Raw genomic sequence first — 135117 nt, 5'->3', positions numbered from 1 at the left:
TCCCTGTGCCAATGCTAAAATTTGATTCCCTGAACCTGGGTGTCTGTGCGTGAGCAAACCACTGGAAAATTAATGCAACAAGGGAAAGCCCTGATCTTTGTCTGCACGGAGACTTTTTCAATTCACTGGCCCGGGTGAGTTCTCTTCTGGGTCAGTTCCCTGTGCAGACAAGTGAGAGCTGGAGCTGAGGCAACGTAGGTGGGAGCAAGCCTTGTTAAGGGGGTGGGGAGGGGGGCTGAGACCATGCTTGTTTTAGTGGTAGCAAGGTGTGATGTCATCTCACTACTCACCACAAAATGCTGGTTTGTGCGCTATTGCTGTTTTACTAATTCTGGACTGCTGTAGTACAGCACTAACTTTCAGTGGGAAACCCCTGTCACCTGAACCCGTGAACTCATAAAACTTTCAAGCAGCTTTCTTCCCCGTGTGTAAGGTCACAGGGCAGGGCATACCAGCCAGCTGTGCCAGGGGCAGGGATGTGCCGAGCTGTCCTGGGGTGACTGCTTGTCACTGGCTTACGTCTCCCAAGAGCTAGGGCAGTCCCACACCTTTCCCCCATTCTGTGCCCTGAGGCATCAAGCCCCTTAGCTGCAGTCATCTGGCAAGAAAGTGCCAAGTAGGAGAGGTTTGGCATGAAGTTGTCCAGACGAGAGGTGTAAATCTGGCTGCGGGAGCGCATAAGGGGGCAGCTCAGCCACGGGTTGTCTCAGCCCACCTAGAGAGGTCTGGCTAATGTGCAGCAAGAGGGAGTCTACTTGATGAGTCCTGTTTTCTGTAAGTTGCAGGGAGGGGTTGTGACAAGGCTTTCAGCTTTTGTTTATGTTACCGCAAGCCTTCCTCCCTCTGCATCACATCACCTTCGTCTGTCTCTCTCAATGAGGAGAGTCACCGTGCTCACTGCATTTGCGATTGTCTGCAAGGAGCAATAATGTTTGTGCGCATCAGATTCTCTCGCTCCCTGGGAAGGGCTAGTCTGGGACCAAGATGCCAACGGGGAGGTGATACCTGGCAAGCCCTCAGCACCTGCCATATGTCTGGCACCTCACGTCCTTTGAAAAAGGAGCCTCTTGCAAAGCCGTTGGGGTGTGATGCGAAGGAGAGAGGAGAATGGGCTTGGGATGGAGCCGAGCAGCCAGACAAAGCACGTGTCTTAACAGCCGGCTGAGGTCCAGCAGGAGCTGGGCTGGAGCGGTGGTGGTAACAGGGCTGGAGTGGTGGCACCTCCAGGGAAAGCTGAAGTTACCAATAATGGAGGAGGATATTTGTGCCCCACAAAAGTCCCGCTGCCGCTTAGGAGGAGTAGCCGTAACAGCTCTTTGTCCCCAGTGTCGGCTCCTCTCTGACCTGTTGGGCTTTGCTCTCTTTAACCCCACTGTGGCTATTAGGCACAAAGGGTCTTTTTAAACACCCTGAATTCACAGTTTAAATCCGGGCTGCAGATTCCGGGAGCGGAGTTGGAAGCGTCCCGAGCCAGCACTGAGCGCTCCACGCCAGTCGCACATGATACGCTTGTGTGAGTGCCCTGCACAGCACACGGCAAGGCGGAGCAGCGCCTGAGCTCTGTACACACGCTGGCATCGGTCTCGTGAGCACAAAAACCCGTGCATGGGTGACAGCAGCCAGAGCGTGGACCAACACGGGGTCCTGGGGGGGCTTGCCACGCCAGGCCTAGGCTGTGCTGAAGCCCCAGGCTCGGATCCTCATGGCTAAATCCCAGCCATTGCGAGTCTGCCTGCGTGCTTCTGCCATAACTTTGTTTTGTGGCATCCAGCTTTCCCCCCGCCTCCAAGGCTCAGCTCAGCTCTCCGATGGCGGCATTTGCCAGGCACAGCCATAGGCCTTGCTCCCCCTTCCCATTTTCCTATTTGCCCCTCTCGAGGCTCGTTGTGTTGTGGAATTCGGAAGAGTTTGGTATTAAATGTATTTGCTCAAGGGGCATCTGCACAGCTCTGAAAGCCTTCCATTTTGTTTACTTTTCAAAGGGAACACCTTTTAAGACCTCCATTAAGAAAAAGGAAGCAGAAAGCAGATAAAATTACTTCAGACCTTTGGTATGACTGAAAAATAAATGAGAGGTGTGCAGTGCAGAATGAAAATATTGCTGCAAATTGCCTTGCCGGATGGCAAACAGTGGGCAGGAGCATAGGTTTCCCTTTGCCCTTCCCCCGAAAAACCACGTTTTTTTTATTTTCCTGCTCGCTTCAGCCATGACTGAATTTCAGTCAGAGAGGCTGTGAAGATTAATTAATTAGTTAACATTTGTAAATCACTTTGCAGATGGCGAGTGAGGTAAGTACTGAGCATTATTATTACAGGTTTTCATTTTAATTTTAAATGTCTTTGTGTTTTTAACCCTGTTTTCTCCCGAAGAAAAGACTGAGAAAACAGTCCCCGAGCAGAGCAGAACGGAAATACCTGGACACACGACACCCTAAGCCCTGGCAAAGGACTGAGGTTTAGGGGATTGTAGAAGAGAGGGTATGGCGAAGCGTTCGTCCCAGCTTGAGGAGCAGGAGGGCTGCCAGCCCCAGCACAGAAAATGTAACGACTCTTGCACAGTGATGCGTTGCGACCCCTCTTTGGGTATGATACGTGGGACTTTCACATCTGGATTCAGAAAAGGGAAGAGGTAGGACAGGACCTATCCCTGCTCCTCCAATTCACATCTGGCTGGGGTCTGAGTTTTGCCAGCCACCCTGTGCTGAGAGGTAGCCACAGATTCTTATTAGGAATCATGGTTAATGAGGGTAATTCTTTTGCATTACTGGGGGCGCAATTTCTTCTGGGGCGCTTGCTGCTCCCCTTCTTGAAGGTGATGGGGTCAGACACCATGGTGCCAGCAGCCCAGCGTCTGCTGTGGTGCCCATCTGTAGCCGGTGAGGGGAGAGGAGCCTACCAGCTGGGCAAGCGCCCTGCAGGACTTGCCCATGTTCTTCCCATCCTCCGGTGGTTCGTGCTGGGGGACCTTTGGAGGTAGAGGTAGTCTTTGTGCTTAATGGCCCTCAGCAGGGCTCCCCTCAAAGGGAGCCAACATTTTGCTTATGGGGGTTGCTGAGGCCGCCCTTGCCTCTGTTCCCCAAATGAGACATACAAGGGGGTTGTTTTTGTTTTTTGATGAACGGGTGGGCTGGTGTGTATCAAAGTATCTGTCAAACATTACCAAGCCTCCTTTGTGCCAGGCCACGCTGGCGGGGGGGAACGTCTCATGACAGCAGGTTTCCCCAGGCTGGTCTGGGGTGACCCGGGAAGATGGCAGCCTTGCCTCCGCTCAGCAGCAGGATACGCGCCCACCGCCTCCATCCTCCTGCGGGTCCCCAGTGCCAGCCAGGAAGTGGGTGCTGCAGCATCCTTCAGGGCTGCGAGGACACTGCAGAGGTCACAGTGATGCCGGCCAGCTTGCGTTTACCAGTCTGTGGGATTTTCATGCGGCTGTGTGGTCCCCCAGAGCTAAAAGCAGGGATGCCTCACCTCTGCTCTAGCGGGGCATTGGCCCACCTCTTCTCCGAAGGCTTTTCATGGAAGGTGGGTTCCTGGCAGTCTGGTCTGTTGGGTGAACCGACATAGACGGATGGGTGTCCTGGTCTGCTTCCCATGGGGCCGTACCTTCTCACAAAGGCTCCCTGCTGACAGCAGCCACTGAGGATTGTGCCTGCCTCTTGCCACGGCTGGACCAGGCGCCCTGGGATGAGGCCCTGGCTCTGCAGGACTACGACGTAGTGCACGGTAGCGTAGTTGAAAGAGTCCCACGGTCCACGTCAGCAGCTGCAAATGCACCTCTCAGATCCCTGACATCCTTCATGTCTCCTTTTTATGCCCTGGAATAGCTGCTCATTTTCCTTCTGTGACCCCTTTCCATCTTTGCCATCCTCTCCATGGGCGTCTTTGTGTTCCCACCCACATGGCTCTTCTTTCCTCATCCCTTTTCCTAGTACTACTCAGCACTTAGCTGCAAAACTCAGAAAAAAACACCTGCTTTCTCTACTGGTTCCTCAGCCACCCACCTCTTGGGTGTTTCTCTTTGGGGCTGCTCCAGTTTTCCGGGAGCATCCCTGCCGGTGCAGTGTGGAACTGGGCTGGATTTTCCTCTGCCTCCTCTGCTGGTGGCAGGCTCTTCCACTGTTGGGGAAAGGAGTTTGTTTGCAACAAAATTGTTTGTACAATGTGCAATTATATTCATGTTGTGATTAATTCAATAGATACTGAAATGTCAGCTGGATTCAAGAGCCGTGACACTTACACAGCTAACAAGAACGTCCAGAATTACTGCAGCACTTGTGCATGCGTTAAAAGCAACTCTAAGCCCTCCTGCTCCAAGCACAAGTGAGCCCCGGCCCCTTTGGATCAGGAGAAAATGCTTCTGGGGAGGCTTCGCCCTGTCTCCTGGGGGAGTCCCTGCATCTGCCTCTGAAGCATTTAGCACTGGCTTTGGGATGTGGGAAGATGGATGATCTGTTTGGTGGGAGCAAAAGTGAGAAGGAGGCTCCTGGTGACCGAGTGTGATCTCTTACCAGTACAGTCTCATAATCCCTCGTGAAAGCTTCTCAAGTGCCAGCCAAAAACTGGTTAATTTTATTGTCCCCACTAGTCCCCTTGGCAGGCTGCCCCAGAACCTGACTGCTGTAGTGGTTAGAAAGTTTTTTCTAATTTCCAGCTTAAATGGATTCACAGCTTGTTTATATTCTCTTGTGCCTGTGCCAGTGTTGCTTCCACTGAAGCTGTTCTTCCTCCCTCGTGTTTATTTCCCTTGAGTATAGACTTCACTTTGCTTAACTAACCAAACCAGCCGCCTCATACATTGTGAGCTCTCCATAGCTTGTAGGCTATCCTACAAGCTTGCTCTTACTTGCACTTCAAATTAAGCTTTCTTGGCTAGAAATGAGCACAGTTCTCTTCCACGGGTGAAGTCTTACCAACATCTTGCACAGCAACAGTCATGCGTACCCATAGCTACTAGAAAAGCCTCCTGGATTGCGTGTGTCTTCTCCTCGATGCCTCAGCAGGTGCTTATGGTGGTTATATGATTCACTGGTGATCCTGAGTCTTCTCTTTGAGACGCCCCATCTAGGTTTTGTAGTAGCCAGAGCTGGAAAACCCAGGTATGCTCTAATGATCGCGCTCTCCTGTGAAGGTCTGCATCTCATTTCCAGTTCCACCATTAGGTAGCTGCAGGTTTTCTGCTAGGTTAAAGAGCCCTCTACTGTCAGAAGCCTCATTCCCACGCAGGTAATGCCAGCCCGTGCTCAGGTGGAACGAGCTCAGACACGAGAGTCTGGAGTTCATGTTATCTTGCAGTGCCAGCCAGTGTTTCCAGGCTTCAAGTCATCCTTGTTGCTCCCTTCTTGAGTCCTTCTAATCTTTGGTGCCCTTTTCAGTGTCGTATACTCAGATTTCACACACTGGGTTCACTATTGTGATATAGGGGAGAAACTTTACCTCCCCTCTTGGTGAACGCAGGCTAACGCATCCAAGTGTAACCTATCTTCACAGATGAAGAATTATGCAAGTACCATTCATTTACTTGCTTATCATCTCCCAATCCCCTAATTCTTTTTGGAGTCCCTTCAGAGTTTCCAGAAAAAGACTCCTCCATCTTGAAAGAGCACAGACTACATTTATGTTCCTGGATGAATGTCCTTCTGCTTTCACTGCAGCCAAAAATACTTACTGTTTATAAATAAACACCACACCAATAGTTATGGACTGCTCTGCACTTCTCATCTCTTTCCATCGTTTATCACTTTCATCGTTCCTTGGGTCCTCCGAAAGCTTCATCAGCACTGGTTTAATATCTTCTTTCAGATCATTAATCAAGTTACTAATGAGCATTAGTTTCAGAACAGCATCCTACTAGAAATAATTTCATATTCTGGCGTCTCTTTTTCCCCTCATTACTTGAAATCTATCAGTGAACTAAAATTTATAATATCGGCCCTTTTGTTGTTTTGGTAATTATTTAATTTTTTTTAAATCGGGGAATAGTCTTGTGTGGCTAAGTAAGATACCTTGTGCTGGTGTAACCTTAACAGGTTGCTGCAGTGCCTCTGTTAACCCAACCCATGATTTAATCAGAAAATATTACAGCTGTTGGACAGGAACAATGTCAAGAAAGTGAGATCAAGAACATTATAAAAACTGATACATCCGGTTTTATTTTTAAATTTAATGCGTTTTCCATCTCTTATCTTGACTTAATGTCAGTTTACCTGGTTTACAGCTGTGGATATCATCTCATTTACTGTTTACAAATACTGGCACAAGGTTAACTTTCCCAGGCTCATTGTATTTCCCCAGTATTCAACAAGGCTTTAAAAAGTACAGTGAAAGGTGCACAGAGCTTCAGGGCTACTGGCAAAAACATTCAAGGACAAAGTTCCCACTAGCTCTAATGGCATGTTATTTTGACGATAAGTTTTTAAATATGGAAAACTGAATATACAACAAAAACCCTTAAGTTTCTATTCTACTTGCGTGTAGCTAATGCACTCTCATCCGAGGTTATGTCATCCATCTTTCTACCAGTGTTTCCAGCCTCTCTCCACCTCATTCTGCCCACCTCCCCTCCTCCCCCCGCCCTTTTAAGCCCGGCAAGCCCCTCTGTCTCACTCCAGGTGCCCTACTTGCTCCTTAGCAAGATCCAGAAGTACCACTGAACTGCATTGCTTTGGTGCTTCAACCAGGCCCATTTGAAGGCGACAGCTGTGGGAGAAGGAGCGAGGAGGAATTTTGTCTCCATCGGATGGGTAAGGACGACTTGGAACCACGCCCTGCGCATCTTAAACAAACACTGTGTGACTTTCGTGTTGGGAACATCCAATCCTCTTTCTCCACCTTGCTGGAAGAGCTGTCACAGACGTCTCAGAAATACAAGAGACTCATTCCAGGTCTCCCCTTTGCCCTGATAAAGCAGGTGGACTACTTTTAATAGGAAACCATTTTCACTTGAAACTGTAACTACGGGGGAAAAAAGTAACCAGACTTAGGCGTGGTCTGAATGCCGAAGTTAGGGTGGTGTAATAGAGGTGGGCCTTCTGATTGCATGGGTGTTCTTGTTTTCAGGCAGTTCAATTAGAGCAGTGCTGCGCACACAGACGCAGGTACCTGCTTACAACAACTTAGAGCTTCTTACAGCTTGTCTAAAGGAAGTGGAAGAGGAGTAAATCATTGGTTGTGCACACATACCTTTTTGTTGCCTCCGTGCAATTCTCTGCATGCTCTTCCTTTGGATTAATAACCTACGTCGGTGTTCAGTAAGGGAATTTTCATCAAACCAGGGTATCGGCGAAACGGAGAGCCCCAAGCTGACTCAGCAAAAGGCCCCCACTGGGGTACAGATCTGCCCTCTTTCTCCTTGCCTTCACATTCCTTCAAGCCACTGACTGAAAAGCACTGCCGTGCCCAGATCAACGCCAGCCTGGAGCAGCTGAGAAGGCTTCTTCAGCAGAACCCCGAGCAGCAGGTGAAGAACTACCTCCCAGGACCGGAGGAGTCAAGGGAGGTTTACCATCCCCTTTCTTTGGGAAAAAACCTCCTGCTCTCTGAAGTCAGAGGTTAACATACCACGTCAGCCTTGGGACTAGCGGAGACCCTCCCAATACACTTCCCGTACTTACTTTTTGGATTGGGACCTCTAAAACTCTCTCCTGGGCTCCTGTCTCTGCTTCCCAGCCTTAACACAAGGTCCTCCTCTAACTGAACCTCTTTTCCATTTCCCTAGACTACCAGAGCATTGTCACGCCTGGAGAAGGCCAAGATCTTGGAAACGACTGTACAGCAGTTAGCAAGGCTCAAGCAGCCGGGTAAATCACACCCACACACACCACAGAGTGCAAGAGCACACAAGGGCCCCAGATCCGTAAGCAGGGCAGCACCTAACAGGGCGCAGAGGCTGAATCCAGATAAAAGCATCTCTCTGTGAAAAAAAGGCACACCTGCTCAAGTGTCATCGCAGTTTGTAGGGAGTCACCATTGCAACAGCTCATACCACTAACATCCCGGTTACCACATTTCTATCGGTTCTCTGTCAAGATTAGGAATTCCATGACCAAGTCGGAACGGACCCTCACATCTTCAAGGTCCAGGTTAATCCCCACCACCACCATGCCCACCTCCCTACTTTCTTTCTCAGACATTGCCTCAAAGAATGGCCAGGACTCTGCCACCACCGTCTCGATGCTGTAAGCACCTTTCTGAGCTCCCTGGGTTCTTTGCTGGATCAAAGCACCAGGTCCCACATCTTGCGCCAGCTCGAGACTACCACTGAGATGAGGGCTGCTGCTGCTCCAGTTCCTTCTCTCAAAGTCTGGCAAACCCGAGATGACTTGTCCACCACTAAACCTCTCCCAAGCCCTGCTTTTTTCTGTGTAGCTCTTTCTTTGGCCTTGCTCTCTTCAGGCTCTGCCTTGACTATGACATCTCCAGAAACTCAGTCCACTCCCAGCAGGTCACTGGCTTATCCCGCTCCGACACCTACTTCACTGTCTCAACCAAGGTCCCTTCCTTCGCTCTCCCGGATGCCAGAAACCTCTCTCCAACTGCACCCCAGATGCAGAGCCATCACCTGAAGACCAGGACTTGGGGTTTTCTATGGGACAGAACAGCGCGAGGAGGCAGGGACAGAGCCTGCCATCAGCTAAGGCTCTGCCCTGCACTTCCTTGAAGGGTGGAGCACACGCAAACTCTGCCCTAAGCTTTCAGGGGCTGGATTCTGCATCCTTTTTTCAGGGCAAGATAGTCGGTCCTCAGCAAGGTGTCTGTCCCTCTGTTCATGCCCAGATGTGGGGATACACAGCAAGATCCTGGCACACCACTTCCAAGTGTAAGTCATGCATCAATTTCCTGCCTTCTGTTCTAAATGAGTTGATGAGAAGGTTTACGTAAGGGTGCATGCTGGAGCAGGAAACTGGCCCAAGAACCCAGAAGGTCTTCCCTAGTCCTGTATTCCTAATGCCTCTCAAGTTTCACCTAATACTGAAGAAGTTAAGAAAAGGTCATTCGTAACGTCAGCCCCAGTTGCAGAGAAATAATGGGAAAATAATGGAAATATTCCCTGGCCGTGCAGGAACCCCAGAGGCCCAATTCAGGGCTGCACAGATGACCAGGCAGCAAGACAGACTAACCAATCTCCCTTGAGTGCACAGCAAAACTACAGCAATTAAAGGGTATTTTTGCAAACGGTGGGTTCTTGGGTCTTCTTTCACAATTTCTATGTTGAGCATTATCTCACTTTGTAACTATATGGGAAGGCTATAAGGCTATTTTCTATAAGAAAATAAAGCCTTAGAATTAAACACCGAGTTTCTCCTCAGCAATTTCCCAAGGCTGTGAAAGAGGTTACTTAATTCCACAGCAGGCACAATTAGGTCAGCTGAAGGTAAAGACTGATCCAACAATTCTTTACAGTTTGTTTCTTTATTCAGTAAACATCTAGTTACAAGTTTCACAAATTAAAAAAGTGGGGGAGCTGATTGAAGAGGGGTCAGGGGGGGCCCACAGGCTGGTCCAGCTTTTGTTCTGCTCCTCCCTTCTCTAACGCACACATCCTTCTGCTTCTCCATAGCTGCACCAAGGAGCAGGAGGGGAATCGAAGCCTCTGTCCCGGTGAGGGGACCGACACGGGGTTCTAGCAGAATTCCCTCATACTTCTTTCACGGGGGGACTAAACACAAACTTCAGAACCAGCCCAACCCAGCACAGAAAGAGTGGAAAGGATGGAAGAGGTGAGGTGGCAGCTCCTCATGCCCACCACTACTGGCAGAAAGAACAGAACCAAGGGAGAGCAGAAAGGGAATGGGCATTTAATGTGTTCCTTGCACATCAGTGAGACTCCCCACACCCCATTGCAGCACCCAAATGGGGCAAAAAAGAGCAATGCAGAAGATTAGTTGCTTTGTTTCAATTCTTAAGTGAGAGGGAGGTTAATACTAAATTTGAGGAAGGTCCAAGTGGTGCTTTGAAGGGGCTTCAGAGTTTCACTGTCTGTACCTGGGAGGAAGGGAAATGGAGAACATAGAAAGAGTAAGTGGTGACTAGAAAGCAGCACAGACGACAGATAAAGACATGTTTAAACCTGATGTCTAGACATCAAAAAAAAGGAAAAAAGTCCCTTTTCAAGCATGAGATCACATCCTAGTGAACCCTATTCAAAACACAGGAGAGCAGACACCAGCACTTACTTATATTTCAAACTGGATTGACAGCAAATGGTCTCCAAGTTCTATACAATGACAGTATAAACACTCTACAGATTGTAATCCTACATCATTTCATACTGTTTCAACCATCAGTTAAGGCCGACACCACACTTTTTTGTTGATGACAAAGCTAACTTCCACCTTCCCGTTCAGAACAGTATTTTCTCAAAATTTTCATCTTCTCCTGTTCTCTAGATTAAGTGGGAAAACCCATTTCCAACCAACGCTTCAAAATAATACAAGATCGGGGCAATGAAAAAAGAAAATCATATGGCTAAGAGGCAACCGCGCAGTGGAAGGTGAGAAAAAAAGCTTGTTAAGACTTACAAGAGCGTGTAGGTAGATTTGGGGGTGGCCACGCTGCACCCCCCACAAGGTCTGCTCTGGGTTCACCAGTCATACCGACGGGACTGTCTGGAGGGAGAATCCTCAGGGCCCTGGATCGCAAGACGAGTCCCTTCAGCCCGACGGCCACTGCTGCCTTCATGACGTCGGTAATCCAGCCCCCGCTGCGGCCGGAAACGGGATGTCTCTCGCCTCCATTCATCATCAAATGCGGCCGCATCACCTATGTAAGGAAAGAACAAGCTCAGACGGGGAGGAGGTGGGGAAGCGGCACCTGGGTTTGCTGGGAGGAGGACACGGACAGTACTCACTTTCATCCATGTTGATGTAGTCCTGCCTCTCCTCCTGGTCACCCGTGCGATGGTTCCGGGACCGCTGCATGATGTGGGCCCGCTCCCTGATGTGGTGTCCGATCGACATTTGTTCCAAGCCACTGTCTGAGTCCCTTACGGTCCGTCTAGTCTCACGGATCTGAGGGCAGATTCTCGTGTAGGATCAACATTTTAATTCATTCTCCCAGCCCCATAAGGCACTCCGATTCTTGCCTGCAGTATTTCAGTCACATTGCACTGCCACCACTCCCAGGATGTCAGACGCAACATAATGAAGAGGGAAAAACAGATTCCCCCCTGCCAGCACTTCCCATCCCCTCCCAGTGGCCCTCAGCATGGTTCAGTGAGTCACAACACGCTCCTCAAACTGCAACTGACTGCAAAGCAGAAGTGTTGTGGGTGGCCAGCACTGAGCCACCAAATGAAGTCTATCTACCCACAGCAAAACCAGCAGCCTCGTGCTGGAAAGACGCACTGCAGCCTCCTCCTTACCCCGCCAGGTGCTGAACGCATCTCTGAGGTCTCTTGATAGACTTTGGGCCCATCACCCAGGTTGGAATAGGAGATGACAGTTGAGGAGGTAAATGTCTGGCAGTTAGCACCACTTGTCATATGCTCCTGCAAGAAGAAATGGGGGATGGTATAAAGAAGGAATGGGAGGGAAGAAGGGATGGCAGTTAATTCTCTCTATATACAACAAAGCGGGAAGAAATTACAATAGGAAGAATATAATCCCCATGGGTCCATCTTTCTGGAGAATACACTTCCTGTTAAATTAATTCTTGTTTCTTGCTGAACAAGTCTACCCCCAACACTTCCTTCCTCACCCATCTCTCCTCCCTGCACTCGGAGGGTACCCCTCAGGAACAAGCTCTCACTGAATCCTGGTCATGAAACAAGGCTTACAACCTCTGCCACCTTGGCAGCTTGAGCACAGCCCATACCGAAAAAGCACAATAAGATGGGAGACAATTAGAGGGGATGGCAGGAGCACCCTCAGTACCCCCCTCAAAGCAAACTGGTTTATGGAGGGTTCTTACCATGTTTCCAATCATGTCGTTCATCATCCCAAACATATCTATAAAGCCACCTGCCTGATAAAAAGGAGAAGAGAAAACAAGAATAGTCAGTTTGGAAAGATACAGGAGGAAAGAACAACAAACTATCTGCAAGGGACAAAAAACCGCTGCCTAAGAGAAAAGCCTTGTTCTTTTCCCTTTCTAGTGCAGAAAGTGCAGAAATAAAAACAGGATTTGGGGTTGCTGTTCTCTCCATTCTCTCAGGTTGCATTGCCCAAGTGTTCTGGCTCTCCAGATCTCTGGATAGGGCAAAGGTTGTTCTTTTAGTCTAGGTCTGACTCCTGATGCTCTGGGGTTTGTGAGTCCGGGCACTCAGCAAAGCTAAGAGAAGAAATCTCAGGATGCGCACTAACAGTCATCTTAACCATAAGACAGTCATCCTTGATGACGTTTTTGCCTCATCACTGTCAACTCTTAATTTAAACCACAAGGAAGTTTCCACTGATTGTATTCTTTCTAACATAATAACAAGTTTTCTTATTTTCCCTACAAACACCTGACTTTTTAATCTTGTAAACCTAAAGGCTGCAGTAATATACTGGGCCAGCAGGTCTCACAGGTTAATTGTGCAATATGTAAACAAAATTACTATGTCAGTTTAAACTTGCTGATTTTTTTGTTTCCTCGAGTAGCCTCTTGTTCTTGTTTCCAGCAGAGCAGTACTCACACGCAGTGTTATTATCCTTTGAAGTCTCTCTGTTTGTATTCTTATTAATCCTTCTCTGAGCTACAACAATTCCGGGACGCTTAGTCTCTCACTGAGGCAATCCTTCAGAGCAAGGCAGCTGAGGTTGCTGGATCTGGAATAACCTATTTCCACTGTATTATTTTAGTAGATGATGGAGATCGGCACACTCCAAGCACGGTGTTCTCACATACACGTAGCCATTCTCATTCCAGTCCTGTTCACCTGAAGTATTCTGTTGGCTTTTCCATCTGCCACCATCGGCAAAGGAGGTTCAATAATCACCTCTGCCTACTGATGGCTAAGTCTTTTCCTTGCATTGTCACAGTTCCTCCATTACCTCCAAATAGATCCGCAGCTTCTTTTCAGATATATGAGGTTGTTAAGAGACTGTCTGGTCTTCCTGGATATTAACTGTCCCAATTCCTATGAAATATTGTGCTGTAACAGCTTTAGGGCTCTTCTCTGGTCAAGGTGCAAATACAACATCCCCATATAAACAGAGTTAGAATCTCTCCTCTAAAACAGCTCACAGACCAGATTAAAACATTAGAGGGGAAGCAAGGGAAAGGCCTGAAGTCTCATAGCAACTCAACGAGAGAGGTCCAATAGAAACCAGCTGCCTCCAGTTTCAGTTCAATACCCTCTTCTGTATTCCGTTTACTATAAATCTAGAGCTCATTATGGTCTTTTCACACCTTCCCACCCTCACTACCCATTAGGATAGATGGTTTTGCTCACAGATGGCTACATTTTAGCACCGGTTGCACACAGTGCTGATAATCTCAGTATGGAGCCACTACTTGGAAAGCCTCTAACCTGACCCAGAAAAAGAGAGAACTTACCATGCCAAGCATCCCAAAGGGTGAAACAGCTCCTGCCTGCCAGGACAACAGAAAAACAGAACAGAGAATGACCTTGCAACAGCCAAACACTAGATCCTCCTCAGAACACCCTCATCCTTCTCAGAAACAGAGCTGGGAACACTCAGGCCCAAAAACCAGATCAAGAAAGTGCCCCACAGATTCATGGTGGTTCAAACCATATCACCCCTAACAAACCGGAAAGAAGGTGATGCTCCTAAATTTCTCCCACTTATATTGACTTATGTCCTTGAGAAATAACACGTGTTTCTTCCCTTCCTCCCATTCAACCTAAAACGCAGTTGCGTTCAATGTATTAATGCACGTGGAGTAAAGAAAAGGACAAGAACACCACTGTTTTAGAGATTCATTCTGCGCCCATCATCCGTGTGAAGGTGAAGAGCATGCCCAACCCAATAACGGCAGAAGACAGAAGCTAACAAGGCAGTTTAAGAAACCCTATCCCGTACTCAGCCCCTCTTTTACCTGCATCCTACGGCCAGCCTGGCGAGCCCCAGCTGTGGTCCCATCAGTGATGCCAAGGAGCGGGCCGAACCCGAAACTTCCAGAAAGCATGCGGTTCATGTGCTGCCGGTGGATGGCAAAAGGGTCCCTTTCGGAAAGGTTGAGAGAACAACAGTGAGGAAGGGATGACAGAAGACAAAGCCCCGCATAATCCACCCATTCTGACTTTTGAGTTTCTCTTATGTAACTGTACATTTCTTTCCAAGCTGAAAATCCAGAATCCCAAGAACTCGGTGTTGCTTATGGCGATCCTTGGGGCTGGAAGGGTCCTCTGGATCCCATCTTATTTCTTGTAATAGAAGGTATTACACCACAGAATCCCTCTCAGGCACTAATTGATGTCTGTTCAGAAGCAGTTTGGTGTTCTGCTCCCACTAACGCTTTAGGGCCAAGTATGGCCAAGGCCATTCCAGAACCGTACTGCTCTAACAGATGAAAACCACTTCTCAGATCTGCAGTCCACATACCACCATCATTTCATACTCATTTCCTACTGTGCCATCAAAACCCTTTACGTTAACAGCTCTGCGAAACAATCAAACCCTTCTAGAAGAGTAGTTCTTCATTTTGCAGGGAGGTGCATGAAGACCCTCCTAGCCGCAAAGAGAGGACTACGCTTACTGGGACCAGAGAGCACGCGATCCTAGATACTGTCCTCTTACCCCTCCACATACACATGCACAAACACTCAAATGCAAGACTGAAACCTCCAGAATGGACTGTAAGGCCTGACACTGTGTGACATCCCTCCGCCCCAAGTAATCTTCATCTGCTATTTTCCTACAATGTTATGTGTACACCTGTCAAGAGGTTGAGACCACATACAGCTTTTGCAGATTTGAGAGGGAAAGGGAACAATAACTGGGGTCCCTAACTGGTTTTCCTTCCTTTCCTTCTGTTGCAGCCTCCACTTTGAGGACTGTACGCATTCACACATGCTGGAGGAGCAAGGAGAGAAAAAGGAGAATAAAGACAAATGGTCACAGAATACAGTGGCCACAGTAAAAAAAGTCTGGGAAATACCATTTCTCTGCACATCTTATAGTCTGCACTTATCCCTCCTGAGCATGAATAACCTCAACAGCATAGAATATTCCTGAGATCACAAAGGCACCTACTACAAACCAATACTTTTCTGTCTCTACTGGAAATGCTTCCCATAATAAAAGCTAGACTCATACCTGCCACATCAATGAGAACACAGAGTCATTCTGTGACTAACTGGGATATCAAGGTCTCCCCTCCTGCTAATTTGTTTACAGCTGATAAAATTCTTGCTTCTTACCAATTTTATAGTTTTATAAGCAAAAACCAGACTTTATTCTTCTACATAAATTAATTCCACCAAATTTCTAGGTGTGCCATGCTTAACATAATCAAATTCTTACTGTATTACAGTCTATTCCTTATCTGCTTTGGCAAGGACTGCCAACTTAGTTTCATTGCCAAAATTTATCAATACCATCCAATTTATGGACTGTGGACAGAAACAAAAACATTCAGTAAAAGGAATCCCAGGAAGAGCTCTTGGGACCTTTGTCAGACTTCAAGACTCGTATTTCAAAACTACTTGTTGTCTTCTCTTTACTTAGTTCCTCAAAACTCGACAACTGCTTTAGCAGTCTTCTCCAGCTCCATTAATGATTTCCTGTGCCTAACAGCAACAAGCACTGGACGGAACAGCAGATTTTAATCTATCTGAACTGAAATCCTAGTTTGCATAAGAGAAAAAAAAAATCCTTACGCAAAGAAAAAGATTAGGTATTCCAGCTCTCTCTTCCTCAGACAGTTGCAATGCCTTTTGGCCTACTTAATTTTGCTTTCCTCCAAGACCACGCTCTAGTATTACAGAAATTAGACCAACGCGAACCAGGTTATTCCCTGAGCTGCCCCTTAAGAGAATGTTTGTATTTTTCTCCAGACAGCTGCTGCGCTGCGGTATTTCCCGCAGCCCGGAAGGCCCTCTACCCGCCTATTCGGACGCGAGGGAGGCACACACCTGGCCCCCCCCGGCCCCCCGGGGATGATCTGTGCCGCAGACACCCCCCCCCCGGAGGATGCCCAGCTCGACTCACATGGCAAACATGGGGTCCTCCGGCTCGCCATCCCTCATCAGCCGGAACATGCTTCCCTCGGTCGGGGGCGGCCTCTGCGGAGGGGAGAGGGGGGGGGTGAGCACAGCCGAGGCAGAGGGCGGGGAGGGGACAAGCGGCGGAACCGCCCCCCTCCCCCGCCCCGCGCCTCCTGCATCGCCCCCATCCCGGGCAGGTGATGGCAGCGCTCCCCCCGCGGCGCCCTAGGCCGCGACCCCCCGCCGCGGCCCTCCCGGCACCGGGCCCGGGCCCGGGCCCCGCCCCCGTCCCCTGCCTGTCGGCGCGCCGGTGGGTGCCAAGCAGCGGGCGCAGCCCTTCCCCTTCGGCGGCAGGAGGACGCCTGCGGGCCGCTCACGCCTCCGCTCCCATCGCGGCCCGGGACCGCGCTCGCCCCTGCCGCCCCGCCCGCGGCAGCCGGCTCGCCCCGCGCATGCGCGCCCGGCCCGGCTCGGGCGGCGACGCGCTTACCGGGGGAAGGCGAGGGGAAAAGGGGGGCCCCGCCCCTCGCCTAGCGCCGACGTCGCCGCGCGCGCGCGCGCCGGAGCTCCGCCAGGCCGGAAGGGCTGCTTGGCAGAGCGCCCCCTGGCGCCAGGCGTCCCCCGCGGCGGGGAGGGCCGCGGGCCGCCAGGCCGGGGGCCGCACCTCCAGGCCGGCCTGCGCGCCGTGAGGGCAGCCCCGCAGAGCCGTGCCTCTGCCAGCGGGGCGCCTCCGGTCCGGCTCTGCAGGGCTAGCCGGAGGAGGACGTCCCGCGCCTGAGGGGTCGTAGGCCGAACGCCGGCGCGGCGGCTCCCTCAGCCTGCCTTACCGTCTGGGAGGCCTCGGCGCGGTGGCGGCGGGCACCGGAGCGGCGGGGTGCCGCTAACGCCGCCCGCCCCGGCGCACGGCACTGCCTGGTGGGTCCGGGAGCGAGCTGCAGCTGGCAGCAAGTGAAAACATGCCCCAGACACAAGGGGCCATTGTTCCTCGGGCAGAGGCGGTGGCGGACGGGCACCGGGGGTGTTGCTCACGTCCCGCCTCGGTGAGAGGAGGGGCGGCTGGCGGGCGAGGCGAGCGCTCCAAGGATCAGAAGGAGAGGGAGCGGGGTCACGGGTGCCTCCGCCACACTCACCAGCCAGGGGACACCACAGGGGAGAGGGAGGTTGCCACTTGGCAGCTCACAATAACGATGACCCCAGCGGCTGGTGACCGGTTAGTTCGCTGCCAGAGCCCGCAGCTGTGTCTGGGCTGCTGCAGGGACAGGGCTCAGCCCAGGCTTCCTGCGCAGGGTGGGCACGTAGCAGGCAGCTGACAAATCTGCTTGCCCGTGCTGAGAGCACGGACAGCGTACGCACACCAGTGCTCTGCCTGGCAGAAACGGGGAGGGTACTTCGTAAGCCGGCTGTGGGTTGTCACTGCCCCCGATCAGCCGCCGGGAACCACAGACGGGAGGACGGGTACTCGGTGCGTGCACCTACAGCGGTGGCGGGGAACCTCCGCCGCACAAACCAGTGGGGTGGCAGCCTCTGTCGCCATCCCTGAGGAATGCTGGTCGCCTTCAGCTACCGCCTGCTCCGCTGGATTAGAAAGAAGAGAGTGGAGTGACTCATTCCAGCTTGAGACCAGTGCAGGCTTCCTTAGTGGTGCTTTTGTTGACGGTTGCATCCTGCCCGCTATGTGTGGGAGCCAGACTAAAGCTGTGCCAGAAGACTGGAAATAGCAGGTTGCAAGATGTGGTTGAGAAATTTAACTCCTGGGTTGTGGCAGGAGCCATGTCCTTGGATTTCGGAGTCTGACAGAGGAAAATGACCCGGCAGCATGCTTTACATGGCGGAATGCGTAGGGGACTTTGTAATAATACTTCTTGCTACAGCAGGTCTCAAAACTGCTTGGTGTCCAGAAAGAAGAGCTCTCACTGGGGGCCCGTGCCTGTGCATATGCAGAAGACTCCTCAGATGTCCCCCACTGTACCTAGTAAGTGCGCTCTTCAGAGGCTGAAACTAATGCCCACAACATGGAAGCTGCGGATAGCAGTGGTGCAGGATCGCGAGGTGGAGACAGATCCTATGGGCAGGGCACGGGCTAAGCGGTGACAGACCTCTGGGGCAGTGCCCCTTAGGGAGGCTGTTCATAGGTGAACTGCTGAAACGCTCTCCTCTCATCAGCTCAGAGCTGATGGGTGAGCACTGAAGTTCACACAGAGCCTCTGGAAACGCTGCCTCCACCCCTCTGCCTCTTCTTTTGCAACCCTGAATCATCCTTCGGAGACCTCCAGTCCAGAAAGCATTTCCTGTTTGGTGTGCTTTCCTTTTGCTCTGAGGCTCTCCTGGTGTTTGATTAGAGTATGTGGAGCTGACCTCGAGTGGCAGGATTCAAAGGCAGGTAAAGAGCTTCTTGGGCAAGAACGTAAGCATCTTCTCTTTTTTTTCTTTCCTCCTCCAGATCTGGGATAAAATGACTTGCTGTCCCCCAGATACCAGTGATCCTCCCGCTCCTGGAATGTCCTAGAGGTGGTAGGACTCCCTCAGTTTTTTCCAAATATTAAGTCAGGCATTGTTGCCTTCCAAACAGAGATAGGGAAGGAACAGAACAGAGTTTGGAACAAATACTGCTTTGCAGATCCTTTTTCTGTCTCCAGTGCTGCTCCTCTGCAAGTTGCCTGTGACCCAATGGGCTGTTTATGAGACTGGGGGCTGAGGCTGTGAGTCTCGCCAGATATTTCTGCAGCCTTACAGGCAGTCCTTACACTTGATGAACCTGTGTTACCAAAGACTACATTACCGGTGATACTACCACTTCAGCAAATCTTGAGGGAATCCAGCTTGCAAAGAATCGTGCTGGTGGCTAACGCTGGGTGAAACCCCAGAAGGAGGAATTGGAGACGCAACCTTTTTCTGGAACGTGGACAAGCCCACAGTTCTGAGGAATGCAGAAGCTGTCTCCCTGCACTGTTTGTAGGAGAGGTTTCTGTATAGTACTCCCCATGTTATGCCTAACATGCACCAAGGGGACGGCCATTTGCTAGGTTAGAATAACGAAGCACGTGAGGGTGTGAATGAAAAGCAAGACTCCCATCTTGCTCCCATCACATTCGCTGTTTAGGCTGCTTCTGTCTTCTGTCGTGAATAAAAGCCGTTAACTACGTCTCTCCATTTCCTTTCTTTCTTTTTTTTTTAAGCTGCCCAGGTTGTGCTGGAGGCGATGGAGGATGGGGGAAGGGGAGGAAGAAGGAGCTCAGCAGGGAGCCGGGAGGAGGTGAGTGAAGGGCAAAATGGAAGAGGGATGAATGGCGCCGCTGCCCTCAACTCCACCTTCTCCCGCCTACTGCCGGCTGCTGCCAGGCAGCCTGCCCCCCCAGCATCCCCTTCGCCCTTAGCGGCACGGTCAGCCAAAGGGGCAGCCACAGTGGAAGCATTTTAAAAGCAAACCGAGTATCACGTGGTGAAGGTAAATAAACAGTACGCTGAAAAATCATGCCTTGTTACCTGCTGCTTCCAGGGACCGATCATTTTGGCCAGGAAGACAGAAACAGCTTCTTAATGCGTCCAAATGTTCCAGGGCCCCTGTGGACGCCTGTGAGACAAAGAAATCCTCGTTATCAGAAGTCAGAGCTACCCACAGCCATTTCCTCATTGGTTCCCTTCATCTGTGCCTCTTACGTAATCCTCACCCAACAACTAACTCTGACCTCAGATGAAGGGCACCCTGAGTGAAGGACAGCTCTGATTTGATCCTCAAACGTGACAATTCATACTTGGGATGCTAGAGCCAGCTTGTGGTGGCTGCAGCTTGTGTTGCACAGTGGCAGCGATTACTTTCAGAATATTTTGCTCGTGTTAAGAATGTCTGTCACACTGTGAGTAAGAACCATGACCTCCTGTGCTGTGTTAGCAAAGAGAGGTTCACAAAAATCACAATTCAAAACCTCCCTCCCCTTTCCAATCTTCTGACAGGCTGTGTCACCCCTCGTCACTCCCTTCTACTCCTCTTGCTTCCTCTCGTCGTGTTACCTGCTCTGCTTCCTAGCCCTCCGCAGTGCTTATTTAAATGCGTTGCCTCTCAGGAAGCCATTTCCCAATGCAAAGTTGGCTGGTGGTTGAATTCTTGGGTATTTCCTCTTGGCTTCAGGATACAGCATCATGAAAGTAGAACAAAACTGATATTCTGCCTGGATTTTTAATGGACACAGGACAGAAAGATGAACAGTGTGGATTAAATACATAAATGCATTCAAACACATTCCATCCACACGTTGAGGTGTTGTCAGTTTCACTGTAAGTAAAAGGACAGATACTCTGTGTCTGAATCTATGTACATCTAAGAAAAGTTAATGCAAGTACACAACCTTCTGCTCATTTGTTGTTCAGCAAACAGCTTGGAAGAGTTTTGGAACCACTTAAGAGTTAGCTCACAAAATAAAATTCTTGAAATACCCAGTATTGTGTGTTGCTTTTGCTCAGAAAATGGCTCAGAGTTAGTTCAGCCTTTGACATAAACAACGAAGTCCCCATCCGCCCCCAACAGAATACAGTGACAAGACTAGCGAGGTATGACAACAAAATGCATAAATATTTGCTTCTAGGTGCATGTACCCTGCATGTGCTAGAAGCAGAAAAATACATACCATGCATGAAAGCCCAGACACACATGCAAGCACATGCTCACATATGAAGACACACACGTGCAAGCTTAACACACGCCTCAGTAGAAAAGTACCATACTTTCTATACTCACAAAAGTAAATGCACGTAACAGAGAGAAAATATCACCACTGTCCACAAATAGGTATGTACTACATCTAAACACATGCACATGCCTGCATGAACACAAAGCACAAACAAGCGTACAGCACAAAAATTGTAACTTATTGTGCAGAGAAAATTACATTCATATTGTTCTCCGGGCTGCAGACAGACACGCGTATTGTCTATGTTCCCGAACAATGATATATCATGTAACTTCTGCACCTCCCTCATTTTGTCTAAGGACATAAGACTCTGAAGAGAATGGAATATATTCTGCTGAGTTGGCAAAGCAACTTGAGGCAAAGATTACAGAACATACTGAAAAGGGACTCGCATCTGCAGAACGCACAATGAGTATACTTGCATTTGCAACAAAGGGAAAAACACAGATGGGAGAGGGGAGCAGAGAAAAGCTGCAAATCAATCTGGCCGCCGAAATGCAGAGTGGCACAAATCAGATGGAGCAGCAGAAGACACAGGGAAGGGTTAGGTGAGACAGTTAAAGGATGCCCTCAGGGCTTGAGCGAAGGGGCTGCACAACTAGAAGTCAAGGGAATCCCACCATCAGGATCTGATGGGCAAGAAGAGTTGGGATGCAGAAGCAGGGACATCACAAGGCAGGAAGAGGAGTTTCACATAGGATTTAAGGGGAAAAACATACTTGATGCAGGCATGCAGGGCAAAATGGGACACGTGGAAAATGAAAGGGGGGAATGCGAGGTGAATTTTGTACATGGGATATAGGAGGTCGCAAAGGGAAGCCGGGGAGAGGGCCACGGAAAGAATGCTGCCAAGAATACAGGTACGAGGCAAAAGTTGAGAAGCAACAGATGAGGTAAAAATTGCAAAGAGGATATGGTGGGGAGCGTGGAAGGGAAAATGTGAGGCTGCACACTGCAACTGCTGGGGGGAAGGGAGAGGTAGCACACCAGTTTGTAGACCTGACCAAGCGGTCCCATCCTACAGGTTGTTGGAAACAGGCTTCCCTTACACAAACAGGTGTTTGACTATTTGCATCCGTGGGTGTGCTGTCTGTGTCAACAACGCGCTTTGGGCACAGCGACATCACTGAATATAATCCTTGCTTTCTCCCCTCTAGGATGTTGTGTCAAGGCCTGTTTGTGCATTAATGTGAAAATGTCTCTGCCAAGGGATGCATATTGGAGTAGTTTTGCATTTTCAGTAGCTGAGTGCGTGAAGGAAAGGATGAAAAACCTGGACTGGTGAAGAGAACAGCAGAGCCATTAGCCACGTGTCTCCTGACAAGCAGAAGCAGAGAGGAACAACATCTGGCCACTTCATAGATTTTTTCGGCTCCTATTTTTGGGTGTAGCTCCAGAAATTAAGATTTTCTTCTTGCAGAAGAGAGGGATGAAAGAGGGGTACTTGAACCAAACCAGGGCTTGAACGCTGATAGCAGCTACAACTGAGAAGTTAGCCAGAGGAGCTTATGAAACAGAACGGGAGGGGGGAAATAATGCATGTATTTTCATGCTGTGTTATTTCAGTACTAGTCTAGATCTGTGTGTCTGGGTTACACGGCAATTTATTTGGGGCAGGCACTGTGCACTGTTTCTAGCTAGGAAGAACGTAGATTAGTCAGATCACCTGAGAGAAGCTGCTGTAGCTGCAGAGGAGATGACAAGGTGGGGACCTCCTACCTCCCTGTCACACAGATTATAGTTTACCCAATCTTTTTCATACTTTCCTTCAGGAGATATGTACTTACTACCCTCTCTGCTCCACAAGTACCAATCGCTTTTTCTATTAAACACTCAAACTGAAACACATTCAATTAAACTCAGAGCATCAGTTCTAAATCCTGAGTTTGCACAGAGGCTTACCAAGTTTGTATCAGAAGGACAAGAAGGGTTTGTGTGCCTAAATACATTTTCCAACCAGACGGATTAATAACCTTGCCTTGTACCCGTGAGAATGGCTGTGTACACATGTACACCCATATGTACTCATGTGCATGCTTAGTTTTGTACGTAGGCTTGCAAATGCATGCAGATTTTTTGTGTGTGCCTGTGACTAAGAGTAGGACAATATAAATCTTCTGGGAAAGGTAAAGGGAATTTAGTCATCCTGGTCTGCTCAAGCTGATAAACAACGGTCTGAAGCGCAGCTATAGGAACATCTGTTTAGTCAGCAACAAATCCCAGCAGCTGCAAGACACAACCTGCCGTTCTGCAGAAAGGACTTCTGCTCAAAAGGAGACTCAGAGCTGGGTGGTGATCCTCCTCAGCGGGCCGCCCCCTGCCCGGAGGCGCCGCCGACGCCCCCGCGGCTGGCGGGGGCCAGGAACGGGCGCGGGCAGGAGGCGGGAAGGGCCCGGTTTCCAAGGCACGGCGCTGCGGCAGGCGACAGGGGTCAGTGTTGCACGCCGTATACTGTCCGCCCGGTCCTCCGCTCGCCCCGCCTCGCCGCCGGAGCGGGAAGTCAGGATGGCAGCGGGCGGCCGGAGCTGCCCCTGGCGGAGAGCGTTAGCGGAGCACCGCCACCGCTTCGGGCTGCCAGCGCCCGCCACGGCGCCGGGGGGGGTGGGGCGCTCACGGGGGCCCCAACCCTAACACCTGCCGTGCTACCGCGGGGTAGCACACAGGGCTGAAGGGACACGGGGGCGCGTCCCCACTCATGCCACCGAAGGCTCCCCCGGTTTAAGCGCCGGCTGTGCACTAGGGGCTGCCCGCACCCCACGCTGCCCGGGTGCTTCAAAACAGGCCCCTCTCCTCACAAGCCGCCCCGGACGCCAGCCAGGACATCCCCCCCCCCAAGAGGGGAGGCCGGCCCCAGGCGGGAGTCGAGCCCAGCAGTACCCCACAGCGCTCCCCGAGCCGCGGGAACTGGCGCGGCGCTGCCGACGGCCGCCCCGCGCCCTCGGTCCCTCGCGCGCCTTTCCCACCGCCCCACGTGCCAGCGGCCCCTCCCTCCTCACTACAGCAACCGTCCCTGCACCCCCACCCCCCCCCTCGCCAGAGCGCCTACCCCCAGCAGCCAATAGGAAGCCTGTTGCCAGGCGGACGGCTCATTTGAATAGCCCAATCAGGCGCCCACCCGCTAGCCCCTCCTTATATGGAGAATCGGGATGTGCTCGCTGACCCTCCCTCCTCTCCCCCCCAACCGTCTCGCCGACGCGCGCGCGAACTGGGCCCCGCCCTCTCCCTCCGCCGCGGACAGCGCGGGAAAAGCAGCCTCGCTCCCGCCCCGCCCCCACCCGGCGGGTTCCCGCGTGGGGGCCCAGCGCCGGGCGGAGGGGAGGGCCGGGCTGGGCCGGGCCGTGGGGCGGGCGGGAGGAGCCCCGCCGCCGGGAGCGCTTCCAGGGGGCGGGCGGGCGACCAGCTGGAGTGGAAAATTCCAGGCAGGAGGCCGCGTGAGCCCGTCCGTCGCCAGCGCTGGCCTCCCACACGGCCCCGCAGCACCGCTCCTCTCCCACCCCGAGCTCCTTCGGGAGGGGCGGCCGGGCTGTAAGGGCGCCTACCCCGGCCGTGCTGCAAGGCGCGGCGGGCTCGGCTCCCCCTGGGCAGTGCCCGGTGCCACACTCCGCGGCCCGGCGGAGAGAGCGGACCGAGGCTTTCGTGCTTCGCGCCCCCCGCCTGGCCTCGACGGGCCGGGCGGCGCCGGAGGAGGAGGCGGCGCTTTCGCGGGGGCTGCGGTGCGCCCCCGCTGCCGGGCGGCCGCCGGCCCTTGAGGCGGGCCGAACGCACATTGTTCTGGCGGCCGCGCTCCCCGCGGCGCGGCCCGTCCCTCCCTCCTCCGCCTCCCGTCCCTCTCCCCTCCCTCCCCAGGTCCCTCCTTCCCTCGTCACCGGGCGGTGTATAAATCCCCTTCCCCGCCGTATCCCCCCACCGCGGGAGACCCTGGTACTTTGGTCCCCGGGGCGGTAGCCCGCCGCCTCCGGATCGCTGGGACTTTGCGCTCCCGCCTCCGACACCCCCCCGCCCCCTCCCCCACGGCCCCTCCTCGCTCTCTCCCCGCGGAGGCTCCCTCGGACGGTTTCCACCGGCCTCTTCCCTTCGCTACCCGGGCCAGGATGTCGGAAAAACGCGTCGAGGAGGCGCCGGCGGAGCTGAGCGCTAAGGTGAGACTCCCCCCTCCCCGGCCCGGCCGGCCCGCTCCCGACGGGGGGGGGGGGTGAAGGGCACCGACCCCTGTCGCCTCACCGTGCGGCCGCACAGCCGTGTCTGAGGTGCCCGGCCGGCGGGGGGCGCGCGCGGGCCCTCGCGCCGCCCGGCCAATGGGGGGCGGGGGCGGGGCGGGAGGGGGGGGGTGCTAGGGCCCCCGCGCCCCCCCCCCCCCCCGCCCCGCCCCCGCCCCCCATTGGCCGGGCGGCGCGCGCGCTGGGTTCGGCTCGGCTCGGGAGGGATCGCGCGAGCGGGTCTCCCGTCAGGGCGGGAGGCGGCAGAGCCGTTAGGGAGCGGTTTAACGGCGGCGGGGCCACCGGGCGGGCGGAAAGTTGTGTGGACACAAAGCGCGGGCCCCGGGGTGGCGGGGGGGAGGGCCGGAAATGCCTCGATCCTACGGACAAGGTTCTTTTAAAAAAACATTAAACTCTTCTGTACTCCTGGTTTCCACATGTGTGTTGTCTAAAAGTAGCTCTGACGCGTTTTCGCTGCTTTTTTTTTGTCAGGGAGGGCAGACTTAACGCCTAATACGTCTTCTCTCCTCACGATTATTCCACATCTCCTTTAAACACTCTTTGTTTAAGCATTGCAGTCTTCTTTCTTGCCGCTGACCACTGGAATGGTTTTTCTCATCTCACGTATAGGAAATGAAAGAAAAGAAGGAAAAACTCGAGGAGAAAACAGTCCACAAAGAAAAGAAGAAGGAGGTAGTAGAGGTGAGGCCCTTCTGGGGGGTAGATTTAGAGGCGTTGGGGAGGGTTTTATAAGGGGTGGTTAGCCTGGCTTGCTGCGGGTAGCAAATATGAAGGGAATATGGGAGATTAAGCAAGAGGACGGGCCAGGGGAGCTCAAAAGGGAGAGGGGCAAATGAAGGGCAAGCTATAGGATAATTGTGGAGAATGAGCCTTGAAAGACTTAGCATAGTCAGCGTGGCCCAGTGAGAAGAAAAAAAGGTGAAAGAAGGGAATGGAAACAAGGGCAAGTAGGAGTTAGGAGGAAGGTGACACAGGAGATGTGGTCTTGCACCTACTGAAGTATCCTGAGGTACATAAGGAGTATAAGCTGAAGAACGTGGGGGAAGGAACAGTGAGGAAATGAAGGTCAGAAAGGATCTGGAAGCAGATGTACTACGAGCATAGGCTAAGTCATTAGCCTGTAACCAGAGAGATGTTCTGATTGTTGGGATGGGATGGCAGCAGCTTGTCGGGATGTAAGCTTGCGGAAGTCAAGGAGCTTCATATTGGTGGGGAGGGACTGGAAGGATTGGTTTTGGAAACAAGACCGGTTGGGAGGAGGGTTTCAGTTGGGATGGTGGGAATGATGGTGTCTGAGTAACAGTGCAGAGATCACTCACTTGATGCACATCTGAGACTGGAGTCTGAAGTGGCTGGAGCTGTGGAGATTGTTCTTGCACTTGCAGCAAAGAGCACATGGGAATGTCGTCCTGACACCAATTTCTGCTCTGACCAATTTGTTTCACTCAGGATGAGGAAAATGGAGCTGAAGAGGATGAGGAAGAGAATCCTGATGATGTGGATGAAGAAGAAGGTGGTGATGAGGATGAAGGTAGGAATAATTGGTATAGGGAGAATGGGAGGAATCAGGCTGTGGGGGAATAGAAGATCATGGAAGAAAATTCCTCCTCTGAGCCTTCTGACTGTGAGATTACATTCCCTTAAATGCTACTTCAGTTAACCTGTGATTTCCTCTCTTGTGCTTAGAAGGAGATGAGAATGGGCAAGAGCAGGATGGTCATGCAGAAAAACGATCTGCAGAGGAGGAAGAGGTGAGTGATAGTGTGGGAGTAATGACAGTGAGAAGGAACTAGGTTACCTGCTATGTGCTGATCAAATCCACGTGGATGCCGTTGCTGAGCATCTCAAATTGGCCTCAGGTCTCATTGGTGCTTCAGCAGCAGATGGGTAAACAAATTTGATGTGGCAAGGGGATAATAAACCCCTGTAGACTCCTTGTAGGATCCAGGTCCTTCTGCTAGCACTCACAGTGCTGAGTGTTTGCGAGTCAAGGTGCTTGAGATTGTGCTGGGCGATGACCCCTCAAACATCTGTGACTTCTGGGCTTCAGGCCAGAAGATGGACTTGTAAGGGCGGATCTCGGGGTCTGTCTGAAGTGATGTGAGCCTGAGCTTATTGTACCTCCCGAAAGTAACAGTGTGGATATCCCTCCAAATGGAGCTGTCTACCTCTTAACCGTGACCGTCAACAGAACAGTTGTGTCAGGCACTCAAAGATCCTTTAAAGAGGAGTGAACTTAGGGTGGGCCAAACAGATTTCCATATGGAGAAAAGAGCAGCAGTAAGAATTTTGTGGAGAAATGATGTGCCTTGGTGTGGTGACTGTTTGATGGTAACTCCTTTTTTTCCTCCTTGTGTCCTATGTAGGATGAAGTGGATCCAAAGAGACAGAAGACAGAAAACGGGTCTTCAGCTTGAGTCCTCCCCTCCCATCTCCTCCATTCCGTCCATCTCTCCTCCTCCATTCCAGCCTGTGCTTGCACTGTCCATTAGCCTCTGGCTTCACACAATCTCAGATGAGGAAAGATTAGAAGAGCTCTCAAACAGGGAAGACAGCAGTTTCCTTTTCACCTGAAGACCGAGCCCATCTGTGACATTCCCCAGCTGAAATTATTCCAGTCCCCCACATCCTTTCAGCTGTGCCCCATTTACCAATGATCCTCTTCCTTCGAGAATCTCATTGTTTCCTGGGGAACAGTACATAACCTTGCCAGGCCCCTGTGCCGGGCTCTTCACGTGGCAGGCACCTCTCCTTCCATTTTCACTTGCCCTCCTTTTTTTGTCACTAGTATGAGTGAGATCCTTGACAGCTTCTGCTCCCCAGACCTGCTGTCAGACATCCTGAGTCCAGGAGGCTGCGGGCACAGATCTCATGGTGCATTTTCCAGTCCTAGGCTTCCCCTCATCTGCTTTCCTGTTGAACCCTGAGAGACAAAGAAAAAGAGTATTACAAGCAAATAATGGTTCTATTAAACCACACACGGAGACAGGATTTATTTTAAGCTTTTTTTTTTTTTTAAGTTTACATGACAGCAAGCTGGCCCTCATGAATTTTTCAGAAGATAAGTGTTGTTTTTATATATGAATTTCATCTGAACTGCATATTTTTTTAATTTGGAGGCTTTTTTAAAACAAATCAAAAGAGAAACAATTAGGGACCAAACTTTGATTTCCATTTTTTCCCTTCAGATTTTCTTGTGACCATTTTTTGTAAATTAAAGGCAATATAGCCACAGCATTTTCTATGGCACAGACATCACGAGGATGATAGATATAAATATATATATTGTTTTCAACTAGCACTGTAAATAAAAGCGTTTAAAAATATTTCAAACAGCTTGTGTGGATGGTTGTGTCTGTACGTCTTGGGTTATGTTCTGATTGGGTCAGTGCAAGCTGATTTGCGGAAAGGCGGGGTGGCTTGACCAGCAGCGGGTAGAAAGGGGAACCCTAAGTTAGTCACAAGACCTGTGTTTATTATTCAAATGGCCCCTGCGTGCTGGAGACCAGTGTGCGTGGGTCCTGCTCCCGCCCCCTGGCGCTGCTCCATCTGCCAGGCAGTTACAGCGAGGGCACGGCACAAACGTAAGATAAAGCTCCAGGGCTGTCGTGAAGCTCTCGAAACTGCAGTCAGGCCTCGGCACCAGATGGCAGAGGTTCAGAAAGGGAACCCAAGCTGTGGCTGCCGGACACGGCCGAGTGCTGCTCTGACTGTACGCTGCCCTACGGCCTCCCTGCCCTGGCCGGCTTCAGGTGTGACCCACACAGTATCAGTCGCAGCAACAGGGAAGTGTTTCAAGAGGCAAGAGCTTCAGTTCTTTGTCCCAGCAGCTGCCTGGGAGAGATCTGTCAAGCACTTGCCTTTTTATCTTTGCAGACCTTTAAAGTTGCTGTTAGCGTTTCTTCCTTTTTAAACGTGTACTTTGGCAATCACACAATGAGCCACCGAGGCCGGGAGCTGTAAATACCAACTTTTGTCTGAGCATCAGTGGCGTTGTGCTTGTCCAACTGCAGCAACAGATCAGATACTGGAAGTGCAAACAGTTGCTTGTCTCCGGAGGGGCAAAGCATCAACCATCATTTTCTCCAAATGTCTGTGTTTGGCTGCAGGACTGCCCCCAGGGCGCAGAGAGACACAAGCGTGGTGCAAGTGGGACAGCTACTGCCAAGCTCCTTCCCACCTGTGAATGTCTCTGGGGGCACGCACCTGCCTGGTGGGATCTCACTGCACTGCAGGGTATGGGTGCACTGCTCCCCCAGCACCCATTTGCTGGTGGAGCCTTTGCTGGGTCTGGACCCATCTCAGCCCAGGGGCCACCACAGCCCTGGTGCTCCTGCCCCAGCCCCTTCCCTCCTTCCCAGCTCGGTGTCAGGGAGGGGATTTGGGCCCTTCTCCTCCAGCAGGGATGGGTCTGGTTCAAACAGGTCCCTCTGGTCCTGGGACATCCCCATATCCAGCTGGAGCCATGTGCTGGGCTCTGCATTCAGGGGCCTTTGCAAGCACAGTTGTTGCAGCCGTGCCCTCTCTCTGCTGCCCAGGGTCAGCCTCGGCCATGTTCACTGCAGCCCTGTTCCACCCCGCAGAGCTCCCTCGGCAGCTGGAGCCACAGCCAGTTAGGGTGCCTTCCCCCCGTGAACAGCATTTCAAAAGCAGGTAGCTGCTGCCTGGGGTTGACTTGCAACACTCCTCCCTGCTCCCGCCTGCCTTGGGCACCGTCATCAATGTGCTGCTTCAACCTGCATGTATCTTTTAGCTGCTCTTTTGCAATTTTGTATTCCTACTATTGCTCCCTTTTAAAAATGATGGATTCTAGTCTCTGTTCAAGACACTTTCACATTGGAGCAAGTCCTCAGGACTCCCCCAGACTTTCTGCTGACCAGTCACCTTTTACTGTTCGGTACTGCAGATAAATTATTAGCAGATGATACAATTTCTGCAGAGGCTGATTACAGTTTTCACGCTTCTTCCCCACCACTGCAGCAGTGCCTGACTATGAGTAGTGAAGAATGTTCTTGCCAAAGAGAAGTTGTGGAGACATAACTCCATCTCTGCTTTCTATGTGGATGCAACACCAGTACCTCTGGCTCTATCCAGCCGGTCATCCAGAAGGAAGTGAGGCAGCACCTGATTGTTAGGCTGGCACTAGCAATGTGAGCAGCCATCCCTCATTTCCTCTGAGGGAAACACTGCAGGACAGAGGGAAGTGACAAAGGGCTGCCAGCCAGGTTCCCAATGTCTCTATGGACCCCTTGACTCCACAGCGTCTACTAGTTCTTCCATCTTACTCAGTTTTATTGAACACCTTTGTCATTGTCTATGGATAGTTAGAAGATACTGCAATAGATACAGAAATAGTTAGAAGAATATCTGCTTTGGTATTTTTTCATCTCGGTGACCTATGGGACATCATCACTGACTTGAGGTGAGGGCTACAGATAACATAGTGGGAAATTGCACAGTTTCTTCCCTTTCCTTAGATCTGCAAAGATCCATGGTGTATCTGGTGGTATTTTAGCTGACAAGGTGATCACAGCAAGAAGTTGCATAGATTTCCAGAAAAAGTTGAGGATGCAGTGTTCTGCACTGCACTTCATCTCAAGCCTGCCTGTGTGCTTGATTTGCATCCAAACTTGAAGATGATTTCTATCATTCAGTCTAATTCTTCTTCCACAGTGAGATCAATGGTGTTGTGCTGGTGTCATCAAGGTAAGAACAAAGCCCATCTTTAGCAGTGATTCCTCAGAAGTAATTATACCATTCAGGGGCCTTATTCACCTTTCTTGGCTCTGTGCTAATTCTCCACTCATTTCATTTAATTCCTGTGACCATCTGTTAACCTCATCAGCTGGGGGCAGAACTCCCTCAACTGTCCCTTCCTTGCTTCCGATGGCCCCTGCTTCTAGCAGCTCTGATCCTGCCAACTGAGCGGCACCGGAGATTTCCTTCTTTCTCCTTCTCCTCCAGAGCTGCTTGCTTTGAGAGAGGTGGCACAGTCATGGCACAGTCATGCTCTTGCAGGCTCTGCTACATTTCCCTCTAGACTGACAATTTCTACTTCTGACAGCCCTTTTCTGTGGTTTAGAAAAGCAAATGCAGACACCAGTGCAAAGAGCAGGTAGAGCAGCCTACCGGGTCTTAGCTGGGTCCCTGTCCTAGCTCGGACAAGCCGGTGACCCCTTGCTCCCCAGCAGGGACCACCTGACGGCCGGGTCTTGGACCCACCGGGGCGGTGAGCTCGCCATCTGAAGGCTATGGCTGTGGTGGGGGGTGCCAAGCCTGCCGGGACAGAGCTGGCGGGATGTGAGGGGCTCCTCATTGGGTGACCATGCAGGTGCAGCCTCCTGAAGAGGACAGCTCTGGCTGCAGTGGTGAGCTGCAGATGGCAAGCATGGCAGCTGATCTCTGTGTTGGGTGAATAAAACCAGTTAACACTTCTGGTTAAGCAGAGCAACCTGACCTAGCTTTGGTGTCAGCTCTGCTGTAACCAAGGTGGTTGGGCTAGAGATCTCCAGAGGTCCCTTCCCACCTACATCTTTCTGCGATATATGAAGAAATAGAGGCCTGCCATGGAAAGTTTGAGCTGAGTCTGAAGATATTTTGAAGTGCTAAGCCCAGAAATGAATGCTCTTTGTATCTTATAGCTGTCACCTCCTCATTTCCCCCTTAGGCAAATGATCCCCTCCGCCCAGCCTCTTTGGTCTTTCACACAAGTTTTTAGCCAATAAATGAAACAAGACTGGCGTAATCAAAACCATCGCACGGGCATAATAGTGAACCCTCCTTCAGATCTGGAAAAAGTGAGCCCTCCAGCCACTGCTGGTCTGGGAGGAAAACCCTTCTTGCTTCAGGAAAGTCCATAATCACCCTGTTGTACTAGCTTTAAAAAAATAGTGAAGATGAATTACTTCTCCCCCGACACCTCTTCCTCTGGGATCAGGGGCTTCTTTAGGCCCTCTGGTTGGGAGATGCATTGCTCAGCTGCTTCCCATATGCCATATGGGAAACTGAAACAACTTGCCTTCCCAGATCCTTAAGAAGCCCATGTACTTTTCCCTCCCACCTCTCTCCCTTATTTCAAGAGCGGAGTCAAAGAGAGACACGCTCATGGCTGATCCAGTCTGTGTGTTTTCTCAGGGAAGAAGTCTGTGTTTACATGTGTGGGCTCAGACTGGGGACATATCGCAGATGGACAGGACTGGAGCGCTGCGTTATCAGTGGATGATTTGGGGGTTTGTTTCCTGGTGAGGTCTTACGTTTTTAGCAAAACACGGACAGCCACAGGGGTGAGGAGAGACCTAAGGTGTTAGTATTCAAGGGTCTCAGCCGCACAAGATGGCTTATGGACCAAGCGTGGTGCCAACAGGTACAGCTTTGCTCTTGTGGGAGGCGTTTTCTATCAGACAAAGAAGAGGGTGCTTTCCTATCTCAGGCTGTTCAGGAAGCCTGAGTCCCCAGCTGGAAGTATACAGCACAACAGTAGCTCCTTAGCCGAGCCTCAGAGAACTGGGATATCAGAGCAGACAAGCTTCACCTTGTCAGGCGTACCTGTGCAGGCAGGCTATAGCAGATAACCAGGTGACTTGCTGCAAATCACCCATTAAAGAGGACAGAAGAGCACACGACCCATGTATGTGCTGTGGGTGATATCTAGCTGATGCTACTTGTCATCAGGGGGCTGTAGGAGCCGCACATTCTACAGATTTCCAGCATTTTTTATAATGACATTTATTGTTCCCATTCTCTACCGTGTATCTTAAACACTTTGTCTCAAAAAGTCCAGCTGAACGTTTCCAATGTCCTAGTGGGGTTCAAGATGCTTTAGTCTCAATTTAGTCGCTTAATCCATGAAGTGGTGTCATAATGTCAGCACGGTGTTTGGCCACATGCCTGCAATGAAGAATCTTGTCCCTAAGTCCAAAATGTTACTGGGGCTTCATGCATTCAAGATGGAAGATCCTAAAACCAGTAAAGGCTGTAAGATGTAGCAAAAATAGTCAGCTTCCAGAGCTCTGTGATTATGTATGTCTGCTAATACCTCTCTGGCAGCTCAAGTAGAGTCATGTCTTAGACTTTCTCAGGTCTTACAGTGATTTATCCGTCATTTTGGGATGCATTTATTAGGCTGCATAATTTGTAATAAAAATTTTCAAAGACCCTTACCTGAAGCATTCTTCAGCAGCTTTTCTGTTGTTGCACATCCAAATGACTTCACAAAAAGGTCTTCGCTGCACAGCACTCCACAGCATGAACTCAGGTAGTGCTCTGTTAGGCTCGTCCATAAGCACACCAGAAATCCCATCTCAAAACTTACAGCTAGTTGCTGTTTTCTTATGTGAAGGACAGTTTCTTAAATGGTACTTCTCAACTTTTTCCTATGTCAGATCCAGTCTTGAAAACAGCTGAGGTTGTCATATATGGCTCCAACAAACCTCCTGAGCTTCCAGGATAGCAGCACGGTAGATATGGACCCAGATTTGAGCCGGGAATTTGCCAGTTCTCCACAAGGTAAATTTCACAGAAGATTCAGTAGAGAAGTTTGGGAAAGCCAACCTTGTAATTCAAATGAGTCATGAGGTTTTGTTCATAACTAAAGAAAATACAGACTGCTTCAGGGTCTGTGAATCCCTTTTCATAGCTGTAGAAATAAGCATTCTTGTAAAGCACTGCTAACAGTGTGCTGCGTTGACTGTAGTTCCTCGTTGGGAGGGGATCCTGTTCCACCTCAGTTTCCCTATGTTTTAAAGGGTTTCCAGATCAAATCCTGACTTAAGGTCTCCCATCTGTGGCAGGACTCCTATAGGTGTTCCCAGTATTCCCCAGTGCTGCTTTTGCTTTTACTTTCAAGGGTGAAAAGCCTACAGATAGCTGATGGGATCCCATCAGCTTGCTTGCTTGCTTGCTTGCTTGCTTGCTTGCTTCCTTCCTTCCTTCCCAAGAAGGAAGACTGCTGTCGTAGAATTGGGATACAGTGGCGACACCTGTGGTGTCCCAATTGCTATACAGTAGAACATCTCAGTGCTGTATGTGCTTTCATCGCTGAAGACTCCAAGGGGATCTCCAGCAGGACCCAGTCCTTCTGTGTAACTTGGGACACAAAGGCTAAGCCCCAATCTCTTCTTTCAAGACCTCTGCTTGTGCTGAAAACAAGCACCACTCTGGGAGACTAGGCAGCACAACCAAATGTAGCTCAAACTGATACCTCTTTCAGCTTGGAGGGTGCACCTTATATTGCTTTTCTTGATCCTCTCAAATGGATTTATTACTGGGAGAGGAATCGCTGGAGTCCTTTAAGCATAGGTCTAACAGCTTTCCTGCCTCAAGGGACCCCTGGTGGCACCAAACTTGACATGTCTGTGAGTACTTCACGGAAAGATTGTGAGCAGTCGTCATCTGAGTTTCTCTGTACCCAAAATGCCCGGCACAGAGCATGCTGTGAGCTGTCTCTTAGCATGGAAGAACCAGGAATGGCTCTGATCACACCGCCAGTGTTATGAGAGGCCTAACTCAGTCCTGGAGAAACGAGAAGTACCTGTGTGGTCAATTAGCATTGGATTTATCTTGGCTGGGTGTCCACAGGGTGATTTGAACACACACAGGTTGCTCTCTGGCTTCCAGGAGAAACGGTCCTTTGCCTCGAGAGTCCAAGGCAGGTCTAGGGGACCTGGAAGGAGATTCCTCCTGCCTTGAATCCACTCCTATTAAATGGGACACTGTGTTACTTTCCTAATATCTGCTCCAAAAATCTTCTCTCCTGGCCCAGTACAGCTCTTATGATGCTTTTTGTTTGGAACAAGAACAATTCTGGGTCAGAAAAGGGATATTTCATCTGGTGCGTCCTTTCTCAAAAAACAGCCTTTCTGGGGTTGTACCATACTATCCGGTGCATCAGGCAGAGTGTAACCATACCCTTCTCTCAGCTGTTTTTCTCATATGCTGTCAGAGGAAGGTTACCTGGAAGGTAAGACTGAAGAGAACAAGAGGCTCCTGTGAGCCTCTTGCACAACTTCAGGAGCCTTAAAGGACTTGTGGGAAGGCTCTAATAATCCCAGGACTCACGACTCTTCTTCCGTGGCCAGGGTTGACTCCACCCATGCAGGTCCCAAAGCCCCTCCACTAGAAAGGCACATGTACATTCACGCCATTTACAGTCTTTTCAGCTGTAGCTGATTTTGGACCCTTTCCCAGTAGCATTCCCTCCCTTATTGAATCCCCTAGGTAGAGCCTTACAGTTTGACTGTCCCCCCTTAGGAAGTTAGGGGCCTGTTTTTCTCATTGTCTACAATTCCAGTTAGTTATCAAGAATTGGATGCCCAAGAGCAGCGCCAGTACCTAAGATCACTGCAACTTTTTGGAGAACCTGTTTTAGGGTTGTCAGTTGCAGAATATTCTTGGGGAAACAAACTTCTGGGTTTAGCTGGCAGGTCCACAAGTCCCCAGGCAACCACAGAACTGCCCCAAGTATCTTAAAATCTGTCAGTGCTGTACTGTCAGCTGGGTTTAGGACGCTGCTTGGATAGTCCACTTTTCCCGGAGCCATTTACAGACATCAGCTATCCATCCAGAGTGTAATTCTACGTGACAGCAATGACATTTTAAAAGTTTTCTGTACTTTCCAGTCCTCAGCACAGTTTCTCATCCACTCAGTTGTGCTACGGCAGCTGCCTGTAGGAACCTGCCATGGAAGTAATTTGAGTTATTCCCTATTCTAATTATACACTCACCTTTTCTTTTCCTCCTCCTTTTAAACCTAATGTTTACATTGGTCTGGCTTACAGCACCATGAAGGGCCATATTATCACAAATTGTGCATAGGGGGGTGAGTATGTAGCCAGGGGCAGTCATTCCCAGTGACATTGAGACAGGAAGGCAAACTTGGAAGAGAGTCTCTTGGATCAGTTTCCTCATGAGAGCAGCTGTAAGGTGGAATCCCACCCTCAAGCACCTGGAAAGGTTTCCAAGTCATCTTCCGGCCCTTCAACGAGCATGCCCCTTCACTTCAAGGCGTACTCTGGTTTTTATATCCACCCCAAACGTTTGTTTTTCACACACCAGGGCAGGAAATGCCGTTAGTCTTGGTTTTCTTTTTTTTTTTTCTTTTGAATAACTACTCTTGGGCCAGTATTTTGACTGTAGCCTCCTTTTCCATTATTAAGGCTTCTGAACTTTGCCTTGTCTCATGACTGGACCATTTTGTCCGTATTTCCCCCTCTGCACAAGCTGATCCGGTCTTACAGTTCAGACAGGGGGCACACAGAACCCTTGAGGTTACCAGTCTTTCAGAGTGACTTTTATTTTGACTTAATAAGCAACACACAGAAGAAAACGAGAGTAATAAAAAAAAAACCACATGAAAAAAAGAGAAACCCCTGTATCACCTTCAAGTCTGGAACAAGTGAGCCCTCTGACCACCTGTAGCTATGGAAAAAACAGCAGGTCCCTGCTAAACTCAGGGGGAAGTCCCCACACCCACCTGCCACCACCACCTCAGTTCATTTGAGTCCAGGAGTCTTTTCCTTCCTTTTCTCTGTGGGTTATGTGCCTCAGCTCAACAGTCATGCTCCACTGCCGTTTCCCAGCCCTGCACTGGAGTTTTCTTGCAGAGCAAGACCAGCTGGCTTTTTTCCTAAGTCTTAAAAAGGGCCCACATGCACTCTTAGGGAAGCCCTCCAGTCAGGTCTGTGAGTAAGGGAAAAGCCTGGGGAAATATGAACAGATAGTGTTTTATTCTCATGATGGTGATCAGCTGGCTTGGCTTCCTTGTTCCTGCAGAGACCCCTATATCCTAGGGCAGAGCAAGAGGATGCCATCGACCATTTTTCACGTCAACAGTCTGTGGTGGTGAAGAGGCCACCACAAGAATTCTTCCCATGAAAGAGCCTTGCTGTGGAAAACATGTGCCTCATTTCCAGCCAGATTTTGGTTTTAATTTCGAGCCACTGGTCATCCTTATGCTTCTCTGCTGGAGTAGAGAACCTGCCTCTATTTCACATCTTCTCCTCATGGGGAGAAAATATCAAAGATAGATTGTGAATGTAAGAGCGTAAAAATGATTATACCAATGGTCTCTCTAGCCTAGTGCTCTGCTATGGCTGATACAAAATCCCTAAGGAAAGGCACTGAGAGACAGGGCATCATATAGAAGCTTCCTGTAAACTAGAGCTAAGGACATCCTGAGCTGGCAGGCATACCCAGGCCATTGTATTCAAAAGCCAGTGAGGAATTGATCCTCCACAAATCACCTAATCCCTATTTGAACTTATTTATACTCCTGGTCTCCACAACATCCTCTAACAATAATTCTACTGTCTTTGTGACATGAAAAATGAATTTCCTTTTGTTTGCAGTAGAATCGCTGCCTGAGCTTACCACTGCTTCCTTTGGATTAGGTAAAATAGATCAAACACCTCAAGTTCTGTACATTGGAAAGCAAGATCTCCAGGCCTCAAGTCAGGTTTTTTTGTACCACTCTTCTAAATCCTTTTCCATTTTTCCACATCCTTTATTGAATCATGGACACGTTCCAGTAACTTGTGCTGTAAACAGAGGTAACACAATCTGTTCGCTCTTTGAGATCCCATTCTATACAGCATGCTATCGTGTATCTCCTTCCCTGGAGTCTTGTCTTCCCAGGATACTGTATTCTGTTCTGGAAGTGTGATCCACATACTTTGTTCCTCAACATATAACCTTATGTTTTAATTCTTAGTGCGATTTTACCAGGGGTCTTAGGAGGTAGTTGCTTCCCATTAACCGTGCCAAATATGAAGTGTGCACCACACCAGGAGAGACAGTCACACCTGCAGAGCTGTGAAGGCCTCCTAACCACATTTTGGCAGTGTAAGACAGCCATGGACATCAGAAAGCGGTTGGATGTTGAACAAATCATGTGGCAGCCTAGCACTGGAAGCTCACAGAGTCTGCATTTCTAGGACGCTTTCATCTCATCAGCAAAGGGTCTGAAATATTTACACAGGACACAAAAGCATTAGCTGCTTTATCTTCTACTCTCACGCACACTAGAGAGGGTCCTTTGATCTTTTGTGGCTTTCTGAGAAAAACCTGGCAGAGAAGCCTGTTACAGTGGAGAGAACACTGCTCAGTGTGGCCCATTCACCTCCTGGAGAACGGGACCTGACATCTGCAAACAGAAACTTCTTAGAACCAGGAAAAATTATAAACAGCACCAAAACAAAAAAAATCAAGCTTAAACCCATGTTTTCCCCATGTGGCCCTAATTGCACCCCCGTGACAGACTCCTGGCAGAACTTCCTGATGTTTAATTTGTTGGAGCTCCGTCTTGAGAACCCAGATCTCTCCCAGCCCTCATCGTGACATGGGAGGTCCCACACCTTCTTGGGAATTTTAATGTCCTTTTACACAGAAGTATAGTTCCATCTCTTTGGTCCCAGCCTCCTTCGAGGGTAAATAAGAGTCAGCCCTTACACCAACAAAGCCTGTTGTATGTGCCATAATGATAGCCAGTCATCTTCCAGCGTGGTGAGAATGTGGGTACCTCCAGAGCCAGCAGGGTCTCTTTGCAGTGCTGAAGGGTAGCCGAATGCTGGGCTTCATTAGCAAGAACATAGCAAGCAGTGATTAATCCCATCTTCATGGCACATGAAAAACCACATCTGCAACACTCTGGGATGTTGACACACTGGAGCAAGTCCAGCAAAGGGCCCTAAGATGGCTGTGGGGTGGAGGACATGATGCATGACAAGGGGCGTTCATTCAGCCTGAAGAAGAGGGGGGAGCTAACTGCTGCCTGCTACTACCCAAAGGGGTTAGAGAGATGAGTCAGACTCCTCTCACAGAGGCACAGAGGAAGGGCATGAGATGAGGAGCACAATTTACAACAAATGAACTTCTTATGGGACACAAAGAAAAGCCTCTCCTGTGAGGGTGTTTCAACAGTGGAACAGGTTTTTGGAGAGGCTGGAGAATCTCCACGAATGGAGGTGTTCAGGATTTGCCTGGGCCAGGCCCTGAGCAACCCAGTCTAGTTTGAGAGTCACCCTGCTGGAAGCAGAGGGATGGAGTGGAGACCCTGGAGGTCCCTTCCCATGTGAATCTTCCTGTGATGCTGTGACTAACAAGTGGGTTTATTTGATTTTTTTCTTAGTGGGGCAGTAGAAGCTATCTTACAAAACGATGCAGGTTGCTACCTGATGTGAGGTGCCAAATGGAGAAGAAATTGAAAAAACAGCTCAGCTGCCATCACACTCTAAATTTCACTCTGTCACACGGTCATGTTAATCCAGCATAAATGCATAGTGTTGCAGAAAGGGGAAATCCCATCTTCCCTTTCATCTATCCTGCTGTGTCTCTTTTGTCAACACTGATGAGCATCAGAGAACTGATACAGCTGAAAACTAAACTATAAAGAAATAAATCCATTTTGATTTACAATGAGCCCTTTCAGTTTAAAAATGCACCATCTTCCTCCCTAGCAATTTTTGTTCAAAGCAAAGTGGTTGGGGATCACCAAATCAGAGACTTTATTCTCTTCAGGAGTATTCTGGAGCACTGCTGTCCCCTTCCTTGCTGTGCCATTGTCCACATGAACCTTCCCAGGGATTGTATTCTTCTGCAGATGATTTCTCATAGCATCACATGCTCCTTTAGTTACCCTCTACTTCTTTTATATCTAGCATTCCCACTAAGAAGGAAATAACATATTTTTTGTATTTGCCTGTAGCCTCCAGAGCTCCAGTGTACCATAAGCTACGGGCTCATGTTCTCCTGCCATGACACACCGTGAAAACACAGCACATGGACCAGATCTACTTTTTCACAGCTCCTCGGGACACATGCGACTAAGCCTAGAGCCAGACCCCTCTGTGCCCTATGCAATGCTCATCCCCCAGCACCTGAAACACGTCCAAGGTGCCTCTTCTCTGTCAGAGAGACCCACGCTGCTGCCAAGAGTAAGACACAGAGAGGATTCAAGCCCCAGGGGCAGAAGGCACATCCTTCTGTGGCAGTTTTTCTTTGAGGGGATACTTGCTGTATTGTCATCTGAGAGTAACAGCAACAATGGGGATCTGAGCCTGGCATATCTCAACCAGCCTATCTCTCTCTTGGCACCCAGAAGACCATCGATATTCCCCCAGATCAGCTGCTGGAAGGTCTTACACCAGCAGACACAACCCACATCTGTTCTGCAGATCCCTCAGGCCAAAACAGCTCCCAGGGAAGGGAGTCATACAGTCTCCCTGCAAAACTGGCAGGAGACTGGCAAACCAAAGAAGCCACACCTAAGAAGGGGCTTGTGTGTAATCTGTTGGGGGAATCTGGGTGCCCTGGTGTCACTACATGTCCAGCATCATCCTCCCAGCCTGTCCTGACACCACTCTTACCACTGGTTTTGGTGCTGACAGCTCTTTCAGAGGACTTGTTTGCTGGCCATTTCTGCCAGTGCTCACCCACTTTCTGGACTACCCCGGACATCCAGTACTAATCTGTCATCCAGCTCATGCTGTTGGCACTGCAGCGTCCAACCCTCCAGGGCCCAGGGATCCTGCAGGTGGTTGGACCCTCTCTCTCCAGCTACCCCTGGGGGAATAGACAATGTTTTGGGAGTCCCACTCTCACACCAAGGTTCAGCTCCTTTCAGCCCATACCTGAATCAAGGGAATTTTTTAGGACTGTTCTGCAACTGCCCCAGTCACTCAGCGACACATTGGGTCAGTGCCTGACTCCTTCACCTCAGTGTCAGGTCACTGTAACTGAGAGCTTTCTCCTCACAGCTGGCATGCTTCTCCCATCCCTTGCATGCATTGGGCTCCTTGGTACCTCTTTGCTCTTGAGAAGACTCACTGCAGCCCTGGGACATTTGGGAGCCTGTCGCATATTTTTCCATTGGATTAAAAGCATGTCATGAATGCTGCAATGAGAAGTGAGTCAAAATGTAACCTAGCTTGCTGCATGGATTTTTGTAGTTGATCCATCTCACCCTCTGTGTTGCAAAACACACACAGAGGCTGTGGCATCAAAGACATCCTGCGGCATCAAAGACATCGCTTAACTAGATATTGGCCAGGGTATCCATCACCATCTCCACAGGTAGTTGTGGATGTCCAAAGAGGATCCTGCAGCATCCCATGTCTTCCCTGGGAAGGATCTGGATGCCTTTTGAAAGAGAACAGTTACACACTTCTCTACAGCTAATGCTGGCCAGATACAAGATGCTAGCTGCCAAATATGCCCATGAATGCTGCAGATTCTCTTCAGTGATGAAATCACTGTTTTTTTTAGCAGAAATGCAGCCCACAGCTTCAGTCAGCACCCCCATATGTTGTTCCTGACTTTTTAATTCAAACAATTCAAACAAAGGTCGCTCGCCTTTTAGCACTGTAAAAAAAGAGGCTGCAGATTTGTCCAAAGACTCCATAAAGCTATGATTTCCTAAAGGTGTTCCCATGGGACTCTGGGAAGCAGGCCACCACTAGACTCTCCCAGCTCCACATCAGAGACCTGCGGTGACCCAGGCACTGCCCATTCAGCAAATCCTATAAAAAGGACCTTTCCAAAAGTAAAAAGCCTCCCAACAAATGTCAGGCAGCCAGCCACTCTTCCTCCTCCTAGCACTTCTGCAGAGGCACATTTTGGTTTTGCCCAGAACTACTGGGAGATGTGAACTTTCTCTTTTCTAATCCTCTTCTCCTCAGCCCTTTTTGGGATCTGTCACCTCAGATAAATGTGTCCCTCCTCTGAGACCACTCTCTGATGCACGGGGCACCTTGGCCCTGGGAAGATATGCTGATTCCAGGCATAACGGAGGGACAGACACCTGGGGCAACCGCTTCCTCCCGTGAGAAAGGAAGCACATTTGGTACCCACCCTGGCCTTAGAGAAGCTGAGCAATTTCATATACAGAATGGATCTCAGGTTGGTGCCTTGGTAGAAATCATCATGGCCTTTTGTGAGGGAAGAGTGGTTTGCATCCGTCTACCTCAGGGGTGCCTATTTCCATGCATTTCCACATTGTGCACCTCACACAAAGCCTGCTAAGCCGTGGGCACTGGCTCTTTCTCGTTCAGAATTCTGCTGCTTGGCCCCTCTGCAGCCACAAGGTGTTGACTCAGGAACCACTGCGTCTGTCCTGAGCACCCAGAGAAGGGCAGCTCCATTACTTCCCCCCTGGAGCTGAGCGTAGATCTCTTTTAGCTCCCTGAGCTTCCCAGTCAGTGCCAGAAGTCTTGCAGTTAATCCCAGCCTGACCCCTGGAAACCCTGTTGCCTGTCCCGGCGTCTGTCAACTACCAACCTGCCTGGCAGCCTTTGCTCACACTACATCCTACATCCCCTGCCCGACCTTCCCTTCTGTCTCCCCAGGCGTGGCTGCTTTCTGTTTATAGTCCCTCACCACAAAGTTATTAGTTATCTCTTATTAGTAAGTAACTTCTTTTTGCTTGTTATGTTTGCTTAAGCTCTGGGCAAACAGCAAACAGGACATTTTACATGAGGTCCTTTTGGTGAGCGCTCTATCTCAGGAACATGCAGACCAGCTGATCTCAAGTTGCATGGCTGATAACCCAGTCTGCAAGTCACAGTGCAATTTCTTAGGTCAGTTAAAGTCTGCAAATAAATTATAGAGCACCTTAAAAAGTCAGCATGAAGCAGAAGATTATGACTAGCTTCAGACTTGGTGCTGCAAGGACCAAAACATGAAAGTGGAATCACTCAGAGAAAAACATGGTATCACAGAAAACTGGAAATGCAATGGAAAATTCCTTCAGCAAGACTAACTCAATGATACTGCAGAATAGTGTTTTCTATTCCTATTTTTCTTGGTAAGTGTAGTTTGCACCCGTAAGACATGCCAAGAGAGACAAGAAAAGCAATGTGTTAAGGTTGTGCGCAAGGTGACTGCTGAGGGTAAATCTGGAACCTGGCTGAAGCTAGTTAATGCCTAACACGGACAAAGGAGTATTTAGTGAGCTGGGCTTCTGTACCCCGTCCTGCGCTACTCCCGTCGTAGCCTGCCCCTCATTCCCTATGGCTCTGCCAGAGTCCCACACATCCCTCTCAGCCTCTCTGCTCATCAAGCCCCAGGGCATCCACACAGGCGGTTCTGAGAAGATGCCCCCGTGTTGATCTTGCTCCGGTCACCGTTATTTCTGCGGTGGGGTCCTGTTCTGGGAGATGATGAAAATGCCATTCAAGGGAGTCAGCATTTAAAATGGGTCGTTAGAGAGAAACGTCACAGGTGTCTTTGCTAAAGATAGCCTGGTGCTGAGTAAAATAGTGCCTCCAAAACCTTCATTTCACAACATGCTCACTCAGCATGATAACCCCTCAGCCCCAACCCCCCCCCAGTGCCAGACAGCTCCTGTCACTTTCCTGGGCTCTCCATCAGTCCCTCGTGACCGCCTCTTGGGAAGCAGCAGCAGAAGGGAATATGGCTCTGCTTTGCTGGTTCTTACAAGAAAGAAGCATTTCCCAGAGCACCGATTCAGTTAAGGGTGGTTTTGGGGACTAAATGGGAATAGTTCCAGGGTGCTGAGGCTAAGAGTGCAGACCAGGTCGGGATGGAGGGGGAGAGCAGCGAGCTTGGTGTCCCCCGGGCGAAGCACGAAGGAGGGGGAACAGATGGTGCCGGGCTGCAGAGCCATACGTGTCTCCCCACCACACCACAGTTCCATCTCTCTTCTCTCTCTCTCGTCTTCACCCACACACTCACACCATTCTCACTCTGCTGATTCAGGGGAAAGAGAGGTTGATGCTTTCTGCTTGGACTGGGCACCACAAACTGTTTTTCTTCAACAGGAGGAAAAAACACCTCCTGCCAACCGTCACAAGTTCTCCCTCATCTTCTCTCCCCTCTTCCTCTCTCATGCGATCCCATGGCCTGTGTAACACAGAGGGCACAAGGGACCACTACAAAGCAGTCCCCCGGGGACATCGAGGCACACAAGGTTGCACCAGGTTCCCCTACACCGATCCCATTCCTCAGGATGCTGAAGAGCCATGCGTGATAAAAGAGACGAGAACTGTCACCACAACAGGGAGCTGCTGAAGCAAGGCGTACCACTTGCTCTCTTTTATCTTCCACCTTCACTACCCAGCTGAGGAAACCTAGAGAGCAAGCAAGGATCCTTCCACAGTGAAGAAGCTGCTGCTCTGAGTCACCTCCCTTCCCTCACCCCCAGGAAAAGCCCCAGCCCTCAGGGGATGAGCCGCCGAGGGGCTTGGGTGTCTGACACCTGTCATGAAGGGCTGATTAAGTCCAAAAGAGTCAGAGCCAGTGGGTTGCTGGAAAGTGTGAGCCACAACAGTGGGGGTTCTCTACGGCAAAAGGGGCCCCAGGATGAGGCACACTGATGGAAATGTATTGCCCTGTGCAAAGCTCAGCAGCTACACTGGAGCTAGGATGAACCCCCTCAGTGCACAAGCTTGGGTGGGTTTTCCCAGCACTGCAGGAGGAGGAGGGTCCCTTCCTCGCACCCGTCGCAGTGCCACAGCGTGCAGCCCCTCTTCTCAGTGCTGGTTGCTTCTCCTGGATGCTCCTCTCTGTCTCCTCAGACCACCTCAGCTTTGTCCCAGATTGCCCTTAGGCTCTGGATTGACGGGTCACATGTTCCCCTGTTGGAGCTCACCATAGACCCTTTCCTCATGCTGCCTGTGAACTGGCCAATGAGAAAAAGCCAAAAAATCAGCACATTTGAAGGATTAAAGAAGGAAAAAAAAAACCCAAAACCCAACAACAACAACAACAAAGAACAGCAGAAAAAAGACCAACACGTTCTCAAAAGCCCTGAAACAATTAGAGACAAGCTGTAAGAGGCGGAAAGATCAAACCAAAAAAGGTAAGAGATGAAAGAAAAACATGAAGGGCACTTGCTGGGAAGTGTCTTCTACACTTTTTCCACTGTCTATGTAGAAGCGAAACGTAAGAAAAACAACAGCGACCCAAAGAATTTCCACTAAAAGATGCTTAGAGCAGTGTCTCTGGTCCCTCCCTCCTCTCTCTCACTGGCTTCAGCTCTGCCTTCACGTGCCTCAGACTTATACTGGTTTCTTGGTCGTGACGCATCTTCTTAGTGATATGAGGAAATTAGCTGCCCACTTGCAATATAAGGGCATCTAGGGAAATGCTTTGATCAGAGAGAGACAGCACGAGAGCAAGCACGTCCAGCTGACCCCCTCTTGCTTCATCCACCCACTCTAACATCTTCTTTGCCCATGCCTCTTTTTTGCTGATCTCTTAAAGCTTTGGACCTGATCAAGCACGGACCCAAGTGGGAAGACGCAGCCCCTTGCCTCTCTTGGATGTCACCATGAGGCCGGTGTCCCTGGTGATGTTCCTCACCTTCACTCTGCTGGCTTTCAACGGTAAGAGGAGCTGAATGTATGCAGGGTGGGCAGAGTAGCTCAGTAAACTGAGTCTGGGTGTTACTTGGTCCCTGACAGGTCTGGAAGGGAGAATTTGTGCCCTTCTAACCCCACTGAAGATGGTCAGATATTGCCCTCTGCTCCATGAGTCTCACCCTTTGCTCAACCCTCCATCTCGTTACAGCTGGCCACATCCTACCAGGAGTAGCAGACTGGGAAAGCAGGGAGCAGAAAGTGTGGGCCAGAGCAGGGAGTTCAGCCGTGCTGCCTTGCCACCTGAGTCCCAGAAAGAGCTGGAAGCAGCTGTCTGACAAGACATCCGTGCTGTGGAAGCGACATGGGGGAAGGTACACCAGGGCCAAGACAGATCTGTGACCTTGTGGGGGGACTGGGGAGGGTGGGAGGCAGTTTGACCCCTCTTTCTCCTTCCCCATATTCCCTCCTTCCTGCCCCTCACCCTTGATCTCACCTTTGCCTCTGGCACAAGCCGCTCACTTGTCCCGCTCGCAGCGCCCACCAGGAGCCACACATGGTGCTGGAGGTGGGGTACTCCGGCCTCCGGAAGATGGCACTGCCCATGAGGCCCCGGGTGTCAGTCCAAGACTCTGCCTTACGCAATGGCAATTTCTCCCTGCGAATCGACCCGGTCCGGAGCGAGGACGCTGGGCTGTATGAGGCACAGGTGGCATACAACACAGGGGTCCAGAGCTGCCAGGTGGACCTGGGGGTAATTACAGGTAGGAGAAGATGGAAACCCTGGAGAATGTTGATTTTAGGTCCGGGGAGGTTGTAAGTGTGGGAGGGGGTGGGGATGCTGTGTTTGCCAGGGCAGGTTAGAGTACCGGCAGCAGCCCCCGAAAGTGCACAGCTTCCTGCTGTCTGCTCTCAGCTCTGGAGAGAGGACTGCCCGAGGGACAAAGCTAGGACAGGAGGGGCACAAAGGGATGGTTTGGTAGTCCCCCCGTGATCTTAACTTCCCCCGCCTCTCCTGCTTTCTTTTCCTTGCAGTAACCCTCAGTCCACCCAGCCCTGTGGTAGAAAACGAGCCACTCCTGTTGAGCTGCAACTCTAGCCACCAGGCCAGCCTTGTGGAGACACGCTGGTTCCACAACGGGCACCTGGTCCCCACCTCTGGGACCTTCTGCTCCTTGCATGGGGCTCTCTCCATCCTCCGGCCAGCCATGAGTGATGCGGGTTCCTGGCGCTGCCAGCTCAGATACTCTGATAATGAGATCATTTCTGCCACGTACAACCTGAAAATTCTAGGTGAGCTCAGCCTCTGCATTGCTACTCCACCATCCCCAAGTTGCTCCCTTTGATGTGACTGACCAACCCCACTGGCTCCAGCTTCCCAGCTCCCACCCTGCTCTCACTTCCCAGGCCAGTCACCTCCCTGTGGAGCTCTTTCCAGCCACCACCCCACATTGTCCTCTCTCTCTGGCTCAGGTTTTGATGGCCCAACGAACCCTGTGGTCTATGCTGCAGCTGGCTCTGCAGCTGATCTACCGTGCACCCTGAGCTACCTTCCCAGTGCATTTGGGATTAACATGGTGACAGTCCACTGGAGCCGCCTTGCAGGAGGACACTTGCAAGACTGGGGCATCTCCCAGAATTTGAGCAGCAGAAGCTTCCCCCTTCGTCTGCCTGCAGTGGGGTCAGGTGATGCAGGGCAGTACCACTGTGCTGTCTCTGTTGGCAGCAAGACAATCAGCAGGGACGTGACCTTGGCAGTGCTTACAGGTGAGAGGAGAGACAGGGAGGTGCATCACCCCTCTGGGGTCCCCCACCGCTTGCAGATAAACCTCCCTGCATGCCAGTGCAGTGAGCGTGGGTTGCTCCTGCTCATAGGTTCTCACCCCAGGGCGGGAAACAAGGTCTCTGCTCAGGGCATTGCACTGCACTGGACTCTGCTGAAAGCAGGGGTTTTCCTGGGTAACTTGATTTTTCTTCTTGAAGACTGAGGAAGACAAAAAAATAAATTAAAGGATGTAAAGAAGGAGGGGTGTGTTAGAAGAAGGAGGGATGGGGAAGAGATGTGGACCTGCCTGTAGTCTTTCCTGAGGATATTTTTTTCCTTTGCTGCAGTCACCCCAAGCATCCAAGGACCGGTTTCTGAGGGGTCTCGCTTGCTGCTCATCTGCAGCCTCACACACCCCCGGGGACATGAACGTTTCCAGTGGAAGCACCTTGACTCAGCCCCCACTAACAGCAAGCTGGCTGTCACCACCTCCCGTAACCTGGAGGGCCACAGGTCCCAGACGGGCCCTACCTTGGAAATACCCCGAGTGTCACAAAAGGATACGGGCACATGGGAGTGCAGTGTATATGGCCCAGAAGGCAGACTGGGAGCAGTGGAGTACGGGCTGCAGATCACAGGTACTGTGTCCCGCGGATCTGCAACCTTCTTGCCCTATTCAATTCCCTAGTGCCTTTTCCTCTCTCAGCCTCACCCCTTCCTTCTCCCCTTTGACCACTTGGATCCCATCTTGTTGTCATCCTGTCTTAGCTCTCACCAGTTCCTTCTGTTTCTCCTTCCAGTTCTCTGCACCCTTTTCCAGTTTGCCTTTCTTTGTGCAGTCCCAGCCTTGCCCCAGTACAAAATCAGCCTTTCTCTCCTTCCTAACTGTGGTTCCTCCCCACAGGTGCCCAGGTCTCCAGCCCTCCCACCATCTTCAGTGGGCAGGTTACTTTTGGGCTTACGCTCACCCTCTTCCTCCTCCTTGCGGCCTGTGTTCTGGCTCTGGCCCTACAAAAAAGGGTAAGTGTCCATCACCTCACTTCTGTTAGTTTTCCTGTACATCATCCCTTATTTGACCTTTGCCTGGGTACCCTAGAGACAGCAGTGAAATGTCTCAGGGACACAGCAGCCAGAGGAAGAATGGGGCTCAGGCAGCCTGCTGAGAGCACCATGGTCATGTAGTGAAAGCTGTATCCTGGGCATTGGCAAGTCTGGCTAACCATGGCATTCATCTGGGGGCAGGTCAGACACTTCAGAGGAGGGCTGAAACCTCCTAGGAGACCATCACAGCCCAGCCTTGAAAAGCTTTTGGTTTATTCTTGCAGAGATCAAGCCACACTGTAATAGAGGAGGGTTAATTTCCAGGCTTTTGTAGGTGTCCTCTCTCTTATTCCTTATCTGGATGCTTTGGTGTCACAGAGTCTCCTGTTCCATATAAATGCCTGCTGGTCCCCAGACGCCAGTCTCGATGCAGGTCTGTTGTTGCTGGCTCATCCCTCACACCTTGGCTGCCTGCTTCTGGCAACTTACTGGCCTTTCACTGTTCTCTCAGCTTGTTCCAGTATCTTGTCTTCTGAAAACTCTGCCTTGCCTTTATCATCCCAAAGACCAGGCCAGGACTGATCCCTCCCCAGCATGCCACTGGAAAAAAACATGCAAACAAGTCAGGCTGTTTCTCTGCAGTTTTCATACTGTTTCTCTGCAAATGAATTACATGGCAAATTCTTCCTTCAGGGTTTCTCTTTGCTAACAAGGGACACCTTTCGTGAGTAGCTGTGATGTAGTTTCCTTCCACTCAGCTTCTTGGAAAGGGCCCACAGTGAAAATCTCCTTCTAGTGCAGAAGGGGCTGGGGGCTCAGAGCAATCTCAGATTGGGAGAACTTGCGCTGGCAAAAGAGCTGGGTGCCTTGAACCTGCCTTGAGCTGAAGATGAGGGATGTGACAGCATTGATGCAAATTCTTAGCAAATCCCGGTGGCTGAGGCTGAAGACAGGCAACATCAGAACAGAAGCAAGACGGGCATTTTAAAAAAACCACTGCGGGTAGCACTAGAGAGACTCGTGACTCGTTCTTTGTCATCGGTCCTTAATCAGCACTGATGGTAAAGGATAATCTAAGGCAGAGATCTACAGTTTCTGGGTGACCCTCTAGACTGTGCAAGTCCAGGACAAGATGATCAGAACCACCCTTTCTGGCCTAAAACCTTGGACAAATAAGCCTTTACAGTGTAACCGTAAACCCAGAGCTAGCAGGAAATAAGATACCTGAGCGTCCAGCTCTGCTATCTTAAAGAGCTCTAATCCGGCCAGGATACTTACCGCCTCAAAGCATTTGTATATGCCCTCACAGCCTTGCTTTGCCAAGTAAGCAAAGCTCCTCTGTTGCAGCACAGGTCCACAGCTCCATCCACTGATGGTCTTCCTGCCTTTCTCTGCACAGTCTCCCTGGCGGGCTCATCCTTTGTGAGAGTGCAGATGAAGTGCCTTGAGCAAAGATATTAGCTTTTCTCTTGTTCTCTCCCCCTCTCTGCTGGCATTCTCTGAGATTACATTTGCTCTTCTTGCATTGGTTGAACACTGGCTGCTCACCGGTATCCCTTGATAGGCCATTGCCCACACATTAGGAATTCCTGTTCCGATACCCTGAGCCTATCAACGTGTGGTTGGTACTGTTGCATTTCATTCACCCTGTCATTCAGTTTACTGCTCCATTCTCCTAAAATATCTGGGTCTCGGGTGACATTTTCATCCCTTTTCTTCCAAATAAGGTTCCTCAACTTTATCAGCTACATAACTCTCTGTGCCGTTAATGATTGGTCCCACAACTGATCTTTGAAGACTTGTGCTTATCATTTCTCTACAGCCTGGCAGAAACCTGCCAGCAAAATCCCAGTCCCTTCCTCTTAGCTGAGATCACACCTACCATGCCATTCTTTTACTAATCTCATCTTTCCAGGTGTATTGATTGCCCGTGTGTCACCATATACTTTACCTTTATCAGGAGCCCTGAGATCTACCTCTTTTCCATTGTCTAGAAAGCCACTTGTTAAAGCAAGATGTGAAAGTGGTTCTGTCTTTAATTTGTTCTTATCTCATTTTGCATGAACCTTCATGCCTTTAATTATTCTCTCTGAAAAGGTGTTCTAAAATCTGGCATAGCATTGAACCTGACAATGGCCTGACCATTGCCCAGATCATTCTTTGCTCTCTCTTAAGCATGTCCTGCCTTTGTTATTCCTTGTGCCCATGACACCACAGAGTAGAGTGTTGAGCCAGCCTTCCCCAGAAGAAACTACATGTCTCAGAGAGTGGGACTGGGGCTTTTCCCTGGCTCTAGGAGGGAATGGGAACCTCGTGGTTGCAATCAGTAGGACCATGTCTTCCATGGCAGGGAAAAGCCCAGACTTGTGACATTCAGTCTCCCTCCCATGCCTGATATTGCCCCTTTCTTCCCTTTCAGGCACGGTTTCCTGCCTTCCCAGCGCTGGAAGGGATGGTTGCAGTCACTGTGCCGAGGAAGAAGGAGGTGGAGGAGAACCAGAAAGAGAAGATCCAGCAAACTGAGTGCTGATGGGAGCAGGGACACCAGGCCCAGTCTGCATGGGAGGATGAAACTCTGTGTGCCATGCTGCAGAGAGATGGGCACCATGCAGACCTCTCAGGAGGGTGCTAGGGATGGCATGAACACAGCAGGAGGCCATGGGAGCTCTGTACCTGCAGAGGGGCTGGAAGCTGCATAGCAGGGCAAGATGAGACTCACCACTGCAGTAATGTGGCAGGCAGCACAGACGCTTTGGAGCTATTGGGAGTATTTGAGACAGTAGCTATTGCCTGCTTCAGTGCCACTTCTCTCTCCGACCTTTTGCCCCTCCTTCATGGCCTCTCTCACAGCCTTTCACTGGTGGGACAGTTAAATGCAGGAGATGGCCGGAACCCAGCTCCCCTGCAACCCGATGGTGTTTTCTTCCCCCTGCCCACTTTCTTCTCCCTCTCCCCGCACTGCCCTGCTCTTGCGCTCACTCAGTGGCAGAGGGGACCCCACAGAGGACTGCATGTTGCACATTTTGAGCGTTTTATTTTATTATAAACTCATTTTAGAACCTAAAATAAATGTCTGACAAACAAAAACCACTGGCCCCTGCGTGTGCTTGTGAAGGATTGCACCTATTGATGGTGCCGGGTGTACCTCTGCCTGTGTGAAGCAGCTTCTAAGGACTTTGCTGCCTTCTCTTTCTCTTTCAGTTGTGTTTTACCGAAGTTGCCTGTTCATTTCTGACATTTTGATGGTGAGGAAGAGGAAATTAAATGCCACTAGAGAAGAAAGAATCACAGGTTCAGTCTCTCCTTTTTGCTGTCCTTCAGAGTCATTTTTTTTTTCCCACTGTCTGGCTCTCCCTGCTCATTCATTCATTTATTCCTTCTCTCAGTCCTCACATTTTCCTGATAGATCTCCCATTAATGTTAGGGGTCTCTGTCACTCTCCTTCAGCTAAAGATGTACTTACTGATGTAATCGTGAGTCTGCCAAGTCCCATCTCCCACGACCCTCAATGTGTTTAGGTTTCATCTAGTTAGAGAATGCTCTTCATCTACTCTCCGAACAGCCATGGAGGACTGTGGTACTGCTCTTGAAGAGTCATTGCATGCCACCCCAGAAGAAAGCCTCACTAGGAAAGAGAAACACACGTAGTTTCTCCCATATGGGTCACTGGCCTGTTGGCTGCTCAAGCAAGGAGGTGGTGGTACGAAAATGAAGCTTTCAGTGTTTAGGAAGGGAGATTCTCTTTACTCAAGCAGAGGGCTTCAGTACCAGGCCAGCTTTTCTTTATTTCAGCAGGAAAGTGAAGAGGCCTTCTTGGTGTGTGGCACTCACCTTCCCCTCAAGAGCTTCAGGCACACAGGTAATGAATGCACTCTGGGATCCTCAGACTGCAGGTAGTGGAGCAGCACCCAAAAAGCCCAATTAGCCCACTCTGGGGAGCATGTCTGGACTCCACATCTCTTTAACTACTCAGCTAGCCATGTATTTTACTGAAAATTATACCCACTTCTCCAGTAAGTCCTAGAGAAATGCAAGCAGAGGTGTGAGGTAGACTTGTCTGCTTCAACTGTCTCATGCAATTTCAGGCAGACACTGAAACAGAACCAACATAAGGAAGGACAGTCCAGCCTGGTACCAGGCATCTTCCTAGGCAAATGATAATGCTGCCGTTTTTTCAAGTTGGGAGTGATCTGTCTGGCTCAGACTCCTCTCTCTGACAGATGCTTTGGAGATAGAGAAAATGTGGGTTAGCCCCAGTGGGGCTAAGGAGCAATCCAAAATTCAGCTCATCATACTCTCCCAGTGCCTGACAGCGGTTTGCTCTCTCTTCTCATGCACAATGGGATGCTCTCCCCTCCTGTAATACTTTTAGCATTGCCTGTTACCAGCCTGGATGTTCTCATTGCTTAGATGTGTGCCCGGTCTGTCTTTAAACCTCGCTGTTTTCTTGTACTCTCTGACTTCCTCTGGCAATCACTCCTCGGGTCTGCTTATTCACTGCGTGAAAATGGTCCCTCTTTATCAGTTTTGAATTCAAAGCTTTCCGCTTTCATCATCTGCTTTCTTTTTTCCTGTCACAAAGGCTGGAAGAAGAGGGACTCCCAATCTATCGTCTCTTGGCCAGTCATTACGCTGCAGCCTTTTATCACATCCCTTTTTTTCTTATTTCCCCATCCCCTCCTGACTCATTGCCCTTCAGGTGCAAATCCCAGATTTTGGGGACTTTCTCCCTGACAGTTTGCTCAGGCCCATCTCTGTGCATGGTCAACTGTCCTTGGATCCTTTGTTCTGGAAGAGGAGGCAGCAGCCCAGTGGGGGAGCAGTGCTGGCTTACATGGAGGCACGGTCCCTTTCTCCACATTACTTCCATCCTGCCTTTCATGGCTCCTGACGTCTTGTCCGCTCTTCTGACTGTCGTTCCCCACTGAACAGAACTGAGCTTGTACCGAGCTGTTCACTGTGTCCTCAGTGAAATGCCCGTTGTGATGCCCGGGGCTCTCGCCTGACCTGGTACAGTTACAGTAAGCCAAAGCCTAGAAGTATTTATGCAGTTCATATTTTCCCTCCAGCTACATGACTTTGGGAACAGTGATACTGAATTTCATTTGCTTTCCTATTGCTGATGAGCACAGCTTTCTCACGTGTCTCCAAAGCCCTTGTCATTCTCTTGTCTCCTGACAAATAGCTTCATGTCATCTACATACTTGGCCTTCTTGCTGCTTACCTCCTTGAACACTGGTAACTCATGTCTTAATTCAGATACTTTTGGGCCTCACTGCTGCCTCTGATGACAACTGGCAGTTTAATCCTCCTCCTCACTTCCCACCCTGGGGACAGTTCCAGGTGCACAGCAGAGCTGTCCCACTCGCCCCTGTGCAGGGTTAATCCATTGCCCTGGTTAGCCCTGCAGCTCCAAGGGGGCAAGGAGAAGGTGCGAGCTGTTCGAAGACGCAAAATGCAAGCTGAGCACTGGATTATTTACTGTAACACAGATACTCTTGCTTCATGGCTCTTCACCAAGAACTGATGATACCTGGAGCCAGTTTGACCAGAGGCATTCACGCAATTATGTACGGTTTCACTGCAAGACCTGGGTATGCAGTAGGCACCTCCACAATCACTGTAATACCTGTACCAGGTCCTGAAACTACTTTCTTTGTAATAGAGAGGACAATGGCGGCTGAGGTGCATAATCTGCGTAGATTAGGGTGACACCATCTACAAAGGCTACGAGGCCTCAGACATGGCTGTATATAAACACAAATTCCACCGGCTCTGGGGTGCTGAGAATGGTACCTGAAGCTTCACAGATGTTGCAGTCTTGCTTTTGTAACCAGCAGAGCACTTCACACAGATGAGCATTACTGACAAAATACAGGCACCAACAAAAGTGACAAGCGTGGCCATTGAGCTTTTTTGTTTGACAGACCTCAAGGAAAAATGCTCAAAAGCCAGCCGCCACCAATGCAGAAATAACTGTCTATGGCCACAGGAAGCTTTACTTCCCAAATGCTGCAGGATAAAGAATGGATCAGTGCAACACTAGGAAGTAGGAAAATTTTTCTGAACGCTGAGGGAATCAAGATGGCACGAGGCAAATCAGTAGAGCTGAAGTGGAAGGACCAAAAGTCTGTACAATAAAGCAACCAAATCTGGAAATCTGTCCCAGGTGGAGTTAATAAGCAGGAGCAGCAAATAAAGCAAATGTTATATGAAGGAAAGAGACCTGATGCTTTTCCACAAAGATACAGCTACAGGTGCAAAAATCAGATAAATATTTTCAATGTACCAGAAGCAGAAAGCTTGAGAAAAACACAGGAAATCCAGTGGATGCCCTTTTGGCAGAGAGGAGGGGTAAAGGAAGGCAAAGAAAGTACTATGCATACAAATTCCTTTGCGTCTGACTCCTCCAAAAGGAATGGGAAGAGGATCTTTAATCCCAAATTGATCTTTTTCGATAAGAAAGACCAGCACTATGAGAAAAAATCATTACTAGGTCCAGATGTTCTGCATCCAAGACTTCTGAGGGATTTCAACTGAGAGGCTAAATAAGTGCTAGCAAATAGTGTAATCTGACAAAGAAACAACTAGAAACAACACGTCTATTGGGGTCTTGGTACATTCTGCACAGCCTTCTAAAAATAATAAAAAGTTAGAACCAGATCTTGAATGATCTAGGACACTAAGGCACACTGAGTTTATATCTGCTTGGCAAATTGGTGGGAACAATACCAGCACCAATTCTGCAAAAAAACCCCCCATGCCTCACTACGCTGCTTGCATTTCTTCAACACTTGATGCAGTAAAATATCTGTTTTATTAAAAAATAAAACAAAATATCTGGGATCATTCATTTTGCCTTCCAAAGGTTCCCTCAAACCAAGCTCCTTACAGAATGCTGTTGTTGTAGGTACTGCATCTTTGCCACCCACTGAGTCCTCGGGCATTTTGGACAGTCGTTACGTAGTCGTTGATTCTGTCATGCTCAAGAGCTTCTACTCCCAAGTTTCCGTCTTGCTGGCCTGCCGGTTCGATGCAACTCCCTCCAGCTCTCAAAAGCTGTCATACGGTGTACCTCTGAAATGGCTGTCGCTCCCACCTGAAGGGATGGGTTTCAGAAGGTCTTTCAGTAAGAGGACATAGGACACTCTCTGCGCCTAGGAAAAATGCCAGGAGGGGATGCACAAGGGCAGCTTCTGGAAGGACTTGTTATTTCTCATTAATATTGAGGTTTCTCATGTTGTTCTTCTTTTACAAACACTAGGTGTCTTCCTCTCTTGTCACCAGGTCAGCATCCCCCTTTTTTCATGGAAAACAACGCAGGTTCTTGGACTGAGGAGGAGGCCCCAGCAGACCCCCTAACAAGCTTTGGGGGCTGGCGAGAGCTCAGCCGGGACCCTCCAGTCAGGCATTCCCCAGCCCTTGGAAATCTCACACCCGGCTAAGCGCAGGCACCCAGGGTCCCCTGAAGGGTCCCCCGAAGCGTCCCCCCGCCTGCCCCACCTCTCGGCCCCAGGCATCCCGCAGCCCCAAAGCGTGTGCCTCCATCACCCGTCCCTCACCAACCGAGGGCTGTCCCGGGGCGGGGGGGGGGGGGGGGGGGGGGGCGGCGGCAGCGCTGTGCGGGGGCACCTGGGCGGAGGGGGGGTAAGGGCGGGCGGCAGCCCGGGGGGGGGCACGGCTGGGGCTGGCCGGCCCTTGCCCCTCGCTGGGGGCCGCTGCTGCGCCTCCTCCTCTGCCTCCCCCCCTCCCCAGCGTAAGGCGCCTCCTCCCCTTGGCCTGGGTTTATGCCGCCATCTAGTGTCCGCGCACGACGGGGATTTCCCGCCCACCCGCGCTTGCATTTTCAGGTACATCCATCATTTGTTCCTTTTGTGCTGTGAACACCCGTGACTCAGCTCTCCAGTGACCGGTTAATACGCCCAGGTCCTTCTCTCCCTTTGCTTTCATCTAAGGAAGTTAAAGCAAAAATTGTTATAATTACTACTCAGAAGCAAAACCTTATGGAGCGTGCTATTGAATTGCATTCCACTTTAATGCTCCGAGCCTCAAGCTGCTTCCAGTACAATATTCCAGACCCTCTGCACTGATGAAACCCCTCCAGTTGTGCATCGTAACAAATATTGTCACCAACTTCTCCCCCTTCCTTTTGCCAAGGTCATTAATAGTAAGATAGTAAGTAAAATCCGTCCCATACAGACCCTTAAAAGCTCCCCCAGCCACCTCTCTCCTGCCTGTTGCATTTCTGACACATCTTTAACATCAGCTTCGTTTTGTTTAGGCTCACTTTAGCCCCTGTCACTTTTGGTGACACACTTTGCAGTTGGTGATTCTTGAACCATCCCTCTCCAGTGCCTCCGAGCAGTCCCTGACTTCCCAGCACATCTGGCTAGTTTTTCTCCATCAGATTTCACACCTCCTGCCAAAATACAGGGGACCTCTTGCTCATGAAGAACATCTCTAGAGACTTCCTGATTTTTCACCGTGATCAGCAAATGAACCTTCATGATATCTGCTTAGAGAGTCCTCTCTTCCCAATTTAAGCTTCTGCAGAGAGACTCCAAGAGCCTGCAGAGAGTTATCTCTCCCCCAGCACAACCTAGGAGCCTTCCTCCTTTCCGCGGTACATAGCTGTGCTGGGGCAAATCATCAGGCCTCCTCGCCAGATGGCTGGTTGTTCCTAGCTCTCCACATCTAGTGCCAGAAATGCCCCTCAACAAGCTCAACAGGTGTCAGCTCTTCTGTTGCAAAGAGAAAGCTCCTGGCCTTTGAAGCCGCTGACATTCAGGCACCTGAAGATACGGTTTTCATGCTGTGTTCAACACTTGTCCTTCCTTCTCTCCAATATCATGGAGCAACCACTAATTTTCCAATATATCTGGGTATCCTTTACCCATCAGAGTTCACAGGCACACTCCTCACTGACGTGCAGGGAACTTGGTTTTAAGGAGACCATCTCTGGAGGTTTCTTGGCTTTCCACTTGAGTCAGTAAAAGGTCCTTCTCAACATCTGATTTCTGAGACCCTTTTCTCCCTTTTTCGCACTTCCTCGGAGGGATTTCAGACTTGGACCTCCACCCAGCATAGCCTGGGAGCCTCCTCTCTCCACTGAGGTCTATGAGAATCTGTTACTCACCAATCCCAGTTTGCAAAAATATTGTTGGTGGTGGGATTAGAGCCAAGAGAGACAGCATGGGATGGGTGGGGAGTGTACCTGCAGGGGAGAAAACAGGGAAACATGACAGCCACAAACTTGGCTGGGGGGAGCGGTGTGCAGTGCTCAGGCTCTTCTTCTCACTCTGCCGCAGGGTCAGTGTGTGATGCTGGATAAGCCCCACTTTCCCCACGGGTGCAGTACAGCAACTGTCCCAGAGAGGTGAGAACCAGACTCGCATGGAATTTAAAAAACAGTTAAATATTTATGAGAAATATTACATTCAGAAGAGAGACTGGCTGGCTAATATTATTCATCCCTCCTGGATTCTGATGTTTTATTAATGCTTGCAAAGTGCTTTGAGATGCTTGGATGAAAGTGATACAAACACGTCACTGCACACTGTGACCCTTGGTCCCAGAGGTACCGATTCACCACACAGCTGTAGCAGCTCTGTGAAATGAGGCTCCCTCCTGAATCCCTCCCCTGGGGTGAGAATGGGTCCATGTGGGGGCCAGGCCTGCAGCTTTGTTACCTCAGACCCACAGCCCTGCTTCTCCTTGCAACTCTGCAGCAACTTCAAGTGTGTTTTGGAAGCTTTACCCCTCCAGGGAATGCTATTTCTGGTAGATATTTGCAGTGACATAAACCAACTGTTTAAAAACAAGCCAGTGTTTCTGCATTACAGCATGCTGGGGAGACAAAATGCAAGCCAGAGTCCATGCGAACTGAAGCATTAGCTCAATGCCCCAGAGCCCCAAGCCCTGAGACACCAGGGTCTTACAATCCCAACCTGACTTTTCTCAGCTCTGTTTTTCCCAGGACAGCCCCTCTCTGGCAGCTAGGGACCAGAAGGGACATTTCTATTGGCAGGCACATGAGAGCGTTTTGAAGATACTGATGTGATGCAGCAGGGTCTCACAGGAGAGCTGTGTCTCAGAACAGGGCTTTCACAGGCTCTGGACACTGGCAAAGCAGGCGCCCATCCCATCCCATCCCATCCCATCCCATCCCATCCCATCCCATCCCGCCCTGTCCCATACCCTGTATCCCACACTGAGAAGTTCCTGTCTCACACAGGTGGCTCTTTCCCTGTGACGGGACGGCTTCATCTTTCTCCAAAGACACAACCAATGGACCAGCTGTTGCACTCGAGGCCTGATCAGTGCTGTTCCTTTCACACCTGGTGGCACATTATGAACATCAGTGCTGTGTCTGTCCTTCCCTACTCTTCCATGTGTTTGTCTGTCCCTGCTCCTCCGAAGCCTGGTTGCATCTCACACCCCCATCCTCCAGACAAAGGGGCAAGTCACTGCCAGGAGGAAGAAGAGTGGGTGGTACATAGATGAAATCTCAGCCATGTCTGGGGCTCAGTGGGTTTCCGCCGTCTTGGCTGAGGCTGGGATTCAGAGAGAGAGAGACTAAATGTGGGTGGAAAACCACAAAAGCCCCCTCCTCCACCCTACAAAGAAGGGAAACAGCTGAGATTCAGTAGCGGTACACGTTACCTAAAAGTAACCTTGTATTGGGTTTGCATGGCAAGATTTTGGTAGCAGAGGGGCTGCATGGGTGGCTTCTGTGAGATGTAAGCAGGAGCTGGCCACATGTCAGTCAGAGTCGTGTCCAGCCAGCCCCAAAACAGACCCACCGCAGGCCAAAGCTGAGCCAATCAGTGATGCTGGTGGTACCTCTGTAATAACATATTTAAGGGCAAAAGCCACTGCACAGCAGCTGTGAGAGAGAGGAGTGAGAAAATGTGAGAGAAACAACTATGCAGACACCAAGGTCAGTGAAGAAGGAGGGGGAGGAGGTCCTCCATCCAGGCACTGGAGCAGAGATTCCCATGCAGCCCCTGGAGAAGACCATGGTGAGGCAGACTGCCCCCCTGCAGCCCGTGGAGGTCCACGTTGGAGCCCCTGGAGAGTCCGCGCTGGAGCAGGCTCCTGGCAGGAGCTGTGGCTTATGGAGAGGAGCCCACACTGGAGCAGGTTTTCTGGCAGGACCTGTGGCCCATGGAGGACCCACGCTGGAGCACTCTGTTCCTGAAGGACAGTACCTGTGCAGAGGACCCCTGCTGGAGCAGTTAGAATCATCAAATCATAGAACAGCCCAGGTAGGACAGGACCTCAAAAGATCATCTGGTCCAGCCTTTCATGGGAAAGGGGTCCTAGGTGAGATTATCTAGCACCCTGTCCAATCACATCTTGAAAGCCTCCAGCGATGGGGACTCTACCATGTCCCTGGGGAGGTTGTTCCAGTGAATGATTGTTCTCACTGTCTTTCTTATGTCGAGATGAACATGAAGAACGGCAGCTCATGGGAAGGACCTGCACTGGAGCACTTTATGAAGGACCCTGCAGTGGAGCAGGGGAACAGCATGAGCAGGAAGGAGCAGCAGAGATGGAGTGCTATGAACTGACTGCAACACCTACTACCTGTTCCCCTGCAACACTGGGAGGAGGAAGGAGGGGCAGAAGAGTCAGTTGTGAAGTTGAGCCTGGGAAGAAAAGGGGGTGGGGGAAGGTGTTTTTAGGGGTTTTTTAATTTCTCACTATCCTACTCTGTTTTTAATTGGCCATAAATTAAGTTAATCTTTTCCCAAGTTGAGTCTGTTTTACCCATGGTGGTAACTGGTGAGTGATCTCCCTGTCCTTATCTTGACCCATCAGGTTTTTTTATCTTATCTTCTCCCCCTGCCTTGCTGAGGAGGGGGAGTGAGACAGTGGCTGGGTGGGAAGCTGGCTGCCAGCCAAGGTCAACCCACCACTGCTATAAAGAAAATATTCTCTCATCTCACCCCAAATCTCAGCCATACTCCACAGACAGGTGCCCCTAACATATCATCAGGGTTCCCCTCTTCCTCTGTTATTATCCCTGTGCAACCTCTGGGGTCAGGTCCACGGCCCGCTCCTCAGAGGTGCCTCCACTTAGCGGTGATGCAGAAAAAAGCCTGGGAAATGGACGTCGGCTTGCTCTTACAGAGTATCAGAGGTGCGGGCTGCGTCTGGATCTGCTCAGCTAACCCGTTAATTTGCGAGTTTTCTTTGTCAGTAGAGCAGAACTGGTTTCCTACCATTCGTATTTAAGTTTCAGCCCCGTCATGGCCTCCCATTAGCTGCCATATGGCCAATAGGCTCTCTCTGTTTTACACACTCATTCTCTCCAGTTGTTGCAATACATCACCTTCCGTTATGGTCTCCATTTCTGTTCACACCCAGAGTTGAAATCACATGCATTTGGAAAACCACCATCTACATAGAGAAGTTGGCAGATGTCAGCAGAACCCGGACTGGCAGCAAGACCTTGCTGATGCTCCAGCTGGAGAGGAGGAGACATCAAGGCCGACGTCTGTTGAGCTGCTTTCTGAACATCGACTTCGTTCTTCTTTTGTTTCAGCTGTAGCTGGGTGAGATCAATTACGGCAGGTGACAAACACAAGGAGACAGAAACACAGAGGCAAAGAGGAAAGAAAAAAGGTAAAGAAACTTTCTTTCTTTCTTTCTCTGAGAAAAGAGGCCACGCTGTTTTCGTTTTGTTAATGTTACGAACTTTACTATTCCACACAAGTTGCTGTTTCGGTACAGGTGGATTGGTTTTGCCCCACTTAAAGGTCTGATGTAAAACCATCTTGAACCTTTGACTAGATAATACTTCTGGCTGTGTAATTCTCCGAGGCCTTTTAGTTTTAACTAAGAAGTGTTTGTCTCCCTGGATTTTTCCCTGAAAGGGGCAAAAAAAAGGGAGCTATGAAAAGCTCAACCTGCCTCAGAGCCTGGGGATCTCACAGATCTTTTAAACCCACGTATAGGGAAAAATGTCCAATATGAGGGCCTGTCACTGGTGACTGTATATCCCCAAAGGCTGGAAACGCACTGGGGAGCAGCCCTCCACCAGCTGCCACTTGCTATCACCCTCTCCACATGCCCTCCAGGAAGAGGAACTTTATTCTAAAAAAAGCCTGAAAAATAAGAAGATGCCGGTCTCTAGCTAACTAGGGATGTCTGCTTACATCTGTACGTGCTGAGACCAGTGGGGTCTGTTCTGCTAATCCAGGCTGACTGGCTCACTGCCTGACACTGACTGCCGATGCAGCCTGATCCACTAGCTCAGGGCTGAGCGAGCAGGATTTCTTGGAGAAAGAGGGATCTTTTCAATTTAAGGACACCAGAGAAGAGACTTGCTTTCCCCTTCCATGGGCTGCCGCATTGTTGAAAATGGGAGTTTCGTTTCTGGTTGAATTTTTCAACTTTCAGGCGGTGCATCCTACTCAATCTTTGTCAGCCACCTCAGATATTCCTCTACATGGTGCATTAAGGTTGAGCTCAGGTTACTACTTAATGTTCTCCACTATAAACTGAACAGTCCTCTTAAGTGCCTGGTGCACGTTAGCCTCAAATCAATTCACAGACTTTTCCTTTATCCTCCCCAGTGTTTCACAAACATGGCTGCCAAAGCTGCCTGCAGTACGGCAGGGCTTGCTTCATCTAAATTGAGCATCCGTCCCATTCCCGCTCGCAGTTCTCAGGCGCCTAGGGACAGTTGCCCACCCGATCTGCCGCAGCCTTGCGCAGGAACCCTGTACTCACCAGGGAAAAATTAAGGAGGGATGCATTTTTGTTCTGAATGGGCAGATATACGCCATTTTGCTGTGCTGACCTTACCAATATGTATATAGACTCTTTTCCTGTCTGGGCTGCACATCAAGTAAACTGTATGGTAAGATCTCACTGTTCCTATTTTGGCAGCTGTGTTAATGATACCTGAATGTCATCCCAAGCATGCACATGGCTTGGGAGGGTGATGGAGGGCTTGCCTTCGGAGGGCATCTCAGTGCCTTTGCTAGTCACAGCCTCCAGTGGCTTTAGAAAGTCACCCCTGGACTGCAGTTGCGAACTGTAGGATGAAAGATGGTTTGCGGAGCCAAAAAGAGGAGGGTTAGGAGGAAAGAAGAGGAGCTAGGCAGAGGAGGAAAAGCTCAGAAAGCAAGTGCTGAAATGCCTGTGAGGCCAAGGCAGGTCTTGGCTTCCCCTTAGGCTGCCAGAGGGGTTAGCAGCCGTAGGGAGCAGCCCAGGCTACGGAGATAGAGCCACTTCTCGTGGCCTCCACATGGGTCCAGGCACACAGCTAGGCCAGGTAGACTTTATGGCTGAAGAGAGCTCGGCTGGCGCTGACGTGGTGGCCTTGCTGCCCTGCCTCGTCCTGACAGTGGGACCTCTCTCTGGGGGGATCGGCAGCTTTCACCTGCCTGGCCCCGCGGACCCTGCTCCAGCACCTCCTTCTCGCAGCAGCTCCAAAGGGTGGCAGCTGGTCTCAGATGAATGGCCAGAGGCGCTCAAGGGAAAATCGAGGCAGGGTCGGCCAGTCTTGGGGGGACAGCGGGGCCCGTGAAATGACCTTCACTGCTATCATCTCTTTGCTCTCTGCTGGCTATTTTTGTGCATTTGGTCTCTTACCCTGCCTGCTGCCCACATACATTTGCTTTAACGTTAATAAGTAATTTCAAAGAAACCGCTAGTCAGTAAAAGAGTCAGATCAGCTTTGCTTTAGATGTTTAAACTGAGAAAAAGAGAGGTGATCCTCTGTAACCCAGAGCCCCAAAGCCAAGCCCAACTGATGTGTAGGGACAAGAGGCAGCTGCGTCCCTCAACTCTCGCCTGGCAGCCACTGCAAGGGGAAATGCAGTGCAGCAGCAGAGGCTGAGGTGTGGAGCCCTTGTGTGGATAGATGGCTGGGAGGCCCCCCCCCCCGCCCCCGGCAGAGCAAGCTGCTGCCAGATCAAAAGTACAGCCACAAGCAAGAGCGAGAGAAGAAAACAAGAAAACCACACTGCATGAAAGAGGAACAAGAATGCACCGAGAGAGGAAGATGGCCTACTCTGCATCAGGAGTGGTTTCTGAATTTTTTGGTTTTGTTTTTTTTTAATTTCAGTTTCCTCCTGTGTCACGACGGTGTCAGCCCGGGGGAGAGCTCTCTGCAGCCATCGCCCACTGGGGCTCAGTGCTGGAGGGAGCGAGGAGCTGCCGGCCCCTCTCCCAAGCAGATGTTCTCCAGGCCAGACTTGGTCCTGCAGGCATCATTCCCCAGAGCAAGACCGCTCGCTACCTCAGCTCTCCTTTTCCTATCCCTCAGAGAGGCAGGGATTATTAAAATAAGTCAAAAAGGAAATTAAACCAGTTTAATAAGAGGGGGAAGTTAAAATGAAATGGAAATCAATGTTCACTTGGGAGAGAGCCCTGCTCCTCCATCGCTAGACATGCTAATAAATCAAGTACGCCTGGACTGTTTCTGGCACAGAGGCCAACTGGCATGAGATGATCTGGGCTATTAAACTCACTTAACCTCCAGAATGAACTGGCTACATGCCAGCCACCTAATGGGAGTGGTCCCTGACCCATGCTAACACCCAAATGCATCCCCGGAGTTGCTCAGGAGAGCGAGAGTTGTCCTGGGCCAAAAATGTGTCAGGAAATGTTCTAGCAATTTAACAGGACTGATAAGTGTGTTCCAGTGCCTGGGGACATTCCCTGACACCACTTAATTTATGAGTACCACCATAAGATACAGCCGGGCTGCCTGTAAGGAGGCTGCGGGTCTGCTACAGGCATCCGCTAATGGGAGCGGCTTGTTCAGTTAACATAGCAGAGCCTTGCTCACCGAGATCTGTAAACTCCAGAGTAGCATTGCCTGTGATCTGGCCTGGAGGGATAGAGAAGGAGATAGAAAGACAGGGGAAAAATAGGAAGTGGCATGCATGAGAAGTAGAAATAAACAGGGAGAGAGAGAAAGTGTATGAAAGAAATGCTAGCTGAAGGCAACCCATTTTCGCCACTGACTTGTAACATGTAGGTGGTAAACATTGTATTGTAGAGATCTGCCATAGAAATACAAGGATTAATGTGAATGAAGTAGGAATGCAGAATGTGTGAAACCACAAGAAGAAACAGAAAAACAAAGATGCATCAATTTGCATCTACCAAGCTACACAAGGTCAGCAGTTCACTGGTCCCACAGTGTTCTGGTTGTGTGGTTTTGCTCAATAACCAGGTAGCAAGAAGGCGAGGAACCGAGTGAAGCCATAAGATGACAGGAAAATAGAGATTCCCAGCCAAAACAAAATGATGGTGTGTGACTCAGCGATTTCATTAATTTTTACCTGTTCCATTACCTTCAGGTTTTATATAAAGTTTAATGACTTAAAATATTTGAAACCCAGCACTGACCCCGTTAATTTGTAGGTATCACTTTAGACTGGGGGCTGACTTTTCCTGCTGGTCTCACTGGGACAGGGGATGTGAGTGTTCACAGCGGGGATGAGGTTTCTCTTGTCATCTCAGGAATGGATCTTACTCAGGGCCCTAGGCCAGTTCTCAGTTATAGATGGTTCTTCGGAGTGAGATGCATGCAGATGCTTTGTTGTTGCCCCTTTCTTTATTCTGTAGCGTAGCCCAGCAAACTGCTTGATCACTGCTGCTGCATCTTGTTAGAAGTGATCTCTAATCACATGCACTGGCTCCTTTGTTTTACTATTTTCGCACAAAACAGCTCATGCAAATATTCCCTGGGGCTGGGATGGGTTTTTTGCTTTGCATGAGGCAAGCCACAAATCTTCTCTGACTGTGCCTTTGCCATCTATTTCTCATCTGATGATGCACATGGCTGCTGCCTTGCTTTCGCACCTGTATTTTTCATATGAGCATGTGTGTCTATCTGTCCAGCTGTCAGATTGTTGGTCACGCTGACCTGATCTCCATGTAAATGTAGTGCTGATGTTTTCATCTACTCTTTGATAATTTAATGTGCTCTGATCATTTAAATTAATTTCAATATTAAATTATCCTCTAATAGAATATATTATACTTAATATTGCACATAATACATATAAATATTGTATAAAAATATTCTTGCTTTTCTTTTGAGTTCAATCCCATTATGACTCCAGCCTTCAGTCTATCATGCTCTTGGCATGGGGAATGCCTGCTTTCGGAGAAGTGAGGTCACCTCATTGTTTTTGCTTGCTGCCCAGACCTGTTAACCTGCTTGGCTTCCTTTTTGTGATATATGCCTTGGTTTAGGGATGAAGAGCTTGGTAGTCTCCTTGCACCAGCAGCCATGGTCCCCTTCACCTTGTCAGCCCACGCAGCTGCAGCTGATACCAGCACTTGGTCTCTGCTACAGTCAGATACTTCATCTAATTTGATAACTCACCTTAACACGATAGTTAGCTCCCAGTTCCCATTTAAGGTTTTGTTACCATCGATGCAACTTCTTCTTTTGGACCTCATTCCTCCCTTCTCCCCAGACTTTTTCTTGAATAGTCCTAAGAATTCAAGCAAGTCTTTCCAACAACATCAGACTTGGTGGTTATTGAGATTTTTAAGGCAAGAAATAAGTAGACAAAAAACAAACTAAAGAAAAATATTAATAACAGCCTAAATACAAGCTTAATCATAGAATCACAAAATCACACAGAAATATATAGATGGCAAGGGACCTCTGGAGGTCTCCAGTCCAACCTCCTGCTCACAGCTGGGTTGACTCTAAAACTACAACATGTTGCTCAGGGCCTTGTCCAGGGAACTTCTGAACATCTCCAAGGGTGGTGATTGCCTGGCATCTCCTGGCATCTATTCCAGTGCTGAACCACCTTCAGCGAGAAAAAATTTTTCCTTATATCTAGTCAACGGTTCCTTACTGCAACCTATGGCTGCTGCCTCCTGTTCCTCCCCTGTGCACATCTGAGAAGAATGTGGCTCCTTCTTCTAGGTAATAGCCTTAAGATAACGGGAGACTGAAATTAGATCCCACCTTGGCTCTCTTCTCCCTACCAAACCCAGCTTTCTGTCTCTCCCTGTATATCATGTACAACCCCCTCACCATCCCAGTAGCCCTCCATTGAACTCTGTCCAGTTTGTTGGCCTCCATCTTGTACTGGGGGCCCAAAACTGGATCCTGTATCCTAGATGAGACCTCAGGTGTGCCAGATAGAGGGAAATAATTACTTCCCTCAGCCTGTTGGCTGTGCTCTTGCTAATGCAGCCCTGTATGGGTTTAGCCTTAATTGCTGCAAGAGTGATGATAACCCACCTTAGAGAAGTAAAAAAGCACAGATCTCTTGGCAATATAAACACCTGCAGTCCAATGAATGCTAGAAACCTAGGGATGAGTAAAATAAAATGTTTAATACCAAACTCTAGGGGGAACACTGCAGCTGGATTCTTTGCTGAAACACAGGGCTCTGGTGACTTTGCCAATGAGTTTCCACGTTGCTGCACTGAAGGATGGTGGGTGCTGACTGGGAACATGGGCCACATCCACCGAGGTCTGAAAATCAACCATTATTAACAGAGCATTTGGGTCTTCCAGGATAGCATCCCTTGGCAACGACAGCATTTCCAGCCTTGCAGTGCACAGCAGGGAGGAGCATTCCCGCAGCAATGGAGTCATGTGGCATGGTGGTGAGCAGCATGCTTTCCGTCTTCTTGGTTCTGCATCTGGGTGAGTCCTTGGCTCAGCGAACCCTCCCAGTTCTTAGTCTTTCCACAAGCCTCACAACATTTGGGTGTTTTTAGACTCCTCCTGATTTGCCATATAATGTACTTCACATGGTTTAGAGCAGGCTCATTCCAGTCATGAAGCTGTGACAGCTGCCTTCTTACCTTGTCTGGCCCACCCCTGCACTGCCCAACAGCTCTCTGTGGGGCCATGCAGTGGAGATGAGGACAGAGGGGCTAGAAGCTGAGAGGCTCCCTACATCCATGTCCTGTTATTTCAGAGGCGGCATGGACAGCTCAAGCTTTGGGACTCAGGTTGATCCCAGCCTGCCTGCTGAGCCTGCCAGCCAAAACCAGGGTGTCTGGAGCATCACCAGGCTTGGGGAGCTGCCCTGTAGAGATGCAGGAGTGGGGTTCCTGTGGGAGCCAGGGTCTACACCAAGCGCAGAGTGGAAAACACTGCCCTCCACACTGCCTCCAGCTGCCTGGGCAAAAACATGTGTTTCTGGTCACAGATTTGCCCTTACAAATGTGATGCTACCGGCTTGCTCAGTTTGACTGCTAATGTTACAAGGTTTGGTGGACTTTTTAGTGCTTATTTTCCAAGAAAGGAAGGTGACTGAATAAGGCCAAGCCTGTGTTTCTCAGATACTCAGCTTTGACTCCTCTGGTTGCAGAGGAAAGATTGGAGATCTTTTATGCACCCTAGAACCAAAAGATACCAACTCTTATTAATAACATTTATAATTTCACAGTTTAAGACAAAATCATCATTTTCTGTTGTCCAATGGGCAATTATTGAAAATCTGTATTGGCAATGTTGCAGATTACCTATGCTCTTGGAGGAATACGTAACTTGTGGAAAACCCTCCATTAAACTCATGTAAACTTTTTATTTTACACTTCTGTGGCTCTCTAGTACTAGGGTCACCTGGGGGATCTGCAGGTTAGGCAGGTCTGAGAGCTTACCAGCAGTGAGGCTGAGGCAGGAGACCACAACCCCCTTATTCCCAATTGTAGCTCTGGCAACTTCATCTCCTTCTTATGGTCTCCTGCAGGAATCCTCTTTACAGTGAAGAAAGGGAAGTCATTCTTCCAAGAAACCACTCCTAATGTTTCTTCAGCGTTATGCATCCTACTTCTTTTACTGTCACATAGCCCTCATCCCAAGAACAGGAACCTGACGTTAGGCCAGCCTTCTTTCTTTCTTTTTTACTTTATCCTTTCATTTTCCTGGGCTTTCAGTCTTGCTCCATGCAAAAATTGGAAGAAGGGGTGAGCAAATTTGCCAGTGCTGCCTCAAGTCTTGACTGGGAAGTGAAGGAGAGCTGGCTTATGCTGTCCTGCGTTTGCTACCAGTAGGACAACTAATTCTTGTCCAATGGAAAAAGGTTGTTTCAGTAAAACTGTTAACATCTCAAAATTGTGAATGATGGTGAATCCACCACAACCACTGGTATTTTCCCTATTTCTGAATGTATGTGAAACAGAATAGCCATTAGCCAGGTGAAGTGCCCAAAGTGGAGGAGAGGGAAGCCATGGAGCTGAAAAGAAAAGGGATTGATTGATTGATTGATTGATTGATGAGACAAAGGAATGAAAAATTCAGAAATTGAGGATAATCTTCCCAGTGCCTGGGAAAGGGAGGAGAAATATCTGCATCTTTCTGGAGGGATGGGAAGTATTCACTGAGCCACCCTTCAGAAAGTGAATGTATGCCTTTTTTGATGGGTATTGACTTTCAGGTCTGATCCCCATTATGGCTCAACAAAATGAACTACAGATTGGGGTCGCAGGACAGGCGGTGATCCTGAACTGCCGAGGCATACCTAATGACACTGATGTGACCTGGAAGTACCATAAGCTTGTTATAAGGTCGTTTTCAGCTATGTCTTTGAAAGGTAAGGCTTCCAATTCATCACCCCTTCTCTCCAGTATATGGCTGAGAAACCTCTTCCCTCCTAACCAAGCTTATTTTTTCAAAAGGCAAAGCTGCCATGACCGATCGATCTGAAATCAACCCCAACAGTAAATACCTGAAGCTGTTTGACTTAAGGCTCTCTGATGCTGGCATCTACACCTGTGAATATGGCTCTCACACAGTCAGTATCTCACTGCATGTCTTTGAATGTGAGTGATTAGAGGGCTTTTATCCATGAGGAGGTGAGGGGGGAGGAGACTGTAGAGCTTGGAGAGACATCTCTGCTGGGATTCTTTATGCAGCTGCCATTTCTTCTGGCCTGGGCTATCATAGTTCATTTCTCCTCCATCTCCAGGGCACAAAGCCTCTGTACTCTCTTTGCTGTGACACTTGCCCCTCTCTCGCAGGAAGAGGAGTTGACTTACTGGCTGCGCTTTTTCTTTTTACAGTGACAATCTCCTCAGATGGGCTCTTCCTGCCAAATGAAGTCCCCGAGCTGACTTTAATGCAGAACTCATCCCATCATCAACCCAATCTCATCATCACATTGTTTAACAGTAAGAATAACATAGTAAGACCGAAATTCTTACAAAACAAGACCCATCAAAAATACATACTGAAGTTAAAGCAACTGGAGGCTGCGGACAGCGGGACCTGGATGTGTCATGTCCATTCAGACTCTCCATTGATTAATCAAAACATCTCCTTTGATGTGAAGGTATTAGGTATGCGACAACAAAAATGCAATTCACGCACAGGCTTGGGAACCAGTGCTCCCTCCAGCTCATGAGCTGAGCTTTTACTTTCCAGCATCCCAAGCAATGGGATTGGCTTCCCAGGGCTTCCAACACTGCAGCTTGGGGATTGCTCTGCTGCCTGAGCTCTGTTCCACACCTGCTCCCATTTTCCTCTCCAGGATTGGTGAGGAGAGGATCCTCCTCTTCTTGCGGTCTGTTCTCATCAGCTCTGGTGAGCTTGGGAGCTTCGGCTCTTTAAACCTATTCTCAGACACAGTTTATACTTCCTGGGGTATCTTGTGGCTTTTCTCCAAGTCCTCTTTCAACTGAGCACAGCATGCATCTCTCCAGATCAAGGGTGGACATGGGGAAGTGTAGCCATAGCTTTCCCTGCTTCTGTATTCTTTGTCTCTTCTGAATTCAGGTTTTCAGAATCCAGATTTTGAAAGAAAGTATGCAACTGTTGATAGCACTGTCGTCTTGTCATGGCATCTGAACTTCCAGAAGATAAAATGGAAAGAAGGTTTCACAGGACAACTGAATTGGAAACAACACGAAAGTGCAGTCGCTCATGAGTTACTTGATTTCAACGTCACAGCAGGAGGAAAGCAGCATGAGACCAAAAAAAGTAGCCACTTTCAGTTTGAGATACCTGGAAGCAAACCTAAAAGTACCATAGAAGTGAAACTCCCCAAAGTCCATTTCAACCACTCTGGGCAGTACCAGTGCCAGCTGGCGTACAACAGAAGATACGTGCAGAGCAAGATAGAGCTGGTGGTGATGAAAGGTGAGAGAAAGAGAAGTGGGTCAAGAGATGAGGAGCTGCAGAAACCTGGAAGCCACAAGAGTATGGGTGGACCCATCTTCCCATCCTCTCACTCACATGTCCTTTTCTTACCTTTACAGTCTCAGCCAACCCTGCTGGGCCACTCCCCAGAGGGGCCAAGATGACCCTGATCTGCCAGGTCTCTAGTCCACTCCCATCCAATGCCCACTTGTGCTGGGAACGTGTGAATGGGACTCAGATGGACAACAAGAAGTCAAAGCAGCGTGAAGTAAAGGTGGAGGTGAACGTCAGTGCTGCAGGGCTGTGGAACTGTCACCTCATAGAAGACAATGAAAGGAAGATCAGCCTTAATTATGTCGTGGGTATGGAAATTAGCATCACGTCCCTGCCTCCACCCAAAAGCCTTAAAATTCTCTTTGTTTCTGTGTCTGAATACTTTTCTCCTTCCACAGAGGAAGCTCCTGTTTGGATTAGCTATGTGGTAATTGGAGCAAGTATTGGAGGCAGTGTATTGGTGTTTGGCCTTGCGTGCCTGTGCATCATCAGTGGTATAAACTGGCAGCGGAGAAGGGTGAGTGCCCTGGTCCCTGTGAAAGGTGAAGAGATGACAGCATCCCCAAACCATAGGAGGAGTCTGATTTTCTGTCTGGGTGTAGGGCAGAATAGATAAAGGGTCAATCCTTAGACTCAAAGCAAATGGTTAGAGATGGACAGCCTGCAGATGTCAGGCAGTACTTTACTACCACTTCAGAGGAAAGCATTTGAAGCATAAAAATATCCAATCGTTATTTATCCCTTCTCTCTTGGCAGCAACGAGCAAAAAGGATGGCACGAGCAAGACAATACTTGCTAGAAAACAAGACGTGTCAGTGTCAACAGTAAGTGGCAATGAGGGCACCCAGAATGGGCAAAGATTGGCTTCAAGACAGGGGAGCTGGATGGTCAAGTGGGGAGAAATGGAGCTTGAGCTTGCTTGGTGCTACAGTACAGCTGAATTTCAGCATTTTCAGCTCTTACTCATGTTAAGTCATGCTTAAGAGTTGTAAGCTACGTTTAATGAATTTTTTGTTATGCCCCAAACCCATGGTAGCACTATGCTGAGAAACTTTTGAGCAGAGAGGTTTCACTTGAATTACCTTGATATTGAGAGATGTTAGCCAAACCCAAGCAGGAGCCCCAGAGTCCTTTGATAGGTTCCACAGTGGATCTGGGACCTGAATATCGAGGTTGTGGAGGTGGAAGGCACACAACCAAGCTCAAGGATGAAACCCAAATTTTAAAAATCCATGATGTCCATAATGTAATTCCAGTTCTGCTAGCACAGTGCTGGACTGCAATCTGTGAAAATTGCCAATAACCTCCTGGGAGCAAGGAAAGAGAAGAGAAAAATCACAGAACACTGTGAACGATGCCCTCTCCCAAAGGCCTTGGGTGATATGAAATACACCATCATGTCCTGGCCCTTTTCATGGGAGCAAGGATTTCTCAGCAGAAAAGCTGCCCTTCTCCAGGTCTTTAAGCTTATATCGTATCAGGCATCAGAAGCAGCTGTGGAGAAACACTGACAGCTATTCTGTCACTGGAAGTGGAGAGCTAAGGACGGTATAAATGATTGCATGAACAAGTTCAATGAATGTATAGGTACAGAACTGGACTTCTGCTTAATTTTCACTGGTGACAGTGGCAAACTGCGATAGTTTCACCTATTTTTTTTCATTGTCACTGAGAATTCAGTGAGAATGTTTTATTGGCAAATACTACTCCATAGCTGGGATGTATATGTGGTGAAGAGTTGGTTAGCATAACGTGCCAAAGAATTCACCTCATTTTCACCTACTTTTTATCAAGGTTAAAAATAATCCCCATAAGGAGAGGACAAAGCCCTTACAGCTACATCAAAAACTAGATAAATCTGTCCAATACAAGTGCTGATACAGTTATTCTTTAACTCTCTTTGCCAAGTAAGCAGCTCAGTGTAACTGAAACCTAAACCACAGCCATGTGGATGCACAAGTAACCATTTGCATCCTCAGCTACAGAGGCGGGCAGTCATTCTCTACACTACGCAAAAAAGTGGGGGGTTGGCTGACTTCGAGGTATCCGAGTGAAGCCTTTCACCTCTACAGTACTGGTACTCACATAATACTTTTCTCTTGCAGCCGGCTGAATAAGTAGTATTGCAGCACTGGAGTCAGAAGGACTGATGAAGTCTCTGCCTGTACCTAAACACCTGCCAGCTCATAGTGCTCTGTGAATCCATCTCCCTTTCTCCTGTTTTGATGTAATTCTTTATTCCTTCATCATTCCCCCACTCTAATGCCATGGAGGGATGTTGTCTGGCTAGGAGCCAATGGACAAGACAAGAAACCCTTAAGGGTTATAATTGATCTATAATTGATCTATAGTTCTATAATGAAAGACACTGAATAGAAGAGATACATATACATATATATATATATATGCTTGTATTTTGCTCATGCACTTAATTTGACCTTCTTGTGGAACCAATTTTATGCGCTTCTTTTATCCGCCTGAGCTACAATAAATTACTTCGGGGTTGAGGGGGTTTTTTTGCAAGCTGGACTAAATTTTTTCTGAGGCACTCTTGCCTGGTTCAAATTCACATTTCTCCCTTTCCTGCTAGGATGTGGAATCCTGATTCTCACTATCTCCCACCTCCCTGGCTGCCACGAGCTTTCCTTAATGCACCAGCCCTCTGCTCTCCGTGAAACCTGTCCCTCCTCATTTGCCTTTCCTGGGCAGTCTGAGCCCCAGTAACAGTAACCCCCAGACCCATCCCTCAGCCTGTAGTCTTCACCTCTCCCACAACAAACCAACACACAAGTGAAAACACGACGAGCAGTGGGATAATTCAGGACTAATTTTGTTGGGAAGGCAGTTCAGGACACCAATAGCTTCTGGAAATCAGAGCCTGAAGAAGTTGTGAATGTTGATCTAGAAGCTAAGTTTGGGAAGGGGGTGACAAAGTCATTTCCTAGGAGAACAAACCAGCCTTGGACTGAGCAAGCCCACAGAGCGCAAAGAACAGATGCTTCTGAGAAAGCCACGGAAAATGGTTCTCACCAAAATGACTCTTTGTTGGCTCAAGGAGATGGGAAGAGGGAGTGAAAAGCCCAGGAAATTTAGGATGGAAGTAAAAGCGTGTTGCAGAGATGCCAGAACGTCCTGAAAGAAAAACACTGTTAAAATATGTACACAGAAGCCTTGTGTTTATAGAAGTTATTCTACTGTCTGCTAGCGGCGGGTCAAAAAGGCCTTGAGGTCCTACAGCTGTCGCTGGCTGTGGTCCGGGTTTGTTCATCTGCGCTGTGCTTGCTGGGGAGAGGCAGAAAGGGGCACTGGACTGTGGGAAGGGCTCCCCGTGGTGGAGACACCCCCCCCCCCCAGGAAGCCCGGTGTTGGCGGAGGGGGTTTCTCTGTAGCAGTCGCGCCAGCATCATGCCGTTACTGACAGAGAAAAGACAGGTGGCAACAACGGCAGAGACAACACCTGTGAGCCACGGGAAATCTTCCCCCCCACAACCCCATCTCTCCCCTGGAGTGGGCACGCAGCACCAGGCAGCTGTGGCAGCAGGTGTGGGCCACCACCAGTGTCATGCCTGCTCCTCCACCATCATCCTCACACAGACAGGAGTGACGAAGGCCCGCGCTAATGCCGTTTTTCTTCCCATAGCTTGTGCTTGTGCACACAAAACCACATTAATTTTGGAAAAGCCTTGGTCCATATCCTGGTGCATGTAGTCGCTCCTCCTGCTCCTGTCCTGTCCCTGAACTGCCAGTGTAAATTGGGAGCTGGTTGAGGCCCATCAGTCTGCTAAACAAGGCATCATCAGGGCTTAAGGAGAGGTCAGTTTTGGGAGCTGTATGAGGGAAAATGAGTGTAGGGTCATTGGTGGTCAATATAATGATGATGACAAAGTGCTTGGCATAGTCCCCTCAACCAAAACCAACCCCTGCTCCTGCAGTCCAGACCCTTTTCCTTAAATAATTGCTCAACTACCCAAGTCTGCTCCTCTTTCCACTCACACGGGTGTCTGGAGCAGAGGGATTATCCTGTACTACCTGATCCCCCAGTGGGACAAAGCAGCACGCTGGGTGATCCATCATGAGGTCCTCCGGCACTGCAGCCATCTCCAGCAGTTCAGATGCTCACCTGAGACTCTGGCAACTGAACCAACCACCTCTGTACCTAAAAACACAAGCCTTGACTTTTTCAGCGAGAGGATCAGCCTGACAAAAAAAGACTAAGCTAATAGGGCCTACCTGGCCTCCAACACAGGGTCCATCAAAAATGGCATGTCTGGGATGAAATGCATGGGTAGCAGAGAATGCCTGCACTGGTGGCTCAGAGAGCACTGAGGTGCCCATGCTGCCTGACAGCACTGCCCGTAGCTGTTGAAGCCAGGAGGCAGCACACCTGCCCCAGCACAGCCCTGATCTCACGCTAGCAGGCGGCAGTGCAGTCTCCAAGCCAGGCTGGTCCTCTCATGGGGCGAGGAGTGGCCCCGTGTGGACACGCGACCCTTAGCTCAGCAACCCCAGTGCTGTGTTCTGCTCACTTCCAATGGCTGGAAGAAGCAAGCTGAGTCCCTGCAATTGACCGAAGGCTGCTTCCCCACTCACAGCTGGGACCGACCTTCAAAGCGTGGTTGGGCTCACACCCCCACCATCGATGCAGAAGGTCCCTCCACTTGTTTCCAGGTGGCCTGGCTGGTGTTACAATGGACATGATGGTGCCACTGGGATGCCTGTAAGTGCACAGCTGCGCCCACAGATGCACAGCTTCCAGTTTTCCCATCTGGATGGGCGTAACAAGAATGATAAGCCTTCCTCAACACTGCACATTTCCTCAGTAGGTCTCCTGATCTCAGCAGTCATGACCCTGCCCTACTCTACTTCAAACTCACCTGCAAGCACAAACCACTCTAGGCTCCGATCTCATAAATCTCTTTTTTTGGCAGCTCTCCTGTCTGTATCTTTTCACATGACGACCTTCTTTGTTCCCTAGATGCACAGGCTGCCCTGATTCAGAGAAAAGTCATCCACAGAGCGAGTCCCAGATGGGCTTTGCTTTCCATCTGAGTGCAATACTGAAAGCTTCAGTGTGGGCTTCAAGGCAGGACGGAAGTGGAGGTTCAGACCGGATAAGAACAAGCTTGCACAAAACATAGGTGTCGATATAGATGTACCTGATGAGTCCCCAGCTAGAGTGGATTGCAGTAACATCTTGCCCAGGCCTGGGCTGCAGTAATACAACAGCACGCTCCCTTTCTGACACAACACACTGTCTTCACAGCCTGTGTAGCAGGTAACACTGTGGCAACAGCGCTCCTATGCGGCACTGAAGACAGAGATGAGAAGCCAGGTGTCCCCATCAGATCACTTTTGTGTGGTCCCTTCCTTGTGGCATCCCAGGACTTTACAGGCTGTGTTGCATGTATCCTGGTCCTCCTTCTCAGGACACGTTGAGGACTTCTCCCTTTGCTAGGTGTGACAAGGGTGTATCAACACTATGCAATGGAATAATGCCTCTGCACGATGCAAACCACAATGACGTACAACTCTACAAAGCAGCAAACACAATGGCAGACATATTTTATGATGTGGTGACAGCTCATCAGAGTAGCCCTGAGATGATGGCAGGACTCAGAAAGGCGTACTTGGCAATACTTACAAAATGACAATGGCAACCAGAGCTCTGTGCAGTGATGTGGAAACATCATGGAAAGCAAGAATTTAGAAAAAACTGAGAAGTGCTGGTTTTTCCTCACGTGTTGGTCTTTCTGGTACTGCTGTTCCCCACGTTTCTGGGCTGCAGAAGGGAAAAAGCACATCCTTCAGTCCTTTGGACCCACCTCCAATGCATGGTCCCCTGCCAGGACCCACAGACCTGCTTGCTCCAGTGGAGGAAGGGGCTTGGGTGCAGCTGAGGCTATACAGCCCTGTCCAGTTCTGCTGAACCAGAAACATGTGGGCTGAAATAACCCCAGCCCATAGCCCTACCTCCCCAAGCCCCTCCTGCTTCCTGGTTTATTTCTGCCCTTTGAGTGCAACGCAAGGCGGTGATTTGGTGGATGCTGTCAGCCCGGATCTGCCAAGGCAGTCCATGTGACTCATGCTCCCCGCAGGCTCTGCAGCGAAGCACTCACATCCCTCAGCCTTCAGAGCCAAATGACCCTGTGTGTTTCTTTGCATGTTCCCAAGGTCTAGAAGGGATGAAGCTGTGCACTTCAGCCTCTTCTAATTTCTTTTTATCTCAGGGGGAAAAAAAAGAACAGTTTTCAGTGTCCATTTGAGTGGATCATCAGCCTGATGCAGCTGCAGAGAGAGAGTAGCTTCCATCCGCCCTTCTCGGAGGTGAGGGTAGAGTAGGACTACCAGATCCTTGCAGATGCTCAGCTCTGGACTGGTTCCTTTCTGAGCATATTCCCAAGTGTGTGTTTACTAGGAGGGACCCTAGGGTTCATTAGTGTGCTCACATCCGAGCAACACCTCCAAACCACGGCGGGCTGCCTTTGCCTCATGTGTGTCAGCATCCTTCCCCAGCATCCCCCTTGAAGAAGTCTTTGGCTCCCCTCCTGTTCATTTTCTATCCAGCTTGGCTGAGCCTTAGAGGTGCTTCCAGATTTGGAGAATTAGAGAATAGCAGAATAAGAGGTGGTGGCAGAGACTGCCTCGCTGGCAAGGAATCAAAAGGGAAGAGAGGAGAAACCCCAGCTCCTCAATGCTTCGGCACCAGCTGGCTGGTGTCAAACTGCCTGTTTCAGGCTCCCGTGCTGGGAAGTCCCTCCTCTGAGCTTATCTGTGTGCTGTGTGGAGGTGAGGTCCTGGAGATGAACAGCAGTGACAGTGAGGCTGGCTCTGTGAGGACCATGGCTCCGGAGGGGCCACCACACCAGCTGGAATGACGAGGGGAGCGAGAGAGCTTCCCTGGCACAGGGCAGCTGCATCCAGCATGTCAGCGGCGCTCCTGAAATCCCAGTAAAGATTGTTCTGGTCTTGCAAAACCTCAGACATAGCTAGACAAGCTAGGGGAACGGGTGGTAAGATGAAAATTGCAATTCTGTGTTACAAATCCAAAGAAAAGAAATCATTTCAGCTCTTTCCAGATATTGTAGGTTCCCAGATTAATGATTCAAGAGCTCCTAATTATCCTTTCTGTGTATGAGAACAAACAAGTAAGTGTTCAGTAATTTTGGAAAGTGGCATAATTAAGTTCTGAAATGACATTTTTACATCCTTTACAGACTGGAACTCACTGCGTTGAGATATCAGTGAGGCCACAAGGGCAGGAGGGACAAAAAAGGGATCAGTAACATACAGAAGAGAAGAACATGCAAAGCATTGTATCGGGCGGGTGGGGGAGTGGGGGAAGCAGGAGGATATATACACCTCTGCCAAATGGCATGCAGCTTCATAACAACCATGTATTTGACAAGCCTACCCTGGTACTTCCTTTTCTCAAGGAAAATATCATATACAAATATTTACGTATGTGACAGAGGAAAAAAAATCTTTTAGAAGGTGCCCAGCTGCGTAAGGAAAAACATTCAGCTGTAAACAAGCATTCACAAGTTCAAATCCTAGTTTTTACATTGCAAGCCCTTAATATTTCTGCATAGCTCATAACCAGCATTAGTCGTCTGTCCCCTGATGTGAGTTATTATCACTTGCCCATTTTGCAGATGAATTATCTGAGAAATCTCACTAAATCTTTCCGTATGGTGCTAGAAATAGAATCTAAGGTTTGGATATGACAAATCTACATTGCAGTCATAGTCTTTTCTGAATGAATATGCTAACATATCTGCTTGGCTGGATTCTTGTTAGCCATTAACCACACCTTGCTCAAAGAGCCAGGAAGGATGCCAGGAAACATGCTTGCAAGCACACCAGCAGAGCCTCACAAGAGGCTGTGTAAGCCATGTTGGGGGTCTGAGGATGGATTTAATTGCATCCATGATCTGTGAGAAACATGTGTGAAACCTCCCATGGTCACTATCAAAGTCCTGAGCAAGAGCTGCAAACCATCAAAGCCCCGTGAAGTCAATTTGGCTATTCTGTTAATGCTTTTGCTTTTATGATTCCGGTGTTTGTTTCTTGGTTAATGAGCTCTGTTCCTTTAAGAATCCAGGGCACCTCTGGGAAGAGCATTCCCCTGGACCTGCAGAGCTGCTGTCCAGAAATAACTAATCTTTATGCAATGAACTTTTCCAGAAAACATTTCTTACCCTGACATTGTAACAGTGGTGTTTCTTTGGGGCTGGATGCCTTAGGATATTCTAGTGAGCTACTGAGCCTTTGGACAGCAGATCACCGGCCGGAATCCAGCCTGGCTCTGTAGGAATTAAAAATCGCTCCCAGCTCTGTGAGTCCTTCTAGGAGATGAGTCTGGGAGGGGTCTCACTTCTAGCCTGGACTTCCTAGATACACAGGAAACCCCAGACCCTCAAGAAACCCTGCACTGTGGGGCTTCAGGATTTCCAGATCTGAGCATTGGTGCTCCTTTGCATGTGCACTGTCAATATACAGCACATACGCAGTTGCGACCCACTGCTTATCAAAACCAGTGAAACCAGGTGTCTGGAAATCCTAGGCAAATAAAAAGAGTCTTTGAAATCCATTTAGATGAGATGGATGGATGGACAAGCATCTGCTTGGGAGTATGACAGCCCTAGGGTAAATGCTCTTCTCCTTCCCACAGAGTTCATTCCGCTTCACAGTAAATCTTCAATTTTGTGCTTTCATTCAAACTAAGAACCCAGCCACATTTGCAAACACAAGAAGCCTCCTCAAGATAGGAGGACCTGTGCCCATCCAGCTCTGCTCACCAGTCTCTGTCAGGTGTAGCCCAAGCCACGAAGAGATGCTGGGCTGCGGGATGTCCCTACCTGAGCGGAGCTGAGGCAGGCAGCGCAGAAAGTGCCGGAAGCTTGGTTTGCTGTTTCCCTGGGATAACAAGAGGATTTATTCACCCACGCAGGCAGGCTAACAACTCACACTAAGGAGACTCAGCTTCTGAATCAGAAGAGGATGGCAATGTGGAAGTTATCACATTAAGTAATTCATACAAATGACACAACTGGAGCTGCACAAATGTTTGCATTTGTGGATATAGACCTTCTCACTTCAAGGCACAAACCTCCCGCAAATGATAGGAGTTGAAAAGAAATGATTGGGGGGGGGGGCATAATTGTCCCTTCTCACGTCTCTGGCAACTGCCATTGCTGGACTGACCACTGAGACGAACCACCTCAGGGCTGTTCCACCCTGGCAGTTCCCGCATGCCAAAGAATAGCCAGAGCACAGTAGCATCGTCGCCACCCACCTTCCTCAAAAATATCTCTTATCACCTACCTGACACAAAGCCGGATCTATTCTAGTGGTTCCTGATTCTACTCACTGTCTCTAAAACAGGTCCCAGTCACAATGGCCAGTGCGATGCAAACAGGTCTTGTCTCAGAGACGATCTCTTTTATACCTCTGGAACTGCCTTCACTGCTGCCCCTGGGCCTGAGAACCAGCAGTACCTCCAGCTTTCTTACTCAGGAGTCTCTCCTTCTGATGACCATACAAACCTCAGATGAAATTCCTTGGTATCCAAGGCACTTGGGATCACCTCAGACAATACTTAGAATGATGTATGAAATCTGCCCTCTCAGAGGGGGTGATAAAGCTGAGCAGAACCTGGATCCGTAGGGTCAGGTCCATTTTAGCAAACAGGGTGATGCAGCAGGAGCAGATCTGTAGAGGAAAACAGCTGATGATGAGGACTTGGTGGCCACGCTGCAAATGTCTGGGGGCTTACCCCAGCCCAAAACAAAGCTGAATTCTCGTAGTCCTCAGAGCACATTTGGGGCAGATCTTGCAGGTCCTTTCACCCATGTTGTTCATGTTCTCCTGATCCAAACTGAGGTGTTAATGCAGCTGCACCCTAACTGTCCAGAAACATGGACTCCCATCCCACCCCAGTTCTGATGGAGGAAAGGAGCATAGAGATTTTGGTAGACATCTGTTCCTAAAAGGCACAAAGACAAGGAAGGTGTTGGTGCCTTCACTTCAGTAGCAAGACAGTAACAGGAAAATGAGATGTCCATTGTCCTGTGAAGACTTTCTAGCCAGGATTGCCCTCACTGAGATGACACAGCTGGAGGGGGAGCTTTACCCCTCTGACATGACCAACCCATTCCTCTGAGCACTACTCCCGCTCTACCTCCTTCCTTCTCTTCCCCTTTCCGTTTGTGGGACCACGCTGCTGGCTGGCGATGGAAGAGGCCATCACAGCAGCTGAGCAACCTGAGTCAGCTCTGCTACCACGGCTCACCCTGGGCAGCAGGTGTCCCGGGCACCCCGCTCGCCAAACATCCCTTGCAGGCCTTAGCACTAGCTCTTTGCCTTTCCCCTCATGTCAGCATCCATCCTCCCGACATCTCTTACGGCCTGGGTGCCTCCTCGTAACCCTCTTTCTTTGGGAATGGGAGCCCGGCACCTTCTTTTCCTGCAGCTTGTATTCCTGGGGGCGGCCGGGCTTGCCCCGTGGGGCAGGAGGGATGCATGCGCGAGGGAGCCGGCCGGGGCCCGGCAGCAGCAGCCCCTGTGGCTGGGCCCTGGCCAAGACCAGCCCCGGGAGCCGCGCGTGCCCCGGCACAGCCGGGCGCAGCCCGCCCCGTCACCCCGCGCCCGCCGGGACCGCCGCCGCGGGCGACCGGGCGCCGGGAGGGGCCGGGGCCGGGGCGGCGGCTCCCGCGCCCGGCCGGCCGGCCCGCCCCCTGGCTGCTCGGCCCGGCGGTGCTCCCGCCGCCGTCTCCCGCCGCCGCTCCCCGCCCCTCGCCCCTCGCCGTCGCCCCGCCTGGCGGATGGCCGGAGCGCGGGGCCGGGGCGGTTGCCTGCGGCGTCCGCTGCGGCGGCCGGGGCCGGGGGCCGGCACAGCCGGGCAGAGGCGCGCACAGCCGCGCGGGGCGCCCGTCGCCATGGCAGCGCTTGCTCCGGCGAGAGGTAAGATGGGTCCCTCCGGCCCCCGCCGCCGCCGCCGCCGCCGCGATCGGCCCCCGCCGCCGCCGGCCCCCGCTCCGCTCCGCTGCGCTCCGCTCCGCCGCGCGCAGGGCGGCGCCGCCGCCGCCGGCGGGCACGACCGCGCCCCGGGGGCCTCCGCGGCCCCGGCCCCCGCCCAGCCCAGCCCAGCCCAGCCCCGGCCGGCCGCACCGCTTCGCTCCGCCGACCCCCGGGCGAGGCTCGGGGCGACCCGGCCCCGACCCCCGCCGCCCCTCCGGCCGCCGCGGCAGCCGCGGCCGTGCCCGGGCTGCCGGGCGGGGGGCAAACGCAGGGGGCGGCGGGGGCAGCACCGCACCTCGGCCCCGGGCCGGCCGGCTGCATCCCCCGGCACCCCGGTTTTCTCCACTCTTCTTTGCAATTATTCTGGGTCATCTTCCCCTCAGACCCCCCCACCCTTGCCTTCCCCTGAGTCACCAGCCCCAGGAGTCTCTCCTCTCCCCACTGGTGGGATGGGCGGTGGGATGAAGCTGGGGGCTTTGGCCGGGGAGCAGGGCCAGGTGAGGATGGGTTTCCCCGACCTGGCCATCCTGCATCAGCTCCGGGGCTCCCCCATCTCCAGGAGCGGGAGGACCGCAGCTCGGAGCAGAATTGGGCCCCTAAGCCAGCAGAGGCGGGAGGGTTCCTGCCTCATCGAGGGAACAGCGTGGGCCACCAGAACAAGCCGGGTGGGAAGGGCGACAGAAGGAGATGCTGCAAAGAAATTTGTTCCCCTGGGATTATCAGGGCCAGCTAGCTTTGTAACTGTCTCCAGAGGCCACAGGCCTAACTGCAAGATTGATGGCACTGGGGGAAAAAAGATTAACCAGGGCAGAACTGGGGCATCACCAATCCAGTCATGGCAAACTGCTCCAAGCAGGGAGGAAAGGAGGAGAAGCCTCAGGTGGTTACAGAGAGGGTGAGAAAATACGGAGAAGCGGAAGGAAGGGGAGGGGTGGGAACTGAGCCACTAGCTCAGACTGGGGTGTGCACTGATCCATCCACAGAAAGTTTAAGTTTACATCTGCTCCGGTCAAGGCACAGAGCAGGCATACACCTCCCTGGAATATACTGCTTGGGCATCCCCTATAGATGAAGACAGGAGAGGGCGTCTGAGCTGGTAGGACCAGGGGTCACTGGCAAAGGTGAGCAGTCTCAGGACTAGGTTAGCAGTCTCATTCGCTGGGTTTGTAACCATGCAGTGTCTGGAGACCAGAGCTGCTCTAGCAGAAACGCGCTAGGTGGCTGAGGCATGTGGCCGAAAGACTTGTGCTTCAAGGATGGCAGGGTATTGCTGGAGTGGTGGCATGCACCTGTGGATGGGACGGGGTGGGAGCGGCAGGTTACAATCCAGAGCACTGGCAGAGAAAAGCTGAGGTCCAAAGACTGGTGGAGGTGTGGGAGCTGTACGGCAGGAGCGGGGTGTCGGAGCGGGTGCGTGGGGCGGGCAGGACACGAATGGCAGGGAGCAATGCGAATCAGGCTTTCTATTACAGAAATGGCATTAGTAATGCTAGTAATGATTTGGGTGGGGAGCCTCAGACTGGAAGGGCAGGGAGCACAGGGTGTCTCAGCAGCACTGGAAGGAGTTGCTGGGGGCCAGAGTCCGGCCTGAGGTATGTAAGGACTGGTGCAAATCTGGCTCTTCTGTTCTCTGAAAGACACAGGGAGTGCTCTGCACAGCCTAAATCATGACCAGGTGTTTGTGTGGGCAAGGAGAGAGAGAGATCTGGGGAGATAGAATGATCTTAAATTACTTTTTCTCTTTTCTCTCTTCTACAGTGAACCTCGTGCCCTGAATCTCCAAGGGAACCTTTGAAAAGGATCTTCCCCTCTCCGCCATCTCCTTATTGTTTGCCAGCTCTGCCCTGCGCTGTGCAGGGAAGCTTGAAAGAGCAGGCTGAGCCCTGGAAGACAGCAAAAAGGACAATGTAGTGAGGGTGCTGTGAGGTCTTGGATAGGGAACCCTCTGAATCTTGTTCTTCACCCTTCACTCTCCGCTGATGGTTCTCTGACAGCCTTGGCAGGAACCTCTACCTGGCCACGAGTGTGGCATTTGGTGAGAGGGGGATTACACACGGTGTATGCACCACCCGCACCATTTCTGCGGGACCTTTGTCCTGCCTCCCGTCTTCTCTGAAACTCTCGGCTAGCTCCTCATTCACTAGGACACTGGGCAGCAGGCACCTGCTACTACCAAACTGTTTGGAGTCCCCAGCAGTCCCTGTTTGCATGTGGCCTTCACCAGTCCCAGCAGAAGGTGGTCCCTGAGACAGAAGGTGCCTGGTGGGCACATGAAGTAAGGAGAGCTTTTTCTTTGGGGGAAGAGTGGAGGGGGATGAAATAGATGGGGAGGAAAAAAAAAAATGAGCCCAAGAGAGTGAGGGAAGAAGCACTGGCAAGCGTTCATGAGAAACAGAGAGAAAGAAGGTGGAAGAAAGAAAAAGAAAGAGAACAAGGGAAAAAACAGGTGAAAAAGTTAGAACAAGGGAAAGAAATATAAGCGAACAGAAGGGAAAGGGAGGACTGAAAGTGAGACAGAGTTGACAGCTGTTCTGCCTAGCATCTGGTGGCAATGCCTTGAGGAACCCCTCCAGCGTGCATACACCTCGCATCGCAGCAGCAGCAGCAGATGAGGAGGGACGTGGCTCCCCCAGTGCGGAGTCCCACTCACCCTCTTACAAAATACCAGCAGCAGGGACAAGGTGCAGCCTAGCAGGGGTGGCAGCATGGGGGACTCTGAATCAGAGTCTACTTTGCACAACAACTCACTGTGGTGGCTGGCATGTGGGATGTTAGCCCTGTTGGCCAACTCTTGGATTATCCTCAGCATCACGGCCAAACAACAGAAACACAAGCCCCTGGAGCTGCTGCTATGCTTCCTTGCTGGGACCCACATCCTTATGGCAGCAGTACCCCTCACCACCTATGCTGTGGTGCAGCTGCGGCGTGAGTCCTCCGACTACGACTGGAACGAAAGCATCTGCAAGGTCTTTGTCTCCACATACTACACCCTGGCGCTGGCCACCTGCTTCACAGTGGCCTCCCTCTCCTACCACCGGATGTGGATGGTGAGATGGCCAGTCAACTACCGATTGAGCAATGCCAAGAAGCAGGCTCTGCACGCAGTCATGGGTATCTGGATGGTATCATTCATCCTCTCCACCCTGCCCTCCATCGGCTGGCACAACAATGGCGAGCGCTACTATGCCCGTGGCTGCCAGTTCATTGTCAGCAAGATAGGGCTGGGCTTCGGTGTCTGCTTTAGCCTCCTGCTGCTCGGAGGAATCGTCATGGGCTTGGTGTGCGTGGGTATCACTTTCTACCAGACCCTGTGGGCACACAGAAGACGCCGGCGGTGCCGCCACCAGAGGGCAGAGGAAGCGTCATCCTGCTCTTCATCAGCACACACCACTTTCAATGTGCCAGCCATTGTGGTGGAGGATGTACGAGGCAAAAGGAGGTCTTCACTGGATGGCTCCGAGTCAGCCAAGACCTCCTTGCAGATGACCAACCTCATCAGCGCTATTGTCTTCCTGTATGACACACTCACTGGGGTGCCTATCTTGGTAAGCAGTGAGTTCTTCCTTTCCCCTCAGAGTCTGCAGTTAAACTAGATTTCCGCTTCTCTCAAGTTTTAGAGAAGAAACTCTGTCTTCTGTCCACCAGCCACAGAGTTGCCACATATGAATCTGTGCTATTCTGAGGGCCAGTTTTAAAAAGATTGCAGTAATTCTCCCATCCTTCCACAGCAGCATTTTCTTAAGACAAGTCTAAACCTGGGAAATACACACCACACAGCTAAAACCACTGGGAAAGTTTTAAGTGGCTAAGAGGAGAGGAAATTATTATGCAAACTTACAGGGGGATCTACCTCTGTAAAAACAATGAGATTTCTATTTCTCCAGTTTGCTTCTGGAGAACTGATACACCAGCTTTAAAAGCTGTTGCAGACGGTTTTCTTTTTCCTTCTGCTTGTATGGTCATAGTCAGCATTCAGGTTTTGGCTGGCTGGTTGATTCTCTGCAAAACTGGAGAGCTGGGGAAGATCTCAAAGGGAACCATTAAGAGAACAGAGGCTTAGTCACAGCTTTAGTGGCCGTGTCCTTTTTTAGCACCTATTTAGCTCCAGCTCATAATGAGCATGGGAAAGAAGGGATGCTAACACCAGGTCTCATGTTAGAGATATGACAGCTCGGAATATGGTCCAGCAAACCTGGGGTAACACCCCAGGAACAGTTTTTCAAAGGGGCACAGGGTAATTACTTGACAAATCCTTTACAGACAGATTACATTCTAATACAGAATTGACTCCCGTTATCTTTCTCCCTTGATCCCCACTTCTGTCTTCTTTCTCGGCGTTTTTCTCTCTCTTACCTCAAAGGTTGTGAGCTTTTTTAGCCTGCGCTATGATACGGCCCCCACCTGGATGGTCCTGGCTGTGCTCTGGTGCTCCATGGTGCAGACCCTACTGCTCCCCTCCTTCATCTGGTCCTGTGAGCGCTACCGAGCAGATCTCCGCACTGTGTGGGAGCAGTGTGTGGCTATCATGTCTGAGGAAGATGGAGATGATGGTAAGCTCCTCACCACCCCACAGTCACCTTTCTTCACTAACCCCCTCCCCAAAAGACTACAAAGGAAAGAGGGGTCTGCCTTGGGAAGAGGACCTGACGGCACTAGGAGTGGTGTTGTAGGTGACTAGGTGGGATGCATGTTATAGCTTGGAGTCAGCAACCATGAGAAAATTTATTCTGGAGAAGGCTCTGCCATTCACTTGCTGCCTTAGGACTCACTAGCACCCAGGAAAAATTAGCGCAACATCCTTCACAGTAGATGCAAGAGTAGAGATGATGTGTACAGCTGCCAAACCACAACGAAAGTGACACGCTGGGCCTCAGCCCAACTCGCTGATCCAAAGGTCCAAGTTCTGGCAGTGAGCGATTCAAAAACAAGACAGAAGAAACAGGGCAGTCTCTGGGTGCTTTAGTGCTGCTGCAAGCAGAAGGACAAGGTCCTTGTTCAGAGGTGAGCCCTGAGGGCTGCAAGTAGGGTGGCAGAAGTCAGACAAGCTTTAGGATCGCATCCAGGTGCCCTGACAACACTCCTTTTCTGGCTGAAAAGTGTTGACTACGGTTCTCCTCTTTGCCAACAGATGGGGTGTGTGATGATTATGGCGATGGCAGGATCTGCAAAGTGAGATTTGATGCGAATGGTGCTGCAGCTGTGAAACGGGATTCCCGGGACATCAAGCTGCTACCCATGCACCACATGTTGTTGCCCCAGGACAAGGTGCACTACCTGCAGGTGAGCCGAGATCTAGCAGGGGCAGCCCCACAACCCACTTCCTTCTCTGTCAGTCTCCCACGCCTTTGTGTCCTCTTGACTCTCTTCTCTGAGAAAGCCTCAGCTACTCCCCTCCTGTTCTGTCTCTTCAAGTCTTTCATCACCTGCCGCCTTCTCTCTTTTCCAGGTCCCTATCTCCCGGAGAATGTCACATGATGAGACTAACATCTTCTCCGCCCACCGCTCCACTCCATCCTTCCTACACAAGTGGTCTTCATCTGATGACATCCGCATTTCCACCCCCCGCAAGCCTGGAGGCCCCAGCTTCTTGCCTCCTCAGCTGCATGACTACCAGCACCGCCGGCGGCCCCCAGAAGATGAGCTGACGACCCTACGGCAGTTTTTGGAGGGGGGGCTGATGCCCCGGGGCTCCAGCTCCAGCGCCTGCTTCTTCCGAGATGAGATCACCACGTTCATCGACGAGACGCCGCAACCCACCCCAGCCTGCAGCCCACGGCACTCCCGTCTCCCGCTTGCATCACGCCGTGATCGCCGCCTCTCCCTTGGCAGCAGAGAGGAGGAGAACGCCGACCGGCCACGGCGCTGCTCCTTGGCTGGCAATGAAGCCTGGCATCTGCAGGACGGAGAGCAGGCGCCGCGTGAAAGGACCCTTGAGGCCTGCGAGGCACAGACCTTCCAGGATCCCAAACTATGAGAGACAGCATCAAAAACATTCAGTGCCATCATGATTTTTAAATAAAACTTCAAGTGTTCCCTTTGTCTCGGGACCCGACCACTAATTTGCATTCTCATCTTTCTCGCCAGCAGGCAGGAAACACGGCACCCCACGCTGGTGGGGGAAAAAGAAGTGGGACAGACCCGCAGAAGGGAGCGCGACAGACCAACGGACAGCCTGTGCCTGCTCTCAGGTTACAAACACACCCACCGCTGCCACCGCCACTTGGCACCCTCGCCAGTCCTGTCCCTTTGTGAACTCCACCCTCGCATCCGCTCTGCCCTAAGAGACAAGGCAGGCGCAGAATGGTATTAAAATTCTATATTTGGAGTGTCAATCGTGTGTCTGTTTTTAAAATAATATATTAGTAATAATTTTGTTTCCATAGAAACAAAATGACAGGCCCAATGTTTAATGAAGCTTCACAGGCTTCTGGAAGCGAAATGCAGAATGTGCGAGGCTCCTTTCCTCCCTCTCCATCCCTTTCTTGTCAGTGCATCTGGAAGGCAGCAGATGCTTAGCAGCCCAGGGAAGGGAACAAAGCCCGTAGAGGAGTTGTCATGGGAGGCTGGGTGAAAAGTTTTCCTGTCCATTTCAGGGGACACTTAGGCTGCCTGCAGCTAAGCAGGAGCAGCCTCTGTGCTTTCTAATATCGCTCAGCAAAAGGTATTGCTTTGAGGCAACCCCAGGCTTGAAAACAATTAAATTTCTCCATAAAGACCCTGACCCATAACATTTCATTTCACCAGTGCAAACTGTTGATTCCAGTGCGAACTTTGCATGAAACACGATGGCCCAAACTTCTCACCCAAACAGGACAGCTGATAGTGCCTTCCAGAGGGAAGGCCCCCAACTGCCCACACCGTCAAAGCTGGGAGTGATGAGGTCTGGAGCAGGCTCCTGCCCTGGAAGGGAGGTGCAGAGGTAGCATGTGGAGATGGATCTTCTCCTGCCCAGCGCTGGCTGTAGTTCCAGCCATGGGCAAGGGCTTGGCTGCATCGGAGGGGCTGCGGGAGATAGGTAGCCCTTCACCTCCAAAGGGCTTCTCCATGTGATGGGACTTGGTCTATGAACTGTCAAAGCATGCCTCGTCCCTGGCGTGGATGCTGATAGATTAACCATAAACTCTTACGAAACGTCTCGTCGGAGGGGCCTGGGTGACCCGTACCAAAGGGAGGGTTAGCGCAGGGGGATGCTTGGCGGATGCCTGGACAAAGGACCACGTCAGACAACGAGGTGCCAGGGCTCTGCTGGCCCGCACAGGACCAGCACCGGGCTGGTCCAGGCGCCCACGAAGTGGCGGCAGGTCTCAGCTGGCGCAGCAGGACATGCTCCCGCGGAGACGTGGGGACGGGAGCCGAGCCGGGCCTTGCCCCGGACAGCGGCCCTCTCCCCCGCTCCCCCACCTGGACGCCGAGCTGCCCGCCCACCCCGGCCCCGGCCCTGCACCGCCCGTCGGCCCGCCCGGCCCGGCCCCCTGGGTGGGCCTAGCCCGGGGCCCGCCAGGACGCCTACCCGCCCCGGACCCCCTTTCCTCCTCCTTCTCCCCGGCGGCTCGGCCATGGCCTCCCTCCTCTGCGTCTGCCTCCTCCTCGCCGCCGCCGCCGCCACGTCGCCGGGCCGCCTGGTCCCCTATGACCTGCTGTACGCGGACGGGGTGCGGGCGTACTTCGCTCGGGACTGGGGGCGGGCGGCCGAGCTGCTGCAGCGCGCCCTCCACAGCTACGCGGGGCTGCGGGCGGCCCGCCGCGCCTGCCGCGCCGCCTGCCGCCGAGAGGCGGCCTTCCTCGGCGAGCCGCCGGGGGCCGGGCCCTGGGAGGCCGCCCTCTTCGGCCGGGTGCTGCAGCGCGCCGACTGCCTGCAGCACTGCTTGGGGCGCCAGCTGGGCGCCGCGCCCTCCGCCCACCGCGCCAGCCACGCCATCCGCCGGGACTTCGAGCAGAGGGAGCCCTACAACTACCTCCAGGTGGCCTTCTTCCAGGTGGGGACCGGCCCCGGCGGCGGCGAGGGGCCCCCCCCCGGGGTGGGCTCTCCCTAGGGGCTTGGGAGTCACTACCCCCGGGCAGGCCCCGAGGGCCTCTGTCAGCAAAGACAGGGTGCTGGCTCTGCGCGGCTCTCCTGGAGGGCCACCGGCCAGCTGAGGAGGTGGTGGGCAAGGGCTCGCCAGCCTGGGGGCACAGGCTGGTTGGGCAGCGCAGGGCACAGGTGCCTTGAGGGTGAATTCAGGGAGCAGCTGGGGTGAGGGGTGGGTGTGAAGAGAAGGGGGCCCACAAGAGTGTGATAGGCGCTGCTGCCTTTTCTCCACAGCTGAAGAAGCTGGATCAGGCCGTGTCCGCCGCTCACACCTTCTTCGTCGCTAATCCCCAGCACCTCCAAATGCGGGAGGACATAGAGAAGTACCGGCGTATGTCAGGGGTGAAGTCGGACAACTTCCGGGACCTGGAGGCCACGCCGCACTGGGTGAGGGTTCGATGGGGAACCAGGTGTCAGCAGCTCTTATCCCATCCTAGGGACCAGTCTGGGACCCTGATCTGTTCCCACACAAGGGCCATGGCTTGAGACAAGGCCCCGATACATAGAATCATAGAATGGTTTAGGCTGGAAGGACCTTTAAAGATCACCTAGTCCAACCCCCTGCCATGAGCAGGTACATCTTTCAGTAGATCAGGTTGCTCAAAGCCCCGTCCACCTGACCTTGAACACTTCCAGGGATGGGGCATTCTCTGGACAGCGTGCTCCAGTGTCTCACCACCCTCATCGTAACAAATGTCTTCCTTATCTCCAGTCTAAACCTACCCTCTTTCAGTTTAAAACCGTTGTCCCTTGTCCTGTCACTACAGGCCTTGGTCAAAAGTCTCACTCAGTCTTTCTTATAAGCCGCCTTTGTATTTGAAAGGCTGCAGGAAGGTCTCCCTGAAGCCTTCTCTTCAGGGTGAAGACAAACCATTGCAAGTGTGACACAGACTTACTGGTGACAGTTATGGCAGGCTGCAGGGCCTTGGAGAAGTATATTTGGCTTAAGCCCGGAAGATTTTCTGTCACTGCATGGTGGGCTGTGCATGGTCAGGCAGGCCCCTAGATGTCAGCACTACCCTGTGAGTGACTTGAAGTCTCAGGGTGTCCTTTGCTGTCACCCACACTGATGAGTGACCTGGATCTGTCCTTCGCAGGAAGCATACGAGGCTGGGGTGCAGCACTACAATGCGGATGAGTACCTGCAGGCTGTGGCCAGGCTGGAGGAGTCACTCACAGAGGCGCTGTCAGCACTGGAAGAGTGTCGTGCCCTGTGTGAAGGGCCTTGGGAGGATGAGGACGACGAGGAGGAGGAGATGCAACCTGGCCTGTACGAAGCCATTGCAGGTAGCATTAGAGGCACAGAGGGTTGGGTAGGAAGGCCATGCTCCCCACACCGGACATGCCCCATTTCCCAGCGCTCCTGTCTGGAAGAAGTGCGAGCTACTGCCTTTCTTGCTCCTCTCTCTTGCAGCCCATTATATTCAGGTTTTGAAGTGCAGACAGCAGTGTGTCCTTGAAATTGCCACAAAGCCAGGGCGGATTTCTGCCACAGAAGATTTCATACCATCTCATCTTGATTTACTGCAGTTTGCCTACGATCAAGGTGAGCAGAGCCACAGCCCGCGAGTTATGCTGTAGCACCCCTAAACTTGCCCTTTGCCTCTGGACCTAGAGGGCAGCATGTCATGGGGAGAAGTGGCACACTGACCTGAGCTCTACCTCTCTCTCCCCGCTTCTGCCCCCTGACTCTTCCCAGAACCTCTCTTCTCTTGCTTAAGCCTGTGGCCACCTTGGGAGAGGTCCCTTGTGGTCCACTTCAGTCTCCTTGTGCAGCTTCTGTAATGTGTGGCTGTTCCCACTTCTTTCTTCCAGCACTCGCCATTTCAAGTCCTTGCTCCAACTATCTGCTGTGTATTTTATACCCTCCTTTTCAGTACGTGGCTCCAGACCAGGCCCCCACTTCCTATCTAGAGCATGCACGTGCATCTCATCTCAGCAGTGGTGTTCCTTCTGAGTCAGGCCTGCCTGCCCTCGCTGAACTGATGGCCTGTCATGACATTGTTCATCCTGTCACCCCGTCACTTTCACACATTCCTCAGCTCTTCTCTTGGATACCTCTGTTCCTTCCCACACTGACCCAATTGTCTCTCATCTCCTCTGTCAGACCATTGGTAAAACTTGTATCTCAAAGAAGCCTCCAGACCCCTCATCATGTCTATTGGGTGAGGGAGATGGGACCATCTTTCTTCCAAATATATACTTTTTTTTCCTCTGCCTCCTCTGAACAAGCTCCCAATAAGTATTGAAAATGAGCCCATTCTTCACTGGGCTCATTCCCTGTATTCTCTGCCCATCGCTGGGTAGAGGCCCAACTAAGCAGGGGTTGATGTGTACTCAGTGTAAGGCCTCCTACTGCCGGATCCTGACTGGGGCATTGGGTGCTGCTGGCCTATACACATTTGCTGCTAACGTCCTTTCAGAGACATATCTGTTTGTTCTGTTCTGTCCCTGCCCAAGTTGGGAACCAGGCACTGGCTGCTGAATGTGCTGCTTCCTACTTGCTCTTCTATCCCGCGGATGAGCCAATGTTGGAGAAAATGAAAGTGTATCGCACAGTACTGGGAGAGGACACAGCTGTCACAGCCAGAGAGGTAGTTATAACCCCAGGTCTGTACTTTTTGGCCCTCCCCTGTCGCATACGACAGGATCACAGTCCAGGAGACAAAAAGGGAAACGTGTTTCACTGCAGATGTGTGCCAAGCCCAGGACTGAAGAAACTGAAGCCTGAGTTTACTTGTAGTCTGTACCAGGCAGGGTCCCTTCAGGACAGAACTGGGCTTTCATAGTGCACAGCAGTGTGTTGGGGCAGGTTTCTGCCCTGGACAGGGATGGGGTTGTCTTTTGTAGGGTGGTTGTTTGACAGCCTCTTTGCTTCCTTAGAGTATTCAACATTATGTGCAGAGATCTTTGATGGAGAAGAAGCTGATTTATTATGCAGTGGAGCATCTAGGAGGAACTTTTAACGACCCTGTAAGTAACAGTATCATCTTAATCTTGCTGCCCTGATTTCACCAAGACAGTTGCCAGAATTCACTTCAGTAGCACATGATCCAGAAAGGATCAGATGCTGATGAGAAGGACCCCCAAGTCCTTATGAAGTGGATCTTTAAGGCCTTTCTGCTGCTCCAGGACTGAAGTTAGTTTGAAACTGCTGCTTAACCATATGCATTAGCCCAATCTGGCTGTCGTCAGAAGCAGGCCAGAACCATTGGTCTGATATTCACTGGAGAAGCAGGACAAGGAACTGGCTGCTTGACATGATTCAATGTGGGAGAAGTTTGTTGTGTACTGAACAGTCTGCATTTGTTCCTACAGGATCTTTGGACTCCAGATGAGCTGATTCCTGAAAACCTAAAGGAGAAACACAGGTAAGGTTGGCCAAGTCGACTAGGACTGAAATATAAGTGTTGGAAGTAGGGGATGGGGTTGGACTGGCAGGGGTGGTACAAGGAACAGTAATACCTACTGAGGAATGGGCAAAACAGGAACAGGAAGGGTGTGAAATGCTACCACAGAGGAGGGTTAGGCATAGCTCTGTGTACTGACAGCCCGGGTCTCTGTTTTTTCCCTTGTTCCCGAGAGAGGATCAGGAGAAGCAAAAGCAGGAAACTCTGGATGTGGAAGGGAGGAAGAAGAGGGGTGAGTAAAAGAGCTTGAAGAAGGACTTGGATGCAGTCAGCCAGGCTTAGTCGGGCTAAATGCTGTCTTTTCTTCCATCCTCAGACATTTGAATGCTAGCATAGATGCAGACTGACTCGAATGGCTCAGCAAGTCTTCTCACTGTTTCTTTTCTCCCTCTTTGATGCATGTGTAATCTTGCAAAATCTCACTGCGTACATCTCTGGGATGGGAACTCAAAGAGCACTGTGGCTGGAGAAGCTGAGAGCAGTGGTGCCTGAATACGTGACAAGCCTGTGGACATGCAGATCCCTGTTCAGTGTGGCAGGAGTGTCTACACCAAACCTGGTTCAACCAGCCCAACTTCAAACAACATTTTTCTGAAGGGAAAAAGGAGAGAGGGGGGGAAATGGAAACTGGAAACAGGCTATTCGGCTTGGGCAAGTCTTTCCCTGAAAAACACAAGTCCAAATGGTTTGTGGCTGAATGCTATAGACTGCAGTGCAGAGTCCCATGTTCTTGCTGGTCCTCTATTCTTATGTGTGGACCCACAGCCTCTTGCAGGGCTCTGTCCTGGAGTCTTTGCTTGAAGTGACCCCAAGTGGTTCTCTGCTGTGACACATGGGAGAGCAGATCATTCTGAGGGCCTGAGTGTCTTGGCATTCCTGACCATCCAGAGGTCAGATGGCAGGGGGGGGGAAAGGCCAAAGATCGAAAGACCAAATCACCAGCTACCACCCATTGCTTCCCTTTGGGGCTGAAGAAAGTAGAAAGATTCACTGGAGATAATTCTGGGATAAGATGTATGATTGAAAGGAGGGTTGATGGAGGTGTTTACCTGCTTCTTTTCTCCAGAGCCTCACCCCAGTAGGCTGGACCTGTTCTGCTGCTGCGATCCACAGTGCACTCAAGTTTCCCCAGCTCCCTGCTGCTCTCCCAGCAAGCCCCAAGTTTCTGCTGGCTCCTGAAGCACTCGCTGTAGGCCAGCTTCCCCAGCTGATGCTCTGGTTCCCCTGAAGCATGTGAGGGGTGCAAGTGGCCCAGGTCTGCGAGGAGTGGGCACTTCTGGGGAACTGTCCTGTCTTCTCAGAGAATGTATAGTGACCCTCCACTTCCTTATCCAGGCTGGGGGTTGGTGTCTGAGGGCTTCTTGTCCAAAGCTTGCTCATGCCTATCTGTACTTGCTTCTCAACAGGTCCTTTGCCTTTTGAGGGTATTGCTGTCACGATGGATTCCCACCAGATGAATGGAACCCAGAGGGTTGTGTTCGACGGAGTGCTGACCGAGTCTGAGTGTAAGGACCTCCTCCGGCTGACAAAGGTGAGGCCTGGGTCTTGTAGGAGCTCCTGTATGTGTACTTTCCTCCCCAGCTGGCAGGGTTGTAGTGTTTCCATGGAGGAGAGATGGCAGCCTAATGTGTGTCATCTCTATCCTTCTATTCCAGGCAGCAGGAGAAGCAGGAGATGGCTACCGGGCAAGACGGTCGCCTCACACCCCACATGAGAGATTTGAAGGGTTAACCGTTTTGAAGGCCATGCAGGTAAGTGGCTCTGTGAGTCTGCCGCCTTCTTGATTGTCCAGAAAGTGTTTGCCACCCGAGCGTTTTTCTCTGTGAAGTGCACTCTGGATGGGGTCATGGGTGTGTTATCTTCCTCACAAGCACGTGCGGTCTCCCCTGACCCTATTCCTCCACGATCACGTTTAGGCACATTGTACATGGAGGACTTGACAAGTGCTTTCTCTCCTGTGAGACAGGGTTTCGGGATTGCTACTTGTCCCTGTGCGGTAGTCTAACAGACATGCTTAGCTTAGAATTGGAGAATAAATTAAGGTGGAAGGAGCCTCTGGAGATCTCTAGTCTGACCCCCTGCTCACAGCATGGCTAATTCCAAAGCTAGATGAGATCCCTCAAGACTTTGTGCAGGCAAGTCCTGAACATCTCCAAGGGTGGAGATTCCCCATCCTCTCTAGGCACCTGTTTCAGTGCTGTACCACTCTCGGGAGGGTGAAATTTTTCTTTATATCTAGCCAAAATTTCCCTTGCTGCAGCTTTTGCCTGTTGCCTCTTGTCTTTTCAGTGTGTCCCTCTGAGAAGAGACTGTCTCCATCTTCTCTGTAACCCCCTTTTAGGTGACAGGAGACTGTAGTTAGACCCTCCTTTGGTCTTCTCTAGGCTGAAGAAACATAGCTCTTTCAGCATCTTTTTCTAAGTTGTGCTCCAGCACCCCTGCCGTCTTAAGACCCTTCACTGAAGACCCACTCCAGTTTGCTAGTGTCCCTTGTGTACTCGGGGACCCAAAATGATGCTGCATTCCAGATGTGGCTTCATGTGCTGAGTAGAAGGAAAGAATTGCTGTGCTGTACAGGTGTACTCCTGACTTATATTTACATGAGAAAACATGTTATTTTCTTACATGTGTCACCACAGGACTTTACACAGGTCTCTTCTTCTGTACTGTGTACATGTACCACTTCTTAGAACACTTACACACAAAGACACTCTAACAGGCTTGTTTTTCACTTGTAGCTGGCCCAGAATGGGGACGTGGACTGGAGAGATGCCAAATTGCTTCTGCAGGCCAGTGAGAAATCGCGGAAAATCATAGAGTCCTATTTTACTCCTGGAAAGAAACTCCATTTCTCATTCACACACCTTGTGTGCCGCACGGCTGTGGACGGTAAAGAACCTTTCACCCTGTTAGTCCCCGTCTCCTAGAGAGTCTCCTCAGTCCCAGCCATGTGCTCTCAGGAGACTCTCTTCCCTTCACTCTCACTGTGTTCCTTTCTCTCTGCCTTATTCTTTCTTGAAACGAAAATGCCCATACTCCTTTTTGTAACTTCCCTTTTCAGAGGAACAGGAAGGTCGCATGGATCTTAGTCATCCTGTCCATGCTGATAATTGTCTCTTGGATCCTGAGGGGCAAGAGTGCTGGAGAGAACCACCTGCCTATGTGTACAGGGACTACAGGTAAGAGAAGAAGGGGACCTGCATTAGATCATGTGGAGATCAGAACGTCTCCCTGGCCCCATCAGAGGATAAGCTCAGCTTATATAAACCAGGTGATGTGGTGTTGGCTCAAAGCCAGCCAGGACTGTAGCATCAGGCAGAAGGCTGCACCAGTGGCTTCAGAACAAGGTGTGAAACACCTTCCCTAGGCTAGGAAGATCTGCCCTTTCTCCTTTCTCCCTTCTCCCTCCTCACAGCCAGCATTAACGGAAAGCAGAGCGAGGCTGGAAGGCTGCACGGACTAGAACCATGATATCAAATTATTGTCTTGTGGGTCTACTGCAGTACTACAGTCCACTGCCAGCGCTTATGACAGTCTGTTTCTTCTAATCAGGTTCCATCTTTCACAGTCTTCCGTGCATTACAGGAGAGGGAGAACCAAGCTCTTTGGATTTCCTTTGTTTGAGCAGTCAGTGTACTTTGGTGACTATTCTCTCCGTTCATCTCTCAAGATTGACTGCCAATACTTTGTGTTGGGTTTTTCCATTCCTTATGAGAGTTTTTTTCCAGCCTGTGGCAGGTTTTGTTACTCTTCTGTGAAAGAACCTGAAATATATTTTAAAGATGGCGACAGTTGTTGCACACTGCAGCCAAATGAGGTCAGTTCGCTACAGTTGATTCCTCCTATTTACCATGCCATCCCTGAGCATCCAGAAATCTTATTCGCCTTTTCTTTGAGTGGTAGCTGTACCCAGAGCAGAAATCTTCTCTGAGCAGCCTATGGTAAGGAGGTGGGACTTTAGAGGGAATTCCAGCATCATTAAGTCCATTTCCCTTCTGATACAGATGTTGACTTGGTATAGTCAGATTGTAAAGCTACCAGGCTCTCTCATGTAACTGGTTAGATCTCTGTCCCTCCTGTGGGAAAGCTGTCCTGTCACCTCACTCCTCCCTGGCTAGCGGGCTTCTCTGACTTCTACTTGAATGTATGTTAAAATATCTTCCTGGGATCTATGCCACTGAGCTATTTCCAGGAGTATTCCTGTCCTCTTGCAGAGTGAATTGTGACTGACCAACCAACTCACAAGGGCTGAGCTCTTCCAGTGTCCTTTTGAAAGAGGTCCTTGTGCTCCAAACTTCCTGGATCTCTTCTGTGTATTTGTGCTATGGTCATTAATGAAACTATTGGACAGGATTGGGCCCAGGGGTCCAAGAGTTCCAGTGATCCTCCTCCAGGTGAACAGTACTCCTTTCGGTGCCAGTGGTGCACTAGTCACTGTGTGCTGTTCACGTGCTCTTCTTCACCTTCTCTGTGTTCATTAGTAATTTCTCTAGTGGCACCGTTCTGAGTACTTTTACCAGAGTCCAAACTGCTGAGATCGAGCATATTGTCTTTCCTTGGGAAAGCAACTGTTTTGTGAAAGGTTGTGTGGCTAGCCCAATCTGCTTTTAGTACCCCCATGTTACATTTTAAGACCGTTTTCCATTTACCTCTTGTCCTTCAATTATCCTTCTCCTCAGAAATGGAGTCTAAAGCCCTGCAGACTACTGAGGTCAGGCTAACAGTCCTGTTTGTGCTTCAACCATTATCCCTACCCTCTGGCCCCTTTGTGCATGTGAGAGCTATCCCTGCTTTTCTCCAGTTTTGTTACCACCCTGACTTCACAGTCTTATTAAAACCCTATGGCATAAGAGCTATAACTTCCTGGGTTTCAGGGTTAGTAATCCTCTCACTGTCCTTATGTCCTTAACATTTTACTTCAGCAGACACAGTGTTGATTTCTGTTTCTTTCTCCCAGTCCCATTAATGAGCCTCTCATGTTCCTCTGACGTTTTCTGTCAGCTTAATTGAATACCAAGAGGAACTCAAGTAGTTTGTGGTCCATTCTTTCACCTAGTTGACTGCGGTCTCACCTGCACTGCACAGTGGCCTCAGTACTTCTCATTTTGTCTAACGTTAGTAAAGAAATTTCTTGTTTTAATTTTCTTTTCTGCATGCACTAAGCCTCTTTTTGACCATTCTTACGTTACCCTGAAATTCCTTGACTCTTAAGACATGGCTTTCTTTGCTGATCAGTCTCCTCTTCCAGGCTTTGGATTATTTCCAATCTTAAAACATAACATCATGCCAGGTCAGAACCAAGGTCTGTCTACCCCAGGGCATTGTTACAACAGTGCCACAGATGCATGCTGCAGATGATTAAAATAAAAACAAAACAGGACAAGCGCGTAGAGCTAACTCCCTGGCATACTCCCCTAGCCTCCTGTGGCTTGCAGCTCAGGGACTCCCCTGAGTTAGGCACTGCTGTATTTAACACCCCCAAATGGATTCTGCTGTTAATTGGTCTGTCTAGTCACTTTTTGAACCTGTGGTATCATTCAGGTGCCACAGCCTCCTGTGACAAGGAGTGTGGGGAAGCACCTGAGAGGAATGAGCTTCACCATCCATATGTCCTCTTTCTTTTTGTCCACAGTGGCATTCTCTACCTCAATGATGATTTCCAAGGTGGGGGCCTTTTCTTCACTGAAATGGACACTGTGACTGTCACAGTAAGTCTGGGACTGGCCAAAAGGAGGAGGGAGGTCTGAGGGTGAGGCTTAGTCTGGGTGGGAGGAAACTAGTTGGTTATTGGATCCCACCAGTACAAAAAAAATACAGTGCTGGTGCTGTGGCAGATTCAAATAGGGACAGCTAAAGGCAAATTGAGGCAAATCTCAGACAGAGGAGAGGTTAACTCCTTTCTAGCTGAGATATTCCAGCTCTTTGCAGTCTGTGGGCATCTGTGACATAGGTTGTCCCTTTGATTCTCTCTGTCCCTCCCCAAGGTCTATCTTGCTCATAGACTGGCAGTGGATGCCTAGTGGCTCTCCGCTGTTCCACCTTCTCAGAGGCAACATTACTTCTGTACAACAACCGTATACCCCAGAGCAGGGGGCTGCTGGCTTCATTGTGTCCTCTCTCTCCTGGCAGGCCGAGGTGCATCCTAAGTGTGGGAGGCTGGTAGCCTTCAGCTCTGGCAAGGAGAACCCCCATGGTGTGTGGGCAGTGAGCCGCGGGAGGCGCTGCGCCATTGCTCTCTGGTACACACACTCCCAGGAGCATGCCGAGCAGGTAAAGGACCATGCTGGGGAAATGGATATGAGTATCTCCCAAGCTAGATCAAATCCCTCTGAGGAACGGCTTGTGGGCTTTCCCATGGGGCAGGGCCTAGTGCAGCAGCTGGGGCTTGTCCTCTGACAAGGTACCTGGTGGAAGGACCAGCCTGTGATGGGTCCCGCAAGAGAGAATGGGCTCTGGGGTGGGGTTGGATGGGTGTGGATGGATGGACGGATGGATGGATGGATGACAAGATGTGTCTTGTCAGCCCCGGCGAGCAGGATGAAGACCCTAGCAGGGAGGGGTTCACATCATCTCTGTCTCCATGGCTGCAGGAGCGGGTGAAGGCAGAGGAGCTGATGGAACAGAGGGCTGTGGAGCAGGACCGGCCTGATGGAGAAGAACATCAGGAGGCTGATCACAGAGGCAGATCCTCCTCAGAGCTTCCCGTTCCCAGCGGCGGAGCCAGGCCCACAAGCCGCAGACACAAGCCTGGCTCAGACAGGACGCAGCACCCCAAGGAGCTGCGGGCCAGAGATGAATTCTGAGTATGCGGGGCCCCAGGGGCAGGACTGGCACACACCATGGCCTGGCAGGTCTTGGTAGCACCGGGACCTCAGTGGCCTGGAGCAGTGTATTAGCATGCTAGAGCCGTAGTGATGGGGAGGGATGCAGCTTTCTTCTCCGTGACATCCCAGCAGCTGAAAAATGGGAGCAGGGACAGAGTATTAAAGTCACCAGGAACTTTCTTCACTGCCTCACCAACATGTTTGTGTCACTCAGAAGTAAGAAGGCAGGGTCTCCTCACCCCACTCCTCTCAGGGCCAGCTTCTTGGTCATCCAGGGCCAAATCCGAGAGGGGGAAGAGGAGCCTGGGGTCTTTCAGCAAGGGCTGTCTCACATTCAGGAACTCAAAACAGAAGTCTCTGAATTTCCTGGGCACCTGCAAACTCCAGAAACTCGCAGTTGGTCTGAGAGAGGGAAGGTGAGGGACTGTGAATATATGGAATAAAAGCAAAATGCTGGACACATGTTGGTGGGAGCTTGAGTCTGTATACCAGGAGGGGGACTTGCACACTCGTTGCTGATGGAAATTTAATTAACAAATGGTGGAAGGAGATGGAGCCCTCAGTGAAAGAAAACAAAGTATTTTCCCAGATGCCAGCTACTTCCAATAAGGGAGAGCAAGAGAGAAAGTCGGCTCTGCCATGCCTAACCCCCGGAAAGGGTGAGGAGTGCCTTTAAGAAAAGGCACTGCTTATGTTTCCCTGCAGCAAGGCTTCTCTTCTTTTTTTTTCAGCTTCATGCACGAAATTGCCTCTGAAAGCAGAAGAGGTATTTTGTTTATCTTTTTCCACCGTGATACAAAGACAATCTGCTGTCACTGCCCAGGGGATTAGTGTCCCGAGATGCGATTATATTGTAGCCAAACAGGAATTGAATGGGGTGGATATGGAGTATCAAAAAGAGCAGTGACCCTTTTCCTGCAAAGCACTGGAGCCAGAGATCAATCTGTGGTCATGACATACACAGGCCTTGATGAGAGTTGTGCATGGAGGTGCCAACTACAGTTCAGATGGAAGAAATCTGTAGGGCCAAGGCCAGTGGTCTAAGAGGTGGGTGGGTGATCCCCTCGTCGCTGTTGGCACAGGGCCCCTGCTCTATAGAAAGGGAATTTTTTCCTCAATCTGAATCCTGGCACTTCCTTAACACACAAGCTTGGGAAACCTGCATCGGCAACCCTTTTTGCCTCCCGTCCTCCCCAGGGTCATAGGAAAAAGACAATTTGGTGCGTGCATTTCAAATTGCCTCTCCCTGGCAGGAGGTCCATCACATCCTAGCACTCACACGACCGTCCCAATGATTTATGTGGGGGCGCTGGATGGTTCCTGCTTGACGAGGACGTGTTGGGGGGTGAGGGGTCAGTGTCCACATCTCTGGCTTGCTTTGCCCAAAGGTGGCTTGGGTGATTAGACTGATGGCCTCCTGACGTCAGATGAGATCCGTTAAAAGGTATTTATCTCAGGCTTGGGCCAAAGCTGTGGGAGAGATTAAAAGAGATTGAGGCCAAGATAATCCTCTCGCAGCATCTCACTAAGGTGGCTGCCAAAAGGCACGCCACCAAATCTTTTGCCACCCCTGGCCCCTGTGCCCAGTTCAGTTTTCCCCATGCAGAGCCCAGTTTGCTGCCCAGAGAGGGTGCGACCCCAGCCCTGCCATGGGTTTTCCCTTGGCAGGGCCACTGTGGGTGGCACCATCCCTCTTCCCGCCCTGCCCAGGACACAAGCGGCACGCTGTCCCCGGGAAAACGGGAATTCTTGTGGACTGTGAGGTGCAGCAAGCCCTGCCCCAGTGGCTGATAATCCTAGCGTGTTCTGGCTAATCTTCACTTTATTAGTTTGTTGCTGATATAAACAGAGGGAGTCAAATCCACCTGTGATGGTTTCTTTCCCTTCAGGAGCAGCGTGCTACTCTCTTTTCACCCCTCCCCATCCACCTGCTTTGCATTATGTCCCAATCCGATTTCCCCAAGTCTCTGGTGTCTGATTTAATTTGCCTGACGCTGCTCCTGGAATCAGCCCTCCCCCAACCCCTCCCGTCCACAGCCTTCCAGCTCCCCATGGGGAGATCAGTCCTGGGAGAGGCTGAGGAACAGAGAGGAAGCAAGAGACTCGCTGGGTGGAAGGGCAGGACTGACTGGAGACCGCACAGGGACAAGGAGCTTCTGGCTGTCGGGGAGCCATTCTCAGCAGGGGAGGCAGGCCGTGAGAGTCCCATCCAGGGGGGACTGCAACCCACCTGGCTCTACAGATCCCGGTAAGGATGCTGCCTTGTGATGCCTGAGGTCACCTTGGTGAGCCTGGCACTTGGGACCCTGGGTTTCTTGGTGTGACACCATGGGGAGTTTTTGTACGTGGGCTGATCCCATCTGAGGATGTGGGAGGGAAGGTCATGGTGGGGAAGGAGTTGGGGTTAGCGCTGAGATGTCTTTACTATGATGAGGGGCTTTGCACTGGGATGGGGTTGCTTGTTTTCCCCTTGGCAGGCAAATCTCACCAGTTTCCAGTCTGGAACAGGAGGGTAACGCCTCCCCTGAGGGACCTGGCGCTCGCTACCCGTACACAGTCCTGCACTCCCGGTGCGCCCCTGTGCACACCTCTTTGCAGCTGACTGCTTTTCTGGATGGAGAAGGAACCCTCGGAAAGCAAGGAGCAGAGCAGGGTAATTTTACCCTGGCCTTTGATCTCCATCACAGAAGAGGGGGATCATCTCTGTATCCAGCTCTGCAAGGAGCCCAGGGTCACCAGGATGAGCATGCAAGGCCAGCCAGGGATTACACAGAGACCCAGGGATGCTGCCTATTAATACTCAGATATCCCTCCTGCACCTTTCCCTTTTCTATTTACAGCCCTCTCTCAGCATCCCACAAAGGGACCACTCCCTTCCCAGTGTGGGGAAAGTTACCCAGAGGATAGGAAATAAGGGAGTTCACCTCCCCTTTCTTCGCACCCATCACTTGCGCCTCGATCCCCGCAAGGGAGTGATGCAGGTGGCTCGGTAGGACAGCCCCTGGGGTGCAGGCTGGGCCCCCACCATGGCATGGTGCAAGGGATGTAGCCACTGCCCTGAAAAGTCATGGCGTGGCAGCAAAAGGCAGAAGACGGATGATTCCAGACCCCACTCAGCCTCGCACCACAGTAGAGGCATTTGGTCTGCTATGAGCAGACACCCAAGGGCTCAGGATGGGTCTGGTTGCCCACAGACAGGAGTGCTACAGCAGGTGCCTCCAGCAAGTTTGTCAGAAAAGGCAGGAGGGGAAAGAACTGTCATGTTGGAGAGCAGGAGAAATGAAATGTGGTTTCAAAAGCCAAGAACTGTGAACTGGATGAGCACAGCCAAGGCAGAGCTCAGAAGAGGGCTGGTGTGAACCGACTAAGCCCAGGCTCTGTTTGGCTGTGCCATTCTCCTCAGTGATGCTTGTAGGAGGCACAACTCTGGACCAGCGCTGGTGCCAAGGTCCTCCTGTCAGTAGCTCTTTGCAATGCTGGGGTGATAGTGGTGAATTGCTTTTTCAAAGGTACCTAAGGACTTGGTTTCCTCTACTGCTTAGCATTCACCCGAAAGAGCCCTTACTTCCAGAAAGCACTGAGTGTGCAACATTTAGAAGCCTTTCCCGTTAAAACCAGGCTGGGCAGCTACCATGAGCAACTGTGAGCTGATTCATAGATCCACAAGAAACATGCATCCCCAAGGTTCCGCTGGTCATGGCAGGAACGTGCCTTGGTCAGACTCCAAACTCCATTCCCCTTCCCCCTGTTGTTCCCCCATTTCCTGTCCTAAATTTACATGACCATGACAAGCTGCTCTTTTGCACACCTGCCATGGGCCTCCTGGGAGGCAGCTGCACTCCACTGGGGACCAGATAATTCACTCTCCACAAATTGCACTGGGATGTGATGGGTGGAGGTGACAGGCAAAGCTGGAGCTATTATTATCGCTCATCTGTGGCTCCTTGTCCTTCTGAGGCTGAGAACAATTCCCAGCTTCATTTAGAGTGTCCTCTGAAAGGGATTTAAAGGTTTGGACAGAGTCCTGAACCTGAGCTGCACCTTCTCTATATTTAGCCCTTTTTATCCGTCCTCGACATCGTGCCCCTGCCCTTTGATCCACCTGCCAGCTCCGAAAGCCCCTCATCTGGTTGTGCAGCTTCACACAGCAGGCACCTGTCAACTGAGTCTCCTGTGCAAGTGCCAGCATTGAGAAAGAAACACCTGGGGAGGGGAAGGGGATGGTAAAAAAGCAGGAGAGATGCAAGGAAGACTGGGGACCCAACAGGTGGTGGGGAGGACATGTGCAGCCAGCTTCACCTGGGGCAGAAATTGGAAGGAAGAGAGAACAAGGCTCCCACCTCCGTGTAGGTCTGGGTGGGCACAAGCAGAAGTCCACAGATTAGGGCAGGGGACTGGATGATGATCTCAGATGGCCAATGGTCTGTGAAATGACAGCCTGGAGGGCAGAAAGCCAGTGCCGTTCCAGCTGGGAGAAGCTCTAGGAAGGGATCGCTGTGGGGAAGCCAGGCCTTGGGGACCAAGCAGAGGAGACTAGAAGGAGTGAGTAGAGAGGGAAGAGGTGGCCCAGCAGGAAAAGGCAATCCAACACTTACGGCTGATGGAGGAGACATAGGATCAGTCCTGGGGAAAACTGAGAAAGGGGAAGGTGTGGACCACAATGGTAGGGTTAGAAGGGTGGCTGGAAGTTCAGGTTTGCCACTTGGTGTGCTCAGAGGCAGCGACCAGAGCTGGATGCAGTCTCTGCAGCTTGACTGTGCACCAAAGTTGAGGGGCAAACGCCACAAGATAAGGAGGATGTGCAGCCTCCTACTGAAAGCTGCAAGGCCTTCCCCAGCATCTGCCCAGTCCGTCAGTTAGCTGGGAGATGGTGTGGGGTGCCCAGCCCCTCCCCAAAGGAGGAGAAATGCATTCAGGTGGGTTTTCATGGCCAGCATCACTCAACCAGGTGCAGCTATGTATCCTTGCTGGGAGGAACCTCCTCATCACTGCTCTGTCAAAACAAGAGAAGAAAAAAACCAGTGGAAAGAGCCCAGCTCACATGCTGGTCTGTCCCTGTCCTTCAGCATAGCTGAGGCTGACAGCTCCAGGCCGCTGCTGTGGCACCTGCCTCCAGGCCCTGACACTGCAGCTCTGCACCCCTCTCCTGCTCCCTCGCCACGTGCTGGGGTCAGCAAACCAGGCCAGCAGCCACGTCCAGTGCATGGGCAGGGAGTAAGGAAGAGACAGCAGTGCTGTGGCTCTGTTCAGGCTTGCAGGCAGCAGGTACAAGTCTTCCTCTGCAAAGTATAGCCTGAAATAGCCTCCCTCCGGGATAAGCTCATGCCTCCTGGGAGCTGGGGGAAACCTGTATCTCCCTGTTTTTTCTACACTCAAGCCATGCCTCGGCAGTCATTGACCAAGCAGAAACTCACCCTGCCTGGAAGATCAAAGGAAAGCCACAGAGATGTTCAGGGGAAGGGGCTCTGGAGGGAAACTCGAAGAGCTCTATGAAACCATGAGCAAAGGTGGGAATCAGGAGCTATCTACATGTGCTTGACCACAGCAAGAGAGCAGCCTGGCATGGAAGGACCCAAAGCCCCGTTGGCTAGAAGAAACGAGGCCTTCAGGCAACAGGCCAGAGGGGGATGGAGGCGATGTGACTCACGGGGACTAGAAGGAGAAATTCTGCAGATGCTGCTGGAGCATTTCTTGGCCTTGGGCAAAGTGCTGGTTCTAATGATGAATACCTGGAGCACATCTGGACACTGATACCTACCCAGGAGAAAGATTGAAGCAATAAAGACCAGATTTGTCTGCAAGACTGGGAAATGCTAGAATCACTGGTGAAGTTTTAAGTGCACGTAAGAAGAAAAAGAGAACAAAACAGAGATCCTGTAAAATTGTATGGTGCACCTGTATCGAATATGGATTACAGTTCTGGTTCATTGCCCTCTCTGCAAAAATGTATCATCTATACTCTGTAAACAGCTGAAAAGGGCTTAGAGAACAACAAAGATAATAGGATGTAACAGCTTACATGGGAGGAATGACTAAGTGTGCTCTGCAGTCTGGATAAGAGATGGATGAAGACGGATATGATAAAGATCTATTAAAAAAAAAAAGTGATGCTGAGGTGAATAGAGACCAGTTATTTGCTGATTCTTCCAACTCAAAAGCTAGATACCACCAAGTGGAACTAGAGCCTTTTGGGAGTAACAGAACCAGGAACTTCCTTGCAGAGCATGCCACTAAGCTGTGGAAGTCCTCACCATGGAGGATGTTAAATTTCAGCATGGGTGCAAAAAGTGTGTGGACAAACACATAGAAGAAAAATCCATCAAGAACTTGCATACAGTAATGCTGCCTCTAGCTTTGGAAGTCAATGGAAAGCTGGGGCTAGGAAAGTGAAAGAAATACCACCATCTGCTTATGTTATTCTTAGATCATTCCCTAGGTATCCACCTTTTTTTTTTTTTTTTTTTTGGATGGGAAACCAGAAGGGAACCCTGACAGAGCACCTCAACAGCCCCCAGATTTCTTTGGTGGTCAAAAAGCTGGTGGGCACTGACTGCTGATGCTTTGCCTAGGACAAATGATAGGAAATAGCCAGTGGGCTCCCCCCATCAAGTTTTCTCCTCCTGGAGCTGAGATGGACAGGGAGAAGCTGATGAAGAGGAACCAGGACTTGCTAGGGCCTGGAGTGGGGAGGTTATAAATAAAGAGGTGAGGGGGAAAGTGCAGCCAGAACCTCAGCAAGAGGTTCTGGAGGTCTTCAGCTTCCCAGTGTACATGTAAGCAGGATACAAGACCAAACGGACCTTTGATCAGGCCAGTACAAACTTTCCAAATGCTAAGGGCTTTGAGCAGTTACAGCACGACATTACCAATCATTCAGCCAAGAAATGGTTGCTAAGCCCTTATCAGAGATGCCTACATTTGCATAGCTGAGCAGTCATATTAGTGCCCTTTCTACCTCACACCTCTCTCCTTTGATTTGTCTCCACAGAATCAAGGCTGCCCCACGTGGAGGAGCCACCCCTAGGTCAGAAAGATGGGGGAAATGGAACAGATGAAGCAGGAGGCTGAGCAGCTGAAGAAGCAGATTGCGGTAATGCTGGCAACAGTCATGAAACTGCTGAGAGATTGTCTACCCGCCCCCCCCGTGTCCAAGTTCTCCTCCTCAGCCACAACTTGGAGTTGAGCTTTTTCCATCTACATCCTTGGAGCCCTCTGCAGTTCTGCACAGCCCTTTAAGTGCTAATGGAGATCTTCATAGCATGGTGGGGGGAAGAGGGGGAGAGAAGAGGGGACTACAACAGTGAGAAGGAAGTGGCCACAGGCATTGTTTCAGCAGGGGAGCAGAGTCTAGTGTGTCCCCAGGACCTTCTCTGTCTGGGAGGCAGCTGGTGTTCTGCCAGGTGGGAGGATCCATGGAGAAGGTGTAGCATGGGGAACTGGATGCTGAGTAGCTTTTGACTCACCTTCCTGATGTTTGACTGGTGTGCTGAGGTGCCCTGGTCACAGACCAGGATTCCCGTGTGCTGGCCACAATCCAAACACAGCAAATCCACAGTTCCTACCTCTAGCAGCTCCCAGGCTATGCCCCTGAATTTCATGTGCCATTGCCTTCCTCACATGGCTTTCTTCTGTCTCATCTGCTCTTGTCTCTTATCCAGGATGCCCGGAAAGCCTGTGCAGACACAACGCTTGCTCAGGTAAGGGACAGGGCTGGCTGGGCAGGTGAGTGTGTGTGTGCGTGGGTCAGCTAGCACCACTCCAAGGGGGACTGTCTCCAGTTGGGAAGCGGAGTTAGGAGGCAGAGATGTGAGGAGCAGTAAAGCTCCTGCCAGTCCAAGATTAATTCTTTCTCTCCCCCGACTCTTTCCTCAGATTGTGTCTGGAGTGGAGGTTGTTGGCCGCATTCAGATGCGGACCCGAAGGACCCTGCGTGGGCACCTGGCCAAGATCTACGCCATGCACTGGTCCACGGACTCCAAGTGAGAGAGATGCTGCTGGTCTGCTGGGTGCAGGGCAGCACATGGGTGTGAAGGGCAAGAAGGCCCTGATAGGAAGAAAGCTACTAACATGATCTTGTTCCTCTCTCACAGACTTCTGGTCAGTGCCTCACAAGACGGGAAACTGATTGTGTGGGACACATACACAACTAACAAGGTAGGAGTCAGATGGCTGCAGCAAACTGGGATGCTGGAGTGGGTCCCCTCGGAGTTAGTGCCCTTGCCCTGCTCTCTCTGCTGCCAGAGTCCTGACATGGTTTCTTGTCCTCCCAGGTTCATGCCATCCCTTTGCGTTCTTCCTGGGTCATGACCTGTGCCTATGCCCCCTCAGGCAATTTTGTGGCCTGTGGGGGCCTTGACAACATGTGCTCCATCTACAACCTCAAGACTCATGAAGGCAATGTCAAAGTGATCAGGGAGCTCTCAGCCCATACAGGTGTGTGTGCTGGCTGCCTGCCTGCAACCTGGGTGCCCTCTGCTTCCAAACCTCACTCTTCTAGCCCTGTCCCATTTCTCATATTCCCTTGTTCCCCCTTCCCAGGTTACCTCTCCTGCTGCCGATTTCTTGATGACAACAGTATTGTGACTAGCTCTGGAGATACCACATGGTGAGTGCTATCTTCTGCATCCTAGTGACATGACCTCTGGCTCTTAGAGGCACAGCTCACATCAGCGAGTGCAGTCCTTTTGCTCTGCAGCAGTCCACTATCTAAGGACAAATTGCTCCTACACAGGGAAGCCATGCACAGCACCTTAGGAAGCCTGATCCCTTCTTCCTCCCTTGGCAGAACAGGTGCTTCTTTTCCTGGTTGAAGTCAGGTCAAGATGCAGATCTATTGGTGAAGCAGTAGGGACTATGTCGTCAGCTCTCACAAAGCACAGTGTCATTTATCCCAGGACACAAAACATCGTAAATTTACATGAAGCCCACATACGTGCTCCACTTCTCAAGTCTTACCCACCGTGCAAGGGACACCTGCAAAGCCAGCGCCTGGATCCTTTGGTTCCTGGCTCTCAGGTCTCACTGTGCTGTGATTCTGAGCAGTGCCGAGTCTTTATTCACCCCCACCCCATCCCAACACCTGCTTTGGAAGAACCTCTTGACCGAGGACGAGTCAGGATGTGGCATTTCCATCAGACATCAAGGTTACACCGGGCTTGTTTGCCTGGCTGTAGTGTGGAATCCCAGTGAACATAGCCCATGCATCTTACGAGCGTGGATACAGCAGACCTTTTTCAGCTGTTTGCCTGTGGGTCCCTCTTACCTCCTCTCACTATTCCCTTCAACTGCTGTAGTTATGGGAATACGGTCAAACCACACCCCCAGCCTTAGGTCTAACCCTTCTTTGGCAAAGGTATGACCAGCAACAGCTGTGAAGATATCTCCTGTTGTATACAGCTGACTCCAGTGATACTCTCACCCATTTTCCCATGCTGTAGCCAGGCCCATGGTTTCCCTCCTTTTGTTTGCGAGTAGGACAGCTCTTCAGCCCAGCTGTAGATCTGCTCTGCCTGGGTTGGCTCTGAGAAGTTCTCTCCTCTCCCACAGCGCGCTCTGGGACATTGAGACAGGGCAGCAGAAGACTGTGTTCCTGGGTCACACCGGGGACTGTATGAGCTTGGCTGTCTCCCCAGACTTCAAACTCTTCATCTCTGGGGCCTGCGATGCTACTGCCAAACTGTGGGATGTGCGGGAGGGCACCTGCCGTCAGACCTTCTCAGGGCACGAGTCCGATATCAACGCCATCTGCGTATGTATGCTGTCTGCACAGTGGTGGGGAGGCAAGGAAAACGGAAGGTGGACCAGCTCTGAAACAGGGTCCTGGGACAAGGTTGAAAGAAGCTGTCAGAGTTATGTGGGCAACAAGGGTCTCAGGAGACCTCAGCCCCATGATCCAGTCTAAAGCCTGAGTTCACTGAAGTTTGGAGGCTGGCTCTTCCCAGGCACCAGGGCACCGAAGCATCTAGGTCTGACTGCCATTCTCAAAGCGCTGCTTGGACTCAGCCAGCGCACTGTGGTCTGTGGAGCTCAGCACCCTAGCACGGGTGCTGGCTCATAGCAGCTGTTGGGAACCACAGTTCAGGCGTGCTCCAGGAGTCCTGGTGCAAGACACAAGTGAGGCAGCAGGAATACCCAACTCAGCTGAGTCTTAGTCAGCTCCAGACAGCAGAGGTGGTAACTTGGGATCATAGGGAGATCTTCTGAAGATGAAAACTTCACAGGAGGCAGGTCAGACATTTGGGGGCAAGTATTCCCCTCGGAGGCAAGGATTCAAACCAGAGTCCTAGAGGTGGCAGGACAAAAAACTTGTCAGTTTAATCCCTTTCTGCTAACCAAATGAGTCCACCAGCTTCCTGCAATGTCTGCTGCTTGAACCACCCTCCACTGACTTCAATTAGTACAGCCTTTCTCACCTGTCTCATGGCTACCCTGCCAGCCATACAGTTTTCTGCCACACCTGCTCCTGAGGAGCTCTTTTTTGCTCCTCAGAGCAAGGACACACAAAAGGAGCGTGTTTGAGAAGGTTGGGGTATGAGGATCAGACAGAGGAAGGCTCTCGTAGCTCTGAACCATGCCAGACCCCATCTGGGGGATAATGGGTGGACACTTGTCAAACTCTGAACTAACAGCTAGAGTTCAACAGACAATAATCCTTCTTCAAGCACTGGGACATCTTGCAATAGCTCTAGCCCCTAGGTCATTGGCTTTCTTGAAGTGGAAGGGGACTACTTGGTCTTAGGAGAAGCATCAGTCTCACCCTGCAGCAGACTCAACTTTTACAATCCAGTGTCTTGTCCCACTGGGTTTTCCTACCTCTGTGGCTTCCTGGTGGTTAGCAGGGAGGTGAAGATGTTGAGGAAATCTGTAAGGCACAGCCTGATTAAAATCTGGTGTGTGCCCTCCTCAGTTCTTCCCTAACGGTGAAGCCATCTGCACCGGCTCAGATGATGCTACCTGCCGTCTCTTTGACCTCCGGGCAGACCAGGAGCTCATAGTGTACTCTCATGAGAGCATCATCTGCGGAATCACATCAGTCGCCTTATCCCGCAGTGGGCGCCTCTTGCTTGCTGGATATGATGACTTCAACTGCAACATCTGGGACTCCCTGAAAGCAGAGCGTGTGGGTGAGTGGCTCCTGGAAGGTCCCTCTTTCATTCCCTGCAAGGTCTTCTGTCCCTACCAAGGCAAGGAAAAGGCCCTTATTTTTTCTAAAAGGGACACATCCTATACTGACTGGAACCAAACAAAGCTTCCTCGCACTTAAGGAGCACGCCATAAGTAGTACAACTATCTTTTGTGTAGAAGAACTATTGTTTTTAATGTTAAGGAAGTCAAGACTTTAAACAACATTGTTTCAAGGGGGAAAAGAGCATTAAGGTTCCTATTAGCTAAAACTGCTCACAAGCACCAGTAGTATTTCCTACTTTCTCCTAGCCTCTGCTGTCTGCCAGTTCCAGCTGCCCACAGTACCTCTCGGTGGCCAGGCACTGAGCTGGGCATGGACCTGGTTTTCCATCCAACGTTTTTGTATACTCTGTGATGCTCGTATCACAGAATACACCCAAGTGCCATTTTTCTTTCGGATGTGGCCCCTAGCCTCTGAAAATTTATAACGCAGCCCACCAGTGGCATTGCTATTTCTTAGTCTTATCAAGGACGCCATCCTTTCTTAGTCCTACCACCACTCCAGGATGAAAGAAGTTGTATGAGGATTCAGCTAGCCAGACCTTCCCAAGAACATTGTTCTTTGGCCAGTCCCATGGGTGGTGGTTGTATGCCACACACAAATGTTCTTCTGCATGTTTGTTCTTATTAGCCACATTCTGAATGTAACACGTTGTGCAGGAACAGACAGCATGATACACAGGGGTGTAGGTACACAGCCTATGATGAGTGTTCTCAGTGTGGTCAACCCCTTCATCTCTCCCAGTCCCCACTTCTTTTCCTGACCTCTCTTCTTCCCTCCCCCATAGGAATCCTTTCTGGCCATGACAACAGAGTGAGCTGCCTGGGGGTGACGGCAGATGGCATGGCTGTTGCCACCGGCTCCTGGGACAGCTTCCTCAAGGTTTGGAACTGAGGATGGCAGCAGAGAGGGAAAGAGCAGTGGAAGCATGGCCCACAGCCCAAGCAAACAGCATCGTCAGCTGAGCAAAACAGAAACGCCTACCTACCACTCCCGCTTGTCTCTAGACACAGATCACTTGTAGGGGTCTCCCAGAGTGAAAGGGAAAGGAGAGGTTGGGGAGGGGAAGCTGGAGAGCAGGAGCACACACACTGGCCTTCTCTCCACCTCTAAACAGGCCCAGCAGCTCCCAGCCTTGTGTAGGCTTGAAGACCTGCAAAACACCGTTCGTTATGTCTCAGGACTTTACAGTACAGTTCAGAGACCCTGCATCTTCCTTCAAACACCTCTATCCACATTGACACCCATCCTTTGGAGGACCCCTCGTGCAACACCTCTGTCCCAGACTAAGCTCTGCCCCTGATTTAACTCCACCTAGCTTCTCTGTGCAGCTGTCCTATATCCCTGCAGACAGCCTCAGAGACATACTGGGTTTGAGATTTCTATCATGCAACATCAAACAAAAAGGTAGTGTAAACGGGGCTCATTTTCCATCAGGGAAGACTTAGCTTAAGTCTTATCTATGCATAAGTGAGGGAAAGGTAGCCCTCAGACCTGCCAGAATACCAAGGAATATTATATTTATTCTCATTTATTGTCTGCTTCTTGCTGTTCCTTCTCTTTTTGCCTCACTCCTGCATTGTGTGGTGACCCTGTCTAACCAGTAGCCATCAGCCCCTGTTTTCAAGTCTGTTATAGATCATCATAGCCCAGGCTAATAAAGAAAGCTCACATAAGCACTGCAGGCTGTATTCTTTCCAGCATTGACTTGGAGATTTGAGCTCAACTACAGGACATAGTCATTATATTCAGCCCATATTCCACTTCTTGACTCATAGCCACATCCTGGGGTCCCAAGGCTCTGCTAGGGAGTTGAAGGTCAACAAGGTATGGTGACTTATCAACAGAAGGTCAAGATATTAAGGCACAATACTATCTCATCCTATTTTGGATCTGACTCTCATGCCAGACCCTCACAATTGGCTACAGTCCTTTGTGTGTGTTAGCTTCAGGTCAGTAGGTACAGCGGAACTCCAGACACTACACTAGATACATCAGCCTCCTGCACAGAGCTGCCAAACTCCAGCCCACTCTGTAGCACATGAGTTCAAGGTCAGACCCTTCTCAGCACAGCTCTATGGTGGCATATTACAGGCAGGGGACAGAGCTGTTTTAGGGCTAATGGAAAGCTGAACTATTTGTTCCTGAATCCTTGTCCCTAAAGAAAATATTGCACTGGGCAAGCAAGGGACTCCTACTGTCCTGTCAGGACACAGATACAGTCAAAGGTTTAATACAAATTTATTTACTACAGATAAGAACTCTACAGTAAGTCAATACAGCTGATACACAATAGAAGAGCCAAAGTCTGTACTGTACATAAGACATGCAAAGCTAGGAGAGAGAGAGAGAGTGTGCTCTTTCCCCTTTCCCCAACAGGGATAGGTGAGAAGAATGACCACAAGTCTGGAGTTTCAGTCTATTGCAGGATTTCTCACCCCTGGAAGACTCCCAAAACATAGAAGCAAATTACAGCAAGATCCTGGAAAAGGAAACCTCTAGTTCTCCACAAAAGGACACTGTTGGTTCTCTTTGTTGAGGTCACTCCAAGCACAGTTCCCAGATTTGAGGCTCCTGCTCAGATCCACTGTTACTTCCTTCTTCTCCCCAAGGTTCTCCCCCAACATGTGCCTCTTACTCTAGAGAAATTAAAAAAAAAACCCCCACCCAAACATACAGTGTAAAACACGAGTTAGTTAATTCTCAGTGGAACACATAGCCCATTTTCAGGCCATTCAGCTTTGGCCCTCTTGTGATAACATCTAAGAGTGATGGACTTCTTTCTACAGCCTAAAGAGAAAGGATACACTGAAATGGGCAATATCATGGTAAGGCCAAAGATACAGATGTTGAACAAGACTTTGAGGCATCTAGGGACAAGACTGACCCACAGAAAAATACTTATGAAGTCACCAGGCCCTACAGGCCTAGGAGGCCACGGTTCCAAACTGGGGCCCTACAAAATACAGATATTGAAGGATTTGGGTTTTTTTTTCAGCCCATTCTCCCTCCCACAGTATGACTCACTAAGCTTTACCTGGCGAGGGGCGGGAGCACTGGGGGAATTATCATCTTGTAGGATGCTGAGAGGAGAGCGACCAGTTCCACCAGATGTTGCCATGACTTTGTTGTTGGTCTTGCGTCTTACGGGCTTGCTCCCTAGTGAAGGAAGTAAGCACATCGGTGTATCACAACAAGGCTAGAGGGTCCTCGATTTTAAATGCCTCCTGGCCTTTATGATCTAGCTTGCTTGCCTGCACAGCAAAGACTATTACCCAAGGACTTCCAGGTAAAGGGATCACAGAGTGGTTGAGGTCAGAAGGGACCTCTGGAGGTCGTCTGGTCCAACCCCCCTGTCCCAGCAGGGCCACCTAGAGCCAGTTGCCCAGGACCATGTCCAGATGGCTTTTGAGTATCTCCAAGGAGGGAGACTGCACAACCTCACTGGTCAACCTGTGCCAGTGCTCAGTCACCCTCACAGTAAAAAAGGGTTTCCTGGTGTTCAGAGGGAACCTCCTGTAGTTCAGTTTGTGCCCATTGCCTCTGGTCCCATCACTGGGCACACTGAAAAGAGCCCGGCTCTCCTTTCCTTATACCCTCCCTTCAGGTGTTTATACATATTAATAAGATCCCCTGGAGCCCTCTCTGCTCCAGGCTGAACAGTCCCAGCTCTCAGCCTCTCCTCATAGGAGAGATGCTCAGCACAGAGTTTTCTGAAGCACGGTCTATGTTAAAGACTCTCAGCACCACTCAGTCGTGGCACTTAGATGTGCTTCCCACCCTCACTCCCCAGCTCTTCCCAAGGAGAAACTGCAAGGTCCCTCTGAACAGGCCTCCACAATTACAAACCTGTCTCAGAGAGGAAAAGAGCTGACATTTGCCTCTTAAAGCGGTACATTTACCTCTTGATTTTGACTACAGATTGAAAACATAGTTTTTCAATTCCTGACAGAGATCAGTTCAGTAGAAGAACCGTTCCCAAAGGGGCCTCCCATCTGCAGAGCCCCAAGGCCGGGCTATCTGAGGCAGCAGAAGACAGCTGAGCAGGGGCAACAGGCAAGGTCTCTGTAAGCAAGCAAGCCTGGAGAAGGCACACGCACCAGAGGGTGTTGAGAGCCCTGACCCGCTCATACCATGGACCGTGCAGCCCTCCAGGCACACGGAGCCTTGGCCGTGTTACCCACCACACCGAGCACTTACCCGAGAAGCCGGGTGCGGCAACGCGGGCTGGCCGAGCCAGGGCCGCGCTAGGAGAGGGCGGCCTCTCCGCCTCTTCCCCCGAAGGGGCTGCCGTCCCCGGGCCGTCCGCGGGCGGGGAGCTCCACCGGGCCGGCTCCTCCGCTGCCGGCTCCTCGGCGGGGCAGGCCGCTCCCGACGGCACCGGCTCCTGGGGCGCGACCTCAGCCCCGAAGGCTTCGCTGAGGTGCTTCACCAGGCGGTCCACGCTGTCTGCCGGGGAGGGAGGGATGGAGGACGGGGTGAGCGGCCGGGCCGCGCCGTGCAGCCCGCCCGCCTTCCCGCGCCGGCCTCACTCACCACCCGATGCGGCTCTCATGGGCGTGCGGGAGATGCCGGGCGTGGGCGAGCGCGGGTCCCGGTCCTGGCTGGTGCCCGCCGCCGGCTCGGCGGGGCCGGGCTGAGGGCTGCCCGCCGGGGAGCTCACCACCTGCAGAGAGGGCAGGCGTGGGGGCGGCGGGCCGTGGCCGCCGAGGGGGGCGGCGGGGGGGGGGCTGCCCACGGGAGGGCGCCTACCTCGATGGGGGTGCGCAGGATGCCGGCGCTGGGGGAGCGGGGGTCGCGGACGTGCGCCAGGTGCTTGTTGCGGGGGGTGGCCGGGACGCTGCCGGAGACCCCCATGGCGGCGGGCGCCGAGCCGCACTGCTCCCCTGCCCCACCCGCCGCCGCGATTCAAATCTCCCGCGCGCCGGGCGGCACCGCCCCATTGGCCCCGGCACGGAGGAGGGGCCCGCCCCGCCCCCGGGACCGCCCCGCCCCCGGGACCGCCCCGGGACGCCCACCTCCCGCGGGGGCCGCCCGGCGGCTCCGCAGCCCCCGCCCGGCACGTCCCGCCTCGCCCGCCGCCGGCCCGCTGTCAATCTTCGGGGAGCTCGCCGCCCCGCTCTACGCCGCCATTGGCCGAGGAGCCCGGCACCGCCTCCGGTGACGGCAGAAGGGTGGCTGCGATTGGGCGGACCGGCCGGGCGGTGCCGCGGGCCCGGCCCTCAGCCTCGCTGCCGGCGCGCCCGTGCGGCGCGGGATTGGTCAGAGCCCGCCTGACCACGCTGGGCTCCGATTGGTTAGGGTGGGGCTGTGGGCGGTGCTGCAGTGAGCCGCTGTCATGGCGGAGCTGAGCGAGGCGCTGCTCTCGGTGTTGCCGTCCATCCGGGTGCCCAAGGCCGGCGACCGGGTCCACAAAGACGAGTGCGCCTTTTCCTTTGACACGCCGGTAAGCGCGCCCCGCGGCCGGCCCACCCGCCTCGCCGGGCTGCCCCGCGCTCCGGCCCGCTCCCAGCCCAGCCACCCGTCGGGGTGCCGCCCGCGCGGGGCGCGATGGGACTTGTGGTTCCCCGGCGGCCGGGGCGGCCCGCAGCCGGGCGGAGCGCGGGGCCCTCGGGGACTACAGCGCCCGGCGTGCCCCGCGCCGCGCCCCTCCCGGCCGCGGCGCGCTGGGCGCTGTAGTTCTGGGGCCGGAGCGGGCGTGGGCAGGTCGCTCGCCCCGTTCGGGCCGGCCCGGCCCTGCGCGCCTGGGGAGCGGGTGGCCCCCCGACCCTCGCTGCGGGGGCATGCCGGGACTTGTAGTCCTGCGGGGGTCGGGGGGCCGGGGCGCGCCCCGGGCCCGGCCCTTGGCGGCGGGGGGCGGGCCGGGGGTCCCGCCCTGCCCGGGTCTGAGCTGCCCCTCCGGCCTCACCGCGTGGCGTGGCCCGGCAGGCGGGGGGCGAGTCGGTGCTGTGTCATTAAGATGGCAGTGGTCCCTTCTCCAGCCGTCTCCACCCCGCTGGCATCCCTGCTCCTCCCTCCCTACCCCCGCCTGGCCTAGGTGGACCTGGGGAGGCCCAGGCGGCGGGAGGGCGAGGTCCCTCCCTTGGCCTCCTCCGCAGGCGCCCATCCGGGCTGTGCCCCAGCCCACCAGAAGAAATGAGCTGCGTCTGGAAGATACGGGTCCTTCGAGGAAGCAGCGCACAGCAGCCTGGCCCTCTTTCCCTCCCCGAGCCCCACGGTGATGCCTGTCCATGCGCTCTGACTCTGTCCCAGCTGCTTAATGTTGGGAAGCAGGCTGAGGGCTTCTTAGTGGTTTCCCTCTTTTCCAGCCTCCGTATTTGGGTCCCTCACCTCTTCAATTTAAAAAGGGTATCTCTGCTGAACGAGTGTGGCGTTTTCCAGGTGCTTGTGGGATGGGGAGGGCTCGTTCTGTATCTGTTTCGGAGCTACTCACAAGCTTTTGAACGCAGCAGCAAAAATAAGCAGTGGTCTGTTTACCTTCCTCACGCTGTAGTTTGGCAAAGTTCCCTGCGGCACTGGGGTTTACACTTTCAGACAGGGTGGCACGGTTTTGTTGGTAATGATTGTACCGTGCTCTGAACGTGTGAACTGTGTGTGCTAAGGGCCTTTTGCGAGATAAGCTTCTGAGGAAGCTCAGGCTTTCCTGATTCGGTAGCATTCTGCTGTAAATGAACAGGCAAATAGGTTTTCCAATACATCATCTTGACAGGAGTACCTGTTCTTCTGGGACAGCCAGGCTGGGGCTTGCCATCTTATTTCCGACTAGCTACTAGGTGGCTGGTATGTAGGAATGAGCTGTAGCCAGGAGCTGTAGCCATGATTTAATGAATAATGAATAGTGTTCCTAGAGGTAAGTCTGTGCTTATCCTAGCAGTTGGAATGGCATTCTTTACCACCTCCCTTCAGTTTTCTCTCTCCTTCCTTCCAGGAGTCAGATGGTGGCTTATATATCTGCATGAACACGTTCCTGGGCTTTGGGAAGCAGTATGTGGAAAAGCACTATCAGAAAACAGGCCAGCGGGTCTATCTGCACCTCAAAAGAACACGTAAACCGGTAAAAAATAAAAATACATACAATCAAACTTGTTCTGAAATTGAGAGCTGGGCTATGTCTCTATATTCAATCAGGTACAGAGTTTCCTCTCCTCAAATATAACTGCTGTTTTTCTTGGTGAATTGAGATACACCAGTTCTTCAGCCCTGCTTCTGTTGAATTGTTGTATGGATTGCCCACGCTATTTCTGCCTGGCCTCTTTCTGTTTTCAGAGTAGCTTAATTTCAATCCGTAAGGCTTGCCGCAGCTTGCCTGTTCCCCTAACTCCATTTCCCTATTTCTTCTCAATGCGACAGAAGGAAGAAGACACCAACTCCAGTGCTGGGGACCCCCCAAGGAAGAAACCAACTCGCTTGGCTATTGGTAAGAAAGCACTTGTGTACCGTATCGTCCTTGTTGTTTTGGACCAGTCCTCTGGAGCTGCCTGGCTTTGTGGCACATCTCTTTTGCCTTTCCTCTTCTGGGCTAGTTGAAGCTAGTATCCCCAATGGAATTCAAGCTTCACGTTTTCTAGTGTGTCTTAGGTGGGCAGTTACTGCAAAACAGTTGTTGAGGTGGTAGTTTTGTTCTGTGTTCAAAGTTGCATCGTGTTTTCTGTAGATAAATATGTTTTGCATCCTCTCTTAACTCTGTATGCCTGACTCAGCTTGGTGTGGGTATAACCAGTGTGGGGCTCTTGCTGTATATGGATGCATCCAGTGTGGGGCTGAAGTAAGTTTGATAAAATGTATAGGTCTGAGAAAAGTAAGTTTGAAGTTTCTGATAGAAAAACTATTTTTTAAACTCCTGATAAATTGAACTAGTGTTATTTATATAGGTGGGGAAGAAATTACTGGTAAATGCTGTATTAACACTTTTGGCTCGATAGTTCTTTGAAATACAAGGCTGATACTGGAGGAGATACACGTGAACATTAAAATATTAAAAACAAGCCCTTTTTTGGAAGAACAGGGCTGCTGTTCCATTACTCTCTTGCACCAACTGCAAAGGCTGTCATGGCAATCAGTGAAGATGCTGCTTATTTGGAGCAGTCTCGGCTAGTAATTTCTGAACCATTGTGGAGATCCATAAAGCAGAGGACAGGAACATTTTTCAGCAGTAACAGGTTCTTGGCTTGCTGGAAGCTGACCACTAGAGGGAAATCCAGAACCTGGACTGTGCACGTCTTGCTTTTTGCTCACTTTTTCCCTGGCTGTGCCATTGTGTAGCAGACGCCCGGTGACTCCACTGCTGCCACAGCGCAAACACCAACATTAAGACTTTCAGCTGCTCCCTGTTTTTATGGTGAGGTGAATGGAGTCCCAAAGGTCACTTCTAGCAAAATTGAGACTAGAATCTACGTTTCTTCAGATAGCCAGTCCTTTTATGTATATGATTATGCTGCTTTTGGAGAGATGAGGCCCAGTCTGCATTATGAGTTATTTCTGCATCCTCAATTCTACAAAGGTCTTGAGACAAGTGTTGTCATGGGTCAGCAAATAGCTGCCTGTGATAACAGCTTAGTGGCGTGAATGGAGCGGGAGAGAATAAAAGAAAGTATTAGTCCTGTGAGGCAGTGATCTTATATCCAGGAGAGATTTTTTTTTTTCCTCTTTTTTAGCTAAACTGTGGTGGTTTAGCTAATCCTGACATGGGAGGTTTTTTAAAATACTAGAAAGATTTAGGAGCAAAATGTCATTGGCTGCAAAATGTAGCCCTTGATCTCTCTGTACCTCAGCTTCCCTCGCCATGGAAAAAAAATCTGTAGTGCTTGCCACCCATGCCCGTGTATTAGTTGAACGACTTTTGGAGTTTGTGGTGCTTAGATACAGCCACAGAGAGGGAGGCAGTGTACCTCATGGCAAGCTGTTGGCTATATGTGGGGGGAAAAAGGGCTAGGAGGCAGTCTGCTGGCTGAAGACCCTATTCCTCATCTGGAGCTTCAGGAGGTTCACACAACCACCCGAGGGGACCTCACCAGTCTGTTTTAGTTTTTTTTAGAGTTCAGGAATTGTGTAATACCTTGAGGGATTGTGTATTGCTTTACTCTATGAAGTGGTGACAGGAGATCTCTCTGGGATGTGCTGAAGAGGCACAGGAGAGGATTATCTGGGTACGGTGTTGCATGATGCTGGTGCCTGTTTTCAGGTATTTCTAAAATCACTCAGGCTTGCAGCATCTGCATTCATACATGGCAGTTTGTGCATAGTCTAAAAAATGTAGGTATTTGAGAGGAGAGTTGTGGGAGATATTGTGGCAACTGAGTATTTTGTCATTTTTATTTATTTGATCATGTATTTATTTTGATAAAAATAAATATGCATTATTTTGTCATGTATTTAAAACATATACTGTTTTAACTAAATGCAGTAATGGTTATCAGAGCTGTGCCACACACAGGATTCTTGAGGCTGAGGCATTAAACAGCAAAAACTCGTATTCCCTTCAGAGATTTGTTGCAGTGACAGATCTTCAGAGATCTGTTGCAGAGATCTGTTGCAGTCACAGCATGCCATTTTTAAAGAAATAAAGGAAATTCAGTTAAAAAAAAAACATAGGGGGTTAAGGCTGCTAGTAAGCAATGTCTTCTGCCTGTTTCCTTGTGGGATGTAAGGTGTCAACACTTGGAGAACAGGAAGGGCCAAGGTTTTTTCCTGAGTATCTACATAAATCAGAAACTGTTCCCGCCACTGCAAATGTTACTTTTTGGTGACCGTCCGTCATGACTCTTGACAGCTGGCAAATAACCTGTTATGTATGGAACTCCCATTTCTGTTGCAACCTCTGGAAAGCATGCTTAGGTGGGCATGAGAAACTACTAGCACTATACCTTTCCTAAGACTTTTTCTGTAATTCTGGATGTTCTGGTTCCAGAGAAACCCCTGGTTTGCCTTGCTTAAGTTCAGGGCTCTGAACTGTCCTTCCCGGAAGAGGCAAGAAGCAGAGCCAGGCTCCTTAAAGATGCTGGTAGACTAGACATTTGAACAGGGTTAGAATATGATCTCTTCATGCACATCTCCATTCATCATCTTGCATGAGCAGCAGTGCTTTATCATGGCTCTGTTCTGGCAACTGTCTCTCTAGAGCAGGTCTTCTTTCTGGTTGTAGCCAGGGTCTGAAGATTCCTTCTAAGCATCTGTAAAAAGAGCTGGGAAAAGCAAACCTATTGTCACTGGGCTTATATTTGCTCCTGTGAAGTTCAGACCTCCAGCAGAAACTTTGGGATCCAGAAATAGAAGAAAGATTGTGGATCGTTGATCTAGAGCTTTGCCTTAGTCATGGTGCCTTGTTTCATGTAAGCTATGGGCAAAGAGGCCTCAGAAGCTATTTAGTTTTACCTGTTACCACGTTTTCTTCTTCCTGTAGGTGTAGAAGGTGGATTTGACATCACAGAGGAAAAGTTTGAATATGACGAAGATGTAAAAATAGTAATTTTCCCAGAGCATTTGGATATTCCTCGTGATGGGCTGGAGGGACTACCAGACATGGTCAGAGACAGGGTACGTTTGGGTGGAGGGCTGTGTTTTCTGTTGGTAAGGAGGAAACGCACCATTACAGAGAAGGAACTGCTGTCCCGTAAAAGGGATCCTGCACAGCTGCTGCGAAGTCTCAGCGTGGAGCAAGCAGGGTTGTTCTACACTTATACAATGCTTTATGTTACAGAGCCCTGGCTTGTGACTGAGGCTCCTGAATGCTGCCCTAGCACAACTGACTTGCCCATCTGAGCCTAAATGTGGAGTGTTGTGGCACTGGAAGCTTCTCTCCTTGTGCCCTTCATTTTTTTTCCTGCTGTCCTAATTCCAGATTGCCAGTGCAGTCGAGGCCATCCTGACAGCAGATTCAGCCTCACGGAAGCAGGAGGTGCAGGCTTGGGATGGGGAGGTTCGGCGTGTATCCAAACACGCTTTTTCCCTGCACCAACTTCAGAACGATGTCCGCATCCCACCGTGGTGAGCATAGTACTGAAACTAGCTGTGTCGCTCTGTATCCCAGACCCACCCCCATCACCTTCTTCTCCTGTCTTGGACCGCAGCAGCAGATGAGACTTATTTTGTGAGTCTCTGAGTGTGCCTCGTCATAGTAAATTCAGGGGAAGTGGCAAACTAAGCTATTTCAGGATGCTCAGTGTTCTGAAGTAAAAGAGGAATGAGATTGCTTATACTATGGTCAGTGGGTAGTAATGGAGAGGGCTTGGGAGGTAGAACCCAAAGGTTTTCACCCTAATCTCTTCTTCTCTGTTCCTTGTCAATAGTGGCTGGAAGTGCAGCAAGTGTGACATGAGGGAGAACCTGTGGCTGAACATGACCGATGGAGCCATCCTCTGTGGTCGACGCTATTTTGATGGCAGTGGTGGCAACAATCATGCGGTTGAGCATTATCGGGAAACTGGCTACCCACTGGCTGTGAAACTGGGAACAATTACTCCTGATGGGGCTGGTGAGAAGGGGGATCCTGTGAGGGTTATAGATGCCAGGCAACACTCAGGCTGACTGTGGTCTCTGACAAGGGAAGTCAGGGAGGATTTCCAGGAATTAGGCTGGTGTTGCGCATCTTATGACCTGGAACATTCAGTGTCATCCTATCATGAACTTTCCCACTCTGACCTGCTTCTTGTGGCAGGCAAAGAACCAGCTGATAAATTCTTGCCTTCCTCCTCCCCTCCCTTGTAATTTGGAGGGTTTTAGAATAGTTATCCAGGTTGCCGTCTTATTTTCTGTGGTGGGATATTTATCAAAGAATTTTGTGTGCAAAGCCTGAGTAGAGAGTATATGGCACAGTAACCCACTTTCCTCACTCCAGACATACATGTACCTCTGTACCTTGATCAATGACAAAGTTGTTTGCCTTGTCACATGTTTTGGAGGAACCTCAATATTCTGTCTTGTCATGCTACTCTCCTGAGAAAGGAGAGAAACCCCAACTGCTCAGTTTGTCAAAACTCCCAGTTCTGAGCACTCTGTTTTCTTCATCCGGCAGTGAGTGTTAGATCACAGGCCATTATAAGTCTCTCCTTTTCCTCTGTGTTCCTGCATAGACGTCTACTCCTACGACGAGGATGACATGGTGTTGGATCCCAACCTAGCAGAACACCTTGCTCACTTTGGGATTGACATGCTCAAGATGCAGAAGGTGAGGAGGGGGGTGGTCCTCCATAGGCCCAGAGGGGGAGAGAAGCAACTCTGAAGTGTCTTAGCTGGATCCCAGCTTTCTGCGGCTATGCAGAACCATTCCTGGTCAAGAAATCCTGTTTTTTGTCAGGTGGAGAGTTGACTTGTCTGCCTCTCTTCTTCCATTGCCTTTTTTGGCTTTGTTTCCCGTCCCTCAGGTTTATTTCCTTGGGGTTCTGTGTCAGTACTGTGGGCAGGGAGGTTCCCAGGCGCTGAGCTTTGTTCCCTAGATTCAGTCTTAGTGTGTGATTTCCATGCCCCTTTACAGGGGATGGTTCAGATTTCTCCCATGTTTCTTATCATTCCTCTTTCTGTCCCAGGTATTCAGATATTTGAAAACAATTCTTGTATCTTCCTCTTCTTCTAATTTAATAAAACATAATGGATTTGACTCTCTGTTTCTCTACAGCATTGCACTTTTCACACCTCTGATGTTCCCTTGAGTCTTCTTTGAGGGTTTTTCCTGTTCTTTCCCTCCACAGACAGACAAGACAATGACAGAACTGGAAATAGACATGAACCAGCGCATTGGGGAGTGGGAGCTCATCCAGGAGTCTGGCGTGCAGCTCAAGCCCCTCTATGGGCCTGGGTACACTGGTATCCGTAACCTGGGCAACAGTTGCTACCTCAATTCTGTGATGCAGGTGCTGTTCAGTATCCCAGACTTCCAGAGAAAGTAAGTGAGCTTAATCACTCCTTTCCATTAGCCTGGGATCAGTACAAAGGTCTAGAGCTGGGAGCTTCTGTTACAGTAATCAGGCTCAGAACTGTGTCTCTACTGGATGAACCCGTATGTCCCTTAGATTGCTCTGTTTTGCAGATATGTGGACAAGCTGGAGAAGATATTCCAAAGTGCGCCTTCGGACCCCACACAGGACTTCAGCACACAAGTGTACGTAGAGTTTTGGTGAGAGAAGGAAGGCTGAGGCTGCCTGGGTGCGTCCTCTCTACGCTGCTACAGTGTGCTTTGCTGCAGGTTTCTCCCTCAAGCCTCGCCTCTCTGTTTCCGTGTCCATCACCAGAGACACTGATCCTCAGTGGTTAATAAGGATCTAAGCCAAGAAAATTCAGCTGAATGCCCTAGATGGAGAGGACAGAGTGCACCTCAGTGTTCATGAGAGGCTCTTAAATGTATTATGTGGGGAACGCAGTACCATGTTACCACAGGGGGGATTTCTGGTAGACATATTCTATCTGCGTAACAGCAAAAAGGTGCTTGCTCTCTGCAATGGAGGGAGATGGTTAAGAGCAAAGAAATACATAGATTTAGGCAACTTTATTCTCAGTGGATAATTTATATATGCTTAAAGAGGCTTCATGCAAGAGGTGTTGTGCGAACAATAGCAGGGGAATATACAGAAGAAGGAACACAAGATTTGGAAGGGTGTTGCATTTTAAATACATGAATTCTGTGCTACATCTGCTCTAAAACAGCAAAGCAGTATATGGACATTTGGGGTGGAGGAATGGCATTTGTGGAAGGGAGTTCAGCAGTAAGGAAGGATTCTAAATTTGGACAGCCTGGGGTGAAGTGTTCACTGAGGGGGGGATTAAGTTGAGACAGCCAGAAAGATTTTTGCCTGGGCAAAGGGAGGAGTTGGTAGGGTTTGGTTCCAGACAAATGGCAACAGTGATGGGGAGGGGCTGGAGTGAAGTGGAATAGTAGGAGAGTCTGAGCATAGGAGGAATTTGCTGAATGTTACTGTTGTCCATTAAGTGCCTCATGCAGTCATTCTTGATCTTTCCCCTGGGAAAATGTGATCAGTCTGCTCACAGCAATGCTGTTTCTGGCTCAGACAATTTCACTCTGCCCTATTGTCTCCTGCACAGTCAATTAGATACACTGCTACTTTACCCATGTCAGGCTGCAGCTTAGTTTGGCTGTTACGCAGCTGCTGTATGGCTCAGCACCAGCTGCCCTTCTGTGGGGAAAAGGAAGCTGTTCCTCGGTGTTCTCCCCACTGTGCAAGCAATGGTTGAGATTGGTGCGTAGAAGTCCTAGTAACTTTCAAGTCAATGATGTCTCATGGGACCAGAGAGCAGACCAAGATAAGATGATCTTGGCTGGTGCAGCAGAGAAAACTGGTATCTGTGAGATTGACAGTCCATGGCAGTGGTAAAGCTGGATGGGTTGATGTGGCTCCTGGAGTATGTGCAGAAACCTTTTTGATGCTAACAGTGACTTCTTCATCATTCCAGAGCCAAACTGGGCCATGGACTGCTTTCTGGGGAGTATTCAAAGCCAGCTTCTGCAGATGGGGAGCAGCAGCCCGATCAGAAGGTGAGGCTTGCATACGGCACCCTCATGATGTGTGTGTTGCATGAGGCATTGTGTGTGTTACATGGGGATGGAGAGAGAACCTTTTCTGAAGACATGTCCTGGGGATCGTTCCAGGGCCCTGTCACCTGAAGAAAAGCATGGCTAAGAGTAGAGTGCTACATGCCAGGACACATGCTTAGCAAATTACGACCACCTTCCTCTTCCACCTTGTTATTTGCAGGGTATGCAAAATGGCATTGCTCCACGCATGTTTAAGTCCCTCATTGGAAAGGGGCACCCAGAATTTTCCACTAACCGACAGCAGGACGCCCAGGAATTCTTTCTGCACTTCATCAACATGGTGGAGGTAATGGTTGAGTCTATCTGTCAAATCATGGAAGAGCCCAGCTTTGTTTTCTCCCCACAGCAGGGGGTGACGAGTAGAGGTGAGAAGCTGGCAATCAGAGCAGAGAGAGGGAGAGAACACAAGGAAATGGGCCAGCTAGCACCTGCGGAAGCAGAGAAGGAGAGATGCTTGGCCATGTTTTCAGGGCTGATTCCTTGGAGGAATCTCTTTTGGGAATGGCACGGCTGAAGATGTAAATTGTCTTCTTTAGGAGCAGGAATGGCATGGGTTCCTGGGGTACAGAAGTTGGCTCTAGTTTACTCTTTGCTGTCTTTACCAGTGGACTGGGTACAGAAGTGAATACTCTTTAGCCATGTCTTGTGTGGAACCACTGCTACTGCAGATATTTATTTCTGCCATTCTGATGTTACATCTATCCTTCTAATCTCTCCTTCAGAGGAACTGCCGCAGCTCGGAGAACCCTAATGAGGTCTTCCGTTTTCTGGTGGAGGAGAAGCTGAAGTGCCTGGCCACAGAAAAGGTGAAATACACCCAGCGTGTGGACTATATCATGCAGCTGCCTGTGCCCATGGATGCTGCACTCAACAAAGGTCAGTAATGTGCCACGACCAGAAGAGTAGCAAACATTATGTTTGGATATTGTACTTTTATTACAGAACTCCTTAAATGGGAAAGGGACTTCCCCAAGGACTGGCTTTGCCACTTCTGAAGCCAGATCGATCCTTCACCTGCCTTTGTGGGATTGGGCTGATTTCTTCAGAGGTGGTGTGACACAGTGGTGTCCCTCTAGAACCTTTCCCTCCGACACCACAAGCTGGGCTGTGAGTCAACAGCAAAACAGGACTGCAGTAGCAGAACAGCGCTCTGGAAGACATTGTCTATTTTGTGCTCCGTTCTTGATGGCGTGTATCTATAGGCCTATTCTGCCTCTGGGTGTAGCTTACACCAGTTGCTTTGTAGGTACCTAGAGGTAGTCCTTGACTCCTCTGCTTTATTCTCTAGATGAACTACTGGAATATGAGGAGAAGAAGCGGCAGGCTGAGGAGGAGAAGCAGCCACTGCCTGAGCTGGTGCGAGCCAAGGTGCCTTTCAGCTCCTGCCTAGAGGCCTATGGAGCTCCAGAGCAGGTGGATGATTTCTGGAGCACAGCCTTGCAGGCCAAGTCTGTGGCTCTCAAGTGAGTGTGTGTGAGTTACCAGCTAGGCTATGATGAACTGGCAATAGCTGCATCTTTGGGGACTTCTTTTACTTGCTTGGGGGAGAAGTGTTACCAAAGCTTTGTAGTCCTCCACACCCTGGGCCCATAGAACATTGAAGCAGAGGGGAAACCAATCTGCCAGTGCTGAAGTGATTGCCCCCAAGGGATTACAGTGGGCAGAACAGCCGTACTAGTGAAATCCTTACCATCAGATTTCAATTGCTGAGGGGCTATGAAAATACAGTGATATTCCAGAAAACTAGCAGCTTTTATTCTAAATTCAAAATTTAGCTTTAAAATCAGTACTGACAGTATGGCAACACTGGTCTTGCATGGTCTCTAAAATTCCTTTAAAGAATTTTTTAGCTATTAAAGTTTAAGCAAAACACTGAGTGTAACAGACACGTGAGTTATTTTAAAGAATGCTAACTTAAATGCTAATAGCAAGTTTTAAAAAGCAGCTTTAATTTGTCTCACTGCCTGCAGCACATGCGACAGTGCAAAGGTGTAGTGAGAAGATTACAAACTTACGCAGCTTCCTGCCGTGATGCTACTGATTGTTCTTCTGCAATGAAAGGGTAGTCCTCAAAGAATTGGAAGTGTTTTTCTAACAAATATTCTGTTATTAAGCAATAGCTACTATAAATGAACCGTCAGTAATGCGATCACATTGAAAAGTAACATTTTGTTTTGCTTTTAAGTAATGAGTTGTGTTCAGACACTTCGTAAGAATTAGCGTTGAATATATACCATTGCTTAAATTAATTTTACAGCATGTTACAATTATCCCCCGATAATAAGTATCTGTCTCTCCTATTACTGCTTCTCCCTTCACAAACACTCCCCTCCGTTTCATAGCTCAATCAAATTCAGTTAGCTTAAAATTCACTGCTTCTGCTTTGTATCTGAAGAAGTGCTCTTGTGCTTGAAAGCTTGTCAGTTCCTGCAGCTGTATCTGTCGGTCTAATAAAAGCTGTTATTTCCTCTACATTTCCTTAAGGGTTAGACTTTTAATTAAATACTAAAATCTGAGGAGGCTTGTAAAATACAGGATTGGAAGGGAGAGAACATGTACGGTTTTTCCTCATCCCCCAAGATTTTGTAAATGTTGCATTCCGTCTCCTCTTGTCAGAGTATCTGCTTTAGAAATGGTTCTGTGTTTGAGGAGCTTTAAGCTCAGCATAGGAGAGCTGCACAGGTATTTGTATCCCCCCTTAGGACATGCCTCCACCCTGCTCACTGATTTCTTGAATCAACTAGGCGCCCTCAATCATTGCTGCCAAAGTATTTAAAAGTATTATTTATCTCCTTCAGAACAACACGGTTCGCCTCTTTCCCGGATTATCTGGTGATCCAGATCAAGAAATTCACTTTCGGTCTGGACTGGGTGCCCAAAAAGCTTGGTAAGAAGGATGAGAAGTACAGAGCATATAGGTATTGGGAGTCATATATGGGTATTGTGGTCATTACTGCAAAGAGGAAAGTAACTATGCCAAAAGGAGCTGCAGACTGTAGCATGTTGCATCCCCAGGGACTTACCCTTCTAGATCTTTCAACTGGGTCCTTTGTTTCTGCCCCCATGGGGAGGCTGAGCAAGACTGTATCTTGCAGATGTCTCCATTGAAATGCCAGAGGAGCTGGATATCTCTGCACTGCAGGGAACAGGGCTGCAAGATGGAGAAGAAGAAATGCCAGACATTGCACCCCCACTGGTGACACCAGACGAGCCCAAAGGTAGCCTGGGGTTCTATGGCAACGAGGACGACGACTCCTTCTGCTCCCCTCACTTCTCCTCTCCGACATGTTAGTGATTCTCCTCCTCTCTTCCTGATGCCTGACTCATTTCCTTGCTCTCCTTGTCTTGTCTCCCATGCTAGCGGTTTCCACCTGTTCAGACTTTCCCTGTCCCTCCATCAGCGAACACCGGCTGCCTCCCTTGCATGCCTGTTATGCAAGGGTGTTATGCAAGGGAGTTTGTTGATTCCTGTTCTGTGGAAGATGGGGAGGTGGCATGTCTAGTGCATTTAGAGGGGGCAGAGCTGGGGTTTATACAAGATGTAACTGGTAGAGGTATTTTATTTTCACGAAACGCAGTGGGAGGTAGGGTTTGGAGGGTAGGGAAGAGCCAGTGCTCCTGAGTTCATGAGTTGAATCCTTTGTTCCCCGGGGTGCCTGTGTGTGAGACTGCGCTTCTGAAGAAGAGAGGTAGCAAAGGATGAGAAGAGCAGAGAGACAGAACTTGAGTGAAACGGAGCCAGGAAATGGTGGCTTGGGGGGCTGTGTGACACTGCACAAAATGGAGCAGGCAGGGCTGGGTGGGTGTGGGTGGCTCTAATCTCTGTCTTCCCACAGCACCCATGTTGGATGAGTCAGTGATTATCCAGCTAGTGGAGATGGGCTTTCCCATGGATGCCTGCCGCAAAGCCGTGTATTACACAGGGAACAGTGGGGTTGAGGCTGCCATGAACTGGGTCATGTCACATATGGATGATCCAGGTATGAGACCACATGGCCATGGTGAAGCTTATTGCATCTGGGCCATTGTACTTCCTGTCCCACTACCGCAGTGGAAAACTGAAGTAGTTGGGACCTCAGACTTTATCCCTTCTGGAGAGATCTTACTGCTCTGAGCTGTGTTCTGTTTTCTGCTGCAGACTTTGCTAACCCATTAGTTCTCCCCGGATCCAGTGGACCAGGGTCAACTATTGCCTGCCCAGACCCTCCTTCAGAAGACAGTGTGGCCACCATTGTCTCCATGGGCTTCTCCCGGGACCAGGCTATGAAGGCGCTTAGAGCCACGGTGAGAGGCATGGGTGATGTCAGAGTGAAAAGATTCTCAGGAACAGGCATTCCCAAGTTCACAGTCTTCTCTTCTTTCTTCCAGAACAACAGTCTGGAGCGTGCTGTGGATTGGATCTTTAGTCACATTGATGATCTTGATGCAGAAGCTGCCATGGATATCTCAGAGGGGCGCTCGGCAGCTGAGTCCATCTCTGAATCTGTCCCTGTTGGTCCTAAAGTGCGCGATGGGCCTGGAAGTGAGTTCCAAGCAGCAGGAATGTGGATTTTTGGGGTGCAAACTCATCATGGCTTTATCCTCCCTAATCCATGCAGTACCACAGGTTTTAGCAGCAGCACCTGCCACAGAGCTGGTCTGGTTGTTGAGGTGGAAGCAGGGAGGAAAAGGAGAGGGATGACAAAGTAGGGTCTAGACCCTTCAGGCTGGGGATTAGCTGGAAGCCAGTAAGAGAGAGGGAGAGGAAGCGTCATCAAGTGTCATCGAGATGGGAAGGGCTGTGCTGCTTTTTCCCAGTCATCCCGGGAGGCTTTTCTGTTCTTCAGGCCCCCGTTGAAAAAACATGTTCCAGTCTCTGTGCAGAATCGGTGCCAATGCTGCTAGGCTGCCGGGTGCCACAGGGAGGGGGAATCTCTGCCGTTACCCACCTGGCACCCATGGGCCAAATAAACCGTTGGAAGAGAGAAGGCTAGGTGGCAGAAACCATCTCCTGTTTCCCTGCACGTTTGGCCTTCAGACCAAATCCTCATAGTCACGCTTGACGGAGACCCACTTCTAAATTATTACCCAGCAGAGCTTCCTTCAGGAATCCTTTTCTAGAGAGGGCCTTGCACAGGGTGTTTCGGGGTAAGATGGCCTTTCTTTCTCTGATCACTCCTCTCTTCCCTTCTGATCCTCTGAAGAATATCAGCTGTTTGCCTTCATCAGCCACATGGGCACTTCGACTATGTGTGGACACTACGTTTGTCACATCAAGAAAGATGGCAGGTAAGAGGGATTTTCACAGCGTAAGGGGACTCTGAGGTACAGCTTTAAATCACTGTCCTCCCCTCTTTCTTCAGAGGTCTTGGGGAGTCGGGGATGAGAGCAGGCGAGGGGAATCAAGTTGTGTCTTAGCCACAGAATGGCGGTCCCTGAGCTCCCCTTCTACCTGTTGCAGGTGGGTGATCTACAATGACCAGAAAGTCTGTGCTTCTGAGAAGCCCCCCAAGGACCTGGGCTACATCTACTTCTATCAGCGGATTCCCAGCTAGAACATCCTCTTGCTGTGTGTGGCGGGGGGAGAGGGGTAGGGGCAGTGAGGATGAGAGCAGGGTCCTCCTCTCCCCTGCTCCTCTTTCCCCACTCGTCCCTTCACGGCCTCTCCACGGAGACACACGGGGAGACAAGAGATCCCTGACTAATAGACTGGGGGCTGGAGCCCCCGTGGACATGAGTAAAGGGGGTCCGGGGGGGTGGGAATATCTGTTTCTATAGGAAATGTCCTCACTGTCCCCACCCCCGTGACACACAGCCCTAGTGCTTTGCTGCTTGGTGGGATGATGCCACCTCCTTGCTGTCCAGAAGGGGAGGAGGGGGCTTGTGTGTATGTGTGGCTTCTGTATGGGGGGGTTCCTCCTGCCTGCCCTGCCGGGGAGGGCAGGGGACGGGCAGCAAGGTGGGCCACGAGCAGTGCCCCTGCCTTGTGTGCCCTTTACATGCCAAAATACACGAGGGACAAAATAAAAGTCGAAATACCCCCCTAGTTTCTGTCTGCCCTCTGCATTGCTAGGGGCCCCCCGGGAGCTGAAACATGCGTGGTCGTGGGGTGCGAGAACTGACGGTGCAGCAGAGGCCACCTCTCCGCCTCGGGTTCCCTGTGCTCTCGGCCGCGCAGCCCCCCGTCTCGCCGCGCACACCGAGGAGCCACGGGGGTGCGTGTGCCGGGGCGCCGGGAGCCGGTGCCGGGCCCGGCCGGCAGGCGGGGGGACGCGGCGGGAGGCGTTGCGGCGGCGGGGCTGGTGCGGGGCGGGGCCAGCGGAGGAGGCGGGGCCGGAGTGGGGCGGGGCTACCTGAGGGGGCGGGGCCCCGGGTGCTGCCGGGCCATAAAAGCAGGCGCCGGGGGGGCTGCGCGCCGCCGCTGACCTTCGCGTCTCATCCGGTACCGGCCCGTGCCCGCTCCCGCCATGGCGCCCAGGAAGTTCTTCGTGGGGGGCAACTGGAAGATGAATGGCGACAAGAAGAGCCTGGGCGAGCTCATCCACACGCTGAACGGCGCTAAGCTCTCCGCCGACACCGGTGAGGGCGCGTCCGCACGTAGCGCACGTCCCGCGCGGCGGCTCGGCGGCGGCCTGGTGGGGCTGGGGCCGGGGCCCGGGCACGGGCGGGGGAGCGGCAAATGTCACAGGGCGGCGGGGGCCTAAATATAACCCGGCGGCGGGGCTAAATATACTTGCGAAACCGGATCCGGGGCCGCGGGCCCGGCGGACACGTGCGGCCGCCCCCCGGGTCGCCTCCGGCTGCACCCCTGGGCGGCGGGGCGCCGGGAGGAGGCCTCCCCCCGCAGGTCCCGGCGGGAGCGGGTGGCCCGGTGTCGCCGCTGCCGAGCCCACCCGGTCACCCGTCTCCCTGGGGCCCGCGCCTCTCCCTCGGCCTTGCCCCCACCCTGCCCCGTGTGCTCCTGGTCACGTCTCCCGGCCGGGACCGGGGGGTGCGGAGCTCCGTGTTTCAGCCGAGCTGCGCTGCCAGGGCAGGCTGCGAGACCGTGCCTCTGCTCCGCCGCCGTACCCGGTTACAACCCCAGGCATAACCCGATGCTGCCCTCTCCCCCCCGCGGTTCGGCCAGGCCCGGGCAGCAGAGCGGGATTCTCTCCTGGTTTCTCAGCAGCGCCCTTTCCCCCCTGCCGAGGGGCCTGGCCGTCGGCCTGGTATCACCTATCTGCCCACTGGAAAGGGCTTCCTCCCTGCTGTTGAGTCATCAGATAGCGGGGACATTTGTGCTGCAGAGGGTCCCCCAAATGTCAGCGAGGGTGGACAGGCTGAGCCTTCCCAGGAAGGGTGAGAGGGATGACCTCTTGGGGCTGGGATTTGAGGTTGGTGGCTGGCTACGGTTTCTGCCCTTTGCTTGTCCCAAGGGTAACCACTTTCTTTGCCTTCCAGAGGTGGTTTGTGGAGCCCCCTCCATCTACCTTGACTTTGCCCGTCAGAAGCTTGATGCAAAGATCGGAGTTGCAGCACAGAACTGCTACAAGGTACCAAAGGGTGCTTTCACAGGGGAGATCAGGTGAGCCCGCAGAGAAGAGTAAAGGCAGGGTGCCTCTGGGATGTGAATTTCTTCCAGAGGTGTGAGTCATCTCCTTTCTCCTCAGCCCAGCAATGATCAAAGATATTGGAGCCACGTGGGTGATCCTGGGCCACTCGGAGCGAAGGCATGTTTTTGGAGAGTCTGATGAGGTAAGTGACCCTGGAATGGAGAGATAGTCCAGCTCAGATGTGCCTGCAAAGGCTGGAGGAGTGAGCAGTTAAAATATGACTACAGGAGTAGGTCTGACTTGTCGGTTGCCTTGTTTCTTTTCAATTCCCAGTTGATCGGGCAGAAGGTGGCTCATGCTTTAGCTGAGGGCCTTGGAGTCATTGCCTGCATTGGAGAGAAGCTGGATGAGAGAGAAGCTGGCATAACAGAGAAGGTGGTTTTTGAACAGACCAAGGCCATTGCTGGTAAGGGAAGAAAACGGGTGCTTTTTTCTGCTTTGGACACTTGGGAAATGACCATCCTAGCCTTAACTGGAAGGCCATAATGGCCATCCTGGCCTTCCTTGTAAGGCTTGCAGATATGTTGCTGCACAATGTTAACATGATTATGTTTATAAAAGCCCCATGTGTTCCAGAAAGTTTTCCAGCTCTACCCTTCCCAGCATGGGGTACTGTGCTTACCTATACCTTCTCCCTCCTCCCCAGATAACGTGAAGGACTGGAGTAAAGTGGTTCTTGCCTATGAGCCAGTTTGGGCTATTGGAACTGGTAAAACTGCAACTCCCCAACAGGTATGAGCAGGGGAAAGGGCCAACTGACCCTTCCCACTCAAGAGAGATTGTTGAAGATTCTCTCTAAAGGCTAAAGATTTAGAGAATCTTTAGAGAGATTCTCTCTTTTCTTTGGAAGGGAATTGTGTGCAGAATGGCTCAGCCCTCAGTGGGACTCTTTCTGTTCCATTGCAGGCTCAGGAAGTTCATGAGAAGCTGAGGGGGTGGCTGAAAAGCCATGTGTCTGATGCTGTTGCTCAGTCAACTAGGATCATCTATGGAGGTAAATGAGTCTGAAGCCCCTTCCCAGCGCAGGAAGCGCTTAGTTTCTCTGCTTGTTATCACAGTTGTACAGCATGCTCTGCTGGTGAGGAAACTCGAGATTGTCAGAGCACAGAGAACCACCTACTAGCTTGTTAGGGTAAATGGGAGACAGTCTTACTGTCTGCATAGTAAGTGGTGGCTAGTACCTTGCAGGTCTTACCTCTGCCCTGGCCCCACTTCCTAGAGCTGGCCACATCTGACCTTAAAATACTGTTCCCTCCTTAGGTTCAGTCACTGGCAGCAACTGTAAGGAGCTGGCCTCTCAGCATGATGTGGATGGCTTCCTTGTTGGTGGAGCTTCTCTCAAGCCAGAGTTTGTGGATATTATCAATGCCAAACACTGAAGCAGTTCGTGAGGAGCAGTCCCTTGTGGTTAAGAGCAAGAAACGGAAGCAAGAAGGGACCTTTCATTGCACACATCTCAGTACAGAGGCCTCCTCTGAGGCTTTCCCCCTCCACGGTCATTGTTCTAGCTGTGCTGCTCACCCCCACCACCATGTTGGAGTCCTGTTAGCGGGAGCCTGTCTTGGCAGAGTCTTGACAGCCTCCTCTCCAAATCGGCAAAATCCTCGGTTGCCTCTTGACCTGTAAGAGCCTACAGTCAACCTGGCCAGTGCCTCCCCCTTTCTCTGCAGCGCTGCAGGGAAAGAGGGCCACTGGTGCTGGGGGAAGGAAAAAGGAACTACAGTCTCTTGCATCCTTTAGCTCCATCAGCAAGGAGCCTGTCAGCTTAGACCCTTGTGAGATGTCTTACCTCACCTATGTCCCGTACTGAACAATAAATGAAAGAAAAAGCAAAGGTGTGTGTCCTGGATCTTATTCAGAAGCAGCTGGGGACAAGCAGCGCACAGAACCTACTACTTCTGGAGGTAGCTGGTTGCAGAGAGGGTTGTGTGGGTTTTGTGGGCTTTTCTTTGAGGGCCCACCGCTGCCCCAGTAGGCATTGCGCAGGTTCAACCTGCATCTTGCTATCACAGGTTTCACCTTCAGCATGCCCTGAGCATCTTGCTTCTGTCATGTTACAGCTCTTCTCTGTGTGCATCTCTTCCATGTGTGTCTATTCCAGTAGCTGCTGGAGCACCCGGTGTCCCATTAGTGAGCTGACCTTTCCAGGCAGGCTTGGTAATGCACTCATCCCTACTCTGTCTGTGAGGACTGGTAATCGACTTTGCTGTTCATTAAATGTGGAGCAGAGCAGCTCCCTCTTTATGC

General features: G+C 50.9%; 10 protein-coding genes and 1 long non-coding RNA gene across 22 annotated transcripts; 9 read left to right on the top strand and 2 right to left on the bottom strand.

Annotated features, from left to right (window-relative positions):
* Positions 1-6123: 6123 nt before the first annotated feature.
* On the bottom strand, positions 6124-25022 carry MLF2 (myeloid leukemia factor 2). Of its 5 annotated transcripts, XM_076347207.1 has the most exons (11): positions 24997-25022; positions 20099-20256; positions 19574-19661; positions 16095-16168; positions 13981-14107; positions 13477-13512; positions 11908-11961; positions 11360-11485; positions 10847-11006; positions 10518-10758; positions 6124-9981 (listed from the first exon to the last, which is right to left on the bottom strand). In XM_076347207.1, the coding sequence occupies exons 3-10, from the start codon at positions 19595-19597 to the stop codon at positions 10580-10582; spliced, it is 780 nt and encodes a 259-aa protein (XP_076203322.1). In that variant the 5' UTR covers positions 19598-19661; positions 20099-20256; positions 24997-25022; the 3' UTR covers positions 6124-9981; positions 10518-10579. The 5 variants fall into 5 exon arrangements, with proteins under 5 accessions (XP_076203322.1, XP_076203332.1, XP_076203350.1 ...); XM_076347217.1 differs by lacking the exons at positions 20099-20256; positions 24997-25022 and having other exon boundaries at positions 19574-19678; XM_076347235.1 differs by lacking the exons at positions 19574-19661; positions 20099-20256; positions 24997-25022 and adding an exon at positions 16918-16981.
* LOC143164555 (uncharacterized) lies at positions 16937-20524 on the top strand. 6 transcript variants are annotated; one of them, XR_012996097.1, is made up of 4 exons: positions 16937-17005; positions 17962-18062; positions 18531-18598; positions 19267-20524. It is a non-coding gene; the product is annotated as an uncharacterized LOC143164555 (long non-coding RNA). The 6 variants fall into 6 exon arrangements; XR_012996096.1 differs by having other exon boundaries at positions 16940-17005; positions 17965-18062; XR_012996099.1 differs by lacking the exon at positions 16937-17005 and adding an exon at positions 17150-17300 and having other exon boundaries at positions 17965-18062.
* On the top strand, positions 24680-28325 carry PTMS (parathymosin). Of its 2 annotated transcripts, XM_076347263.1 has the most exons (5): positions 24680-24914; positions 25602-25673; positions 26442-26523; positions 26679-26743; positions 27359-27492. In XM_076347263.1, the coding sequence occupies exons 1-5, from the start codon at positions 24867-24869 to the stop codon at positions 27407-27409; spliced, it is 318 nt and encodes a 105-aa protein (XP_076203378.1). In that variant the 5' UTR covers positions 24680-24866; the 3' UTR covers positions 27410-27492. The 2 variants fall into 2 exon arrangements, with proteins under 2 accessions (XP_076203378.1, XP_076203370.1); XM_076347255.1 differs by lacking the exon at positions 24680-24914 and having other exon boundaries at positions 27359-28325.
* Positions 28326-45273: 16948 nt separating this feature from the next.
* On the top strand, positions 45274-50637 carry LAG3 (lymphocyte activating 3). Its single transcript, XM_076328811.1, has 8 exons — positions 45274-45328; positions 45513-45675; positions 45839-46065; positions 46337-46594; positions 46775-47068; positions 47414-47704; positions 47971-48086; positions 50527-50637. The coding sequence occupies exons 1-8, from the start codon at positions 45274-45276 to the stop codon at positions 50635-50637; spliced, it is 1515 nt and encodes a 504-aa protein (XP_076184926.1).
* A 16058-nt stretch (positions 50638-66695) lies between these two features.
* CD4 (CD4 molecule) lies at positions 66696-72416 on the top strand. The gene is made up of 9 exons (XM_076328810.1): positions 66696-66756; positions 68498-68653; positions 68739-68882; positions 69123-69398; positions 69835-70197; positions 70317-70559; positions 70650-70768; positions 71008-71075; positions 72357-72416. The coding sequence occupies exons 1-9, from the start codon at positions 66696-66698 to the stop codon at positions 72370-72372; spliced, it is 1446 nt and encodes a 481-aa protein (XP_076184925.1). The 3' UTR covers positions 72373-72416.
* An 8730-nt stretch (positions 72417-81146) lies between these two features.
* Positions 81147-87595, top strand: GPR162 (G protein-coupled receptor 162). The gene is made up of 5 exons (XM_076347195.1): positions 81147-81213; positions 83029-84815; positions 85631-85820; positions 86399-86550; positions 86717-87595. The coding sequence occupies exons 2-5, from the start codon at positions 83976-83978 to the stop codon at positions 87242-87244; spliced, it is 1710 nt and encodes a 569-aa protein (XP_076203310.1). The 5' UTR covers positions 81147-81213; positions 83029-83975; the 3' UTR covers positions 87245-87595.
* Positions 87596-88812: 1217 nt separating this feature from the next.
* On the top strand, positions 88813-100032 carry P3H3 (prolyl 3-hydroxylase 3). The gene is made up of 15 exons (XM_076347181.1): positions 88813-89246; positions 89573-89725; positions 90436-90625; positions 90753-90884; positions 91799-91932; positions 92222-92311; positions 92657-92709; positions 92922-92980; positions 94155-94279; positions 94404-94499; positions 95487-95637; positions 95810-95927; positions 98381-98456; positions 98878-99018; positions 99339-100032. Exons 1-15 carry the CDS (start codon positions 88827-88829, stop codon positions 99549-99551), a joined length of 2151 nt encoding a protein of 716 aa, XP_076203296.1. The 5' UTR covers positions 88813-88826; the 3' UTR covers positions 99552-100032.
* Positions 100033-106605: 6573 nt separating this feature from the next.
* Positions 106606-111651, top strand: GNB3 (G protein subunit beta 3). Its single transcript, XM_076347143.1, has 9 exons — positions 106606-106662; positions 107231-107269; positions 107445-107551; positions 107663-107726; positions 107843-108005; positions 108111-108177; positions 109119-109320; positions 110479-110695; positions 111545-111651. Exons 1-9 carry the CDS (start codon positions 106606-106608, stop codon positions 111649-111651), a joined length of 1023 nt encoding a protein of 340 aa, XP_076203258.1.
* Positions 111652-112974: 1323 nt separating this feature from the next.
* CDCA3 (cell division cycle associated 3) lies at positions 112975-115631 on the bottom strand. Its single transcript, XM_076347168.1, has 5 exons — positions 115510-115631; positions 115294-115423; positions 114958-115206; positions 113795-113916; positions 112975-113396 (listed from the first exon to the last, which is right to left on the bottom strand). Exons 1-5 carry the CDS (start codon positions 115612-115614, stop codon positions 113256-113258), a joined length of 747 nt encoding a protein of 248 aa, XP_076203283.1. The 5' UTR covers positions 115615-115631; the 3' UTR covers positions 112975-113255.
* A 442-nt stretch (positions 115632-116073) lies between these two features.
* USP5 (ubiquitin specific peptidase 5) lies at positions 116074-131324 on the top strand. Of its 2 annotated transcripts, none has more exons than XM_076347098.1 (20): positions 116074-116203; positions 117686-117811; positions 118108-118174; positions 121157-121290; positions 121595-121740; positions 122043-122227; positions 122826-122920; positions 123441-123634; positions 123779-123850; positions 125158-125239; positions 125460-125585; positions 126022-126175; positions 126588-126762; positions 128098-128186; positions 128395-128517; positions 129136-129279; positions 129438-129583; positions 129668-129821; positions 130483-130567; positions 130740-131324. In XM_076347098.1, exons 1-20 carry the CDS (start codon positions 116096-116098, stop codon positions 130831-130833), a joined length of 2499 nt encoding a protein of 832 aa, XP_076203213.1. In that variant the 5' UTR covers positions 116074-116095; the 3' UTR covers positions 130834-131324. The 2 variants fall into 2 exon arrangements, with proteins under 2 accessions (XP_076203213.1, XP_076203203.1); XM_076347088.1 differs by having other exon boundaries at positions 128395-128586.
* Positions 131325-131669: 345 nt separating this feature from the next.
* On the top strand, positions 131670-134704 carry TPI1 (triosephosphate isomerase 1). Its single transcript, XM_076347155.1, has 7 exons — positions 131670-131857; positions 132719-132842; positions 132928-133012; positions 133144-133276; positions 133517-133602; positions 133777-133864; positions 134131-134704. Exons 1-7 carry the CDS (start codon positions 131746-131748, stop codon positions 134247-134249), a joined length of 747 nt encoding a protein of 248 aa, XP_076203270.1. The 5' UTR covers positions 131670-131745; the 3' UTR covers positions 134250-134704.
* The last annotated feature ends 413 nt before the right edge of the window (positions 134705-135117 follow it).

Source organism: Aptenodytes patagonicus, chromosome 1 (genome assembly GCF_965638725.1).
Source record: "Aptenodytes patagonicus chromosome 1, bAptPat1.pri.cur, whole genome shotgun sequence".
Lineage (NCBI taxonomy): Eukaryota > Metazoa > Chordata > Aves > Sphenisciformes > Spheniscidae > Aptenodytes > Aptenodytes patagonicus.
This window is presented reverse-complemented; position numbering and strand designations above follow the sequence as displayed.

Bases quoted from the DNA above. Each gene is read 5' to 3' on its own strand.
- MLF2 (XM_076347207.1), bottom strand. From the start codon at position 19,597: ATGATCGGTCCCTGGAAGCAGCAG. The intron at 13,513-13,980 runs GTAAAAGAGGGG...TTGTCCTGGCAG, and splicing joins AGGCTGGCCGTAGGATGCAG to GCAGGAGCTGTTTCACCCTT. The intron at 11,962-13,476 runs GTAAGTTCTCTC...CCTTTTTATCAG, and splicing joins CCTTTGGGATGCTTGGCATG to GCAGGTGGCTTTATAGATAT.
- GPR162 (XM_076347195.1), top strand. From the start codon at position 83,976: ATGGGGGACTCTGAATCAGAGTCTACTTTGCACAACAACTCACTGTGG. The intron at 84,816-85,630 runs GTAAGCAGTGAG...CTTACCTCAAAG, and splicing joins TCACTGGGGTGCCTATCTTG to GTTGTGAGCTTTTTTAGCCT. The intron at 85,821-86,398 runs GTAAGCTCCTCA...CTTTGCCAACAG, and splicing joins TGAGGAAGATGGAGATGATG to ATGGGGTGTGTGATGATTAT.
- PTMS (XM_076347255.1), top strand. From the start codon at position 26,443: ATGAGGAAAATGGAGCTGAAGAGGATGAGGAAGAGAATCCTGATGATG. The intron at 26,524-26,678 runs GTAGGAATAATT...TCTTGTGCTTAG, and splicing joins AGGTGGTGATGAGGATGAAG to AAGGAGATGAGAATGGGCAA. The intron at 26,744-27,358 runs GTGAGTGATAGT...TGTCCTATGTAG, and splicing joins GATCTGCAGAGGAGGAAGAG to GATGAAGTGGATCCAAAGAG.
- TPI1 (XM_076347155.1), top strand. From the start codon at position 131,746: ATGGCGCCCAGGAAGTTCTTCGTGGGGGGCAACTGGAAGATGAATGGC. The intron at 133,277-133,516 runs GTAAGGGAAGAA...CCTCCTCCCCAG, and splicing joins ACAGACCAAGGCCATTGCTG to ATAACGTGAAGGACTGGAGT. The intron at 133,865-134,130 runs GTAAATGAGTCT...TTCCCTCCTTAG, and splicing joins AACTAGGATCATCTATGGAG to GTTCAGTCACTGGCAGCAAC.
- CD4 (XM_076328810.1), top strand. From the start codon at position 66,696: ATGGAGTCATGTGGCATGGTGGTGAGCAGCATGCTTTCCGTCTTCTTG. The intron at 66,757-68,497 runs GTGAGTCCTTGG...ATTGACTTTCAG, and splicing joins CTTCTTGGTTCTGCATCTGG to GTCTGATCCCCATTATGGCT. The intron at 70,560-70,649 runs GTATGGAAATTA...CTCCTTCCACAG, and splicing joins CAGCCTTAATTATGTCGTGG to AGGAAGCTCCTGTTTGGATT.
- LAG3 (XM_076328811.1), top strand. From the start codon at position 45,274: ATGAGGCCGGTGTCCCTGGTGATGTTCCTCACCTTCACTCTGCTGGCT. The intron at 46,066-46,336 runs GTAGGAGAAGAT...TTTTCCTTGCAG, and splicing joins GGACCTGGGGGTAATTACAG to TAACCCTCAGTCCACCCAGC. The intron at 48,087-50,526 runs GTAAGTGTCCAT...CTTCCCTTTCAG, and splicing joins CTCTGGCCCTACAAAAAAGG to GCACGGTTTCCTGCCTTCCC.
- USP5 (XM_076347088.1), top strand. From the start codon at position 116,096: ATGGCGGAGCTGAGCGAGGCGCTGCTCTCGGTGTTGCCGTCCATCCGG. The intron at 125,240-125,459 runs GTGAGGCTTGCA...TGTTATTTGCAG, and splicing joins AGCAGCAGCCCGATCAGAAG to GGTATGCAAAATGGCATTGC. The intron at 128,187-128,394 runs GTAAGAAGGATG...TGTATCTTGCAG, and splicing joins CTGGGTGCCCAAAAAGCTTG to ATGTCTCCATTGAAATGCCA.
- GNB3 (XM_076347143.1), top strand. From the start codon at position 106,606: ATGGGGGAAATGGAACAGATGAAGCAGGAGGCTGAGCAGCTGAAGAAG. The intron at 107,270-107,444 runs GTAAGGGACAGG...CTCTTTCCTCAG, and splicing joins CAGACACAACGCTTGCTCAG to ATTGTGTCTGGAGTGGAGGT. The intron at 110,696-111,544 runs GTGAGTGGCTCC...CCTCCCCCATAG, and splicing joins CCTGAAAGCAGAGCGTGTGG to GAATCCTTTCTGGCCATGAC.
- CDCA3 (XM_076347168.1), bottom strand. From the start codon at position 115,614: ATGGGGGTCTCCGGCAGCGTCCCGGCCACCCCCCGCAACAAGCACCTG. The intron at 115,424-115,509 runs GTAGGCGCCCTC...CCCTCTCTGCAG, and splicing joins TCCTGCGCACCCCCATCGAG to GTGGTGAGCTCCCCGGCGGG. The intron at 113,917-114,957 runs GTAAGTGCTCGG...TTCCTTCACTAG, and splicing joins TGCCGCACCCGGCTTCTCGG to GGAGCAAGCCCGTAAGACGC.
- P3H3 (XM_076347181.1), top strand. From the start codon at position 88,827: ATGGCCTCCCTCCTCTGCGTCTGCCTCCTCCTCGCCGCCGCCGCCGCC. The intron at 90,885-91,798 runs GTGAGCAGAGCC...TCCCTGCCCAAG, and splicing joins GCAGTTTGCCTACGATCAAG to TTGGGAACCAGGCACTGGCT. The intron at 98,457-98,877 runs GTAAGTCTGGGA...CTCTCCTGGCAG, and splicing joins TGGACACTGTGACTGTCACA to GCCGAGGTGCATCCTAAGTG.